Source organism: Pseudophryne corroboree, unplaced genomic scaffold, assembly GCF_028390025.1.
Source record: "Pseudophryne corroboree isolate aPseCor3 unplaced genomic scaffold, aPseCor3.hap2 scaffold_503, whole genome shotgun sequence".
NCBI lineage: Eukaryota > Metazoa > Chordata > Amphibia > Anura > Myobatrachidae > Pseudophryne > Pseudophryne corroboree.
This window is the reverse complement of record NW_026970108.1, coordinates 113121-250000: the sequence shown is the minus strand read 5'-3', so window position 1 is coordinate 250000 and position 136880 is coordinate 113121. Positions and strand designations below refer to the sequence as shown.

The 136880-nt window shown below is 42.8% G+C and overlaps 58 non-coding genes and 5 pseudogenes across 58 annotated transcripts; 42 read left to right on the top strand and 21 right to left on the bottom strand.

Moving 5' to 3' along the window:
• Positions 1-15218: 15218 nt before the first annotated feature.
• On the bottom strand, positions 15219-15292 carry TRNAN-AUU (transfer RNA asparagine (anticodon AUU)). The gene has a single exon. It is a non-coding gene; the product is annotated as a tRNA-Asn (tRNA).
• Positions 15293-16385: 1093 nt separating this feature from the next.
• Positions 16386-16459, bottom strand: TRNAN-AUU (transfer RNA asparagine (anticodon AUU)). The gene has a single exon. It is a non-coding gene; the product is annotated as a tRNA-Asn (tRNA).
• Positions 16460-18721: 2262 nt separating this feature from the next.
• On the bottom strand, positions 18722-18795 carry TRNAN-AUU (transfer RNA asparagine (anticodon AUU)). Its single transcript has one exon. It is a non-coding gene; the product is annotated as a tRNA-Asn (tRNA).
• A 1092-nt stretch (positions 18796-19887) lies between these two features.
• On the bottom strand, positions 19888-19961 carry TRNAN-AUU (transfer RNA asparagine (anticodon AUU)). The gene has a single exon. It is a non-coding gene; the product is annotated as a tRNA-Asn (tRNA).
• A 5765-nt stretch (positions 19962-25726) lies between these two features.
• TRNAN-AUU (transfer RNA asparagine (anticodon AUU)) lies at positions 25727-25800 on the bottom strand. The gene has a single exon. It is a non-coding gene; the product is annotated as a tRNA-Asn (tRNA).
• Positions 25801-31566: 5766 nt separating this feature from the next.
• Positions 31567-31640, bottom strand: TRNAN-AUU (transfer RNA asparagine (anticodon AUU)). The gene has a single exon. It is a non-coding gene; the product is annotated as a tRNA-Asn (tRNA).
• A 12415-nt stretch (positions 31641-44055) lies between these two features.
• TRNAN-AUU (transfer RNA asparagine (anticodon AUU)) lies at positions 44056-44129 on the bottom strand. Its single transcript has one exon. It is a non-coding gene; the product is annotated as a tRNA-Asn (tRNA).
• A 1557-nt stretch (positions 44130-45686) lies between these two features.
• LOC135030610 (U1 spliceosomal RNA) lies at positions 45687-45828 on the bottom strand (annotated as a pseudogene).
• Positions 45829-45980: 152 nt separating this feature from the next.
• Positions 45981-46144, bottom strand: LOC135030635 (U1 spliceosomal RNA). Its single transcript, XR_010226595.1, has one exon. It is a non-coding gene; the product is annotated as a U1 spliceosomal RNA (small nuclear RNA).
• Positions 46145-46815: 671 nt separating this feature from the next.
• LOC135030597 (U1 spliceosomal RNA) lies at positions 46816-46978 on the bottom strand. The gene has a single exon (XR_010226565.1). It is a non-coding gene; the product is annotated as a U1 spliceosomal RNA (small nuclear RNA).
• Positions 46979-47130: 152 nt separating this feature from the next.
• LOC135030578 (U1 spliceosomal RNA) lies at positions 47131-47294 on the bottom strand. Its single transcript, XR_010226547.1, has one exon. It is a non-coding gene; the product is annotated as a U1 spliceosomal RNA (small nuclear RNA).
• Positions 47295-47986: 692 nt separating this feature from the next.
• LOC135030622 (U1 spliceosomal RNA) lies at positions 47987-48128 on the bottom strand (annotated as a pseudogene).
• A 152-nt stretch (positions 48129-48280) lies between these two features.
• On the bottom strand, positions 48281-48444 carry LOC135030576 (U1 spliceosomal RNA). The gene has a single exon (XR_010226545.1). It is a non-coding gene; the product is annotated as a U1 spliceosomal RNA (small nuclear RNA).
• Positions 48445-51625: 3181 nt separating this feature from the next.
• TRNAN-AUU (transfer RNA asparagine (anticodon AUU)) lies at positions 51626-51699 on the bottom strand. The gene has a single exon. It is a non-coding gene; the product is annotated as a tRNA-Asn (tRNA).
• Positions 51700-53256: 1557 nt separating this feature from the next.
• Positions 53257-53398, bottom strand: LOC135030609 (U1 spliceosomal RNA; annotated as a pseudogene).
• A 152-nt stretch (positions 53399-53550) lies between these two features.
• LOC135030634 (U1 spliceosomal RNA) lies at positions 53551-53714 on the bottom strand. The gene has a single exon (XR_010226594.1). It is a non-coding gene; the product is annotated as a U1 spliceosomal RNA (small nuclear RNA).
• Positions 53715-54385: 671 nt separating this feature from the next.
• Positions 54386-54548, bottom strand: LOC135030596 (U1 spliceosomal RNA). The gene has a single exon (XR_010226564.1). It is a non-coding gene; the product is annotated as a U1 spliceosomal RNA (small nuclear RNA).
• Positions 54549-54700: 152 nt separating this feature from the next.
• Positions 54701-54864, bottom strand: LOC135030577 (U1 spliceosomal RNA). Its single transcript, XR_010226546.1, has one exon. It is a non-coding gene; the product is annotated as a U1 spliceosomal RNA (small nuclear RNA).
• Positions 54865-55556: 692 nt separating this feature from the next.
• On the bottom strand, positions 55557-55698 carry LOC135030621 (U1 spliceosomal RNA; annotated as a pseudogene).
• A 152-nt stretch (positions 55699-55850) lies between these two features.
• On the bottom strand, positions 55851-56014 carry LOC135030575 (U1 spliceosomal RNA). The gene has a single exon (XR_010226544.1). It is a non-coding gene; the product is annotated as a U1 spliceosomal RNA (small nuclear RNA).
• Positions 56015-60728: 4714 nt separating this feature from the next.
• On the bottom strand, positions 60729-60802 carry TRNAN-AUU (transfer RNA asparagine (anticodon AUU)). Its single transcript has one exon. It is a non-coding gene; the product is annotated as a tRNA-Asn (tRNA).
• Positions 60803-69465: 8663 nt separating this feature from the next.
• Positions 69466-69629, top strand: LOC135030645 (U1 spliceosomal RNA). Its single transcript, XR_010226604.1, has one exon. It is a non-coding gene; the product is annotated as a U1 spliceosomal RNA (small nuclear RNA).
• Positions 69630-69781: 152 nt separating this feature from the next.
• Positions 69782-69944, top strand: LOC135030594 (U1 spliceosomal RNA). The gene has a single exon (XR_010226562.1). It is a non-coding gene; the product is annotated as a U1 spliceosomal RNA (small nuclear RNA).
• A 672-nt stretch (positions 69945-70616) lies between these two features.
• LOC135030633 (U1 spliceosomal RNA) lies at positions 70617-70780 on the top strand. The gene has a single exon (XR_010226593.1). It is a non-coding gene; the product is annotated as a U1 spliceosomal RNA (small nuclear RNA).
• Positions 70781-70932: 152 nt separating this feature from the next.
• Positions 70933-71095, top strand: LOC135030598 (U1 spliceosomal RNA). The gene has a single exon (XR_010226566.1). It is a non-coding gene; the product is annotated as a U1 spliceosomal RNA (small nuclear RNA).
• A 646-nt stretch (positions 71096-71741) lies between these two features.
• On the top strand, positions 71742-71905 carry LOC135030652 (U1 spliceosomal RNA). The gene has a single exon (XR_010226611.1). It is a non-coding gene; the product is annotated as a U1 spliceosomal RNA (small nuclear RNA).
• A 152-nt stretch (positions 71906-72057) lies between these two features.
• On the top strand, positions 72058-72220 carry LOC135030615 (U1 spliceosomal RNA). The gene has a single exon (XR_010226580.1). It is a non-coding gene; the product is annotated as a U1 spliceosomal RNA (small nuclear RNA).
• A 671-nt stretch (positions 72221-72891) lies between these two features.
• On the top strand, positions 72892-73055 carry LOC135030642 (U1 spliceosomal RNA). Its single transcript, XR_010226601.1, has one exon. It is a non-coding gene; the product is annotated as a U1 spliceosomal RNA (small nuclear RNA).
• A 152-nt stretch (positions 73056-73207) lies between these two features.
• On the top strand, positions 73208-73370 carry LOC135030587 (U1 spliceosomal RNA). The gene has a single exon (XR_010226555.1). It is a non-coding gene; the product is annotated as a U1 spliceosomal RNA (small nuclear RNA).
• Positions 73371-74041: 671 nt separating this feature from the next.
• On the top strand, positions 74042-74205 carry LOC135030572 (U1 spliceosomal RNA). Its single transcript, XR_010226541.1, has one exon. It is a non-coding gene; the product is annotated as a U1 spliceosomal RNA (small nuclear RNA).
• Positions 74206-74357: 152 nt separating this feature from the next.
• LOC135030592 (U1 spliceosomal RNA) lies at positions 74358-74520 on the top strand. The gene has a single exon (XR_010226560.1). It is a non-coding gene; the product is annotated as a U1 spliceosomal RNA (small nuclear RNA).
• A 671-nt stretch (positions 74521-75191) lies between these two features.
• LOC135030632 (U1 spliceosomal RNA) lies at positions 75192-75355 on the top strand. Its single transcript, XR_010226592.1, has one exon. It is a non-coding gene; the product is annotated as a U1 spliceosomal RNA (small nuclear RNA).
• A 152-nt stretch (positions 75356-75507) lies between these two features.
• On the top strand, positions 75508-75670 carry LOC135030606 (U1 spliceosomal RNA). Its single transcript, XR_010226574.1, has one exon. It is a non-coding gene; the product is annotated as a U1 spliceosomal RNA (small nuclear RNA).
• A 646-nt stretch (positions 75671-76316) lies between these two features.
• Positions 76317-76480, top strand: LOC135030651 (U1 spliceosomal RNA). Its single transcript, XR_010226610.1, has one exon. It is a non-coding gene; the product is annotated as a U1 spliceosomal RNA (small nuclear RNA).
• Positions 76481-76632: 152 nt separating this feature from the next.
• Positions 76633-76795, top strand: LOC135030614 (U1 spliceosomal RNA). Its single transcript, XR_010226579.1, has one exon. It is a non-coding gene; the product is annotated as a U1 spliceosomal RNA (small nuclear RNA).
• A 671-nt stretch (positions 76796-77466) lies between these two features.
• LOC135030641 (U1 spliceosomal RNA) lies at positions 77467-77630 on the top strand. Its single transcript, XR_010226600.1, has one exon. It is a non-coding gene; the product is annotated as a U1 spliceosomal RNA (small nuclear RNA).
• Positions 77631-77782: 152 nt separating this feature from the next.
• On the top strand, positions 77783-77945 carry LOC135030586 (U1 spliceosomal RNA). The gene has a single exon (XR_010226554.1). It is a non-coding gene; the product is annotated as a U1 spliceosomal RNA (small nuclear RNA).
• A 671-nt stretch (positions 77946-78616) lies between these two features.
• LOC135030571 (U1 spliceosomal RNA) lies at positions 78617-78780 on the top strand. The gene has a single exon (XR_010226540.1). It is a non-coding gene; the product is annotated as a U1 spliceosomal RNA (small nuclear RNA).
• A 152-nt stretch (positions 78781-78932) lies between these two features.
• On the top strand, positions 78933-79095 carry LOC135030591 (U1 spliceosomal RNA). The gene has a single exon (XR_010226559.1). It is a non-coding gene; the product is annotated as a U1 spliceosomal RNA (small nuclear RNA).
• Positions 79096-79766: 671 nt separating this feature from the next.
• LOC135030631 (U1 spliceosomal RNA) lies at positions 79767-79930 on the top strand. Its single transcript, XR_010226591.1, has one exon. It is a non-coding gene; the product is annotated as a U1 spliceosomal RNA (small nuclear RNA).
• A 152-nt stretch (positions 79931-80082) lies between these two features.
• On the top strand, positions 80083-80245 carry LOC135030585 (U1 spliceosomal RNA). The gene has a single exon (XR_010226553.1). It is a non-coding gene; the product is annotated as a U1 spliceosomal RNA (small nuclear RNA).
• Positions 80246-80891: 646 nt separating this feature from the next.
• On the top strand, positions 80892-81055 carry LOC135030639 (U1 spliceosomal RNA). The gene has a single exon (XR_010226599.1). It is a non-coding gene; the product is annotated as a U1 spliceosomal RNA (small nuclear RNA).
• Positions 81056-81207: 152 nt separating this feature from the next.
• Positions 81208-81370, top strand: LOC135030584 (U1 spliceosomal RNA). Its single transcript, XR_010226552.1, has one exon. It is a non-coding gene; the product is annotated as a U1 spliceosomal RNA (small nuclear RNA).
• A 671-nt stretch (positions 81371-82041) lies between these two features.
• On the top strand, positions 82042-82205 carry LOC135030570 (U1 spliceosomal RNA). The gene has a single exon (XR_010226539.1). It is a non-coding gene; the product is annotated as a U1 spliceosomal RNA (small nuclear RNA).
• A 152-nt stretch (positions 82206-82357) lies between these two features.
• On the top strand, positions 82358-82520 carry LOC135030590 (U1 spliceosomal RNA). Its single transcript, XR_010226558.1, has one exon. It is a non-coding gene; the product is annotated as a U1 spliceosomal RNA (small nuclear RNA).
• A 671-nt stretch (positions 82521-83191) lies between these two features.
• Positions 83192-83355, top strand: LOC135030630 (U1 spliceosomal RNA). The gene has a single exon (XR_010226590.1). It is a non-coding gene; the product is annotated as a U1 spliceosomal RNA (small nuclear RNA).
• Positions 83356-83507: 152 nt separating this feature from the next.
• Positions 83508-83670, top strand: LOC135030583 (U1 spliceosomal RNA). Its single transcript, XR_010226551.1, has one exon. It is a non-coding gene; the product is annotated as a U1 spliceosomal RNA (small nuclear RNA).
• A 646-nt stretch (positions 83671-84316) lies between these two features.
• Positions 84317-84480, top strand: LOC135030650 (U1 spliceosomal RNA). The gene has a single exon (XR_010226609.1). It is a non-coding gene; the product is annotated as a U1 spliceosomal RNA (small nuclear RNA).
• A 152-nt stretch (positions 84481-84632) lies between these two features.
• Positions 84633-84795, top strand: LOC135030617 (U1 spliceosomal RNA). The gene has a single exon (XR_010226582.1). It is a non-coding gene; the product is annotated as a U1 spliceosomal RNA (small nuclear RNA).
• A 671-nt stretch (positions 84796-85466) lies between these two features.
• Positions 85467-85630, top strand: LOC135030567 (U1 spliceosomal RNA). Its single transcript, XR_010226536.1, has one exon. It is a non-coding gene; the product is annotated as a U1 spliceosomal RNA (small nuclear RNA).
• Positions 85631-85782: 152 nt separating this feature from the next.
• On the top strand, positions 85783-85945 carry LOC135030581 (U1 spliceosomal RNA). Its single transcript, XR_010226550.1, has one exon. It is a non-coding gene; the product is annotated as a U1 spliceosomal RNA (small nuclear RNA).
• Positions 85946-86591: 646 nt separating this feature from the next.
• On the top strand, positions 86592-86755 carry LOC135030649 (U1 spliceosomal RNA). The gene has a single exon (XR_010226608.1). It is a non-coding gene; the product is annotated as a U1 spliceosomal RNA (small nuclear RNA).
• A 152-nt stretch (positions 86756-86907) lies between these two features.
• On the top strand, positions 86908-87070 carry LOC135030613 (U1 spliceosomal RNA). Its single transcript, XR_010226578.1, has one exon. It is a non-coding gene; the product is annotated as a U1 spliceosomal RNA (small nuclear RNA).
• Positions 87071-87741: 671 nt separating this feature from the next.
• Positions 87742-87905, top strand: LOC135030661 (U1 spliceosomal RNA). Its single transcript, XR_010226619.1, has one exon. It is a non-coding gene; the product is annotated as a U1 spliceosomal RNA (small nuclear RNA).
• Positions 87906-88057: 152 nt separating this feature from the next.
• Positions 88058-88220, top strand: LOC135030580 (U1 spliceosomal RNA). The gene has a single exon (XR_010226549.1). It is a non-coding gene; the product is annotated as a U1 spliceosomal RNA (small nuclear RNA).
• A 646-nt stretch (positions 88221-88866) lies between these two features.
• LOC135030648 (U1 spliceosomal RNA) lies at positions 88867-89030 on the top strand. The gene has a single exon (XR_010226607.1). It is a non-coding gene; the product is annotated as a U1 spliceosomal RNA (small nuclear RNA).
• A 152-nt stretch (positions 89031-89182) lies between these two features.
• Positions 89183-89345, top strand: LOC135030612 (U1 spliceosomal RNA). The gene has a single exon (XR_010226577.1). It is a non-coding gene; the product is annotated as a U1 spliceosomal RNA (small nuclear RNA).
• A 671-nt stretch (positions 89346-90016) lies between these two features.
• LOC135030660 (U1 spliceosomal RNA) lies at positions 90017-90180 on the top strand. Its single transcript, XR_010226618.1, has one exon. It is a non-coding gene; the product is annotated as a U1 spliceosomal RNA (small nuclear RNA).
• A 152-nt stretch (positions 90181-90332) lies between these two features.
• LOC135030579 (U1 spliceosomal RNA) lies at positions 90333-90495 on the top strand. The gene has a single exon (XR_010226548.1). It is a non-coding gene; the product is annotated as a U1 spliceosomal RNA (small nuclear RNA).
• A 646-nt stretch (positions 90496-91141) lies between these two features.
• Positions 91142-91305, top strand: LOC135030647 (U1 spliceosomal RNA). Its single transcript, XR_010226606.1, has one exon. It is a non-coding gene; the product is annotated as a U1 spliceosomal RNA (small nuclear RNA).
• A 152-nt stretch (positions 91306-91457) lies between these two features.
• On the top strand, positions 91458-91620 carry LOC135030611 (U1 spliceosomal RNA). The gene has a single exon (XR_010226576.1). It is a non-coding gene; the product is annotated as a U1 spliceosomal RNA (small nuclear RNA).
• Positions 91621-92291: 671 nt separating this feature from the next.
• LOC135030659 (U1 spliceosomal RNA) lies at positions 92292-92455 on the top strand. The gene has a single exon (XR_010226617.1). It is a non-coding gene; the product is annotated as a U1 spliceosomal RNA (small nuclear RNA).
• A 152-nt stretch (positions 92456-92607) lies between these two features.
• Positions 92608-92749, top strand: LOC135030620 (U1 spliceosomal RNA; annotated as a pseudogene).
• Positions 92750-136880: the final 44131 nt, after the last annotated feature.

The window sequence follows — 136880 nt, the reverse complement described above, 5'->3', positions numbered from 1 at the left end:
CGGACACACAGCAGGTGAGGGGGGGGGGGGGCTGGACACACAGCAGGGAGGGGGGGTAGGCAGGACACACAGCAGGGGAGGGGAGGGTGGCCGGACAAACAGCAGGGAGGGGGGGGGTAGGCCGGACACACAGCAGGGGAGGGGGGTGGCTGGACACACAGCAGGTGAGGGGGGGGGGGCTGGACACACAGCAGGTGAGGGGGGGGGGGGCTGGACACAGCAGGTGAGGGGGGGGGGGGCTGGACACACAGCAGGAGAGGGGGGGGGGCTGGACACAGCAGGTGAGGGGGGGGGGGCTGGACACACAGCAGGTGAGGGGGGGCTGGACACACAGCAGGTGAGGGGGGCGGGGCTGGACACACAGCAGGTGAGGGGGAGGGGCTGGACACGCAGCAGGTGAGGGGGGGGCTGGACACACATCAGGTGAGGGGGGGGCTGGACACACAGCAGGTGAGGGGGGGGGCTGGACACAGCAGGTGAGGGGGGGGGCTGGACACAGCAGGTGAGGGGGGGCTGGACACACAGCAGGTGAGGGGGGCGGGGCTGGACACACAGCAGGTGAGGGGGGGCTGGACACGCAGCAGGTGAGGGGGGGGGCTGGACACGCAGCAGGTGAGGGGGGGGGCTGGACACGCAGCAGGTGAGGGGGGGGCTGGACACGCAGCAGGTGAGGGGGGGGCTGGACACGCAGCAGGTGAGGGGGGGGGGAAGCCGGACACACAGCAGGGTAGTGGAGGGTGGCCGGACACACAGCAGGGGAGGGGAGGGTGGCCGGACACACAGCAGGGGAGGGGAGGGTGGCCGGACACACAGCAGGGGAGGGGAGGGTGGCCGGACAAACAGCAGGGAGGGGGGGGTAGGCCGGACACACAGCAGGGGAGGAGGGGGGGGCTGGACACACAGCAGGTGAGGGGGGGGGCTGGACACACAGCAGGTGAGGGGGGGTAGGCCGGACACACAGCAGGGAGGGGGGGGGTAGGCCGCCGGACACACAGCAGGGGAGGGGAGGGTGGCCGGACAAACAGCAGGGAGGGGGGGGTGGGCCGGACACACAGCAGGTGAGGGGGGGGGGGTGGCTGGACACACAGCAGGTGAGGGGGGGGGGGGGTCTGGACACACAGCAGGGAGGGGGGGGGGTAGGCCGGACAAACAGCAGGGAGGGGGGGGGGTAGGCCGGACACACAGCAGGGAGGGGGGGGGGGCTGGACACACAGCAGGGGGGGGGGTAGGCCAGACGCACAGCAGGTGAGGGAAGGGGTGGCTGGACACACAGCAGGGAGGGGGGGGAGGTAGGCCAGACGCACAGCAGGTGAGGAAAGGGGGGTGGCTGGACACACAGCAGGGAGGGGGGGGGGGGTAGGCCGGACACACAGCAGGTGAGGGGGGGGGCTGGACACACAGCAGGTGAGGGGGGGGGCTGGACACACAGCAGGTGAGGGGGGGGTAGGCCGGACACACAGCAGGTGAGGGGGGGGTGGCTGGACACACAGCAGGGAGGGAAGGGGGTAGGGGGGTGGCCTTATTATAATAACCGTATGGGGGAGGAGTCTGCGGCGGTGGGTGAATGAGATGTGGGGGCAGGCTGCTAAGGGTGCAGGGGAGGAGGGGAAGGGAGCCGGATGGATCTGAATGTGAGCCGCACGTAAGGGACCATACTGATCCTCCCCACCTCAGCCCGCTGGTGCTGCTGCCTGACTTCTTCCGTGCAGCACAGCTGTCTTCTCCGGCTGCCGCTGCCGCTCCCGCACCCGCTTCAGGTGTGAGGGTACCACACCGCTCAGTAGGCAAGCGCTGTCAGTCAGGAGTCAGCGCTGCACCGGATGTCTCTTCTGGATGTCCTCTGACTTTCTCCTGCGGCGCAACTCCAGCTATTCCTCCCGCTGCGGCTCCCACTTCGGGTAAGGGGACCATATTGCTCAGTAGTGAGCACTTTCGGTAAGCCTGCGGCTGCTATGCCGCTACCGCTCTCCTCCACAGTCCTAATGGGTCGCTGCAGTCTGTAAGGGACCGCAGGTGCACACACCCAGGAACCGCTGGCTCTCCTCCTGCCGCCAGCAGCTACTTTTATAACCTCAGCCTGCACGAGACCCCTTCCCTCACTCACTCTCGCTCTCCTGGCGGCCACTGCGCAGCCGCAACAAATTGAAAAGCCCTATCTCTATAATGGGGCATATTTCTCTTAATTAAAAAAACCCTATAACTTTCTGAAAAACCACAACCCCAAAAGGCACTACACTGGGGCATACTCTATCTAGTAAAACAAACTCCAAGTCTTAATTCGTCCTCTATCCGGAGTTATGCCTTCCCAAAAAATATCTAATTCACTCTATAGGAAAACGGTGTCAAAAAGCCACAAAGGAAGTCACAGAAAAAAACTGACAGTTGGAACTTTAGGTTACTCCCAATTCCTCATTTTTTATTATTTTGCCCTGAAATTTGGCATGCAGCACCGGGTGACGATTCTACACGCCCAGGCCAAATTTCAGCTCAGTACGTCCAATCAGTTTTGAGGTGTAGCCCCTAAAACACCATGCCCCCATCTCAGAAGTTCCCTATGGGAGAATTCCGTTTGTTCGATTCAGCCTTAATATAAGGGCACGACCGTGCCCTTATAATATGTATCTATCTATCTATCTATCTATCTATCGTATGTGTGTGTATATATACATCTATACATACATGCGCTAACACCTGGACATACACTGATGTACCCACACCTAATATCCATACATACACGCCCTGACACCTGGACATACACCAACATTCCCACACCTGCATCTATACATACACATGCTGACACCTGGACATACACCAACATACAAGCACCTGCATCTATATATACACGCGCTGACAAATGGACATACACCGACGTACCCACACTTGCATCTATACATACATGCACTGACATCTGGACATACAAGCACCTGCATCTATACATACACGCGCTGACACCTGAACCTACACTGACCTTCCCACACCTGCATCTATACATACACATTCTGACACCTGGACATACACAGACGTACCCACACCTGCATCTATACATACACGCGTTGACACCTGGACGTACACTGACGTACACACACCTACATCTATATATGCATGGATGCAAATGTGGGTACGTCTGTATACGTCCAGGTGTTAGCATGTGTATGTATAGATGTTAGGTGTGGGTACATCAGTGTATGTCCAGGTGTCAGCACATGTATGTATAGATTCACATGTGGGTAAGCCGGTGTACGTCCACGTGTCAGCATGTGTAGGTATAGATGCAGGTGTGGGTACGTTGGTGTACGTTTAGGGGTCAGCGTGTTAATGTATAGATGTTGGTGTGTGTATGTCAGTGTACGTACAGATATAGGTGTGTGTGTGTGTGTGTGTGTGTGTGTGTGTGTGTGTGTGTGTATGTATGTATATGTATAGAGGAAGGTGTGATACATACATACATATATACATGATAGATAGATACATACATATATCACACACACGATAGATAGGATAGATAGATAGAACACATACATACAAGATAGATACATACATACATTATAGATACATATATATACACACACACACATACGATAGATAGATAGATAGATAGATAGATAGATAGATAGATAGATAGATAGATAGATAGATACATATATATATATATATCACAAACATATATGATTCATACATATATCACACACACATACATGATACATACATGAGAAAGACCTGGGATGGTGATGAGGCCAGGGCCCCCTGCTGATGTTGCGTTGAGGAAGGCAGTGTTCCAGGGCGGATGCCAGTCGGGGAGAGCGCCGCGCAGCCCTGGAAAAATACTGCTGAGGAGCTACATCTGGAAGAGCCCCTGGGAGGGAGAGTGCCACATGCCCCATCCTGCGCGGCAGACTCTGCAGGCCTGCACATGGGAAGGGAGGTCTCTGGCCACACGTACTCACCCTTCTGCTGAAGCCCCGCTGCTGTCCCCATCAGCGCTCTCCAGCGGGGAGTGGGGCCAGGATGAACCTCAACCTGTGAGAACTATCTTCATGATCAAGAGATCTCATATGCAAGATAAGTATGTGTTGGGATAGGGCTGGGGAGGGTGGCTGCTCGGGCACACCCCCGTCAAGTTAAGGAGATTAAACTGAGGAAGCACAAGGGAACTCTCGTCTGGGGACAACAACTGCAGGGAGACCACATCTTTTCAGATGAACATGGGAGGGCGGAAGGCTGCCTAATACTGAAGCACCCTCAGACATTAAACCATATGCAACAACTATTGCAAGCATTCCTGGGGGAAGGTCTGCAGCAGACGGATTTGCATACGGTGATGTCATCCAAGCAGTGGGCCAAAGTTGGCTGGAACCCTCATCTGTATATGAAAAGAGAAAAGGGGCATGCAGGGCATGGCGGCCTTTTGCGGCGCTTGGATAACCCCAAGTTTGCATTAAACACCCCCACCCTCCTTCGGTGTGGGGCTCATGTTGGCCATGCCCAAGCCCCTGAAGCATTCAAGCTGATTTCTTGCAGCAGCTGGGCACTGTAACAGCTTCAGAGCTGCTCTACAAGACAAGTAAAAGGGTGTGGGCCCTGCAGCACCACCTGTAGTTTGCATACACACATATATAGGACAGCATCTCTTATATGCCCCAGGGTCAATAAAATAGTATCCTTGTCTAGGCTATCCATCCCCTCAGATAAGGTATTTGTCCATGCCGCTACAGCACTACACACCCAGGCCGACGCAATTGCCGGTCTGAGTAAGGTACCTGAATGTGTATAAATGGACTTCAGGGTAATCTCCTGTTTGCGGTCAGCACACTCTTTGAGGGTAGCCGTATCCTGGGACGGGAGGGCTACCTTCTTGGATAAGCGTGTTAATGCTTTGTCCACCCTAGGGGAGGATTCCCATCGTAACCTATCCGTTGATGGGAAAGGATACGCCATAAGAATCCTTTTGGAAATCTGCAGTCTTTTATCTGGAGATTCCCAAGCTTTTTCACATAACTCGTTCAGCTCGTGTGAGGGGGGAAAGGTTACCTCAGGCTTCTTTCCCTTGTACATATGTACCCTCTTGTCAGCGTCAGGGGGTTCCTCTGTGATGTGCAAAACATCTTTTATTGCCATAATCATAAATCGAATGGATTTTGCCAATTTTGGCTGTAACTTTGCATCATCGTAATCGACACTGGAGTCAGAATCCGTGTCGGTATCTGTGTCAACAATCTGGGATAGTGGGCGCTTATGAGACCCTGACAGTCCCTACAACATAGGATCAGGCATGGGTTGAAACCCTGACTGTCCCAAAGCTTCTGCCTTGTCTAATCTTTTGTGCAATGAGTTTACACTAGCATTTAAAACATTCCACATATCCATCCAATCAGCTGTCGGCGGAGACACCACATTCATTTGCTCCCGCTCCTCTCTAATATAGCCTTCTTCCTCAGACATGTCGACACACGTGTACCGACACACTTCACACACAGGGAATGCTTTTTCTGAAGACAATTTCCCCACAAGGCCCTTTGGAGAGACAGAGAGTGAGTATGCCAGCACACCCCCCAGCGCTATATAACCCAGGAATAAAACAGTAACTTAATGTTTGCCCAGTAGTGCTGCTGTATGTAATTTGCGAATTATGTGCCCCCCCCCCTCTTTTCAACCCTCTTGTCTAACGTGGTATAAGCAGGGTAGAGTCCGGGGAGCTTCCTCTCAGCGGTGCTGTGGAGAAAAAATGGCTCTGGTGAGTGCTGAGGGAGAAGCCCCGCCCCCTCGGAGGTGGGCTTCTGTCCCGCTTAAACTGTAAAATTGGTGGAGGCTTATACATATATAAAGTGCCCAGCTGTATATATGTTATATTTTATAACAAGGTCAATTACGTCCCTGGGTGGGATTGAACCACCAACCTTTTGGTTAATAGCCGTACACATTAACTGATTGCGCCACAGAGACACTTTGCTAAAAGTACATACTGACAAATGCTAATAAGCATTCATCTAAAACGTTTCCTAGAAAAACTTAAAAAAGTCAATAATCTGGAGAGTTTTTGTAAGATGTTTCTTCTATCAACCAACGAAGAAACACATTGGTACTTTCCCATGATGAGTGAGTGCTTCAGGATCTCTTGCACTTACATGTGCAGCAGAGTACTGCAATGGAAGCATGCTGGGCCCATAACCCAGAGGTAGGCAGATTGAAACTATTCTCTGCTATATGCATTTTTTTGTTTGTTAATTAAAGTAATCCAAAACTGGGATTGATATTTTGTCTCTTTTATTTTTACTTAAAGTACAATAACTTTTACCATTTTAATTTGTTTTAATAGTATATTGACAGTATTGTTTTCTTTCAAAAATCCACTTAATTTTCTTTACCCTATTATTAAAATGGTAATTGACAAAAACAAACTACATTGTCACCAGAAGAGCAATACAAAATGTACAAGTGATATATTAAAATCATCTTTCCAGCTTGAATTTCAATGATGCATTGGGGCAACGATTTTGTGAGAAACATCTTCACCCTTAAATAAAGATTTTCTTAATTCCTTACCTGTGTGCTAATTAGATATCACCTTGTTTTCACATTAAACAGACTTCCACATGAGAAAGCAGCAAGGATGCAGTGGCGTTAATGTTTCCTGGTGTCAACCTGTATTATTTCAGTAGACATTGAAATGAGGATGCATCTTGCTGCCTTTCCAATTAAGCAAGTTTAATTTAGTAATAGGTGAAAAACCATCCTTACAAAGGTGTTAATCAGAGACTTGGCTTTGTGGACACTTTTCAGAGAACAAATTTGTTAGCATAAAAATAAAGCCAGAAAATAAAGAGCTGTTTAATCACTCAATTGGATTTTTCTGCCAGCATATTTTTTTTCTCTGCAACCCACTGCTAAATTGTGCTTCCTAGCTGTTTTTATAAAATCACTAAATCAAATCTAACTCTGATTACATCAGAGAAGGCCAGGTACCCTACACCATAACAGGGGGTTTGAAATTTTGACTTGTCTACTTAAAGATCACCAAAATCTGATAACAAGGTCAATTAGGTCCCTGGGTGGGATTGAACCACCAACCTTTTGGTTAATAGCCGTACATACTAACTGATTGCGCCACAGAGACACTTTGCAAAAGTTCATACTGACAAAGGCTAATAAGCATTCATCTAAAACGTTTCCTAGAAAAACTTTAAAAAGTCAATAATCTGGAGAGTTTTTGTAAGATGTTTCTTCCATCAACCAACGAAGAAACACATTGGTACTTTCCCATGATGAGTGAGTGCTTCAGGATCTCTTGCACTTACATGTGCAGCAGAGTACTGCAATGGAAGCATGCTGGGCCCATAACCCAGAGGTAGGCAGATTGAAACTATCCTCTGCTATATGCATTTTTTTTTGTTAATTAAAGTAATCCAAAACTGGGATTGATATTTTGGCTCTTTTATTTTTACTTAAAGTACCTTTTACCATTTTAATTTGTTTTAATAGTATATTGACAGTATTGTTTTCTTTCAAAAATCCACTTCATTTTCTTTACCCTATTATTAAAATGGTAATTGACAAAAACAAACTACATTGTCACCAGAAGAGCAATACAAAATGTACAAGTGATATATTAAAATCATCTTTCCAGCTTGAATTTCAATGATGCATTGGGGCAACGATTTTGTGAGAAACATCTTCACCCTTAAATAAAGATTTTCTTAATTCCTTACCTGTGTGCTAATTAGATATCACCTTGTTTTCACATTAAACAGACTTCCACATGAGAAAGCAGCAAGGATGCAGTGGCGTTAATGTTTCCTGGTGTCAACCTGTATTATTTCAGTAGACATTGAAATGAGGATGCATCTTGCTGCCTTTCCAATGAAGCAAGTTTAATTTAGTAATAGGTGAAAAACCATCCTTACAAAGGTGTTATTCAGAGACTTGGCTTTGTGGACACTTTTCAGAGAACAAATTTGTTAGCATAAAAATAAAGCCAGAAAATAAAGAGCTGTTTAATCACGCAATTTGATTTTTTTGCCAGCATATTTCTTTTTCTCTGCAACCCACTGCTAAATTGTGCTTCCTAGATGTTTTTATAAAATCACTGAATCAAATCTAACTCTGATTACATCAGAGAAGGCCAGGTACCCTACACCATAACAGGGGGTATGAAATTTGACTTGTCTACTTAAAGATCACCAAAATCTGATAACAAGGTCAATTACGTCCCTGGGTGGGATTGAACCACCAACCTTTTGGTTAATAGCCGTACACACTAACTGATTGCGCCACAGAGACACTTTGCTAAAAGTACATACTGACAAATGCTAATAAGCATTCATCTAAAACGTTTCCTAGAAAAACTTAAAAAAGTCAATAATCTGGAGAGTTTTTGTAAGATGTTTCTTCTATCAACCAACGAAGAAACACATTGGTACTTTCCCATGATGAGTGAGTGCTTCAGGATCTCTTGCACTTACATGTGCAGCAGAGTACTGCAATGGAAGCATGCTGGGCCCATAACCCAGAGGTAGGCAGATTGAAACTATTCTCTGCTATATGCATTTTTTTGTTTGTTAATTAAAGTAATCCAAAACTGGGATTGATATTTTGTCTCTTTTATTTTTACTTAAAGTACAATAACTTTTACCATTTTAATTTGTTTTAATAGTATATTGACAGTATTGTTTTCTTTCAAAAATCCACTTAATTTTCTTTACCCTATTATTAAAATGGTAATTGACAAAAACAAACTACATTGTCACCAGAAGAGCAATACAAAATGTACAAGTGATATATTAAAATCATCTTTCCAGCTTGAATTTCAATGATGCATTGGGGCAACGATTTTGTGAGAAACATCTTCACCCTTAAATAAAGATTTTCTTAATTCCTTACCTGTGTGCTAATTAGATATCACCTTGTTTTCACATTAAACAGACTTCCACATGAGAAAGCAGCAAGGATGCAGTGGCGTTAATGTTTCCTGGTGTCAACCTGTATTATTTCAGTAGACATTGAAATGAGGATGCATCTTGCTGCCTTTCCAATTAAGCAAGTTTAATTTAGTAATAGGTGAAAAACCATCCTTACAAAGGTGTTAATCAGAGACTTGGCTTTGTGGACACTTTTCAGAGAACAAATTTGTTAGCATAAAAATAAAGCCAGAAAATAAAGAGCTGTTTAATCACTCAATTGGATTTTTCTGCCAGCATATTTTTTTTCTCTGCAACCCACTGCTAAATTGTGCTTCCTAGCTGTTTTTATAAAATCACTAAATCAAATCTAACTCTGATTACATCAGAGAAGGCCAGGTACCCTACACCATAACAGGGGGTATGAAATTTTGACTTGTCTACTTAAAGATCACCAAAATCTGATAACAAGGTCAATTAGGTCCCTGGGTGGGATTGAACCACCAACCTTTTGGTCAATAGCCGTACATACTAACTGATTGCGCCACAGAGACACTTTGCAAAAGTTCATACTGACAAAGGCTAATAAGCATTCATCTAAAACGTTTCCTAGAAAAACTTTAAAAAGTCAATAATCTGGAGAGTTTTTGTAAGATGTTTCTTCCATCAACCAACGAAGAAACACATTGGTACTTTCCCATGATGAGTGAGTGCTTCAGGATCTCTTGCACTTACATGTGCAGCAGAGTACTGCAATGGAAGCATGCTGGGCCCATAACCCAGAGGTAGGCAGATTGAAACTATCCTCTGCTATATGCATTTTTTTTTGTTAATTAAAGTAATCCAAAACTGGGATTGATATTTTGGCTCTTTTATTTTTACTTAAAGTACAATAACTTTTACCATTTTAATTTGTTTTAATAGTATATTGACAGTATTGTTTTCTTTCAAAAATCCACTTCATTTTCTTTACCCTATTATTAAAATGGTAATTGACAAAAACAAACTACATTGTCACCAGAAGAGCAATACAAAATGTACAAGTGATATATTAAAATCATCTTTCCAGCTTGAATTTCAATGATGCATTGGGGCAACGATTTTGTGAGAAACATCTTCACCCTTAAATAAAGATTTTCTTAATTCCTTACCTGTGTGCTAATTAGATATCACCTTGTTTTCACATTAAACAGACTTCCACATGAGAAAGCAGCAAGGATGCAGTGGCGTTAATGTTTCCTGGTGTCAACCTGTATTATTTCAGTAGACATTGAAATGAGGATGCATCTTGCTGCCTTTCCAATGAAGCAAGTTTAATTTAGTAATAGGTGAAAAACCATCCTTACAAAGGTGTTATTCAGAGACTTGGCTTTGTGGACACTTTTCAGAGAACAAATTTGTTAGCATAAAAATAAAGCCAGAAAATAAAGAGCTGTTTAATCACGCAATTTGATTTTTTTGCCAGCATATTTCTTTTTCTCTGCAACCCACTGCTAAATTGTGCTTCCTAGATGTTTTTATAAAATCACTGAATCAAATCTAACTCTGATTACATCAGAGAAGGCCAGGTACCCTACACCATAACAGGGGGTTTGAAATTTTGACTTGTCTACTTAAAGATCACCAAAATCTGATCACAAGGTCAATTAGGTCCCTGGGTGGGATTGAACCACCAACCTTTTGGTTAATAGCCGTACATACTAACTGATTGCGCCACAGAGACACTTTGCAAAAGTCCATACTGACAAAGGCTAATAAGCATTCATCTAAAACGTTTCCTAGAAACACTTTAAAAAGTCAATAATCTGGAGAGTTTTTGTAAGATGTTTCTTCCATCAACCAACGAAGAAACACATTGGTACTTTCCCATGATGAGTGAGTGCTTCAGGATCTCTTGCACTTACATGTGCAGCAGAGTACTGCAATGGAAGCATGCTTGGCCCATAACCCAGAGGTAGGCAGATTGAAACTATCCTCTGCTATATGCATTTTTTTTGTTAATTAAAGTAATCCAAAACTGGGATTGATATTTTGTCTCTTTTATTTTTACTAAAAGTACAATAACTTTTACCATTTTAATTTGTTTTAATAGTATATTGACAGTATTGTTTTCTTTCAAAAATCCACTTCATTTTCTTTACCCTATTATTAAAATGGTAATTGACAAAAACAAACTACATTGTCACCAGAAGAGCAATACAAAATGTACAAGTGATATATTAAAATCATCTTTCCAGCTTGAATTTCAATGATGCATTGGGTCAATAATTTTGTGAGAAACATCTTCACCCTTAAATAAAGATTTTCTTAATTCCTTACCTGTGTGCTAATTAGATATCACCTTGTTTTCACATTAAACAGACTTCCACATGAGAAAGCAGCAAGGATGCAGTGGCGTTAATGTTTCCTGGTGTCAACCTGTATTATTTCAGTAGACATTGAAATGAGGATGCATCTTGCTGCCTTTCCAATGAAGCAAGTTTAATTTAGTAATAGGTGAAAAACCATCCTTACAAAGGTGTTATTCAGAGACTTGGCTTTGTGGACACTTTTCAGAGAACAAATTTGTTAGCATAAAAATAAAGCCAGAAAATGAAGAGCTGTTTAATCACGCAATTTGATTTTTTTGCCAGCATATTTCTTTTTCTCTGCAACCCACTGCTAAATTGTGCTTCCTAGATGTTTTTATAAAATCACTGAATCAAATCTAACTCTGATTACATCAGAGAAGGCCAGGTACCCTACACCATAACAGGGGGTATGAAATTTGACTTGTCTACTTAAAGATCACCAAAATCTGATAACAAGGTCAATTACGTCCCTGGGTGGGATTGAACCACCAACCTTTTGGTTAATAGCTGTACACACTAACTGATTGCGCCACAGAGACACTTTGCTAAAAGTACATACTGACAAATGCTAATAAGCATTCATCTAAAACGTTTCCTAGAAAAACTTAAAAAAGTCAATAATCTGGAGAGTTTTTGTAAGATGTTTCTTCTATCAACCAACGAAGAAACACATTGGTACTTTCCCATGATGAGTGAGTGCTTCAGGATCTCTTGCACTTACATGTGCAGCAGAGTACTGCAATGGAAGCATGCTGGGCCCATAACCCAGAGGTAGGCAGATTGAAACTATTCTCTGCTATATGCATTTTTTTGTTTGTTAATTAAAGTAATCCAAAACTGGGATTGATATTTTGTCTCTTTTATTTTTACTTAAAGTACAATAACTTTTACCATTTTAATTTGTTTTAATAGTATATTGACAGTATTGTTTTCTTTCAAAAATCCACTTAATTTTCTTTACCCTATTATTAAAATGGTAATTGACAAAAACAAACTACATTGTCACCAGAAGAGCAATACAAAATGTACAAGTGATATATTAAAATCATCTTTCCAGCTTGAATTTCAATGATGCATTGGGGCAACGATTTTGTGAGAAACATCTTCACCCTTAAATAAAGATTTTCTCAATTCCTTACCTGTGTGCTAATTAGATATCACCTTGTTTTCACATTAAACAGACTTCCACATGAGAAAGCAGCAAGGATGCAGTGGCGTTAATGTTTCCTGGTGTCAACCTGTATTATTTCAGTAGACATTGAAATGAGGATGCATCTTGCTGCCTTTCCAATTAAGCAAGTTTAATTTAGTAATAGGTGAAAAACCATCCTTACAAAGGTGTTAATCAGAGACTTGGCTTTGTGGACACTTTTCAGAGAACAAATTTGTTAGCATAAAAATAAAGCCAGAAAATGAAGAGCTGTTTAATCACGCAATTTGATTTTTTTGCCAGCATATTTCTTTTTCTCTGCAACCCACTGCTAAATTGTGCTTCCTAGATGTTTTTATAAAATCACTGAATCAAATCTAACTCTGATTACATCAGAGAAGGCCAGGTACCCTACACCATAACAGGGGGTTTGAAATTTTGACTTGTCTACTTAAAGATCACCAAAATCTGATAACAAGGTCTATTAGGTCCCTGGGTGGGATTGAACCACCAACCTTATGGTTAATAGCCGTACATACTAACTGATTGCGCCACAGAGACACTTTGCAAAAGTCCATACTGACAAAGGCTAATAAGCATTCATCTAAAACGTTTCCTAGAAAAACTTTAAAAAGTCAATAATCTGGAGAGTTTTTGTAAGATGTTTCTTCCATCAACCAACGAAGAAACACATTGGTACTTTCCCATGATGAGTGAGTGCTTCAGGATCTCTTGCACTTACATGTGCAGCAGAGTACTGCAATGGAAGCATGCTGGGCCCATAACCCAGAGGTAGGCAGATTGAAACTATCCTCTGCTATATGCATTTTTTTTTGTTAATTAAAGTAATCCAAAACTGGGATTGATATTTTGGCTCTTTTATTTTTACTTAAAGTACAATAACTTTTACCATTTTAATTTGTTTTAATAGTATATTGATAGTATTGTTTTCTTTCAAAAATCCACTTCATTTTCTTTACCCTATTATTAAAATGGTAATTGACAAAAACAAACTACATTGTCACCAGAAGAGCAATACAAAATGTACAAGTGATATATTAAAATCATCTTTCCAGCTTGAATTTCAATGATGCATTGGGGCAACGATTTTGTGAGAAACATCTTCACCCTTAAATAAAGATTTTCTTAATTCCTTACCTGTGTGCTAATAAGATATCACCTTGTTTTCACATTAAACAGACTTCCACATGAGAAAGCAGCAAGGATGCAGTGGCGTTAATGTTTCCTGGTGTCAACCTGTATTATTTCAGTAGAGATTGAAATGAGGATACATCTTGCTGCCTTTCCAATGAAGCAAGTTTAATTTAGTAATAGGTGAAAAACCATCCCTACAAAGGTGTTAATCAGAGACTTGGCTTTGTGGACACTTTTCAGAGAACAAATTTGTTAGCATAAAAATAAAGCCAGAAAATGAAGAGCTGTTTAATCACGCAATTTGGTTTTTTTGCCAGCATATTTCTTTTTCTCTGAAACCCACTGCTAAATTGTGCTTCCTAGATGTTTTTATAAAATCACTGAATCAAATCTAACTCTGATTACATCAGAGAAGGCCAGGTACCCTACACCATAACAGGGGGTATGAAATTTGACTTGTCTACTTAAAGATCACCAAAATCTGATAACAAGGTCAATTACGTCCCTGGTGGGATTGAACCACCAACCTTTTGGTTAATAGCCGTACACACTAACTGATTGCGCCACAGAGACACTTTGCTAAAAGTACATACTGACAAATGCTAATAAGCATTCATCTAAAACGTTTCCTAGAAAAACTTAAAAAAGTCAATAATCTGGAGAGTTTTTGTAAGATGTTTCTTCTATCAACCAACGAAGAAACACATTGGTACTTTCCCATGATGAGTGAGTGCTTCAGGATCTCTTGAACTTACATGTGCAGCAGAGTACTGCAATGGAAGCATGCTGGGCCCATAACCCAGAGGTAGGCAGATTGAAACTATCCTCTGCTATATGCATTTTTTTTTTTGTTAATTAAAGTAATCCAAAACTGGGATTGATATTTTGTCTCTTTTATTTTTACTTAAAGTACTATAACTTTTACCATTTTAATTTGTTTTAATAGTATATTGACAGTATTGTTTTCTTTCAAAAATCCACTTCATTTTCTTTACCCTATTATTAAAATGGTAATTGACAAAAACAAACTACATTGTCACCAGAAGAGCAATACAAAATGTACAAGTGATATATTAAAATCATCTTTCCAGCTTGAATTTCAATGATGCATTGGGGCAACGATTTTGTGAGAAACATCTTCACCCTTAAATAAAGATTTTCTTAATTCCTTACCTGTGTGCTAATTAGATATCACCTTGTTTTCACATTAAACAGACTTCCACATTAGAAAGCAGCAAAGATGCAGTGGCGTTAATGTTTCCTGGTGTCAACCTGTATTATTTCAGTAGACATTGAAATGAGGATACATCTTGCTGCCTTTCCAATGAAGCAAGTTTAATTTAGTAATAGGTGAAAAACCATCCCTACAAAGGTGTTAATCAGAGACTTGGCTTTGTGGACACTTTTCAGAGAACAAATTTGTTAGCATAAAAATAAAGCCAGAAAATGAAGAGCTGTTTAATCACTCGATTGGATTTTTCTGCCAGCATATTTTTTTTCTCTGCAACCCACTGCTAAATTGTGCTTCCTAGCTGTTTTTTATAAAATCACTGAATCAAATCTAACTCTGATTACATCAGAGAAGGCCATGTACCCTACACCATAAGAGGAGGTTTGAAATTTTGACTTGTCTACTTAAATATCACCAAAATCTGATCACAAGGTTAATTACGTCCCTGGGTGGGATTGAACCACCAACCTTTTGGTTAATAGCCAAACACACTAACCGATTGCGCCACAGAGACACTTTGCAAAAGTCCATACTGACAAAGGCTAATAAGCATTCATCTAAAACGTTTCCTAGAAAAACTTTAAAAAGTCAATAATCTGGAGAGTTTTTGTAAGATGTTTCTTCCATCAACCAACGAAGAAACACATTGGTACTTTCCCATGATGAGTGAGTGCTTCAGGATCTCTTGCACTTACATGTGCAGCAGAGTACTGCAATGGAAGCATGCTGGGCCCATAACCCAGAGGTAGGCAGATTGAAACTATCCTCTGCTATATGCATTTTTTTTGTTAATTAAAGTAATCCAAAACTGGGATTGATATTTTGTCTCTTTTATTTTTACTTAAAGTACAATAACTTTTACCATTTTAATTTGTTTTAATAGTATATTGACAGTATTGTTTTCTTTCAAAAATCCACTTCATTTTCTTTACCCTATTATTAATATGGTAATTGACAAAAACAAACTACATTGTCACCAGAAGAGCAATACAAAATGTACAAGTGATATATTAAAATCATCTTTCCAGCTTGAATTTCAATGATGCATTGGGGCAACGATTTTGTGAGAAACATCTTCACCCTTAAATAAAGATTTTCTTAATTCCTTACCTGTGTGCTAATTAGATATCACCTTGTTTTCATATTAAACAGACTTCCACATGAGAAAGCAGCAAGGATGCAGTGGCGTTAATGTTTCCTGGTGTCAACTTGTATTATTTCAGTAGACATTGAAATGAGGATGCATCTTGCTGCCTTTCCAATGAAGCAAGTTTAATTTAGTAATAGGTGAAAAACCATCCTTACAAAGGTGTTAATCAGAGACTTGGCTTTGTGGACACTTTTCAGAGAACAAATTTGTTAGCATAAAAATAAAGCCAGAAAATAAAGAGCTGTTTAATCACTCAATTGGATTTTTCTGCCAGCATATTTTTTTTCTCTGCAACCCACTGCTAAATTGTGCTTCCTAGCTGTTTTTATAAAATCACTGAATCAAATCTAACTCTGATTACATCAGAGAAGGCCAGGTACCCTACACCATAACAGGGGGTTTGAAATTTTGACTTGTCTACTTAAAGATCACCAAAATCTGATCACAAGGTTAATTACGTCCCTGGGTGGGATTGAACCACCAACCTTTTGGTTAATAGCCAAACACACTAACCGATTGCGCCACAGAGACACTTTGCAAAAGTCCATACTGACAAAGGCTAATAAGCATTCATCTAAAACGTTTCCTAGAAAAAGTTTAAAAAGTCAATAATCTGGAGAGTTTTTGTAAGATGTTTCTTCCATCAACCAACGAAGAAACACATTGGTACTTTCCCATGATGAGTGAGTGCTTCAGGATCTCTTGCACTTACATGTGCAGCAGAGTACTGCAATGGAAGCATGCTGGGCCCATAACCCAGAGGTAGGCAGATTGAAACTATCCTCTGCTATATGCATTTTTTTTGTTAATTAAAGTAATCCAAAACTGGGATTGATATTTTGTCTCTTTTATTTTTACTTAAAGTACAATAACTTTTACCATTTTAATTTGTTTTAATAGTATATTGACAGTATTGTTTTCTTTCAAAAATCCACTTCATTTTCTTTACCCTATTATTAAAATGGTAATTGACAAAAACAAACTACATTGTCACCAGAAGAGCAATACAAAATGTACAAGTGATATATTAAAATCATCTTTCCAGCTTGAATTTCAATGATGCATTGGGTCAACAATTTTGTGAGAAACATCTTCACCCTTAAATAAAGATTTTCTTAATTCCTTACCTGTGTGCTAATTAGATATCACCTTGTTTTAACATTAAACAGACTTCCACATGAGAAAGCAGCAAGGATGCAGTGGCGTTAATGTTTCCTGGTGTCAACCTGTATTATTTCAGTAGACATTGAAATGAGGATACATCTTGCTGCCTTTCCAATGAAGCAAGTTTAATTTAGTAATAGGTGAAAAACCATCCCTACAAAGGTGTTAATCAGAGACTTGGCTTTGTGGACACTTTTCAGAGAACAAATTTGTTAGCATAAAAATAAAGCCAGAAAATGAAGAGCTGTTTAATCACGCAATTTGATTTTTTTGCCAGCATATTTCTTTTTCTCTGCAACCCACTGCTAAATTGTGCTTCCTAGATGTTTTTATAAAATCACTGAATCAAATCTAACTCTGATTACATCAGAGAAGGCCAGGTACCCTACACCATAACAGGGGGTATGAAATTTGACTTGTCTACTTAAAGATCACCAAAATCTGATAACAAGGTCAATTACGTCCCTGGGTGGGATTGAACCACCAACCTTTTGGTTAATAGCCGTACACACTAACTGATTGCGCCACAGAGACACTTTGCAAAAGTACATACTGACAAAGGCTAATAAGCATTCATCTAAAACGTTTCCTAGAAAAACTTAAAAAAGTCAATAATCTGGAGAGTTTTTGTAAGATGTTTCTTCCATCAACCAACGAAGAAACACATTGGTACTTTCCCATGATGAGTGAGTGCTTCAGGATCTCTTGAACTTACATGTGCAGCAGAGTACTGCAATGGAAGCATGCTGGGCCCATAACCCAGAGGTAGGCAGATTGAAACTATCCTCTGCTATATGCATTTTTTTTTGTTAATTAAAGTAATCCAAAACTGGGATTGATATTTTGTCTCTTTTATTTTTACTTAAAGTACTATAACTTTTACCATTTTAATTTGTTTTAATAGTATATTGACAGTATTGTTTTCTTTCAAAAATCCACTTCATTTTCTTTACCCTATTATTAAAATGGTAATTGACAAAAACAAACTACATTGTCACCAGAAGAGCAATACAAAATGTACAAGTGATATATTAAAATCATCTTTCCAGCTTGAATTTCAATGTTGCATTGGGTCAACAATTTTGTGAGAAACATCTTCACCCTTAAATAAAGATTTTCTTAATTCCTTACCTGTGTGCTAATTAGATATCACCTTGTTTTCACATTAAACAGACTTCCACATGAGAAAGCAGCAAGGATGCAGTGGCGTTAATGTTTCCTGGTGTCAACTTGTATTATTTCAGTAGACATTGAAATGAGGATGCATCTTGCTGCCTTTCCAATGAAGCAAGTTTAATTTAGTAATAGGTGAAAAACCATCCTTACAAAGGTGTTAATCAGAGACTTGGCTTTGTGGACACTTTTCAGAGAACAAATTTGTTAGCATAAAAATAAAGCCAGAAAATGAAGAGCTGTTTAATCACTCGATTGGATTTTTCTGCCAGCATATTTTTTTTCTCTGCAACCCACTGCTAAATTGTGCTTCCTAGCTGTTTTTTATAAAATCACTGAATCAAATCTAACTCTGATTACATCAGAGAAGGCCATGTACCCTACACCATAAGAGGAGGTTTGAAATTTTGACTTCTCTACTTAAATATCACCAAAATCTGATCACAAGGTTAATTACGTCCCTGGGTGGGATTGAACCACCAACCTTTTGGTTAATAGCCAAACACACTAACCGATTGCGCCACAGAGACACTTTGCAAAAGTCCATACTGACAAAGGCTAATAAGCATTCATCTAAAACGTTTCCTAGAAAAACTTTAAAAAGTCAATAATCTGGAGAGTTTTTGTAAGATGTTTCTTCCATCAACCAACGAAGAAACACATTGGTACTTTCCCATGATGAGTGAGTGCTTCAGGATCTCTTGCACTTACATGTGCAGCAGAGTACTGCAATGGAAGCATGCTGGGCCCATAACCCAGAGGTAGGCAGATTGAAACTATCCTCTGCTATATGAATTTTTTTGTTAATTAAAGTAATCCAAAACTAGGATTGATATTTTGTCTCTTTTATTTTTACTTAAAGTACAATAACTTTTACCATTTTAATTTGTTTTAATAGTATATTGACAGTATTGTTTTCTTTCAAAAATCCACTTCATTTTCTTTACCCTATTATTAATATGGTAATTGACAAAAACAAACTACATTGTCACCAGAAGAGCAATACAAAATGTACAAGTGATATATTAAAATCATCTTTCCAGCTTGAATTTCAATGATGCATTGGGGCAACGATTTTGTGAGAAACATCTTCACCCTTAAATAAAGATTTTCTTAATTCCTTACCTGTGTGCTAATTAGATATCACCTTGTTTTCATATTAAACAGACTTCCACATGAGAAAGCAGCAAGGATGCAGTGGCGTTAATGTTTCCTGGTGTCAACTTGTATTATTTCAGTAGACATTGAAATGAGGATGCATCTTGCTGCCTTTCCAATGAAGCAAGTTTAATTTAGTAATAGGTGAAAAACCATCCTTACAAAGGTGTTAATCAGAGACTTGGCTTTGTGGACACTTTTCAGAGAACAAATTTGTTAGCATAAAAATAAAGCCAGAAAATAAAGAGCTGTTTAATCACTCAATTGGATTTTTCTGCCAGCATATTTTTTTTCTCTGCAACCCACTGCTAAATTGTGCTTCCTAACTGTTTTTATAAAATCACTGAATCAAATCTAACTCTGATTACATCAGAGAAGGCCAGGTACCCTACACCATAACAGGGGGTTTGAAATTTTGACTTGTCTACTTAAAGATCACCAAAATCTGATCACAAGGTTAATTACGTCCCTGGGTGGGATTGAACCACCAACCTTTTGGTTAATAGCCAAACACACTAACCGATTGCGCCACAGAGACACTTTGCAAAAGTCCATACTGACAAAGGCTAATAAGCATTCATCTAAAACGTTTCCTAGAAAAAGTTTAAAAAGTCAATAATCTGGAGAGTTTTTGTAAGATGTTTCTTCCATCAACCAACGAAGAAACACATTGGTACTTTCCCATGATGAGTGAGTGCTTCAGGATCTCTTGCACTTACATGTGCAGCAGAGTACTGCAATGGAAGCATGCTGGGCCCATAACCCAGAGGTAGGCAGATTGAAACTATCCTCTGCTATATGCATTTTTTTTGTTAATTAAAGTAATCCAAAACTGGGATTGATATTTTGTCTCTTTTATTTTTACTTAAAGTACAATAACTTTTACCATTTTAATTTGTTTTAATAGTATATTGACAGTATTGTTTTCTTTCAAAAATCCACTTCATTTTCTTTACCCTATTATTAAAATGGTAATTGACAAAAACAAACTACATTGTCACCAGAAGAGCAATACAAAATGTACAAGTGATATATTAAAATCATCTTTCCAGCTTGAATTTCAATGATGCATTGGGTCAACAATTTTGTGAGAAACATCTTCACCCTTAAATAAAGATTTTCTTAATTCCTTACCTGTGTGCTAATTAGATATCACCTTGTTTTAACATTAAACAGACTTCCACATGAGAAAGCAGCAAGGATGCAGTGGCGTTAATGTTTCCTGGTGTCAACCTGTATTATTTCAGTAGACATTGAAATGAGGATACATCTTGCTGCCTTTCCAATGAAGCAAGTTTAATTTAGTAATAGGTGAAAAACCATCCCTACAAAGGTGTTAATCAGAGACTTGGCTTTGTGGACACTTTTCAGAGAACAAATTTGTTAGCATAAAAATAAAGCCAGAAAATGAAGAGCTGTTTAATAACGCAATTTGATTTTTTTGCCAGCATATTTCTTTTTCTCTGCAACCCACTGCTAAATTGTGCTTCCTAGATGTTTTTATAAAATCACTGAATCAAATCTAACTCTGATTACATCAGAGAAGGCCAGGTACCCTACACCATAACAGGGGGTATGAAATTTGACTTGTCTACTTAAAGATCACCAAAATCTGATAACAAGGTCAATTACGTCCCTGGGTGGGATTGAACCACCAACCTTTTGGTTAATAGCCATACACACTAACTGATTGCGCCACAGAGACACTTTGCAAAAGTACATACTGACAAAGGCTAATAAGCATTCATCTAAAACGTTTCCTAGAAAAACTTAAAAAAGTCAATAATCTGGAGAGTTTTTGTAAGATGTTTCTTCTATCAACCAACGAAGAAACACATTGGTACTTTCCCATGATGAGTGAGTGCTTCAGGATCTCTTGCACTTACATGTGCAGCAGAGTACAGCAATGGAAGCATGCTGGGCCCATAACCCAGAGGTAGGCAGATTGAAACTATCCTCTCCTATATGCATTTTTTTGTTTGTTAATTAAAGTAATCCAAAACTGGGATTGATATTTTGGCTCTTTTATTTTTACTTAAAGTACAATAACTTTTACCATTTTAATTTGTTTTAATAGTATATTGACAGTATTGTTTTCTTTCAAAAATCCACTTAATTTTCTTTACCCTATTATTAAAATGGTAATTGACAAAAACAAACTACATTGTCACCAGAAGAGCAATACAAAATGTACAAGTGATATATTAAAATCATCTTTCCAGCTTGAATTTCAATGATGCATTGGGGCAACGATTTTGTGAGAAACATCTTCACCCTTAAATAAAGATTTTCTTAATTCCTTACCTGTGTGCTAATTAGATATCACCTTGTTTTCACATTAAACAGACTTCCACATGAGAAAGCAGCAAGGATGCAGTGGCGTTAATGTTTCCTGGTGTCAACCTGTATTATTTCAGTAGACATTGAAATGAGGATGCATCTTGCTGCCTTTCCAATGAAGCAAGTTTAATTTAGTAATAGGTGAAAAACCATCCTTACAAAGGTGTTAATCAGAGACTTGGCTTTGTGGACACTTTTCAGAGAACAAATTTGTTAGCATAAAAATAAAGCCAGAAAATAAAGAGCTGTTTAATCACTCAATTGGATTTTTCTGCCAGCATATTTTTTTTCTCTGCAACCCACTGCTAAATTGTGCTTCCTAGCTGTTTTTATAAAATCACTGAATCAAATCTAACTCTGATTACATCAGAGAAGGCCAGGTACCCTACACCATAACAGGGGGTTTGAAATTTTGACTTGTCTACTTAAAGATCACCAAAATCTGATAACAAGGTCAATTAGGTCCCTGGGTGGGATTGAACCACCAACCTTTTGGTTAAAAGCCGTACATACTAACTGATTGCGCCACAGAAACACCTTGCAAAAGTCCATACTGACAAAGGCTAATAAGCATTCATCTAAAACGTTTCCTAGAAAAACTTTAAAAAGTCAATAATCTGGAGAGTTTTTGTAAGATGTTTCTTCCATCAACCAACGAAGAAACACATTGGTACTTTCCCATGATGAGTGAGTGCTTCAGGATCTCTTGAACTTACATGTGCAGCAGAGTATTGCAATGGAAGCATGCTGGGCCCATAACCCAGAGGTAAGCAGATTGAAACTATCCTCTGCTATATGCATTTTTTTTTTGTTAATTAAAGTAATCCAAAACTGGGATTGATATTTTGTCTCTTTTATTTTTACTTAAAGTATAATAACTTTTACCATTTTAATTTGTTTTAATAGTATATTGACATTATTGTTTTCTTTCAAAAATCCACTTCATTTTCTTTACCCTATTATTAAAATGGTAATTGACAAAAACAAACTACATTGTCACCAGAAGAGCAATACAAAATGTACAAGTGATATATTAAAATCATCTTTCCTGCTTGAATTTCAATGATGCATTGGGTCAACAATTTTGTGAGAAACATCTTCACCCTTAAATAAAGATTTTCTTAATTCCTTACCTGTGTGCTAATTAGATATCACCTTGTTTTCATATTAAACAGACTTCCACATGAGAAAGCAGCAAGGATGCAGTGGCGTTAATGTTTCCTGGTGTCAACTTGTATTATTTCAGTAGACATTGAAATGAGGATGCATCTTGCTGCCTTTCCAATGAAGCAAGTTTAATTTAGTAATAGGTGAAAAACCATCCTTACAAAGGTGTTAATCAGAGACTTGGCTTTGTGGACACTTTTCAGAGAACAAATTTGTTAGCATAAAAATAAAGCCAGAAAATAAAGAGCTGTTTAATCACTCAATTGGATTTTTCTGCCAGCATATTTTTTTTCTCTGCAACCCACTGCTAAATTGTGCTTCCTAGCTGTTTTTATAAAATCACTGAATCAAATCTAACTCTGATTACATCAGAGAAGGCCAGGTACCCTACACCATAACAGGGGGTTTGAAATTTTGACTTGTCTACTTAAAGATCACCAAAATCTGATCACAAGGTTAATTACGTCCCTGGGTGGGATTGAACCACCAACCTTTTGGTTAATAGCCAAACACACTAACCGATTGCACCACAGAGACACTTTGCAAAAGTCCATACTGACAAAGGCTAATAAGCATTCATCTAAAACGTTTCCTAGAAAAAGTTTAAAAAGTCAATAATCTGGAGAGTTTTTGTAAGATGTTTCTTCCATCAACCAACGAAGAAACACATTGGTACTTTCCCATGATGAGTGAGTGCTTCAGGATCTCTTGCACTTACATGTGCAGCAGAGTACTGCAATGGAAGCATGCTGGGCCCATAACCCAGAGGTAGGCAGATTGAAACTATCCTCTGCTATATGCATTTTTTTTGTTAATTAAAGTAATCCAAAACTGGGATTGATATTTTGTCTCTTTTATTTTTACTTAAAGTACAATAACTTTTACCATTTTAATTTGTTTTAATAGTATATTGACAGTATTGTTTTCTTTCAAAAATCCACTTCATTTTCTTTACCCTATTATTAAAATGGTAATTGACAAAAACAAACTACATTGTCACCAGAAGAGCAATACAAAATGTACAAGTGATATATTAAAATCATCTTTCCAGCTTGAATTTCAATGATGCATTGGGTCAATAATTTTGTGAGAAACATCTTCACCCTTAAAGATTTTCTTAATTCCTTACCTGTGTGCTAATTAGATATCACCTTGTTTTCACATTAAACAGACTTCCACATGAGAAAGCAGCAAGGATGCAGTGGCGTTAATGTTTCCTGGTGTCAACCTGTATTATTTCAGTAGACATTGAAATGAGGATACATCTTGCTGCCTTTCCAATGAAGCAAGTTTAATTTAGTAATAGGTGAAAAACCATCCCTACAAAGGTGTTAATCAGAGACTTGGCTTTGTGGACACTTTTCAGAGAACAAATTTGTTAGCATAAAAATAAAGCCAGAAAATGAAGAGCTGTTTAATCACGCAATTTGATTTTTTTGCCAGCATATTTCTTTTTCTCTGCAACCCACTGCTAAATTGTGCTTCCTAGATGTTTTTATAAAATCACTGAATCAAATCTAACTCTGATTACATCAGAGAAGGCCAGGTACCCTACACCATAACAGGGGGTATGAAATTTGACTTGTCTACTTAAAGATCACCAAAATCTGATAACAAGGTCAATTACGTCCCTGGGTGGGATTGAACCACCAACCTTTTGGTTAATAGCCGTACACACTAACTGATTGCGCCACAGAGACACTTTGCAAAAGTACATACTGACAAAGGCTAATAAGCATTCATCTAAAACGTTTCCTAGAAAAACTTTAAAAAGTCAATAATCTGGAGAGTTTTTGTAAGATGTTTCTTCTATCAACCAACGAAGAAACACATTGGTACTTTCCCATGATGAGTGAGTGCTTCAGGATCTCTTGCACTTACATGTGCAGCAGAGTACAGCAATGGAAGCATGCTGGGCCCATAACCCAGAGGTAGGCAGATTGAAACTATCCTCTCCTATATGCATTTTTTTGTTTGTTAATTAAAGTAATCCAAAACTGGGATTGATATTTTGGCTCTTTTATTTTTACTTAAAGTACAATAACTTTTACCATTTTAATTTGTTTTAATAGTATATTGACAGTATTGTTTTCTTTCAAAAATCCACTTCATTTTCTTTACCCTATTATTAAAATGGTAATTGACAAAAACAAACTACATTGTCACCAGAAGAGCAATACAAAATGTACAAGTGATATATTAAAATCATCTTTCCAGCTTGAATTTCAATGATGCATTGGGGCAACGATTTTGTGAGAAACATCTTCACCCTTAAATAAAGATTTTCTTAATTCCTTACCTGTGTGCTAATTAGATATCACCTTGTTTTCACATTAAACAGACTTCCACATGAGAAAGCAGCAAGGATGCAGTGGCGTTAATGTTTCCTGGTGTCAACCTGTATTATTTCAGTAGACATTGAAATGAGGATGCATCTTGCTGCCTTTCCAATGAAGCAAGTTTAATTTAGTAATAGGTGAAAAACCATCCTTACAAAGGTGTTAATCAGAGACTTGGCTTTGTGGACACTTTTCAGAGAACAAATTTGTTAGCATAAAAATAAAGCCAGAAAATAAAGAGCTGTTTAATCACTCAATTGGATTTTTCTGCCAGCATATTTTTTTTCTCTGCAACCCACTGCTAAATTGTGCTTCCTAGCTGTTTTTATAAAATCACTGAATCAAATCTAACTCTGATTACATCAGAGAAGGCCAGGTACCCTACACCATAACAGGGGGTTTGAAATTTTGACTTGTCTACTTAAAGATCACCAAAATCTGATAACAAGGTCAATTAGGTCCCTGGGTGGGATTGAACCACCAACCTTTTGGTTAATAGCCAAACACACTAACCGATTGCGCCACAGAGACACTTTGCAAAAAGTACATACTGACAAAGGCTAATAAGCATACATCTAGAACGTTTCCTAGAAAACATTAAAAAATCAATAATCTGGAGAGTTTTTGTAAGATGTTTCTTCCATCAACCAACGAATAAACACATTGGTACTTTCCCATGATGAGTGAGTGCTTCAGGATCTCTTGCACTTACATGGGCAGCAGAGTACTGCAATGGAAGCATGCTGGACCCATAACCCAGAGGTAGGCAGATTGAAACTATCCTTTGCTATATGCATTTTTTTTGGTAATTTAAGTAATCAAAACTGGGATTGATATTTTTGCTCTTTTATTTTTACTTAAAGTACAATAACTTTTACCATTTTAATTTGTTTTAATAGTATATTGACAGTATAGTTTTCTTTCAAAAATCCACTTAATTTTCTTTACCCTGTTATTAAAATGGTAATTGACAAAAAAACTACATTGTCACCAGAAGAGCAATACAAAATGTACAAGTGATATATTTAAATCATCTTTCCAGCTTGAATTTCAATGATGCATTGGGGCAACAATTTTGTGAGAAACATCTTCACCCTTAAATAAAGATTTTCGTAATTCCTTACCTGTGTGCTAATTAGATATCACCTTGTTTTCACATTAAACAGACTTCCACATGAGAAAGCAGCAAGGATGCAGTGGCGTTAATGTTTCCTGGTGTCAACCTGTATTATTTCAGTAGACATTGAAATGAGGATGCATCTTGCTGCCTTTCCAATGAAGCAAGTTTAATTTAGTAATAGGTGAAAAACAATCCCTACAAAGGTGTTAATCAGAGACTTGGCTTTGTGGACACTTTTCAGAGAACAAATTTGTTAGCATAAAAATAAAGCCAGAAAATAAAGAGCTGTTTAATCACGCAATTTGATTTTTTTGCCAGCATATTTCTTTTTCTCTGCAACCCACTGCTAAATTGTGCTTCCTAGATGTTTTTATAAAATCACTGAATCAAATCTAACTCTGATTACATCAGAGAAGGCCAGGTACCCTACACCATAAGAGGGGGTATGAAATTTGACTTGTCTACTTAAAGATCACCAAAATCTGATAACAAGGTCAATTAGGTCCCTGGGTGGGATTGAACCACCAACCTTTTGGTTAATAGCCGTACACACTAACTGATTGCGCCACAGAGACACTTTGCAAAAGGTCATACTGACAAAGGCTAATAAGCATTCATCTATAACGTTTCCTAGAAAAACTTTAAAAAGTCAATAATCTGGAGAGTTTTTGTAAGATGTTTCTTCCATCAACCAACGAAGAAACACATTGGTACTTTCCCATGATGAGTGAGTGCTTCAGGATCTCTTGCACTTACATGTGCAGCAGAGTACTGCAATGGAAGCATGCTGGGCCCATAACCCAGAGGTAAGCAGATTGAAACTATCCTCTGCTATATGCATTTTTTTTTGTTAATTAAAGTAATCCAAAACTGGGATTGATATTTTGGCTCTTTTATTTTTACTTAAAGTACAATAACTTTTACCATTTTAATTTGTTTTAATAGTATATTGACATTATTGTTTTCTTTCAAAAATCCACTTCATTTTCTTTACCCTATTATTAAAATGGTAATTGACAAAAACAAACTACATTGTCACCAGAAGAGCAATACAAAATGTACAAGTGATATATTAAAATCATCTTTCCAGCTTGAATTTCAATGATGCATTGGGTCAATAATTTTGTGAGAAACATCTTCACCCTTAAATAAAGATTTTCTTAATTCCTTACCTGTGTGCTAATTAGATATCACCTTGTTTTCACATTAAACAGACTTCCACATGAGAAAGCAGCAAGGATGCAGTGGCGTTAATGTTTCCTGGTGTCAACCTGTATTATTTCAGTAGACATTGAAATGAGGATACATCTTGCTGCCTTTCCAATGAAGCAAGTTTAATTTAGTAATAGGTGAAAAACCATCCCTACAAAGGTGTTAATCAGAGACTTGGCTTTGTGGACACTTTTCAGAGAACAAATTTGTTAGCATAAAAATAAAGCCAGAAAATGAAGAGCTGTTTAATCACGCAATTTGATTTTTTTGCCAGCATATTTCTTTTTCTCTGCAACCCACTGCTAAATTGTGCTTCCTAGATGTTTTTATAAAATCACTGAATCAAATCTAACTCTGATTACATCAGAGAAGGCCAGGTACCCTACACCATAACAGGGGGTATGAAATTTGACTTGTCTACTTAAAGATCACCAAAATCTGATAACAAGGTCAATTACGTCCCTGGGTGGGATTGAACCACCAACCTTTTGGTTAACAGCCGTACACACTAACTGATTGCACCACAGAGACACTTTGCAAAAGTACATACTGACAAATGCTAATAAGCATTCATCTAAAACGTTTCCTAGAAAAACTTAAAAAAGTCAATAATCTGGAGAGTTTTTGTAAGATGTTTCTTCTATCAACCAACGAAGAAACACATTGGTACTTTCCCATGATGAGTGAGTGCTTCAGGATCTCTTGCACTTACATGTGCAGCAGAGTACAGCAATGGAAGAATGCTGGGCCCATAACCCAGAGGTAGGCAGATTGAAACTATCCTCTGCTATATGCATTTTTTTGTTTGTTAATTAAAGTAATCCAAAACTGGGATTGATATTTTGGCTCTTTTATTTTTACTTAAAGTACAATAACTTTTACCATTTTAATTTGTTTTAATAGTATATTGACAGTATTGTTTTCTTTCAAAAATCCACTTAATTTTCTTTACCCTATTATTAAAATGGTAATTGACAAAAACAAACTACATTGTCACCAGAAGAGCAATACAAAATGTACAAGTGATATATTAAAATCATCTTTCCAGCTTGAATTTCAATGATGCATTGGGGCAACGATTTTGTGAGAAACATCTTCACCCTTAAATAAAGATTTTCTTAATTCCTTACCTGTGTGCTAATTAGATATCACCTTGTTTTCACATTAAACAGACTTCCACATGAGAAAGCAGCAAGGATGCAGTGGCGTTAATGTTTCCTGGTGTCAACCTGTATTATTTCAGTAGACATTGAAATGAGGATGCATCTTGCTGCCTTTCCAATGAAGCAAGTTTAATTTAGTAATAGGTGAAAAACCATCCTTACAAAGGTGTTAATCAGAGACTTGGCTTTGTGGACACTTTTCAGAGAACAAATTTGTTAGCATAAAAATAAAGCCAGAAAATAAAGAGCTGTTTAATCACTCAATTGGATTTTTCTGCCAGCATATTTTTTTTCTCTGCAACCCACTGCTAAATTGTGCTTCCTAGCTGTTTTTATAAAATCACTGAATCAAATCTAACTCTGATTACATCAGAGAAGGCCAGGTACCCTACACCATAACAGGGGGTTTGAAATTTTGACTTGTCTACTTAAAGATCACCAAAATCTGATAACAAGGTCAATTAGGTCCCTGGGTGGGATTGAACCACCAACCTTTTGGTTAATAGCCGTACATACTAACTGATTGCGCCACAGAGACACTTTGCAAAAGTCCATACTGACAAAGGCTAATAAGCATTCATCTAAAACGTTTCCTAGAAAAACTTTAAAAAGTCAATAATCTGGAGAGTTTTTGTAAGATGTTTCTTCCATCAACCAACGAAGAAACACATTGGTACTTTCCCATGATGAGTGAGTGCTTCAGGATCTCTTGCACTTACATGTGCAGCAGAGTACTGCAATGGAAGCATGCTGGGCCCATAACCCAGAGGTAGGCAGATTGAAACTATCCTCTGCTATATGCATTTTTTTTGTTAATTAAAGTAATCCAAAACTGGGATTGATATTTTGTCTCTTTTATTTTTACTTAAAGTACAATAACTTTTACCATTTTAATTTGTTTTAATAGTATATTGACAGTATTGTTTTCTTTCAAAAATCCACTTCATTTTCTTTACCCTATTATTAAAATGGTAATTGACAAAAACAAACTACATTGTCACCAGAAGAGCAATACAAAATGTACAAGTGATATATTAAAATCATCTTTCCAGCTTGAATTTCAATGATGCATTGGGGCAACGATTTTGTGAGAAACATCTTCACCCTTAAATAAAGATTTTCTTAATTCCTTACCTGTGTGCTAATTAGATATCACCTTGTTTTCACATTAAACAGACTTCCACATGAGAAAGCAGCAAGGATGCAGTGGCGTTAATGTTTCCTGGTGTCAACCTGTATTATTTCAGTAGACATTGAAATGAGGATACATCTTGCTGCCTTTCCAATGAAGCAAGTTTAATTTAGTAATAGGTGAAAAACCATCCCTACAAAGGTGTTAATCAGAGACTTGGCTTTGTGGACACTTTTCAGAGAACAAATTTGTTAGCATAAAAATAAAGCCAGAAAATGAAGAGCTGTTTAATCACGCAATTTGATTTTTTTGCCAGCATATTTCTTTTTCTCTGCAACCCACTGCTAAATTGTGCTTCCTAGATGTTTTTATAAAATCACTGAATCAAATCTAACTCTGATTACATCAGAGAAGGCCAGGTACCCTACACCATAACAGGGGGTATGAAATTTGACTTGTTTACTTAAAGATCACCAAAATCTGAAAACAAGGTCAATTACGTCCCTGGGTCGGATTGAACCACCAACCTTTTGGTTAATAGCCGTACACACTAACTGATTGCACCACAGAGACACTTTGCAAAAGTACATACTGACAAATGCTAATAAGCATTCATCTAAAACGTTTCCTAGAAAAACTTAAAAAAGTCAATAATCTGGAGAGTTTTTGTAAGATGTTTCTTCTATCAACCAACGAAGAAACACATTGGTACTTTCCCATGATGAGTGAGTGCTTCAGGATCTCTTGCACTTACATGTGCAGCAGAGTACAGCAATGGAAGAATGCTGGGCCCATAACCCAGAGGTAGGCAGATTGAAACTATCCTCTGCTATATGCATTTTTTTGTTTGTTAATTAAAGTAATCCAAAACTGGGATTGATATTTTGGCTCTTTTATTTTTACTTAAAGTACAATAACTTTTACCATTTTAATTTGTTTTAATAGTATATTGACAGTATTGTTTTCTTTCAAAAATCCACGTAATTTTCTTTACCCTATTATTAAAATGGTAATTGACAAAAACAAACTACATTGTCACCAGAAGAGCAATACAAAATGTACAAGTGATATATTAAAATCATCTTTCCAGCTTGAATTTCAATGATGCATTGGGGCAACGATTTTGTGAGAAACATCTTCACCCTTAAATAAAGATTTTCTTAATTCCTTACCTGTGTGCTAATTAGATATCACCTTGTTTTCACATTAAACAGACTTCCACATGAGAAAGCAGCAAGGATGCAGTGGCGTTAATATTTCCTGGTGTCAACTTGTATTATTTCAGTAGACATTGAAATGAGGATGCATCTTGCTGCCTTTCCAATGAAGCAAGTTTAATTTAGTAATAGGTGAAAAACCATCCTTACAAAGGTGTTAATCAGAGACTTGGCTTTGTGGACACTTTTCAGAGAACAAATTTGTTAGCATAAAAATAAAGCCAGAAAATGAAGAGCTGTTTAATCACTCGATTGGATTTTTCTGCCAGCATATTTTTTTTCTCTGCAACCCACTGCTAAATTGTGCTTCCTAGCTGTTTTTTATAAAATCACTGAATCAAATCTAACTCTGATTACATCAGAGAAGGCCATGTACCCTACACCATAAGAGGAGGTTTGAAATTTTGACTTGTCTACTTAAATATCACCAAAATCTGATCACAAGGTTAATTACGTCCCTGGGTGGGATTGAACCACCAACCTTTTGGTTAATAGCCAAACACACTAACCGATTGCGCCACAGAGACACTTTGCAAAAAGTATATACTGACAAAGGCTAATAAGCATACATCTAGAACGTTTCCTAGAAAACATTAAAAAATCAATAATCTGGAGAGTTTTTGTAAGATGTTTCTTCCATCAACCAACGAATAAACACATTGGTACTTTCCCATGATGAGTGAGTGCTTCAGGATCTCTTGCACTTACATGGGCAGCAGAGTACTGCAATGGAAGCATGCTGGACCCATAACCCAGAGGTAGGCAGATTGAAACTATCCTTTGCTATATGCATTTTTTTTGTTAATTTAAGTAATCAAAACTGGGATTGATATTTTTGCTCTTTTATTTTTACTTAAAGTACAATAACTTTTACCATTTTAATTTGTTTTAATAGTATATTGACAGTATAGTTTTCTTTCAAAAATCCACTTAATTTTCTTTACCCTGTTATTAAAATGGTAATTGACAAAAAAACTACATTGTCACCAGAAGAGCAATACAAAATGTACAAGTGATATATTTAAATCATCTTTCCAGCTTGAATTTCAATGATGCATTGGGGCAACAATTTTGTGAGAAACATCTTCACCCTTAAATAAAGATTTTCGTAATTCCTTACCTGTGTGCTAATTAGATATCACCTTGTTTTCACATTAAACAGACTTCCACATGAGAAAGCAGCAAGGATGCAGTGGCGTTAATGTTTCCTGGTGTCAACCTGTATTATTTCAGTAGACATTGAAATGAGGATGCATCTTGCTGCCTTTCCAATGAAGCAAGTTTAATTTAGTAATAGGTGAAAAACAATCCCTACAAAGGTGTTAATCAGAGACTTGGCTTTGTGGACACTTTTCAGAGAACAAATTTGTTAGCATAAAAATAAAGCCAGAAAATAAAGAGCTGTTTAATCACGCAATTTGATTTTTTTGCCAGCATATTTCTTTTTCTCTGCAACCCACTGCTAAATTGTGCTTCCTAGATGTTTTTATAAAATCACTGAATCAAATCTAACTCTGATTACATCAGAGAAGGCCAGGTACCCTACACCATAAGAGGGGGTATGAAATTTGACTTGTCTACTTAAAGATCACCAAAATCTGATAACAAGGTCAATTAGGTCCCTATGTGGGATTGAACCACCAACCTTTTGGTTAATAGCCGTACCCACTAACTGATTGCGCCACAGAGACACTTTGCAAAAGGTCATACTGACAAAGGCTAATAAGCATTCATCTATAACGTTTCCTAGAAAAACTTTAAAAAGTCAATAATCTGGAGAGTTTTTGTAAGATGTTTCTTCCATCAACCAACGAAGAAACACATTGGTACTTTCCCATGATGAGTGAGTGCTTCAGGATCTCTTGCACTTACATGTGCAGCAGAGTACTGCAATGGAAGCATGCTGGGCCCATAACCCAGAGGTAAGCAGATTGAAACTATCCTCTGCTATATGCATTTTTTTTTGTTAATTAAAGTAATCCAAAACTGGGATTGATATTTTGGCTCTTTTATTTTTACTTAAAGTACAATAACTTTTACCATTTTAATTTGTTTTAATAGTATATTGACATTATTGTTTTCTTTCAAAAATCCACTTCATTTTCTTTACCCTATTATTAAAATGGTAATTGACAAAAACAAACTACATTGTCACCAGAAGAGCAATACAAAATGTACAAGTGATATATTAAAATCATCTTTCCAGCTTGAATTTCAATGATGCATTGGGTCAATAATTTTGTGAGAAACATCTTCACCCTTAAATAAAGATTTTCTTAATTCCTTACCTGTGTGCTAATTAGATATCACCTTGTTTTCACATTAAACAGACTTCCACATGAGAAAGCAGCAAGGATGCAGTGGCGTTAATGTTTCCTGGTGTCAACCTGTATTATTTCAGTAGACATTGAAATGAGGATACATCTTGCTGCCTTTCCAATGAAGCAAGTTTAATTTAGTAATAGGTGAAAAACCATCCCTACAAAGGTGTTAATCAGAGACTTGGCTTTGTGGACACTTTTCAGAGAACAAATTTGTTAGCATAAAAATAAAGCCAGAAAATGAAGAGCTGTTTAATCACGCAATTTGATTTTTTTGCCAGCATATTTCTTTTTCTCTGCAACCCACTGCTAAATTGTGCTTCCTAGATGTTTTTATAAAATCACTGAATCAAATCTAACTCTGATTACATCAGAGAAGGCCAGGTACCCTACACCATAACAGGGGGTATGAAATTTGACTTGTCTACTTAAAGATCACCAAAATCTGATAACAAGGTCAATTACGTCCCTGGGTGGGATTGAACCACCAACCTTTTGGTTAATAGCCGTACACACTAACTGATTGCACCACAGAGACACTTTGCAAAAGTACATACTGACAAATGCTAATAAGCATTCATCTAAAACGTTTCCTAGAAAAACTTAAAAAAGTCAATAATCTGGAGAGTTTTTGTAAGATGTTTCTTCTATCAACCAACGAAGAAACACATTGGTACTTTCCCATGATGAGTGAGTGCTTCAGGATCTCTTGCACTTACATGTGCAGCAGAGTACAGCAATGGAAGAATGCTGGGCCCATAACCCAGAGGTAGGCAGATTGAAACTATCCTCTGCTATATGCATTTTTTTGTTTGTTAATTAAAGTAATCCAAAACTGGGATTGATATTTTGGCTCTTTTATTTTTACTTAAAGTACAATAACTTTTACCATTTTAATTTGTTTTAATAGTATATTGACAGTATTGTTTTCTTTCAAAAATCCACTTAATTTTCTTTACCCTATTATTAAAATGGTAATTGACAAAAACAAACTACATTGTCACCAGAAGAGCAATACAAAATGTACAAGTGATATATTAAAATCATCTTTCCAGCTTGAATTTCAATGATGCATTGGGGCAACGATTTTGTGAGAAACATCTTCACCCTTAAATAAAGATTTTCTTAATTCCTTACCTGTGTGCTAATTAGATATCACCTTGTTTTCACATTAAACAGACTTCCACATGAGAAAGCAGCAAGGATGCAGTGGCGTTAATGTTTCCTGGTGTCAACCTGTATTATTTCAGTAGACATTGAAATGAGGATGCATCTTGCTGCCTTTCCAATGAAGCAAGTTTAATTTAGTAATAGGTGAAAAACCATCCTTACAAAGGTGTTAATCAGAGACTTGGCTTTGTGGACACTTTTCAGAGAACAAATTTGTTAGCATAAAAATAAAGCCAGAAAATAAAGAGCTGTTTAATCACTCAATTGGATTTTTCTGCCAGCATATTTTTTTTCTCTGCAACCCACTGCTAAATTGTGCTTCCTAGCTGTTTTTATAAAATCACTGAATCAAATCTAACTCTGATTACATCAGAGAAGGCCAGGTACCCTACACCATAACAGGGGGTTTGAAATTTTGACTTGTCTACTTAAAGATCACCAAAATCTGATAACAAGGTCAATTAGGTCCCTGGGTGGGATTGAACCACCAACCTTTTGGTTAATAGCCGTACATACTAACTGATTGCGCCACAGAGACACTTTGCAAAAGTCCATACTGACAAAGGCTAATAAGCATTCATCTAAAACGTTTCCTAGAAAAACTTTAAAAAGTCAATAATCTGGAGAGTTTTTGTAAGATGTTTCTTCCATCAACCAACGAAGAAACACATTGGTACTTTCCCATGATGAGTGAGTGCTTCAGGATCTCTTGCACTTACATGTGCAGCAGAGTACTGCAATGGAAGCATGCTGGGCCCATAACCCAGAGGTAGGCAGATTGAAACTATCCTCTGCTATATGCATTTTTTTTGTTAATTAAAGTAATCCAAAACTGGGATTGATATTTTGTCTCTTTTATTTTTACTTAAAGTACAATAACTTTTACCATTTTAATTTGTTTTAATAGTATATTGACAGTATTGTTTTCTTTCAAAAATCCACTTCATTTTCTTTACCCTATTATTAAAATGGTAATTGACAAAAACAAACTACATTGTCACCAGAAGAGCAATACAAAATGTACAAGTGATATATTAAAATCATCTTTCCAGCTTGAATTTCAATGATGCATTGGGGCAACGATTTTGTGAGAAACATCTTCACCCTTAAATAAAGATTTTCTTAATTCCTTACCTGTGTGCTAATTAGATATCACCTTGTTTTCACATTAAACAGACTTCCACATGAGAAAGCAGCAAGGATGCAGTGGCGTTAATGTTTCCTGGTGTCAACCTGTATTATTTCAGTAGACATTGAAATGAGGATACATCTTGCTGCCTTTCCAATGAAGCAAGTTTAATTTAGTAATAGGTGAAAAACCATCCCTACAAAGGTGTTAATCAGAGACTTGGCTTTGTGGACACTTTTCAGAGAACAAATTTGTTAGCATAAAAATAAAGCCAGAAAATGAAGAGCTGTTTAATCACGCAATTTGATTTTTTTGCCAGCATATTTCTTTTTCTCTGCAACCCACTGCTAAATTGTGCTTGCTAGATGTTTTTATAAAATCACTGAATCAAATCTAACTCTGATTACATCAGAGAAGGCCAGGTACCCTACACCATAACAGGGGGTATGAAATTTGACTTGTTTACTTAAAGATCACCAAAATCTGAAAACAAGGTCAATTACGTCCCTGGGTCGGATTGAACCACCAACCTTTTGGTTAATAGCCGTACACACTAACTGATTGCACCACAGAGACACTTTGCAAAAGTACATACTGACAAATGCTAATAAGCATTCATCTAAAACGTTTCCTAGAAAAACTTAAAAAAGTCAATAATCTGGAGAGTTTTTGTAAGATGTTTCTTCTATCAACCAACGAAGAAACACATTGGTACTTTCCCATGATGAGTGAGTGCTTCAGGATCTCTTGCACTTACATGTGCAGCAGAGTACAGCAATGGAAGAATGCTGGGCCCATAACCCAGAGGTAGGCAGATTGAAACTATCCTCTGCTATATGCATTTTTTTGTTTGTTAATTAAAGTAATCCAAAACTGGGATTGATATTTTGGCTCTTTTATTTTTACTTAAAGTACAATAACTTTTACCATTTTAATTTGTTTTAATAGTATATTGACAGTATTGTTTTCTTTCAAAAATCCACGTAATTTTCTTTACCCTATTATTAAAATGGTAATTGACAAAAACAAACTACATTGTCACCAGAAGAGCAATACAAAATGTACAAGTGATATATTAAAATCATCTTTCCAGCTTGAATTTCAATGATGCATTGGGGCAACGATTTTGTGAGAAACATCTTCACCCTTAAATAAAGATTTTCTTAATTCCTTACCTGTGTGCTAATTAGATATCACCTTGTTTTCACATTAAACATACTTCCACATGAGAAAGCAGCAAGGATGCAGTGGCGTTAATGTTTCCTGGTGTCAACCTGTATTATTTCAGTAGACATTGAAATGAGGATGCATCTTGCTGCCTTTCCAATGAAGCAAGTTTAATTTAGTAATAGGTGAAAAACCATCCTTACAAAGGTGTTAATCAGAGACTTGGCTTTGTGGACACTTTTCAGAGAACAAATTTGTTAGCATAAAAATAAAGCCAGAAAATAAAGAGCTGTTTAATCACTCAATTGGATTTTTCTGCCAGCATATTTTTTTTCTCTGCAACCCACTGCTAAATTGTGCTTCCTAGCTGTTTTTATAAAATCACTGAATCAAATCTAACTCTGATTACATCAGAGAAGGCCAGGTACCCTACACCATAACAGGGGGTTTGAAATTTTGACTTGTCTACTTAAAGATCACCAAAATCTGATAACAAGGTCAATTAGGTCCCTGGGTGGGATTGAACCACCAACCTTTTGGTTAATAGCCGTACATACTAACTGATTGCGCCACAGAGACACTTTGCAAAAGTTCATACTGACAAAGGCTAATAAGCATTCATCTAAAACGTTTCCTAGAAAAACTTTAAAAAGTCAATAATCTGGAGAGTTTTTGTAAGATGTTTCTTCCATCAACCAACGAAGAAACACATTGGTACTTTCCCATGATGAGTGAGTGCTTCAGGATCTCTTGCACTTACATGTGCAGCAGAGTACTGCAATGGAAGCATGCTGGGCCCATAACCCAGAGGTAGGCAGATTGAAACTATCCTCTGCTATATGCATTTTTTTTTTGTTAATTAAAGTAATCCAAAACTGGGATTGATATTTTGTCTCTTTTATTTTTACTTAAAGTACAATAACTTTTACCATTTTAATTTGTTTTAATAGTATATTGACAGTATTGTTTTCTTTCAAAAATCCACTTCATTTTCTTTACCCTATTATTAAAATGGTAATTGACAAAAACAAACTACATTGTCACCAGAAGAGCAATACAAAATGTACAAGTGATATATTAAAATCATCTTTCCAGCTTGAATTTCAATGATGCATTGGGGCAACGATTTTGTGAGAAACATCTTCACCCTTAAATAAAGATTTTCTTAATTCCTTACCTTCGTGCTAATTAGATATCACCTTGTTTTCACATTAAACAGACTTCCACATGAGAAAGCAGCAAGGATGCAGTGGCGTTAATGTTTCCTGGTGTCAACCTGTATTATTTCAGTAGACATTGAAATGAGGATGCATCTTGCTGCCTTTCCAATGAAGCAAGTTTAATTTAGTAATAGGTGAAAAACCATCCTTACAAAGGTGTTAATCAGAGACTTGGCTTTGTGGACACTTTTCAGAGAACAAATTTGTTAGCATAAAAATAAAGCCAGAAAATAAAGAGCTGTTTAATCACTCAATTGGATTTTTCTGCCAGCATATTTTTTTTCTCTGCAACCCACTGCTAAATTGTGCTTCCTAGCTGTTTTTATAAAATCACTGAATCAAATCTAACTCTGATTACATCAGAGAAGGCCAGGTACCCTACACCATAACAGGGGGTTTGAAATTTTGACTTGTCTACTTAAAGATCACCAAAATCTGATAACAAGGTCAATTAGGTCCCTGGGTGGGATTGAACCACCAACCTTTTGGTTAATAGCCGTACATACTAACTGATTGCGCCACAGAGACACTTTGCAAAAGTTCATACTGACAAAGGCTAATAAGCATTCATCTAAAACGTTTCCTAGAAAACTTTAAAAAGTCAATAATCTGGAGAGTTTTTGTAAGATGTTTCTTCCATCAACCAACGAAGAAACACATTGGTACTTTCCCATGATGAGTGAGTGCTTCAGGATCTCTTGCACTTACATGTGCAGCAGAGTACTGCAATGGAAGCATGCTGGGCCCATAACCCAGAGGTAGGCAGATTGAAACTATCCTCTGCTATATGCATTTTTTTGTTTGTTAATTAAAGTAATCCAAAACTGGGATTGATATTTTGGCTCTTTTATTTTTACTTAAAGTACAATAACTTTTACCATTTTAATTTGTTTTAATAGTATATTGACAGTATTGTTTTCTTTCAAAAATCCACTTCATTTTCTTTACCCTATTATTAAAATGGTAATTGACAAAAACAAACTACATTGTCACCAGAAGAGCAATACAAAATGTACAAGTGATATATTAAAATCATCTTTCCAGCTTGAATTTCAATGATGCATTGGGGCAACGATTTTGTGAGAAACATCTTCACCCTTAAATAAAGATTTTCTTAATTCCTTACCTGTGTGCTAATTAGATATCACCTTGTTTTCACATTAAACAGACTTCCACATGAGAAAGCAGCAAGGATGCAGTGGCGTTAATGTTTCCTGGTGTCAACCTGTATTATTTCAGTAGACATTGAAATGAGGATGCATCTTGCTGCCTTTCCAATGAAGCAAGTTTAATTTAGTAATAGGTGAAAAACCATCCTTACAAAGGTGTTAATCAGAGACTTGGCTTTGTGGACACTTTTCAGAGAACAAATTTGTTAGCATAAAAATAAAGCCAGAAAATAAAGAGCTGTTTAATCACTCAATTGGATTTTTCTGCCAGCATATTTTTTTTCTCTGCAACCCACTGCTAAATTGTGCTTCCTAGCTGTTTTTATAAAATCACTGAATCAAATCTAACTCTGATTACATCAGAGAAGGCCAGGTACCCTACACCATAACAGGGGGTTTGAAATTTTGACTTGTCTACTTAAAGATCACCAAAATCTGATAACAAGGTCAATTAGGTCCCTGGGTGGGATTGAACCACCAACCTTTTGGTTAATAGCCGTACATACTAACTGATTGCGCCACAGAGACACTTTGCAAAAGTTCATACTGACAAAGGCTAATAAGCATTCATCTAAAACGTTTCCTAGAAAAACTTTAAAAAGTCAATAATCTGGAGAGTTTTTGTAAGATGTTTCTTCCATCAACCAACGAAGAAACACATTGGTACTTTCCCATGATGAGTGAGTGCTTCAGGATCTCTTGCACTTACATGTGCAGCAGAGTACTGCAATGGAAGCATGCTGGGCCCATAACCCAGAGGTAGGCAGATTGAAACTATCCTCTGCTATATGCATTTTTTTTTGTTAATAAAAGTAATCCAAAACTGGGATTGACATTTTGGCTCTTTTATTTTTACTTAAAGTACAATAACTTTTACCATTTTAATTTGTTTTAATAGTATATTGACAGTATTGTTTTCTTTCAAAAATCCACTTCATTTTCTTTACCCTATTATTAAAATGGTAATTGACAAAAACAAACTACATTGTCACCAGAAGAGCAATACAAAATGTACAAGTGATATATTAAAATCATCTTTCCAGCTTGAATTTCAATGATGCATTGGGGCAACGATTTTGTGAGAAACATCTTCACCCTTAAATAAAGATTTTCGTAATTCCTTACCTGTGTGCTAATTAGATATCACCTTGTTTTCACATTAAACAGACTTCCACATGAGAAAGCAGCAAGGATGCAGTGGCGTTAATGTTTCCTGGTGTCAACCTGTATTATTTCAGTAGACATTGAAATGAGGATGCATCTTGCTGCCTTTCCAATGAAGCAAGTTTAATTTAGTAATAGGTGAAAAACCATCCTTACAAAGGTGTTAATCAGAGACTTGGCTTTGTGGACACTTTTCAGAGAACAAATTTGTTAGCATAAAAATAAAGCCAGAAAATAAAGAGCTGTTTAATCACTCAATTGGATTTTTCTGCCAGCATATTTTTTTTCCTCTGCAACCCACTGCTAAATTGTGCTTCCTAGCTGTTTTTATAAAATCACTGAATCAAATCTAACTCTGATTACATCAGAGAAGGCCAGGTACCCTACACCATAACAGGGGGTTTGAAATTTTGACTTGTCTACTTAAAGATCACCAAAATCTGATAACAAGGTCAATTAGGTCCCTGGGTGGGATTGAACCACCAACCTTTTGGTTAATAGCCGTACATACTAACTGATTGCGCCACAGAGACACTTTGCAAAAGTCTATACTGACAAAGGCTAATAAGCATTCATCTAAAACGTTTCCTAGAAAAACTTTAAAAAGTCAATAATCTGGAGAGTTTTTGTAAGATGTTTCTTCCATCAACCAACGAAGAAACACATTGGTACTTTCCCATGATGAGTGAGTGCTTCAGGATCTCTTGCACTTACATGTGCAGCAGAGTACTGCAATGGAAGCATGCTGGGCCCATAACCCAGAGGTAGGCAGATTGAAACTATCCTCTGCTATATGCATTTTTTTTGTTAATTAAAGTAATCCAAAACTGGGATTGATATTTTGTCTCTTTTATTTTTACTTAAAGTACAATAACTTTTACCATTTTAATTTGTTTTAATAGTATATTGACAGTATTGTTTTCTTTCAAAAATCCACTTCATTTTCTTTACCCTATTATTAAAATGGTAATTGACAAAAACAAACTACATTGTCACCAGAAGAGCAATACAAAATGTACAAGTGATATATTAAAATCATCTTTCCAGCTTGAATTTCAATGATGCATTGGGTCAATAATTTTGTGAGAAACATCTTCACCCTTAAATAAAGATTTTCTTAATTCCTTACCTGTGTGCTAATTAGATATCACCTTGTTTTCACATTAAACAGACTTCCACATGAGAAAGCAGCAAGGATGCAGTGGCGTTAATGTTTCCTGGTGTCAACCTGTATTATTTCAGTAGACATTGAAATGAGGATACATCTTGCTGCCTTTCCAATGAAGCAAGTTTAATTTAGTAATAGGTGAAAAACCATCCCTACAAAGGTGTTAATCAGAGACTTGGCTTTGTGGACACTTTTCAGAGAACAAATTTGTTAGCATAAAAATAAAGCCAGAAAATGAAGAGCTGTTTAATCACGCAATTTGATTTTTTTGCCAGCATATTTCTTTTTCTCTGCAACCCACTGCTAAATTGTGCTTCCTAGATGTTTTTATAAAATCACTGAATCAAATCTAACTCTGATTACATCAGAGAAGGCCAGGTACCCTACACCATAACAGGGGGTATGAAATTTGACTTGTCTACTTAAAGATCACCAAAATCTGATAACAAGGTCAATTACGTCCCTGGGTGGGATTGAACCACCAACCTTTTGGTTAATAGCCGTACACACTAACTGATTGCACCACAGAGACACTTTGCAAAAGTACATACTGACAAATGCTAATAAGCATTAATCTAAAACGTTTCCTAGAAAAACTTAAAAAAGTCAATAATCTGGTGAGTTTTTGTAAGATGTTTCTTCTATCAACCAACGAAGAAACACATTGGTACTTTCCCATGATGAGTGAGTGCTTCAGGATCTCTTGCACTTACATGTGCAGCAGAGTACAGCAATGGAAGAATGCTGGGCCCATAACCCAGAGGTAGGCAGATTGAAACTATCCTCTGCTATATGCATTTTTTTGTTTGTTAATTAAAGTAATCCAAAACTGGGATTGATATTTTGGCTCTTTTATTTTTACTTAAAGTACAATAACTTTTACCATTTTAATTTGTTTTAATAGTATATTGACAGTATTGTTTTCTTTCAAAAATCCACTTAATTTTCTTTACCCTATTATTAAAATGGTAATTGACAAAAACAAACTACATTGTCACCAGAAGAGCAATACAAAATGTACAAGTGATATATTAAAATCATCTTTCCAGCTTGAATTTCAATGATGCATTGGGGCAACGATTTTGTGAGAAACATCTTCACCCTTAAATAAAGATTTTCTTAATTCCTTACCTGTGTGCTAATTAGATATCACCTTGTTTTCACATTAAACAGACTTCCACATGAGAAAGCAGCAAGGATGCAGTGGCGTTAATGTTTCCTGGTGTCAACCTGTATTATTTCAGTAGACATTGAAATGAGGATGCATCTTGCTGCCTTTCCAATGAAGCAAGTTTAATTTAGTAATAGGTGAAAAACCATCCTTACAAAGGTGTTAATCAGAGACTTGGCTTTGTGGACACTTTTCAGAGAACAAATTTGTTAGCATAAAAATAAAGCCAGAAAATAAAGAGCTGTTTAATCACTCAATTGGATTTTTCTGCCAGCATATTTTTTTTCTCTGCAACCCACTGCTAAATTGTGCTTCCTAGCTGTTTTTATAAAATCACTGAATCAAATCTAACTCTGATTACATCAGAGAAGGCCAGGTACCCTACACCATAACAGGGGGTTTGAAATTTTGAAACTATCCTCTGCTATATGCATTTTTTTTTGTTAATTAAAGTAATCCAAAACTGGGATTGATATTTTGTCTCTTTTAAATTTACTTAAAGTACAATAACTTTTACCATTTTAATTTGTTTTAATAGTATATTGACAGTATTGTTTTCTTTCAAAAATCCACTTCATTTTCTTTACCCTATTATTAAAATGGTAATTGACAAAAACAAACTACATTGTCACCAGAAGAGCAATACAAAATGTACAAGTGATATATTAAAATCATCTTTCCAGCTTGAATTTCAATGATGCATTGGGTCAACAATTTTGTGAGAAACATCTTAACCCTTAAATAAAGATTTTCGTAATTCCTTACCTGTGTGCTAATTAGATATCACCTTGTTTTCACATTAAACAGACTTCCACATGAGAAAGCAGCAAGGATGCAGTGGCGTTAATGTTTCCTGGTGTCAACTTGTATTATTTCAGTAGACATTGAAATGAGGATGCATCTTGCTGCCTTTCCAATGAAGCAAGTTTAATTTAGTAATAGGTGAAAAACCATCCTTACAAAGGTGTTAATCAGAGACTTGGCTTTGTGGACACTTTTCAGAGAACAAATTTGTTAGCATAAAAATAAAGCCAGAAAATGAAGAGCTGTTTAATCACTCGATTGGATTTTTCTGCCAGCATATTTTTTTTCTCTGCAACCCACTGCTAGATTGTGCTTCCTAGCTGTTTTTTATAAAATCACTGAATCAAATCTAACTCTGATTACATCAGAGAAGGCCATGTACCCTACACCATAAGAGGAGGTTTGAAATTTTGATTTGTCTACTTAAATATCACCAAAATCTGATCACAAGGTTAATTACGTCCCTGGGTGGGATTGAACCACCAACCTTTTGGTTAATAGCCAAACACACTAACCGATTGCGCCACAGAGACACTTTGCAAAAAGTACATACTGACAAAGGCTAATAAGCATACATCTAGAACGTTTCCTAGAAAAACATTAAAAAATCAATAATCTGGAGAGTTTTTGTAAGATGTTTCTTCCATCAACCAACGAATAAACACATTGGTACTTTCCCATGATGAGTGAGTGCTTCAGGATCTCTTGCACTTACATGGGCAGCAGAGTACTGCAATGGAAGCATGCTGGACCCATAACCCAGAGGTAGGCAGATTGAAACTATCCTTTGCTATATGCATTTTTTTTTTAATTTAAGTAATCAAAACTGGGATTGATATTTTTGCTCTTTTATTTTTACTTAAAGTACAATAACTTTTACCATTTTAATTTGTTTTAATAGTATATTGACAGTATAGTTTTCTTTCAAAAATCCACTTAATTTTCTTTACCCTGTTATTAAAATGGTAATTGACAAAAAAAACTACATTGTCACCAGAAGAGCAATACAAAATGTACAAGTGATATATTAAAATCATCTTTCCAGCTTGAATTTCAATGATGCATTGGGGCAACAATTTTGTGAGAAACATCTTCACCCTTAAATAAAGATTTTCGTAATTCCTTACCTGTGTGCTAATTAGATATCACCTTGTTTTCACATTAAACAGACTTCCACATGAGAAAGCAGCAAGGATGCAGTGGCGTTAATGTTTCCTGGTGTCAACCTGTATTATTTCAGTAGACATTGAAATGAGGATGCATCTTGCTGCCTTTCCAATGAAGCAAGTTTAATTTAGTAATAGGTGAAAAACCATCCTTACAAAGGTGTTAATCAGAGACTTGGCTTTGTGGACACTTTTCAGAGAACAAATTTGTTAGCATAAAAATAAAGCCAGAAAATGAAGAGCTGTTTAATCACTCAATTGGATTTTTACTGCCAGCATATTTTTTTTCTCTGCAACCCACTGCTAAATTGTGCTTCCTAGCTGTTTTTTATAAAATCACTGAATCAAATCTAACTCTGATTACATCAGAGAAGGCCAGGTACCCTACACAATAAGAGGGGGTTTGAAATGTTGACTTGTCTACTTTAATATCACCAAAATCAGATAACAAGGTAAATTACGTCCCTGGGTGGGATTGAACCACCAACCTTTTGGATAATAACCGAACACGCTAACTGATTGCGCCACAGTGACACTTTGCAAACGTACATTCTGACAAACGCTAATAAGCATTCATCTAGAACGTTTCCTAGAAAAACTTTAAAAAGTCAATAATCTGGAGAGTTTTTGTAAGATGTTTCTTCCATCAATCAACGAAGAACATTCAAGCTGATTTCTTGCAGCAGCTGGGCACTGTAACAGCTCCAGAGCTGCTCTGTAAGGCAACTAAAAGGGTGTGGGCCCTGCAGCACTACCTGTAGTTCGCATTGTGCGTTGGAAGGCACAAAGTAAGCAGACGGGAGAAGTCAAGATAGTGCGCAAGGGCATAGAAGGGAGCGGCTCAAGAAAAGAGAAGTGGAAACAGACAGCAAACTAGGCTGGAGAGAGACCTGAGACAAAGAGATCTGAATTATATGAGAGCCGACCAGGGGAAACACAAATTATGCAGTCGAGTTTCCCACATTTGGGGAAATCGCTGGAGCAGCACACACAGAGTGCAATGGGTGAGCCTTGCCCTGGGAGAAGCACCTTCATGATCATAGTATCTCACCTGGCAGGTAAGTAGGAGTTGGGCAAGAGCTGAGGAGGGTCGCTGCTCGGGCACCCCCCTGTCAAGTGAAGGAGATCCAACTGAGGCAGCACAAGAGAACTCTCGAAAGAAGAACAAGGCTAGAGGAAGATCTGAGACACAGAAATCTGGCTTTTACCAGAGCTGACCAGAGGAAAGCACAAACACAGTCCCCCACTACCACAAATAATGCAGTCGAGTTTCCCACATTTGGGGAAATCACAGGGGTCAGCATACCCAGAATGCAATGAATGAACCTCACCCTGGGAGAACAATCTTCATGACCATGGTATCTCCTATGCAAAATAAGTATGATTTGGGATAGGGCTGGGGAGGGCCGCTGCTCAGGCACATCTCTGTCAAGTAAAGGAGATTCAACTGAGGCAGCACAAGGGAACTCTCATCTGGGGACAACAACTGCAGGGAGAACACATATTTTCAGATGAACATGGGAGGGCAGAAGGCTGCCTAATACTGAAGCACCCCCAAACAACAAACCAAATGCAATAACTAGTACAAGCATTCCTGGGGGAAGGCCTGCAGCAGATGGATTTGCATATGGTGATGTCATCCAAGCAGTGGGTCAAAGTTGGCTTCAACCCTCGTCTGCATATGAAAAGAGAAAAGGGGCGTGCAGGGCATGGCGGCCTTTTGCGGCGCTTGGATGACCCCTAGTTCGCATTAAACACCTCCACCCTACTTCGGTGTGGGGCTCTTGTTGGCTATGCCCCAGCCCCTGAAGCATTCAAGCTGATTACTTGCAGCAGCTGGGCACTGTAATAGCTCCAGAGCTGCTCTGTAAGGCAAGTAAAAAGGTGTGGGCCCTGCAGCACTACCTGTAGTTCGCATTGTGCGTTGGAAGGCACAAAGTAAGCAGATGGGAGAAGTCAAGATAGTGCGCAAGGGCATAGAAGGGAGCGGCTCAAGAAAAGAGAAGTTGAAACAGACAGCAAACTAGGCTGGAGAGAGACCTGAGACAAACAGATCTGAATTATACGAGAGCTGACCAGGGGAAACACAAATTATGCAGTCAAGTTTCCCACATTTGGGGAAATCACAGGAGCAGCACACCCAGAGTGCAATGGGTGAGCCTTGCCCTGGGAGAAGCACCTTCATGATCATAGTATCTCACCTGGCAGGTAAGTAGGAGTTGGGCTTGAGCTGGGGAGGGTCGATGCTCGGGCACCCCCCTGTCAAGTGAAGGAGATCCAACTGAGGCAGCACAAGGGAACTCTCGAAAGAAGAACAAGGCTAGAGGAAGATCTGAGACAAATAAATCTGACTTTTACCAGAGCTGACCAGAGGAAAGCACAAACATAGTCCCCCACTACCACAAATAATGCAGTTGAGTTTCCCACATTTGGGGAAATCATAGGAGTCAGCATACCCAGAATGCAATGAATGAACCTCACCCTGGGAGAACAATCTTCATGACCATGGTATCTCCTATGCAAAATAAGTATGATTTGGGATAGGGCTGGGGAGGGCCGCTGCTCAGGCACATCTCTGTCAAGTAAAGGAGATTCAACTGAGGCAGCACAAGGGAACTCTCATCTGGGGACAACAACTGCAGGGAGAACACATATTTTCAGATGAACATGGGAGGGCAGAAGGCTGCCTAATACTGAAGCACCCCCAAACAACAAACCAAATGCAACAACTAGTGCAAGCATTCCTGGGGGAAGGCCTGCAGCAGATTGATTTGCATATGGTAATGCCATCCAAGCAGTGGGTCAAAGTTGGCTTCAACCCTCGTCTGCATATGAAAAGAGAAAAGGGGCGTGCAGGGCATGGCGGCCTTTTGCGGCGCTTGGGTGACCCTTAGTTCGCATTAAACACCCCCACCCTCCTTCGGTGTGGGGCTCATGTTGGCAATGCCCCAGCCCCTGAAGCATTCAAGCTGATTTCTTGCAGCAGCTGGGCACTGTAACAGCTCCAGAGCTGCTCTGTGAGGCAAGTAAAAGGGTGTGGGCCCTGCAGCACTACCTGTAGTTTGCATTGTGTGTTGGAAGGCACAAAGTAAACAGACGGGAGAAGTCAGGATAGTGCGCAAGGGCATAGAAGGGAGCGGCTCAAGAAAAGAGAAGTGGAAACAGACAGCAAACTAGGCTGGAGAGAGACCTGAGACAAAGAGATCTGAATTATATGAGAGCCGACCAGGGGAAACACAAATTATGCAGTCAAGTTTCCCTCATTTGGGGAAATCACAGGGGCAGCACACCCAGAGTGCAATGGGTGAGCCTTGCCCTGGGAGAAGCACCTACATGATCATAGTATCTCACCTGGCAGGTAAGTAGGAGTTGGGCTAGAGCTGCGAAGGGTCGCTGCTCGGGTACCCCCCTGTCAAGTGAAGGAGATCCAACTGAGGCAGCACAAGGGAACTCTCGAAAGAGGAACAAGGCTAGAGAAAGATCTGAGACAAAGAAATCTGATTTTTACCAGAGTTGACCAGAAGAAAGCACAAACACAGTCCCCCACTACCACAAATAAAGCAGTTGAGTTTCCCACATTTGGGGAAATCACAGGGGTCAGCATACCCAGAATGCAATGAATGAATCTCACCCTGGGAGAACAATCTTCATGACCATGGTATCTCCTATGCAAAATAAGTATGATTTGGGATAGGGCTGGGGAGGGCCGCTGCTCAGGCACATCTCTGTCAAGTAAAGGAGATTCAACTGAGGCAGCACAAGGGAACTCTCATCTGGGGACAACAACTGCCAGAAGAGCAATACAAAATGTACAAGTGATATATTAAAATCATCTTTCCAGCTTGAATTTCAATGATGCATTGGGGCAACGATTTTATGAGAAACATCTTCACCCTTAAATAAAGATTTTCTTAATTCCTTACCTGTGTGCTAATTAGATATCACCTTGTTTTCACATTAAACAGACTTCCACATGAGAAAGCAGCAAGGATGCAGTGGCGTTAATGTTTCCTGGTGTCAACCTGTATTATTTCAGTAGACATTGAAATGAGGATGCATCTTGCTGCCTTTCCAATGAAGCAAGTTTAATTTAGTAATAGGTGAAAAACCATCCCTACAAAGGTGTTAATCAGAGACTTGGCTTTGTGGACACTTTTCAGAGAACAAATTTGTTAGCATAAAAATAAAGCCAGAAAATGAAGAGCTGTTTAATCACTCAATTGGATTTTTTTGCCAGCATATTTCTTTTTCTCTGCAACCCACTGCTAAATTGTGCTTCCTAGCTGTTTTTATAAAATCACTGAATCAAATCTAACTCTGATTACATCAGAGAAGGCCAGGTACCCTACACCATAACAGGGGGTTTGAAATTTTGACTTGTCTACTTAAAGATCACCAAAATCTGATCACAAGGTCAATTACGTCCCTGGGTGTGATTGAACCACTAACCTTTTGGTTAGTAGCCATACACACTAACTGATTGCGCCACAGAGACACTTTGCAGAAGTAAATACTGACAAAGGCTAATAAGCATTCATCTAAAACGTTTCCTAGAAAAACTTTAAAAAGTCAATAATCTGGAGAGTTTTTGTAAGATGTTTCTTCCATCAACCAACGAAGAAACACATTGGTACTTTCCCATGATGAGTGAGTGCTTCAGGATCTCTTGCACTTACATGTGCAACAGAGTACAGCAATGGAAGCATGCTGGGCCCATAACCCAGAGGTAGGCAGATTGAAACTATCCTCTACTATATGCATTTTTTTTTGTTAATTAAAGTAATCCAAAACTGGGATTGATATTTTGGCTCTTTTATTTTTACTTAAAGTACAATAACTTTTACCATTTTAATTTGTTTTAATAGTATATTGACAGTATTGTTTTCTTTCAAAAATCCACTTAATTTTCTTTACCCTATTATTAAAATGGTAATTGACAAAAACAAACTACATTGTCACCAGAAGAGCAATACAAAATGTACAAGTGACAAAGGCTAATAAGCATACATCTAGAACGTTTCCTAGAAAAACATTAAAAAATCAATAATCTGGAGAGTTTTTGTAAGATGTTTCTTCCATCAACCAATGAATAAACACATTGGTACTTTCCCATGATGAGTGAGTGCTTCAGGATCTCTTGCACTTACATGTGCAGCAGAGTACTGCACTGGAAGCATGCTGGACCCATAACCCAGAGGTAGGCAGATTGAAACTATCCTTTGCTATATGCATTTTTTTTGTTAATTTAAGTAATCAAAACTGGGATTGATATTTTTGCTCTTTTATTTTTACTTAAAGTACAATAACTTTTACCATTTTAATTTGTTTTAATAGTATATTGACAGTATAGTTTTCTTTCAAAAATCCACTTAATTTTCTTTACCCTATTATTAAAATGGTAATTGACAAAAAAAACTACATTGTCACCAGAAGAGCAATACAAAATGTACAAGTGATATATTAAAATCATCTTTCCAGCTTGAATTTCAATGATGCATTGGGGCAACAATTTTGTGAGAAACATCTTCACCCTTAAATAAAGATTTTCTTAATTCCTTACCTGTGTGCTAATTAGATATCACCTTGTTTTCACATTAAACAGACTTCCACATGAGAAAGCAGCAAGGATGCAGTGGCGTTAATGTTTCCTGGTGTCAACCTGTATTATTTCAGTAGACATTGAAATGAGGATGCATCTTGCTGCCTTTCCAATGAAGCAAGTTTAATTTAGTAATAGGTGAAAAACCATCCTTACAAAGGTGTTAATCAGAGACTTGGCTTTGTGGACACTTTTCAGAGAACAAATTTGTTAGCATAAAAATAAAGCCAGAAAATAAAGAGCTGTTTAATCACTCAATTGGATTTTTCTGCCAGCATATTTTTTTTCTCTGCAACCCACTGCTAAATTGTGCTTCCTAGCTGTTTTTATAAAATCACTGAATCAAATCTAACTCTGATTACATCAGAGAAGGCCAGGTACCCTACACCATAACAGGGGGTTTGAAATTTTGAAACTATCCTCTGCTATATGCATTTTTTTTTGTTAATTAAAGTAATCCAAAACTGGGATTGATATTTTGTCTCTTTTAAATTTACTTAAAGTACAATAACTTTTACCATTTTAATTTGTTTTAATAGTATATTGACAGTATTGTTTTCTTTCAAAAATCCACTTCATTTTCTTTACCCTATTATTAAAATGGTAATTGACAAAAACAAACTACATTGTCACCAGAAGAGCAATACAAAATGTACAAGTGATATATTAAAATCATCTTTCCAGCTTGAATTTCAATGATGCATTGGGTCAACAATTTTGTGAGAAACATCTTAACCCTTAAATAAAGATTTTCGTAATTCCTTACCTGTGTGCTAATTAGATATCACCTTGTTTTCACATTAAACAGACTTCCACATGAGAAAGCAGCAAGGATGCAGTGGCGTTAATGTTTCCTGGTGTCAACTTGTATTATTTCAGTAGACATTGAAATGAGGATGCATCTTGCTGCCTTTCCAATGAAGCAAGTTTAATTTAGTAATAGGTGAAAAACCATCCTTACAAAGGTGTTAATCAGAGACTTGGCTTTGTGGACACTTTTCAGAGAACAAATTTGTTAGCATAAAAATAAAGCCAGAAAATGAAGAGCTGTTTAATCACTCGATTGGATTTTTCTGCCAGCATATTTTTTTTCTCTGCAACCCACTGCTAGATTGTGCTTCCTAGCTGTTTTTTATAAAATCACTGAATCAAATCTAACTCTGATTACATCAGAGAAGGCCATGTACCCTACACCATAAGAGGAGGTTTGAAATTTTGATTTGTCTACTTAAATATCACCAAAATCTGATCACAAGGTTAATTACGTCCCTGGGTGGGATTGAACCACCAACCTTTTGGTTAATAGCCAAACACACTAACCGATTGCGCCACAGAGACACTTTGCAAAAAGTACATACTGACAAAGGCTAATAAGCATACATCTAGAACGTTTCCTAGAAAAACATTAAAAAATCAATAATCTGGAGAGTTTTTGTAAGATGTTTCTTCCATCAACCAACGAATAAACACATTGGTACTTTCCCATGATGAGTGAGTGCTTCAGGATCTCTTGCACTTACATGGGCAGCAGAGTACTGCAATGGAAGCATGCTGGACCCATAACCCAGAGGTAGGCAGATTGAAACTATCCTTTGCTATATGCATTTTTTTTTTAATTTAAGTAATCAAAACTGGGATTGATATTTTTGCTCTTTTATTTTTACTTAAAGTACAATAACTTTTACCATTTTAATTTGTTTTAATAGTATATTGACAGTATAGTTTTCTTTCAAAAATCCACTTAATTTTCTTTACCCTGTTATTAAAATGGTAATTGACAAAAAAAACTACATTGTCACCAGAAGAGCAATACAAAATGTACAAGTGATATATTAAAATCATCTTTCCAGCTTGAATTTCAATGATGCATTGGGGCAACAATTTTGTGAGAAACATCTTCACCCTTAAATAAAGATTTTCGTAATTCCTTACCTGTGTGCTAATTAGATATCACCTTGTTTTCACATTAAACAGACTTCCACATGAGAAAGCAGCAAGGATGCAGTGGCGTTAATGTTTCCTGGTGTCAACCTGTATTATTTCAGTAGACATTGAAATGAGGATGCATCTTGCTGCCTTTCCAATGAAGCAAGTTTAATTTAGTAATAGGTGAAAAACCATCCTTACAAAGGTGTTAATCAGAGACTTGGCTTTGTGGACACTTTTCAGAGAACAAATTTGTTAGCATAAAAATAAAGCCAGAAAATGAAGAGCTGTTTAATCACTCAATTGGATTTTTACTGCCAGCATATTTTTTTTCTCTGCAACCCACTGCTAAATTGTGCTTCCTAGCTGTTTTTTATAAAATCACTGAATCAAATCTAACTCTGATTACATCAGAGAAGGCCAGGTACCCTACACAATAAGAGGGGGTTTGAAATGTTGACTTGTCTACTTTAATATCACCAAAATCAGATAACAAGGTAAATTACGTCCCTGGGTGGGATTGAACCACCAACCTTTTGGATAATAACCGAACACGCTAACTGATTGCGCCACAGTGACACTTTGCAAACGTACATTCTGACAAACGCTAATAAGCATTCATCTAGAACGTTTCCTAGAAAAACTTTAAAAAGTCAATAATCTGGAGAGTTTTTGTAAGATGTTTCTTCCATCAATCAACGAAGAACATTCAAGCTGATTTCTTGCAGCAGCTGGGCACTGTAACAGCTCCAGAGCTGCTCTGTAAGGCAACTAAAAGGGTGTGGGCCCTGCAGCACTACCTGTAGTTCGCATTGTGCGTTGGAAGGCACAAAGTAAGCAGACGGGAGAAGTCAAGATAGTGCGCAAGGGCATAGAAGGGAGCGGCTCAAGAAAAGAGAAGTGGAAACAGACAGCAAACTAGGCTGGAGAGAGACCTGAGACAAAGAGATCTGAATTATATGAGAGCCGACCAGGGGAAACACAAATTATGCAGTCGAGTTTCCCACATTTGGGGAAATCGCTGGAGCAGCACACACAGAGTGCAATGGGTGAGCCTTGCCCTGGGAGAAGCACCTTCATGATCATAGTATCTCACCTGGCAGGTAAGTAGGAGTTGGGCAAGAGCTGAGGAGGGTCGCTGCTCGGGCACCCCCCTGTCAAGTGAAGGAGATCCAACTGAGGCAGCACAAGAGAACTCTCGAAAGAAGAACAAGGCTAGAGGAAGATCTGAGACACAGAAATCTGGCTTTTACCAGAGCTGACCAGAGGAAAGCACAAACACAGTCCCCCACTACCACAAATAATGCAGTCGAGTTTCCCACATTTGGGGAAATCACAGGGGTCAGCATACCCAGAATGCAATGAATGAACCTCACCCTGGGAGAACAATCTTCATGACCATGGTATCTCCTATGCAAAATAAGTATGATTTGGGATAGGGCTGGGGAGGGCCGCTGCTCAGGCACATCTCTGTCAAGTAAAGGAGATTCAACTGAGGCAGCACAAGGGAACTCTCATCTGGGGACAACAACTGCAGGGAGAACACATATTTTCAGATGAACATGGGAGGGCAGAAGGCTGCCTAATACTGAAGCACCCCCAAACAACAAACCAAATGCAATAACTAGTACAAGCATTCCTGGGGGAAGGCCTGCAGCAGATGGATTTGCATATGGTGATGTCATCCAAGCAGTGGGTCAAAGTTGGCTTCAACCCTCGTCTGCATATGAAAAGAGAAAAGGGGCGTGCAGGGCATGGCGGCCTTTTGCGGCGCTTGGATGACCCCTAGTTCGCATTAAACACCTCCACCCTACTTCGGTGTGGGGCTCTTGTTGGCTATGCCCCAGCCCCTGAAGCATTCAAGCTGATTACTTGCAGCAGCTGGGCACTGTAATAGCTCCAGAGCTGCTCTGTAAGGCAAGTAAAAAGGTGTGGGCCCTGCAGCACTACCTGTAGTTCGCATTGTGCGTTGGAAGGCACAAAGTAAGCAGATGGGAGAAGTCAAGATAGTGCGCAAGGGCATAGAAGGGAGCGGCTCAAGAAAAGAGAAGTTGAAACAGACAGCAAACTAGGCTGGAGAGAGACCTGAGACAAACAGATCTGAATTATACGAGAGCTGACCAGGGGAAACACAAATTATGCAGTCAAGTTTCCCACATTTGGGGAAATCACAGGAGCAGCACACCCAGAGTGCAATGGGTGAGCCTTGCCCTGGGAGAAGCACCTTCATGATCATAGTATCTCACCTGGCAGGTAAGTAGGAGTTGGGCTTGAGCTGGGGAGGGTCGATGCTCGGGCACCCCCCTGTCAAGTGAAGGAGATCCAACTGAGGCAGCACAAGGGAACTCTCGAAAGAAGAACAAGGCTAGAGGAAGATCTGAGACAAATAAATCTGACTTTTACCAGAGCTGACCAGAGGAAAGCACAAACATAGTCCCCCACTACCACAAATAATGCAGTTGAGTTTCCCACATTTGGGGAAATCATAGGAGTCAGCATACCCAGAATGCAATGAATGAACCTCACCCTGGGAGAACAATCTTCATGACCATGGTATCTCCTATGCAAAATAAGTATGATTTGGGATAGGGCTGGGGAGGGCCGCTGCTCAGGCACATCTCTGTCAAGTAAAGGAGATTCAACTGAGGCAGCACAAGGGAACTCTCATCTGGGGACAACAACTGCAGGGAGAACACATATTTTCAGATGAACATGGGAGGGCAGAAGGCTGCCTAATACTGAAGCACCCCCAAACAACAAACCAAATGCAACAACTAGTGCAAGCATTCCTGGGGGAAGGCCTGCAGCAGATTGATTTGCATATGGTAATGCCATCCAAGCAGTGGGTCAAAGTTGGCTTCAACCCTCGTCTGCATATGAAAAGAGAAAAGGGGCGTGCAGGGCATGGCGGCCTTTTGCGGCGCTTGGGTGACCCTTAGTTCGCATTAAACACCCCCACCCTCCTTCGGTGTGGGGCTCATGTTGGCAATGCCCCAGCCCCTGAAGCATTCAAGCTGATTTCTTGCAGCAGCTGGGCACTGTAACAGCTCCAGAGCTGCTCTGTGAGGCAAGTAAAAGGGTGTGGGCCCTGCAGCACTACCTGTAGTTTGCATTGTGTGTTGGAAGGCACAAAGTAAACAGACGGGAGAAGTCAGGATAGTGCGCAAGGGCATAGAAGGGAGCGGCTCAAGAAAAGAGAAGTGGAAACAGACAGCAAACTAGGCTGGAGAGAGACCTGAGACAAAGAGATCTGAATTATATGAGAGCCGACCAGGGGAAACACAAATTATGCAGTCAAGTTTCCCTCATTTGGGGAAATCACAGGGGCAGCACACCCAGAGTGCAATGGGTGAGCCTTGCCCTGGGAGAAGCACCTACATGATCATAGTATCTCACCTGGCAGGTAAGTAGGAGTTGGGCTAGAGCTGCGAAGGGTCGCTGCTCGGGTACCCCCCTGTCAAGTGAAGGAGATCCAACTGAGGCAGCACAAGGGAACTCTCGAAAGAGGAACAAGGCTAGAGAAAGATCTGAGACAAAGAAATCTGATTTTTACCAGAGTTGACCAGAAGAAAGCACAAACACAGTCCCCCACTACCACAAATAAAGCAGTTGAGTTTCCCACATTTGGGGAAATCACAGGGGTCAGCATACCCAGAATGCAATGAATGAATCTCACCCTGGGAGAACAATCTTCATGACCATGGTATCTCCTATGCAAAATAAGTATGATTTGGGATAGGGCTGGGGAGGGCCGCTGCTCAGGCACATCTCTGTCAAGTAAAGGAGATTCAACTGAGGCAGCACAAGGGAACTCTCATCTGGGGACAACAACTGCCAGAAGAGCAATACAAAATGTACAAGTGATATATTAAAATCATCTTTCCAGCTTGAATTTCAATGATGCATTGGGGCAACGATTTTATGAGAAACATCTTCACCCTTAAATAAAGATTTTCTTAATTCCTTACCTGTGTGCTAATTAGATATCACCTTGTTTTCACATTAAACAGACTTCCACATGAGAAAGCAGCAAGGATGCAGTGGCGTTAATGTTTCCTGGTGTCAACCTGTATTATTTCAGTAGACATTGAAATGAGGATGCATCTTGCTGCCTTTCCAATGAAGCAAGTTTAATTTAGTAATAGGTGAAAAACCATCCCTACAAAGGTGTTAATCAGAGACTTGGCTTTGTGGACACTTTTCAGAGAACAAATTTGTTAGCATAAAAATAAAGCCAGAAAATGAAGAGCTGTTTAATCACTCAATTGGATTTTTTTGCCAGCATATTTCTTTTTCTCTGCAACCCACTGCTAAATTGTGCTTCCTAGCTGTTTTTATAAAATCACTGAATCAAATCTAACTCTGATTACATCAGAGAAGGCCAGGTACCCTACACCATAACAGGGGGTTTGAAATTTTGACTTGTCTACTTAAAGATCACCAAAATCTGATCACAAGGTCAATTACGTCCCTGGGTGTGATTGAACCACTAACCTTTTGGTTAGTAGCCATACACACTAACTGATTGCGCCACAGAGACACTTTGCAGAAGTAAATACTGACAAAGGCTAATAAGCATTCATCTAAAACGTTTCCTAGAAAAACTTTAAAAAGTCAATAATCTGGAGAGTTTTTGTAAGATGTTTCTTCCATCAACCAACGAAGAAACACATTGGTATTTTCCCATGATGAGTGAGTGCTTCAGGATCTCTTGCACTTACATGTGCAGCAGAGTACAGCAATGGAAGCATGCTGGGCCCATAACCCAGAGGTAGGCAGATTGAAACTATCCTCTACTATATGCATTTTTTTTTGTTAATTAAAGTAATCCAAAACTGGGATTGATATTTTGGCTCTTTTATTTTTACTTAAAGTACAATAACTTTTACCATTTTAATTTGTTTTAATAGTATATTGACAGTATTGTTTTCTTTCAAAAATCCACTTAATTTTCTTTACCCTATTATTAAAATGGTAATTGACAAAAACAAACTACATTGTCACCAGAAGAGCAATACAAAATGTACAAGTGACAAAGGCTAATAAGCATACATCTAGAACGTTTCCTAGAAAAACATTAAAAAATCAATAATCTGGAGAGTTTTTGTAAGATGTTTCTTCCATCAACCAATGAATAAACACATTGGTACTTTCCCATGATGAGTGAGTGCTTCAGGATCTCTTGCACTTACATGTGCAGCAGAGTACTGCACTGGAAGCATGCTGGACCCATAACCCAGAGGTAGGCAGATTGAAACTATCCTTTGCTATATGCATTTTTTTTGTTAATTTAAGTAATCAAAACTGGGATTGATATTTTTGCTCTTTTATTTTTACTTAAAGTACAATAACTTTTACCATTTTAATTTGTTTTAATAGTATATTGACAGTATAGTTTTCTTTCAAAAATCCACTTAATTTTCTTTACCCTATTATTAAAATGGTAATTGACAAAAAAAACTACATTGTCACCAGAAGAGCAATACAAAATGTACAAGTGATATATTAAAATCATCTTTCCAGCTTGAATTTCAATGATGCATTGGGGCAACAATTTTGTGAGAAACATCTTCACCCTTAAATAAAGATTTTCTTAATTCCTTACCTGTGTGCTAATTAGATATCACCTTGTTTTCACATTAAACAGACTTCCACATGAGAAAGCAGCAAGAATGCAGTGGCGTTAATGTTTCCTGGTGTCAACCTGTATTATTTCAGTAGACATTGAAATGAGGATGCATCTCTCTGCCTTTCCAATGAAGCAAGTTTAATTTAGTAATAGGTGAAAAACCATCCCTACAAAGGTGTTAATCAGAGACTTGGCTTTGTGGACACTTTTCAGAGAACAAATTTGTTAGCATAAAAATAAAGCCAGAAAATGAAGAGCTGTTTAATCACGCAATTTGATTTTTTTGCCAGCATATTTCTTTTTCTCTGCAACCCACTGCTAAATTGTGCTTCCTAGATGTTTTTATAAAATCACTGAATCAAATCTAACTCTGATTACATCAGAGAAGGCCAGGTACCCTACACCATAACAGGGGGTATGAAATTTGACTTGTCTACTTAAAGATCACCAAAATCTGATAACAAGGTCAATTAGGTCCCTGGGTGGGATTGAACCACCAACCTTTTGGTTAATAGCCATACATACTAACTGATTGCGCCACAGAGACACTTTGCAAAAGTCCATACTGACAAAGGCTAATAAGCATTCATCTAAAACGTTTCCTAGCAAAACTTTAAAAAGTCAATAATCTGGAGAGTTTTTGTAAGATGTTTCTTCTATCAACCAACGAAGAAACACATTGGTACTTTCCCATGATGAGTGAGTGCTTCAGGATCTCTTGCACTTACATGTGCAGCAGAGTACAGCAATGGAAGAATGCTGGGCCCATAACCCAGAGGTAGGCAGATTGAAACTATCCTCTGCTATATGCATTTTTTTGTTTGTTAATTAAAGTAATCCAAAACTGGGATTGATATTTTGGCTCTTTTATTTTTACTTAAAGTACAATAACTTTTACCATTTTAATTTGTTTTAATAGTATATTGACAGTATTGTTTTCTTTCAAAAATCCACTTAATTTTCTTTACCCTATTATTAAAATGGTAATTGACAAAAACAAACTACATTGTCACCAGAAGAGCAATACAAAATGTACAAGTGATATATTAAAATCATCTTTCCAGCTTGAATTTCAATGATGCATTGGTGCAACGATTTTGTGAGAAACATCTTCACCCTTAAATAAAGATTTTCTTAATTCCTTACCTGTGTGCTAATTAGATATCACCTTGTTTTCACATTAAACAGACTTCCACATGAGAAAGCAGCAAGGATGCAGTGGCGTTAATGTTTCCTGGTGTCAACCTGTATTATTTCAGTAGACATTGAAATGAGGATGCATCTTGCTGCCTTTCCAATGAAGCAAGTTTAATTTAGTAATAGGTGAAAAACCATCCTTACAAAGGTGTTAATCAGAGACTTGGCTTTGTGGACACTTTTCAGAGAACAAATTTGTTAGCATAAAAATAAAGCCAGAAAATAAAGAGCTGTTTAATCACTCAATTGGATTTTTCTGCCAGCATATTTTTTTTCTCTGCAACCCACTGCTAAATTGTGCTTCCTAGCTGTTTTTATAAAATCACTGAATCAAATCTAACTCTGATTACATCAGAGAAGGCCAGGTACCCTACACCATAACAGGGGGTTTGAAATTTTGACTTGTCTACTTAAAGATCACCAAAATCTGATAACAAGGTCAATTAGGTCCCTGGGTGGGATTGAACCACCAACCTTTTGGTTAATAGCCGTACATACTAACTGATTGCGCCACAGAGACACTTTGCAAAAGTCTATACTGACAAAGGCTAATAAGCATTCATCTAAAACGTTTCCTAGAAAAACTTTAAAAAGTCGATAATCTGGAGAGTTTTTGTAAGATGTTTCTTCCATCAACCAACGAAGAAACACATTGGTACTTTCCCATGATGAGTGAGTGCTTCAGGATCTCTTGCACTTACATGTGCAGCAGAGTACTGCAATGGAAGCATGCTGGGCCCATAACCCAGAGGTAGGCAGATTGAAACTATCCTCTGCTATATGCATTTTTTTTTGTTAATTAAAGTAATCCAAAACTGGGATTGATATTTTGTCTCTTTTATTTTTACTTAAAGTACAATAACTTTTACCATTTTAATTTGTTTTAATAGTATATTGACAGTATTGTTTTCTTTCAAAAATCCACTTCATTTTCTTTACCCTATTATTAAAATGGTAATTGACAAAAACAAACTACATTGTCACCAGAAGAGCAATACAAAATGTACAAGTGATATATTAAAATCATCTTTCCAGCTTGAATTTCAATGATGCATTGGGTCAACAATTTTGTGAGAAACATCTTCACCCTTAAATAAAGATTTTCGTAATTCCTTACCTGTGTGCTAATTAGATATCACCTTGTTTTCACATTAAACAGACTTCCACATGAGAAAGCAGTAAGGATGCAGTGGCGTTAATGTTTCCTGGTGTCAACTTGTATTATTTCAGTAGACATTGAAATGAGGATGCATCTTGCTGCCTTTCCAATGAAGCAAGTTTAATTTAGTAATAGGTGAAAAACCATCCTTACAAAGGTGTTAATCAGAGACTTGGCTTTGTGGACACTTTTCAAAGAACAAATTTGTTAGCATAAAAATAAAGCCAGAAAATGAAGAGCTGTTTAATCACTCGATTGGATTTTTCTGCCAGCATATTTTTTTTCTCTGCAACCCACTGCTAAATTGTGCTTCCTAGCTGTTTTTTATAAAATCACTGAATCAAATCTAACTCTGATTACATCAGAGAAGGCCATGTACCCTACACCATAAGAGGAGGTTTGAAATTTTGACTTGTCTACTTAAATATCACCAAAATCTGATCACAAGGTTAATTACGTCCCTGGGTGGGATTGAACCACCAACCTTTTGGTTAATAGCCAAACACACTAACCGATTGCGCCACAGAGACACTTTGCAAAAAGTACATACTGACAAAGGCTAATAAGCATACATCTAGAACGTTTCCTAGAAAAACATTAAAAAATCAATAATCTGGAGAGTTTTTGTAAGATGTTTCTTCCATCAACCAACGAAGAAACACATTGGTACTTTCCCATGATGAGTGAGTGCTTCAGGATCTCTTGCACTTACATGGGCAGCAGAGTACTGCAATGGAAGCATGCTGGACCCATAACCCAGAGGTAGGCAGATTGAAACTATCCTTTGCTATATGCATTTTTTTTGTTAATTTAAGTAATCAAAACTGGGATTGATATTTTTGCTCTTTTATTTTTACTTAAAGTACAATAACTTTTACCATTTTAATTTGTTTTAATAGTATATTGACAGTATAGTTTTCTTTCAAAAATCCACTTAATTTTCTTTACCCTGTTATTAAAATGGTAATTGACAAAAAAAACTACATTGTCACCAGAAGAGCAATACAAAATGTACAAGTGATATATTAAAATCATCTTTCCAGCTTGAATTTCAATGATGCATTGGGGCAACAATTTTGTGAGAAACATCTTCACCCTTAAATAAAGATTTTCGTAATTCCTTACCTGTGTGCTAATTAGATATCACCTTGTTTTCACATTAAACAGACTTCCACATGAGAAAGCAGCAAGGATGCAGTGGCGTTAATGTTTCCTGGTGTCAACCTGTATTATTTCAGTAGACATTGAAATGAGGATGCATCTTGCTGCCTTTCCAATGAAGCAAGTTTAATTTAGTAATAGGTGAAAAACCATCCTTACAAAGGTGTTAATCAGAGACTTGGCTTTGTGGACACTTTTCAGAGAACAAATTTGTTAGCATAAAAATAAAGCCAGAAAATGAAGAGCTGTTTAATCACTCAATTGGATTTTTCTGCCAGCATATTTTTTTTCTCTGCAACCCACTGCTAAATTGTGCTTCCTAGCTGTTTTTTATAAAATCACTGAATCAAATCTAACTCTGATTACATCAGAGAAGGCCAGGTACCCTACACAATAAGAGGGGGTTTGAAATTTTGACTTGTCTACTTTAATATCACCAAAATCTGATCACAAGGTCAATTACGTCCCTGGGTGGGATTGAACCACCAACCTTTTGGTTAATAGCCGAACACACTAACCGATTGCGCCACCGAGACACTTTGCAAACAGTACTTACTGACAAAGGCTAATAAGCATACATCTAGAACGTTTCCTAGAAAAACATTAAAAAATCAATAATCTGGAGAGTTTTTGTAAGATGTTTCTTCCATCAACCAATGAATAAACACATTGGTACTTTCCCATGATGAGTGAGTGCTTCAGGATCTCTTGCACTTACATGTGCAGCAGAGTACTGCAATGGAAGCATGCTGGACCCATAACCCAGAGGTAGGCAGATTGAAACTATCCTTTGCTATATGCATTTTTTTTGTTAATTTAAGTAATCAAAACTGGGATTGATATTTTTGCTCTTTTATTTTTACTTAAAGTACAATAACTTTTACCATTTTAATTTGTTTTAATAGTATATTGACAGTATAGTTTTCTTTCAAAAATCCACTTAATTTTCTTTACCCTATTATTAAAATGGTAATTGACAAAAAAAACTACATTGTCACCAGAAGAGCAATACAAAATGTACAAGTGATATATTAAAATCATCTTTCCAGCTTGAATTTCAATGATGCATTGGGGCAACAATTTTGTGAGAAACATCTTCACCCTTAAATAAAGATTTTCTTAATTCCTTACCTGTGTGCTAATTAGATATCACCTTGTTTTCACATTAAACAGACTTCCACATGAGAAAGCAGCAAGGATGCAGTGGCGTTAATGTTTCCTGGTGTCAACCTGTATTATTTCAGTAGACATTGAAATGAGGATGCATCTCTCTGCCTTTCCAATGAAGCAAGTTTAATTTAGTAATAGGTGAAAAACCATCCCTACAAAGGTGTTAATCAGAGACTTGGCTTTGTGGACACTTTTCAGAGAACAAATTTGTTAGCATAAAAATAAAGCCAGAAAATGAAGAGCTGTTTAATCACGCAATTTGATTTTTTTGCCAGCATATTTCTTTTTCTCTGCAACCCACTGCTAAATTGTGCTTCCTAGATGTTTTTATAAAATCACTGAATCAAATCTAACTCTGATTACATCAGAGAAGGCCAGGTACCCTACACCATAACAGGGGGTATGAAATTTGACTTGTCTACTTAAAGATCACCAAAATCTGATAACAAGGTCAATTAGGTCCCTGGGTGGGATTGAACCACCAACCTTTTGGTTAATAGCCGTACATACTAACTGATTGCGCCACAGAGACACTTTGCAAAAGTTCATACTGACAAAGGCTAATAAGCATTCATCTAATACGTTTCCTAGAAAAACTTTAAAAAGTCAATAATCTGGAGAGTTTTTGTAAGATGTTTCTTCCATCAACCAACGAAGAAACACATTGGTACTTTCCCATGATGAGTGAGTGCTTCAGGATCTCTTGCACTTACATGTGCAGCAGAGTACTGCAATGGAAGCATGCTGGGCCCATAACCCAGAGGTAGGCAGATTGAAACTATCCTCTGCTATATGCATTTTTTTTGTTAATTAAAGTAATCCAAAACTGGGATTGATATTTTGGCTCTTTTATTTTTACTTAAAGTACAATAACTTTTACCATTTTAATTTGTTTTAATAGTATATTGACAGTATTGTTTTCTTTCAAAAATCCACTTCATTTTCTTTACCCTATTATTAAAATGGTAATTGACAAAAACAAACTACATTGTCACCAGAAGAGCAATACAAAATGTACAAGTGATATATTAAAATCATCTTTCCAGCTTGAATTTCAATGATGCATTGGGGCAACGATTTTGTGAGAAACATCTTCACCCTTAAATAAAGATTTTCTTAATTCCTTACCTGTGTGCTAATTAGATATCACCTTGTTTTCATATTAAACAGACTTCCACATGAGAAAGCAGCAAGGATGCAGTGGCGTTAATGTTTCCTGGTGTCAACCTGTATTATTTCAGTAGACATTGAAATGAGGATGCATCTTGCTGCCTTTCCAATGAAGCAAGTTTAATTTAGTAATAGGTGAAAAACCATCCCTACAAAGGTGTTAATCAGAGACTTGGCTTTGTGGACATTTTTCAGAGAACAAATTTGTTAGCATAAAAATAAAGCCAGAAAATGAAGAGCTGTTTAATCACGCAATTTGATTTTTTTGCCCAGCATATTTCTTTTTCTCTGCAACCCACTGCTAAATTGTGCTTCCTAGCTGTTTTTATAAAATCACTGAATCAAATCTAACTCTGATTACATCAGAGAAGGCCAAGTACCCTACACCATAACAGGGGGTTTGAAATTTTGACTTGTCTACTTAAAGATCACCAAAATCTGATAACAAGGTCAATTAGGTCCCTAGGTGGGATTGAACCACCAACCTTTTGGTTAATAGCCGTACATACTAACTGATTGCGCCACAGAGACACTTTGCAAAAGTCCATAATGACAAAGGCTAATAAGCATTCATCTAAAACGTTTCCTAGCAAAACTTTAAAAAGTCAATAATCTGGAGAGTTTTTGTAAGATGTTTCTTCCATCAACCAACGAAGAAACACATTGGTACTTTCCCATGATGAGTGAGTGCTTCAGGATCTCTTGCACTTACATGTGCAGCAGAGTACAGCAATGGAAGCATGCTGGACCCATAACCCAGAGGTAGGCAGATTGAAACTATCCTCTGCTGTATGCTTTTTTTTTTTGTTAATTAAAGTAATCCAAAACTGGGATTGATATTTTGGCTCTTTTATTTTTACTTAAAGTACAATAACTTTTACCATTTTAATTTGTTTTAATAGTATATTGACAGTATTGTTTTCTTTCAAAAATCCACTTAATTTTCTTTACCCTATTATTAAAATGGTAATTGACAAAAACAAACTACATTGTCACCAGAAGAGCAATACAAAATGTACAAGTGATATATTAAAATCATCTTTCCAGCTTGAATTTCAATGATGCATTGGGGCAACGATTTTGTGAGAAACATCTTCACCCTTAAATAAAGATTTTCTTAATTCCTTACCTGTGTGCTAATTAGATATCACCTTGTATTCACATTAAACAGACTTCCACATGAGAAAGCAGCAAGGATGCAGTGGCGTTAATGTTTCCTGGTGTCAACTTGTATTATTTCAGTAGACATTGAAATGAGGATGCATCTTGCTGCCTTTCCAATGAAGCAAGTTTAATTTAGTAATAGGTGAAAAACCATCCTTACAAAGGTGTTAATCAGAGACTTGGCTTTGTGGACACTTTTCAGAGAACAAATTTGTTAGCATAAAAATAAAGCCAGAAATTGAGCTGTTTAATCACGCAATTTGATTTTTTTGCCAGCATATTTCTTTTTCTCTGCAACCCACTGCTAAATTGTGCTTCCTAGATGTTTTTATAAAATCACTGAATCAAATCTAACTCTGATTACATCAGAGAAGGCCAGGTACCCTACACCATAACAGGGGGTATGAAATTTGACTTGTCTACTTAAAGATCACCAAAATCTGATAACAAGGTCAATTAGGTCCCTGGGTGGGATTGAACCACCAACCTTTTGGTTAATAGCCGTACATACTAACTGATTGCGCCACAGAGACACTTTGCAAAAGTTCATACTGACAAAGGCTAATAAGCATTCATCTAAAACGTTTCCTAGAAAAACTTAAAAAAGTCAATAATCTGGAGAGTTTTTGTAAGATGTTTCTTCTAATCAACCAACGAAGAAACACATTGGTACTTTCCCATGATGAGTGAGTGCTTCAGGATCTCTTGCACTTACATGTGCAGCAGAGTACAGCAATGGAAGCATGCTGGGCCCATAACCCAGAGGTAGGCAGATTGAAACTATCCTCTGCTATATGCATTTTTTTGTTTGTTAATTTAAGTAATCCAAAACAGGGATTGATATTTTGGCTCTTTTATTTTTACTTAAAGTACAATAACTTTTACCATTTTAATTTGTTTTAATAGTATATTGACAGTATTGTTTTCTTTCAAAAATCCACTTAATTTTCTTTACCCTATTATTAAAATGGTAATTGACAAAAACAAACTACATTGTCACCAGAAGAGCAATACAAAATGTACAAGTGATATATTAAAATCATCTTTCCAGCTTGAATTTCAATGATGCATTGGGTCAACAATTTTGTGAGAAACATCTTCACCCTTAAATAAAGATTTTCTTAATTCCTTACCTGTGTGCTAATTAGATATCACCTTGTTTTCACATTAAACAGACTTCCACATGAGAAAGCAGCAAGGATGCAGTGGCGTTAATGTTTCCTGGTGTCAACTTGTATTATTTCAGTAGACATTGAAATGAGGATGCATCTTGCTGCCTTTCCAATGAAGCAAGTTTAATTTAGTAATAGGTGAAAAACCATCCTTACAAAGGTGTTAATCAGAGACTTGGCTTTGTGGACACTTTTCAGAGAACAAATTTGTTAGCATAAAAATAAAGCCAGAAAATGAAGAGCTGTTTAATCACTCGATTGGATTTTTCTGCCAGCATATTTTTTTTCTCTGCAACCCACTGCTAAATTGTGCTTCCTAGCTGTTTTTTATAAAATCACTGAATCAAATCTAACTCTGATTACATCAGAGAAGGCCATGTACCCTACACCATAAGAGGATGTTTGAAATTTTGACTTGTCTACTTAAATATCACCAAAATCTGATCACAAGGTTAATTACATCCCTGGGTGGGATTGAACCACCAACCTTTTGGTTAATAGCCAAACACACTAACCGATTGCGCCACAGAGTCCATACTGACAAAGGCTAATAAGCATACATCTAGAACGTTTCCTAGAAAAACATAAAAAAATCAATAATCTGGAGAGTTTTTGTAAGATGTTTCTTCCATCAACCAACGAATAAACACATTGGTACTTTCCCATGATGAGTGAGTGCTTCAGGATCTCTTGCACTTACATGTGCAGCAGAGTACTGCAATGGAAGCATGCTGGACCCATAACCCAGAGGTAGGCAGATTGAAACTGTCCTTTGCTATATGCATTTTTTTTTGTTAATTTAAGTAATCAAAACTGGGATTGATATTTTTGCTCTTTTATTTTTACTTAAAGTACAATAACTTTTACCATTTTAATTTGTTTTAATAGTATATTGACAGTATAGTTTTCTTTCAAAAATCCACTTAATTTTCTTTACCCTATTATTAAAATGGTAATTGACAAAAAAAACTACATTGTCTCCAGAAGAGCAATACAAAATGTACAAGTGATATATTAAAATCATATTTCCAGCTTGAATTTCAATGATGCATTGGGGCAACAATTTTGTGAGAAACATCTTCACCCTTAAATAAAGATTTTCGTAATTTCTTACCTGTGTGCTAATTAGATATCACCTTGTTTTCACATTAAACAGACTTCCACATGAGAAAGCAGCAAGGATGCAGTGGCGTTAATGTTTCCTGGTGTCAACCTGTATTATTTCAGTAGACATTGAAATGAGGATGCATCTTGCTGCCTTTCCAATAAAGCAAGTTTAATTTAGTAATAGGTGAAAAACCATCCTTACAAAGGTGTTAATCAGAGACTTGGCTTTGTGGACACTTTTCAGAGAACAAATTTGTTAGCATAAAAATAAAGCCAGAAAATGAAGAGCTGTTTAATCACGCAATTTGATTTTTTTGCAAGCATATTTCTTTTTCTCTGCAACCCACTGCTAAATTGTGCTTCCTAGATGTTTTTATAAAATCACTGAATCAAATCTAACTCTGATTACATCAGAGAAGGCCAGGTACCCTACACCATAACAGGGGGTATGAAATTTGACTTGTCTACTTAAAGATCACCAAAATCTGATAACAAGGTCAATTAGGTCCCTGAGTAAGATTGAACCACCAACCTTTTGGTTAATACCCATACATACTAACTGATTGCGCCACAGAGACACTTTGCAAAAGTCCATACTGACAAAGGCTAATAAGCATTCATCTAAAACGTTTCCTAGCAAAACTTTAAAAAGTCAATAATCTGGAGAGTTTTTGTAAGATGTTTCTTCCATCAACCAACGAAGAAACACATTGGTACTTTCCCATGATGAGTGAGTGCTTCAGGATCTCTTGCACTTACATGTGCAGCAGAGTACTGCAATGGAAGCATGCTGGGCCCATAACCCAGAGGTAGGCAGATTGAAACTATCCTCTGCTATATGCATTTTTTTTTGTTAATTAAAGTAATCCAAAACTGGGATTGATATTTTGTCTCTTTTATTTTTACTTAAAGTACAATAACTTTTACCATTTTAATTTGTTTTAATAGTATATTGACAGTATTGTTTTCTTTCAAAAATCCACTTCATTTTCTTTACCCTATTATTAAAATGGTAATTGACAAAAACAAACTACATTGTCACCAGAAGAGCAATACAAAATGTACAAGTGATATATCAAATTCATCTTTCCAGCTTGAATTTCAATGATGCATTGGGTCAACAATTTTGTGAGAAACATCTTCACCCTTAAATAAAGATTTTCTTAATTCCTTACCTGTGTGCTAATTAGATATCACCTTGTTTTCACATTAAACAGACTTCCACATGAGAAAGCAGCAAGGATGCAGTGGCGTTAATGTTTCCTGGTGTCAACTTGTATTATTTCAGTAGACATTGAAATGAGGATGCATCTTGCTGCCTTTCCAATGAAGCAAGTTTAATTTAGTAATAGGTGAAAAACCATCCTTACAAAGGTGTTAATCAGAGACTTGGCTTTGTGGACACTTTTCAGAGAACAAATTTGTTAGCATAAAAATAAAGCCAGAAAATGAAGAGCTGTTTAATCACTCAATTGGATTTTTCTGCCAGCATATTTTTTTTCTCTGCAACCCACTGCTAAATTGTGCTTCCTAGCTGTTTTTTATAAAATCACTGAATCAAATCTAACTCTGATTACATCAGAGAAGGCCAGGTACCCTACACAATAAGAGGGGGTTTGAAATTTTGACTTGTCTACTTAAATATCACCAAAATCTGATCACAAGGTCAATCAGGTCCCTGGGTGGGATTGAACCACCAACCTTTTGGTTAATAGCCGTACATACTAACTGATTGCGCCACAGAGACCCTTTTACTTGCCTTACAGAGCAGCTCTGGAGCTGTTACAGTGCCCAGCTGCTGCAAGAAATCAGCTTGAATGCTTAAGGGGCTGGGGCATAGCCAACATGAGCCCCACACCGAAGGAGGGTGGAGGTGTTTAATGCGAACTAGGGGTCATCCAAGCGCCGCAAAAGGCCGCCATGCCCTGCACGCCCCTTTTCTCTTTTCATATGCAGACGAGGGTTGAAGCCAACTTTGACCCACTGCTTGGATGACATCACCATATGCAAATCCATCTGCTGCAGGCCTTCCCCCAGGAATGCTTGCACTAGTTGTTGCATTTGGTTTGTTGTTTGGGGGTGCTTCAGTATTAGGCAGCCTTCTGCCCTCCCATGTTCATCTGAAAATATGTGTTCTCCCTGCAGTTGTTGTCCCCAGATGAGAGTTCCCTTGTGCTGCCTCAGTTGAATCTCCTTTACTTGACAGAGATGTGCCTGAGCAGCGGCCCTCCCCAGCTCTATCCCAAATCATACTTATTTTGCATAGGAGATACCATGGTCATGAAGATTGTTCTCCCAGGGTGAGGTTCATTCATTGCATTCTGGGTATGCTGACCCCTATGATTTCCCCAAATGTGGGAAACTCGACTGCATTATTTGTGGTAGTGGGGGACTGTGTTTGTGCTTTCCTCTGGTCAGCTCTGGTAAAAGTCAGATTTCTTTGTCTCAGATCTTCCTCTAGCCTTGTTCTTTTTTTTAGAGTTCCCTTGCGCTGCCTCAGTTGGATCTCCTTCACTTGACAGGGGGGTACCCGAGCAGCAACCCTCCCCAGCTCTAGCCCAACTCCTACTTACCTGCCAGGTGAGATACTATGATCAGGAAGGTGCTTCTCCCAGGGCAAAGCTCACCCATTGCACTCTGGGTGTGCTGCTCCTGCGATTTCCCCAAATGTGGGAAACTTGACTGCATAATTTGTGTTTCCCCTGGTCGGCTCTCGTATAATTCAGATTTTTTTTGTCTCAGGTCTCTCTCCAGCCTAGTTTGCTGTCTGTTTCCACTTCTCTTTTCTTGAGCCGCTCCCTTCTATGCCCTTGCGCACTATCCTGACTTCTCCCGTCTGCTTACTTTGTGCTTTCCAATGCACAATGCAAACTACAGGTAGTACTTCTGGGCCCACACCCTTTTACTTGCCTTACAGAGCAGCTCTGAGGCTGTTACAGTGCCCAGCTGCTGCAAGAAATCAGCTTGAATGCTTCAGGGGCTGGGGCATAGCCAACATGAGCCCCACACCGAAGGAGGGTGGAGGTGTTTAATGCGAACTAGGGGTCATCCAAGCGCCGCAAAAGGCCGCCATGCCCTGCACGCCCCTTTTCTCTTTTCATATGCAGACGAGGGTTGAAGCCAACTTTGACCCACTGCTTGGATGGCATTACCATATGCAAATCAATCTGCTGCAGGCCTTCCCCCAGGAATGCTTGCACTAGTTGTTGCATTTGGTTTGTTGTTTGGGGGTGCTTCAGTATTAGGCAGCCTTCTGCCCTCCCATGTTCATCTGAAAATATGTGTTCTCCCTGCAGTTGTTGTCCCCAGATGAGAGTTCCCTTGTGCTGCCTCAGTTGAATCTCCTTTACTTGACAGAGATGTGCCTGAGCAGCGGCCCTCCCCAGCCCTATCTCAAATCATACTTATTTTGCATAGGAGATACCATGGTCATGAAGATTGTTCTCCCAGGGTGAGGTTCATTCATTGCATTCTGGGTATGCTGACCCCTGTGATTTCCCCAAATGTGGGAAACTCGACTGCATTATTTGTGGTAGTGGGGGACTGTGTTTGTGCTTTCCTCTGGTCAGCTCTGGTAAAAGTCAGATTTCTTTGTCTCAGATCTTCCTCTAGCCTTGTTCTTCTTTCGAGAGTTCCCTTGTGCTGCCTCAGTTGGATCTCCTTCACTTGACAGGGGGGTGCACGAGCAGCGACCCTCCCCAGCTCTAGCCCAACTCCTACTTACCTGCCAGGTGAGATACTATGATCAGGAAGGTGCTTCTCCCAGGGCAAGGCTCACCCATTGCACTCTGGGTGTGCTGCTCCTGCGATTTCCCCAAATGTGGGACACTTGACTGCATAATTTGTGTTTCCTCTGGTCGGCTCTCATATAATTCAGATCTCTTTGTCTCAGGTCTTTCTCCAGCCTAGTTTGCTGTCTGTTTCCACTTCTCTTTTCTTGAGCCGCTCCCTTCTATGCAGTTGCGCACTATCCTGACCTCTCCCGTCTGCTTACTTTGTGCCTTCCAACGCACAATGCATACTACAGGTAGTGCTGCAGGGCCCACACCCTTTTACATGCTTTACAGAGCAACTCTGGAGCTGTTACAGTGCCCAGCTGCTGCAAGAAATCATCTTGAATGCTTCAGGGGCTGGGGCATAGCCAACATGAGCCCCACACCGAAGGAGGGGTCATCCAAGCGCCACAAAAGGACACCATGCCCTGCACATCCCTTTTTTCTTTTCATATGCAGACGAGGGTTGAAGCCAACTTTGACCCACTGCTTGGATGACATCACCATATGCAAATCCATCTGCTGCAGGCCTTCCCCCAGGAATGCTTGCACTAGTTGTTGCATTTGGTTTGTTGTTTGGGGGTGCTTCAGTATTAGGCAGCCTTCTGCCCTCCCATGTTCATCTGAAAATATGTGTTCTCCCAGCAGTTGTTGTCCCCAGATGAGAGTTCCCTTGTGCTGCCTCAGTTGAATCTCCTTTACTTGACAGAGATGTGCCTGAGCAGCGGCCCTCCCCAGCCCTATCCCAAATCATACTTATTTTGCATAGGAGATACCATGGTCATGAAGATTGTTCTCCCAGGGTGAGGTTCATTCATTGCATTCTGGGTATGCTGACCCCTGTGATTTCCCCAAATGTGGGAAACTCGACTGCATTATTTGTGGTAGTGGGGGACTGTGTTTGTGCTTTCTTCTGGTCAACTCTGGTAAAAATCAGATTTCTTTGTCTCAGATCTTCCTCTAGCCTTGTTCCTCTTTCGAGAGTTCCCTTGTGCTGCCTCAGTTGGATCTCCTTCACTTGACAGGGGGGTACCCGAGCAGCGACCCTCCCCAGCTCTAGCCCAACTCCTACTTACCTGCCAGGTGAGATACTATGATCATGTAGGTGCTTCTCCCAGGGCAAGGCTCACCCATTGCACTCTGGGTGTGCTGCCCCTGTGATTTCCCCAAATGTGGGAAACTTGACTGCATAATTTGTGTTTCCCCTGGTCGTCTCTCGTATAATTCAGATCTCTTTGTCTCAGGTCTCTCTCCAGCCTAGTTTGCTGTCTGTTTCCACTTCTCTTTTCTTGAGCCGCTCCCTTCTATGCCCTTGCGCACTATCCTGACTTCTCCCGTCTGCTTACTTTGTGCCTTCCAACACACAATGCAAACTACAGGTAGTGCTGCAGGGCCCACACCCTTTTACTTGCCTCACAGAGCAGCTCTGGAGCTGTTACAGTACCCAGCTGCTGCAAGAAATCAGCTTGAATGCTTCAGGGGCTGGGGCATTGCCAACATGAGCCCCACACCGAAGGAGGGTGGGGGTGTTTAATGCGAACTAAGGATCACCCAAGCGCCGCAAAAGGCCGCCATGCCCTGCACGCCCCTTTTCTCTTTTCATATGCAGACGAGGGCTGAAGCCAACTTTGACCCACTGCTTGGATGGCATTACCATATGCAAATCAATCTGCTGCAGGCCTTCCCCCAGGAATGCTTGCACTAGTTGTTGCATTTGGTTTGTTGTTTGGGGGTGCTTCAGTATTAGGCAGCCTTCTGCCCTCCCATGTTCATCTGAAAATATGTGTTCTCCCTGCAGTTGTTGTCCCCAGATGAGAGTTCCCTTGTGCTGCCTCAGTTGAATCTCCTTTACTTGACAGAGATGTGCCTGAGCAGCGGCCCTCCCCAGCCCTATCCCAAATCATACTTATTTTGCATAGGAGATACCATGGTCATGAAGATTGTTCTCCCAGGGTGAGGTTCATTCATTGCATTCTGGGTATGCTGACCCCTGTGATTTCCCCAAATGTGGGAAACTCGACTGCATTATTTGTGGTAGAGGGGGACTGTGTTTGTGCTTTCCTCTGCTCAGCTCTGGTAAAAGTCAGATTTCTTTGTCTCAGATCTTCCTCTAGCCTTGTTCTTCTTTCGAGAGTTCCCTTGTGCTGCCTCAGTTGGATCTCCTTCACTTGACAAGGGGGTGCCCGAGCAGCGACCCTCCCCAGCTCTAGCCCAACTCCTACTTACCTGCCAGGTGAGATACTATGATCAGGAAGGTGCTTCTCCCAGGGCAAGGCTCACCCATTGCACTCTGGGTGTGCTGCTCCTGCGATTTCCCCAAATGTGGGAAACTTGACTGCATAATTTGTGTTTCCTCTGGTCGGCTCTCGTATAATTCAGATCTCTTTGTCTCAGGTCTTTCTCCAGCCTAGTTTGCTGTCTGTTTCCACTTCTCTTTTTTTGAGCCGCTCCCTTCTATGCCCTTGCGCACTATCCTGACCTCTCCCATCTGCTTACTTTGTGCCTTCCAACGCACAATGCATACTACAGGTAGTGCTGCAGGGCCCACACCCTTTTACATGCTTTACAGAACAGCTCTGGAGCTGTTACAGTGCCCAGCTGCTGCAAGAAATCATCTTGAATGCTTCAGGGGCTGGGGCATAGCCAACATGAGCCCCACACCGAAGGAGGGTGGAGATGTTTAATGCGAATTAAGGGTCATCCAAGCGCCACAAAAGGATGCCATGCCCTGCACATCCCTTTTTTCTTTTCATATGCAGACGAGGGTTGAAGCCAACTTTGACCCACTGCTTGGATGACATCACCATATGCAAATCCATCTGCTGCAGGCCTTCCCCCAGGAATGCTTGTACTAGTTGTTGCATTTGGTTTGTTGTTTGGGGGTGCTTCAGTATTAGGCAGCCTTCTGCCCTCCCATGTTCATCTGAAAATATGTGTTCTCCCTGCAGTTGTTGTCCCCAGATGAGAGTTCCCTTGTGCTGCCTCAGTTGAATCGCCTTTACTTGACAGAGATGTGCCTGAGCAGCGGCCCTCCCCAGCCCTATCCCAAATCATACTTATTTTGCATAGGAGATATCATGGTCATGAAGATTGTTCTCCCAGGGTGAGGTTCATTCATTGCATTCTGGGTATGATGACCCCTGTGATTTCCCCAAATGTGGAAAACTCGACTGCATTATTTGTGGTAGAGGGGGACTGTGTTTGTGCTTTCCTCTGGTCAGCTCTGGTAAAAGTCAGATTTCTTTGTCTCAGATCTTCCTCTAGCCTTGTTCTTCTTTCGAGAGTTCCCTTGTGCTGCCTCAGTTGGATCTCCTTCACTTGACAGGGGGGTGCCCGAGCAGCGACCCTCCCCAGCTCTAGCCCAACTCCTACTTACCTGCCAGGTGAGATACTATGATCAGGAAGGTGCTTCTCCCAGGGCAAGGCTCACCCATTGCACTCTGGGTGTGCTGCTCCTGCGATTTCCCCAAATGTGGGACACTTGACTGCATAATTTGTGTTTCCTCTGGTCGGCTCTCGTATAATTCAGATCTCTTTGTCTCAGGTCTCTCTCCAGCCTAGTTTGCTGTCTGTTTCCACTTCTCTTTTCTTGAACCGCTCCCTTCTATGCCCTTGCGCACTATCCTGACTTCTCCCGTCTGCTTACTTTGTGCCTTCCAACGCACAATGCGAACTACAGGTAGTGCTGCAGGGCCCACACCCTTTTAGTTGCCTTACAGAGCAGCTCTGGAGCTGTTACAGTGCCCAGCTGCTGCAAGAAATCAGCTTGAATGCTTCAGGTGCTGGGGCATAGCCAACATGAGCCCCACACCGAAGGAGGGTGGAGGTGTTTAATGCGAATTAGGGGTCATGCAAGCGCCGCAAAAGGCCGCCATGCCCTGCACATCCCTTTTTTCTTTTCATATGCAGACGAGGGTTGAAGCCAACTTTGACCCACTGCTTGGATGACATCACCATATGCAAATCCATCTGCTGCAGGCCTTCCCCCAGGAATGCTTGCACTAGTTGTTGCATTTGGTTTGTTGTTTGGGGGTGCTTCAGTATTAGGCAGCCTTCTGCCCTCCCATGTTCATCTGAAAATATGTGTTCTCCCTGCAGTTGTTGTCCCCAGATGAGAGTTCCCTTGTGCTGCCTCAGTTGAATCTCCTTTACTTGACAGAGATGTGCCTGAGCAGCGGCCCTCCCCAGCCCTATCTCAAATCATACTTATTTTGCATAGGAGATACCATGGTCATGAAGATTGTTCTCCCAGGGTGAGGTTCATTCATTGCATTCTGGGTATGCTGACCCCTGTGATTTCCCCAAATGTGGGAAACTCGACTGCATTATTTGTGGTAGTGGGGGACTGTGTTTGTGCTTTCCTCTGGTCAGCTCTGGTAAAAGTCAGATTTCTTTGTCTCAGATCTTCCTCTAGCCTTGTTCTTCTTTCGAGAGTTCCCTTGTGCTGCCTCAGTTGGATCTCCTTCACTTGACAGGGGGGTGCACGAGCAGCGACCCTCCCCAGCTCTAGCCCAACTCCTATTTACCTGCCAGGTGAGATACTATGATCAGGAAGGTGCTTCTCCCAGGGCAAGGCTCACCCATTGCACTCTGGGTGTGCTGCTCCTGCGATTTCCCCAAATGTGGGACACTTGACTGCATAATTTGTGTTTCCTCTGGTCGGCTCTCATATAATTCAGATCTCTTTGTCTCAGGTCTTTCTCCAGCCTAGTTTGCTGTCTGTTTCCACTTCTCTTTTCTTGAGCCGCTCCCTTCTATGCAGTTGCGCACTATCCTGACCTCTCCCGTCTGCTTACTTTGTGCCTTCCAACGCACAATGCATACTACAGGTAGTGCTGCAGGGCCCACACCCTTTTACATGCTTTACAGAGCAACTCTGGAGCTGTTACAGTGCCCAGCTGCTGCAAGAAATCATCTTGAATGCTTCAGGGGCTGGGGCATAGCCAACATGAGCCCCACACCGAAGGAGGGGTCATCCAAGCGCCACAAAAGGACACCATGCCCTGCACATCCCTTTTTTCTTTTCATATGCAGACGAGGGTTGAAGCCAACTTTGACCCACTGCTTGGATGACATCACCATATGCAAATCCATCTGCTGCAGGCCTTCCCCCAGGAATGCTTGCACTAGTTGTTGCATTTGGTTTGTTGTTTGGGGGTGCTTCAGTATTAGGCAGCCTTCTGCCCTCCCATGTTCATCTGAAAATATGTGTTCTCCCAGCAGTTGTTGTCCCCAGATGAGAGTTCCCTTGTGCTGCCTCAGTTGAATCTCCTTTACTTGACAGAGATGTGCCTGAGCAGCGGCCCTCCCCAGCCCTATCCCAAATCATACTTATTTTGCATAGGAGATACCATGGTCATGAAGATTGTTCTCCCAGGGTGAGGTTCATTCATTGCATTCTGGGTATGCTGACCCCTGTGATTTCCCCAAATGTGGGAAACTCGACTGCATTATTTGTGGTAGTGGGGGACTGTGTTTGTGCTTTCTTCTGGTCAACTCTGGTAAAAATCAGATTTCTTTGTCTCAGATCTTCCTCTAGCCTTGTTCCTCTTTCGAGAGTTCCCTTGTGCTGCCTCAGTTGGATCTCCTTCACTTGACAGGGGGGTACCCGAGCAGCGACCCTCCCCAGCTCTAGCCCAACTCCTACTTACCTGCCAGGTGAGATACTATGATCATGTAGGTGCTTCTCCCAGGGCAAGGCTCACCCATTGCACTCTGGGTGTGCTGCCCCTGTGATTTCCCCAAATGTGGGAAACTTGACTGCATAATTTGTGTTTCCCCTGGTCGTCTCTCGTATAATTCAGATCTCTTTGTCTCAGGTCTCTCTCCAGCCTAGTTTGCTGTCTGTTTCCACTTCTCTTTTCTTGAGCCGCTCCCTTCTATGCCCTTGCGCACTATCCTGACTTCTCCCGTCTGCTTACTTTGTGCCTTCCAACACACAATGCAAACTACAGGTAGTGCTGCAGGGCCCACACCCTTTTACTTGCCTCACAGAGCAGCTCTGGAGCTGTTACAGTACCCAGCTGCTGCAAGAAATCAGCTTGAATGCTTCAGGGGCTGGGGCATTGCCAACATGAGCCCCACACCGAAGGAGGGTGGGGGTGTTTAATGCGAACTAAGGGTCACCCAAGCGCCGCAAAAGGCCGCCATGCCCTGCACGCCCCTTTTCTCTTTTCATATGCAGACGAGGGCTGAAGCCAACTTTGACCCACTGCTTGGATGGCATTACCATATGCAAATCAATCTGCTGCAGGCCTTCCCCCAGGAATGCTTGCACTAGTTGTTGCATTTGGTTTGTTGTTTGGGGGTGCTTCAGTATTAGGCAGCCTTCTGCCCTCCCATGTTCATCTGAAAATATGTGTTCTCCCTGCAGTTGTTGTCCCCAGATGAGAGTTCCCTTGTGCTGCCTCAGTTGAATCTCCTTTACTTGACAGAGATGTGCCTGAGCAGCGGCCCTCCCCAGCCCTATCCCAAATCATACTTATTTTGCATAGGAGATACCATGGTCATGAAGATTGTTCTCCCAGGGTGAGGTTCATTCATTGCATTCTGGGTATGCTGACCCCTGTGATTTCCCCAAATGTGGGAAACTCGACTGCATTATTTGTGGTAGAGGGGGACTGTGTTTGTGCTTTCCTCTGCTCAGCTCTGGTAAAAGTCAGATTTCTTTGTCTCAGATCTTCCTCTAGCCTTGTTCTTCTTTCGAGAGTTCCCTTGTGCTGCCTCAGTTGGATCTCCTTCACTTGACAAGGGGGTGCCCGAGCAGCGACCCTCCCCAGCTCTAGCCCAACTCCTACTTACCTGCCAGGTGAGATACTATGATCAGGAAGGTGCTTCTCCCAGGGCAAGGCTCACCCATTGCACTCTGGGTGTGCTGCTCCTGCGATTTCCCCAAATGTGGGAAACTTGACTGCATAATTTGTGTTTCCTCTGGTCGGCTCTCGTATAATTCAGATCTCTTTGTCTCAGGTCTTTCTCCAGCCTAGTTTGCTGTCTGTTTCCACTTCTCTTTTTTTGAGCCGCTCCCTTCTATGCCCTTGCGCACTATCCTGACCTCTCCCATCTGCTTACTTTGTGCCTTCCAACGCACAATGCATACTACAGGTAGTGCTGCAGGGCCCACACCCTTTTACATGCTTTACAGAACAGCTCTGGAGCTGTTACAGTGCCCAGCTGCTGCAAGAAATCATCTTGAATGCTTCAGGGGCTGGGGCATAGCCAACATGAGCCCCACACCGAAGGAGGGTGGAGATGTTTAATGCGAATTAAGGGTCATCCAAGCGCCACAAAAGGACGCCATGCCCTGCACATCCCTTTTTTCTTTTCATATGCAGACGAGGGTTGAAGCCAACTTTGACCCACTGCTTGGATGACATCACCATATGCAAATCCATCTGCTGCAGGCCTTCCCCCAGGAATGCTTGTACTAGTTGTTGCATTTGGTTTGTTGTTTGGGGGTGCTTCAGTATTAGGCAGCCTTCTGCCCTCCCATGTTCATCTGAAAATATGTGTTCTCCCTGCAGTTGTTGTCCCCAGATGAGAGTTCCCTTGTGCTGCCTCAGTTGAATCGCCTTTACTTGACAGAGATGTGCCTGAGCAGCGGCCCTCCCCAGCCCTATCCCAAATCATACTTATTTTGCATAGGAGATATCATGGTCATGAAGATTGTTCTCCCAGGGTGAGGTTCATTCATTGCATTCTGGGTATGATGACCCCTGTGATTTCCCCAAATGTGGAAAACTCGACTGCATTATTTGTGGTAGAGGGGGACTGTGTTTGTGCTTTCCTCTGGTCAGCTCTGGTAAAAGTCAGATTTCTTTGTCTCAGATCTTCCTCTAGCCTTGTTCTTCTTTCGAGAGTTCCCTTGTGCTGCCTCAGTTGGATCTCCTTCACTTGACAGGGGGGTGCCCGAGCAGCGACCCTCCCCAGCTCTAGCCCAACTCCTACTTACCTGCCAGGTGAGATACTATGATCAGGAAGGTGCTTCTCCCAGGGCAAGGCTCACCCATTGCACTCTGGGTGTGCTGCTCCTGCGATTTCCCCAAATGTGGGACACTTGACTGCATAATTTGTGTTTCCTCTGGTCGGCTCTCGTATAATTCAGATCTCTTTGTCTCAGGTCTCTCTCCAGCCTAGTTTGCTGTCTGTTTCCACTTCTCTTTTCTTGAACCGCTCCCTTCTATGCCCTTGCGCACTATCCTGACTTCTCCCGTCTGCTTACTTTGTGCCTTCCAACGCACAATGCGAACTACAGGTAGTGCTGCAGGGCCCACACCCTTTTAGTTGCCTTACAGAGCAGCTCTGGAGCTGTTACAGTGCCCAGCTGCTGCAAGAAATCAGCTTGAATGCTTCAGGTGCTGGGGCATAGCCAACATGAGCCCCACACCGAAGGAGGGTGGAGGTGTTTAATGCGAATTAGGGGTCATGCAAGCGCCGCAAAAGGCCGCCATGCCCTGCACATCCCTTTTTTCTTTTCATATGCAGACGAGGGTTGAAGCCAACTTTGACCCACTGCTTGGATGACATCACCATATGCAAATCCATCTGCTGCAGGCCTTCCCCCAGGAATGCTTGCACTAGTTGTTGCATTTGGTTTGTTGTTTGGGGGTGCTTCAGTATTAGGCAGCCTTCTGCCCTCCCATGTTCATCTGAAAATATGTGTTCTCCCTGCAGTTGTTGTCCCCAGATGAGAGTTCCCTTGTGCTGCCTCAGTTGAATCGCCTTTACTTGACAGAGATGTGCCTGAGCAGCGGCCCTCCCCAGCCCTATCCCAAATCATACTTATTTTGCATAGGAGATACCATGGTCATGAAGATTGTTCTCCCAGGGTGAGGTTCATTCATTGCATTCTGGGTATGCTGACCCCTGTGATTTCCCCAAATGTGGGAAACTCGACTGCATTATTTGTGGTAGTGGGGGACTGTGTTTGTGCTTTCCTCTGGTCAGCTCTGGTAAAAGTCAGATTTCTTTGTCTCAGATCTTCCTCTAGCCTTGTTCTTCTTTCGAGAGTTCCCTTGTGCTGCCTCAGTTGGATCTCCTTCACTTGACAGGGGGGTGCCCGAGCAGCGACCCTCCCCAGCTCTAGCCCAACTCCTACTTACCTGCCAGGTGAGATACTATGATCAGGAAGGTGCTTCTCCCAGGGCAAGGCTCACCCATTGCACTCTGGGTGTGCTGCTCCTGCGATTTCCCCAAATGTGGGAAACTTGACTGCATAATTTGTGTTTCCTCTGGTCGGCTCTCGTATAATTCAGATCTCTTTGTCTCAGGTCTTTCTCCAGCCTAGTTTGCTGTCTGTTTCCACTTCTCTTTTCTTGAGCCGCTCCCTTCTATGCCCTTGCGCACTATCCTGACCTCTCCCGTCTGCTTACTTTGTGCCTTCCAAAGCACAATGCATACTACAGGTAGTGCTGCAGGGCCCACACCCTTTTACATGCTTTACAGAACAGCTCTGGAGCTGTTACAGTGCCCAGCTGCTGCAAGAAATCATCTTGAATGCTTCAGGGGCTGGGGCATAGCCAACATGAGCCCCACACCGAAGGAGGGGTCATCCAAGCGCCACAAAAGGACACCATGCCCTGCACATCCCTTTTTTCTTTTCATATGCAGACGAGGGTTGAAGCCAACTTTGACCCACTGCTTGGATGACATCACCATATGCAAATCCATCTGCTGCAGGCCTTCCCCCAGGAATGCTTGCACTAGTTGTTGCATTTGGTTTGTTGTTTGGGGGTGCTTCAGTATTAGGCAGCCTTCTGCCCTCCCATGTTCATCTGAAAATATGTGTTCTCCCTGCAGTTGTTGTCCCCAGATGAGAGTTCCCTTGTGCTGCCTCAGTTGAATCTCCTTTACTTGACAGAGATGTGCCTGAGCAGCGGCCCTCCCCAGCCCTATCCCAAATCATACTTATTTTGCATAGGAGATACCATGGTCATGAAGATTGTTCTCCCAGGGTGAGGTTCATTCATTGCATTCTGGGTATGCTGACCCCTGTGATTTCCCCAAATGTGGGAAACTCGACTGCATTATTTGTGGTAGAGGGGGACTGTGTTTGTGCTTTCCTCTGCTCAGCTCTGGTAAAAGTCAGATTTCTTTGTCTCAGATCTTCCTCTAGCCTTGTTCTTCTTTCGAGAGTTCCCTTGTGCTGCCTCAGTTGGATCTCCTTCACTTGACAAGGGGGTGCCCGAGCAGCGACCCTCCCCAGCTCTAGCCCAACTCCTACTTACCTGCCAGGTGAGATACTATGATCAGGAAGGTGCTTCTCCCAGGGCAAGGCTCACCCATTGCACTCTGGGTGTGCTGCTCCTGCGATTTCCCCAAATGTGGGAAACTTGACTGCATAATTTGTGTTTCCTCTGGTCGGCTCTCGTATAATTCAGATCTCTTTGTCTCAGGTCTTTCTCCAGCCTAGTTTGCTGTCTGTTTCCACTTCTCTTTTTTTGAGCCGCTCCCTTCTATGCCCTTGCGCACTATCCTGACCTCTCCCATCTGCTTACTTTGTGCCTTCCAACGCACAATGCATACTACAGGTAGTGCTGCAGGGCCCACACCCTTTTACATGCTTTACAGAACAGCTCTGGAGCTGTTACAGTGCCCAGCTGCTGCAAGAAATCATCTTGAATGCTTCAGGGGCTGGGGCATAGCCAACATGAGCCCCACACCGAAGGAGGGTGGAGATGTTTAATGCGAATTAAGGGTCATCCAAGCGCCACAAAAGGACGCCATGCCCTGCACATCCCTTTTTTCTTTTCATATGCAGACGAGGGTTGAAGCCAACTTTGACCCACTGCTTGGATGACATCACCATATGCAAATCCATCTGCTGCAGGCCTTCCCCCAGGAATGCTTGTACTAGTTGTTGCATTTGGTTTGTTGTTTGGGGGTGCTTCAGTATTAGGCAGCCTTCTGCCCTCCCATGTTCATCTGAAAATATGTGTTCTCCCTGCAGTTGTTGTCCCCAGATGAGAGTTCCCTTGTGCTGCCTCAGTTGAATCGCCTTTACTTGACAGAGATGTGCCTGAGCAGCGGCCCTCCCCAGCCCTATCCCAAATCATACTTATTTTGCATAGGAGATATCATGGTCATGAAGATTGTTCTCCCAGGGTGAGGTTCATTCATTGCATTCTGGGTATGATGACCCCTGTGATTTCCCCAAATGTGGAAAACTCGACTGCATTATTTGTGGTAGAGGGGGACTGTGTTTGTGCTTTCCTCTGGTCAGCTCTGGTAAAAGTCAGATTTCTTTGTCTCAGATCTTCCTCTAGCCTTGTTCTTCTTTCGAGAGTTCCCTTGTGCTGCCTCAGTTGGATCTCCTTCACTTGACAGGGGGGTGCCCGAGCAGCGACCCTCCCCAGCTCTAGCCCAACTCCTACTTACCTGCCAGGTGAGATACTATGATCAGGAAGGTGCTTCTCCCAGGGCAAGGCTCACCCATTGCACTCTGGGTGTGCTGCTCCTGCGATTTCCCCAAATGTGGGACACTTGACTGCATAATTTGTGTTTCCTCTGGTCGGCTCTCGTATAATTCAGATCTCTTTGTCTCAGGTCTCTCTCCAGCCTAGTTTGCTGTCTGTTTCCACTTCTCTTTTCTTGAACCGCTCCCTTCTATGCCCTTGCGCACTATCCTGACTTCTCCCGTCTGCTTACTTTGTGCCTTCCAACGCACAATGCGAACTACAGGTAGTGCTGCAGGGCCCACACCCTTTTAGTTGCCTTACAGAGCAGCTCTGGAGCTGTTACAGTGCCCAGCTGCTGCAAGAAATCAGCTTGAATGCTTCAGGTGCTGGGGCATAGCCAACATGAGCCCCACACCGAAGGAGGGTGGAGGTGTTTAATGCGAATTAGGGGTCATGCAAGCGCCGCAAAAGGCCACCATGCCCTGCACATCCCTTTTTTCTTTTCATATGCAGACGAGGGTTGAAGCCAACTTTGACCCACTGATTGGATGACATCACCATATGCAAATCCATCTGCTGCAGGCCTTCCCCCAGGAATGCTTGCACTAGTTGTTGCATTTGGTTTGTTGTTTGGGGGTGCTTCAGTATTAGGCAGCCTTCTGCCCTCCCATGTTCATCTGAAAATATGTGTTCTCCCTGCAGTTGTTGTCCCCAGATGAGAGTTCCCTTGTGCTGCCTCAGTTGAATCGCCTTTACTTGACAGAGATGTGCCTGAGCAGCGGCCCTCCCCAGCCCTATCCCAAATCATACTTATTTTGCATAGGAGATACCATGGTCATGAAGATTGTTCTCCCAGGGTGAGGTTCATTCATTGCATTCTGGGTATGCTGACCCCTGTGATTTCCCCAAATGTGGGAAACTCGACTGCATTATTTGTGGTAGTGGGGGACTGTGTTTGTGCTTTCCTCTGGTCAGCTCTGGTAAAAGTCAGATTTCTTTGTCTCAGATCTTCCTCTAGCCTTGTTCTTCTTTCGAGAGTTCCCTTGTGCTGCCTCAGTTGGATCTCCTTCACTTGACAGGGGGGTGCCCGAGCAGCGACCCTCCCCAGCTCTAGCCCAACTCCTACTTACCTGCCAGGTGAGATACTATGATCAGGAAGGTGCTTCTCCCAGGGCAAGGCTCACCCATTGCACTCTGGGTGTGCTGCTCCTGCGATTTCCCCAAATGTGGGAAACTTGACTGCATAATTTGTGTTTCCTCTGGTCGGCTCTCGTATAATTCAGATCTCTTTGTCTCAGGTCTTTCTCCAGCCTAGTTTGCTGTCTGTTTCCACTTCTCTTTTCTTGAGCCGCTCCCTTCTATGCCCTTGCGCACTATCCTGACCTCTCCCGTCTGCTTACTTTGTGCCTTCCAACGCACAATGCATACTACAGGTAGTGCTGCAGGGCCCACACCCTTTTACATGCTTTACAGAACAGCTCTGGAGCTGTTACAGTGCCCAGCTGCTGCAAGAAATCATCTTGAATGCTTCAGGGGCTGGGGCATAGCCAACATGAGCCCCACACCGAAGGAGGGGTCATCCAAGCGCCACAAAAGGACACCATGCCCTGCACATCCCTTTTTTCTTTTCATATGCAGACGAGGGTTGAAGCCAACTTTGACCCACTGCTTGGATGACATCACCATATGCAAATCCATCTGCTGCAGGCCTTCCCCCAGGAATGCTTGCACTAGTTGTTGCATTTGGTTTGTTGTTTGGGGGTGCTTCAGTATTAGGCAGCCTTCTGCCCTCCCATGTTCATCTGAAAATATGTGTTCTCCCTGCAGTTGTTGTCCCCAGATGAGAGTTCCCTTGTGCTGCCTCAGTTGAATCTCCTTTACTTGACAGAGATGTGCCTGAGCAGCGGCCCTCCCCAGCCCTATCCCAAATCATACTTATTTTGCATAGGAGATACCATGGTCATGAAGATTGTTCTCCCAGGGTGAGGTTCATTCATTGCATTCTGGGTATGCTGACCCCTGTGATTTCCCCAAATGTGGGAAACTCGACTGCATTATTTGTGGTAGTGGGGGACTGTGTTTGTGCTTTCTTCTGGTCAACTCTGGTAAAAATCAGATTTCTTTGTCTCAGATCTTCCTCTAGCCTTGTTCCTCTTTCGAGAGTTCCCTTGTGCTGCCTCAGTTGGATCTCCTTCACTTGACAGGGGGGTACCCGAGCAGCGACCCTCCCCAGCTCTAGCCCAACTCCTACTTACCTGCCAGGCGAGATACTATGATCATGTAGGTGCTTCTCCCAGGGCAAGGCTCACCCATTGCACTCTGGGTGTGCTGCCCCTGTGATTTCCCCAAATGTGGGAAACTTGACTGCATAATTTGTGTTTCCCCTGGTCGTCTCTCGTATAATTCAGATCTCTTTGTCTCAGGTCTCTCTCCAGCCTAGTTTGCTGTCTGTTTCCACTTCTCTTTTCTTGAGCCGCTCCCTTCTATGCCCTTGCGCACTATCCTGACTTCTCCCGTCTGCTTACTTTGTGCCTTCCAACACACAATGCAAACTACAGGTAGTGCTGCAGGGCCCACACCCTTTTACTTGCCTCACAGAGCAGCTCTGGAGCTGTTACAGTACCCAGCTGCTGCAAGAAATCAGCTTGAATGCTTCAGGGGCTGGGGCATTGCCAACATGAGCCCCACACCGAAGGAGGGTGGGGGTGTTTAATGCGAACTAAAGGTCACCCAAGCGCCGCAAAAGGCCGCCATGCCCTGCATGCCCCTTTTCTCTTTTCATATGCAGACGAGGGTTGAAGCCAACTTTGACCCACTGCTTGGATGACATCACCATATGCAAATCCATCTGCTGCAGGCCTTCCCCCAGGAATGCTTGCACTAGTTGTTGCATTTGGTTTGTTGTTTGGGGGTGCTTCAGTATTAGGCAGCCTTCTGCCCTCCCATGTTCATCTGAAAATATGTGTTCTCCCTGCAGTTGTTGTCCCCAGATGAGAGTTCCCTTGTGCTGCCTCAGTTGAATCGCCTTTACTTGACAGAGATGTGCCTGAGCAGCGGCACTCCCCAGCCCTATCCCAAATCATACTTATTTTGCATAGGAGATATCATGGTCATGAAGATTGTTCTCCCAGGGTGAGGTTCATTCATTGCATTCTGGGTATGATGACCCCTGTGATTTCCCCAAATGTGGGAAACTCGACTGCATTATTTGTGGTAGTGGGGGACTGTGTTTGTGCTTTCCTCTGGTCAGCTCTGGTAAAAGTCAGATTTCTTTGTCTCAGATCTTCCTCTAGCCTTGTTCTTCTTTCGAGAGTTCCCTTGTGCTGCCTCAGTTGGATCTCCTCCACTTGACAGGGGGGTGCCCGAGCAGCGAACCTCCCCAGCTCTAGCCCAACTCCTACTTACCTGCCAGGTGAGATACTATGATCAGGAAGGTGCTTCTCCCAGGGCAAGGCTCACCCATTGCACTCTGGGTGTGCTGCTCCTGCGATTTCCCCAAATGTGGGAAACTTGACTGCATAATTTGTGTTTCCTCTGGTCGGCTCTCGTATAATTCAGATCTCTTTGTCTCAGGTCTTTCTCCAGCCTAGTTTGCTGTCTGTTTCCACTTCTCTTTTCTTGAGCCGCTCCCTTCTATGCCCTTGCGCACTATCCTGACCTCTCCCGTCTGCTTACTTTGTGCCTTCCAACGCACAATGCATACTACAGGTAGTGCTGCAGGGCCCACACCCTTTTACATGCTTTACAGAACAGCTCTGGAGCTGTTACAGTGCCCAGCTGCTGCAAGAAATCATCTTGAATGCTTCAGGGGCTGGGGCATAGCCAACATGAGCCCCACACCGAAGGAGGGGTCATCCAAGCGCCACAAAAGGACACCATGCCCTGCACATCCCTTTTTTCTTTTCATATGCAGACGAGGGTTGAAGCCAACTTTGACCCACTGCTTGGATGACATCACCATATGCAAATCCATCTGCTGCAGGCCTTCCCCCAGGAATGCTTGCACTAGTTGTTGCATTTGGTTTGTTGTTTGGGGGTGCTTCAGTATTAGGCAGCCTTCTGCCCTCCCATGTTCATCTGAAAATATGTGTTCTCCCTGCAGTTGTTGTCCCCAGATGAGAGTTCCCTTGTGCTGCCTCAGTTGAATCTCCTTTACTTGACAGAGATGTGCCTGAGCAGCGGCCCTCCCCAGCCCTATCCCAAATCATACTTATTTTGCATAGGAGATACCATGGTCATGAAGATTGTTCTCCCAGGGTGAGGTTCATTCATTGCATTCTGGGTATGCTGACCCCTGTGATTTCCCCAAATGTGGGAAACTCGACTGCATTATTTGTGGTAGTGGGGGACTGTGTTTGTGCTTTCTTCTGGTCAACTCTGGTAAAAATCAGATTTCTTTGTCTCAGATCTTCCTCTAGCCTTGTTCCTCTTTCGAGAGTTCCCTTGTGCTGCCTCAGTTGGATCTCCTTCACTTGACAGGGGGGTACCCGAGCAGCGACCCTCCCCAGCTCTAGCCCAACTCCTACTTACCTGCCAGGTGAGATACTATGATCATGTAGGTGCTTCTCCCAGGGCAAGGCTCACCCATTGCACTCTGGGTGTGCTGCCCCTGTGATTTCCCCAAATGTGGGAAACTTGACTGCATAATTTGTGTTTCCCCTGGTCGTCTCTCGTATAATTCAGATCTCTTTGTCTCAGGTCTCTCTCCAGCCTAGTTTGCTGTCTGTTTCCACTTCTCTTTTCTTGAGCCGCTCCCTTCTATGCCCTTGCGCACTATCCTGACTTCTCCCGTCTGCTTACTTTGTGCCTTCCAACACACAATGCAAACTACAGGTAGTGCTGCAGGGCCCACACCCTTTTACTTGCCTCACAGAGCAGCTCTGGAGCTGTTACAGTACCCAGCTGCTGCAAGAAATCAGCTTGAATGCTTCAGGGGCTGGGGCATTGCCAACATGAGCCCCACACCGAAGGAGGGTGGGGGTGTTTAATGCGAACTAAAGGTCACCCAAGCGCCGCAAAAGGCCGCCATGCCCTGCATGCCCCTTTTCTCTTTTCATATGCAGACGAGGGTTGAAGCCAACTTTGACCCACTGCTTGGATGACATCACCATATGCAAATCCATCTGCTGCAGGCCTTCCCCCAGGAATGCTTGCACTAGTTGTTGCATTTGGTTTGTTGTTTGGGGGTGCTTCAGTATTAGGCAGCCTTCTGCCCTCCCATGTTCATCTGAAAATATGTGTTCTCCCTGCAGTTGTTGTCCCCAGATGAGAGTTCCCTTGTGCTGCCTCAGTTGAATCGCCTTTACTTGACAGAGATGTGCCTGAGCAGCGGCACTCCCCAGCCCTATCCCAAATCATACTTATTTTGCATAGGAGATATCATGGTCATGAAGATTGTTCTCCCAGGGTGAGGTTCATTCATTGCATTCTGGGTATGATGACCCCTGTGATTTCCCCAAATGTGGGAAACTCGACTGCATTATTTGTGGTAGTGGGGGACTGTGTTTGTGCTTTCCTCTGGTCAGCTCTGGTAAAAGTCAGATTTCTTTGTCTCAGATCTTCCTCTAGCCTTGTTCTTCTTTCGAGAGTTCCCTTGTGCTGCCTCAGTTGGATCTCCTCCACTTGACAGGGGGGTGCCCGAGCAGCGACCCTCCCCAGCTCTAGCCCAACTCCTACTTACCTGCCAGGTGAGATACTATGATCAGGAAGGTGCTTCTCCCAGGGCAAGGCTCACCCATTGCACTCTGGGTGTGCTGCTCCTGCGATTTCCCCAAATGTGGGAAACTTGACTGCATAATTTGTGTTTCCTCTGGTCGGCTCTCGTATAATTCAGATCTCTTTGTCTCAGGTCTTTCTCCAGCCTAGTTTGCTGTCTGTTTCCACTTCTCTTTTCTTGAGCCGCTCCCTTCTATGCCCTTGCGCACTATCCTGACCTCTCCCGTCTGCTTACTTTGTGCCTTCCAACGCACAATGCATACTACAGGTAGTGCTGCAGGGCCCACACCCTTTTACATGCTTTACAGAACAGCTCTGGAGCTGTTACAGTGCCCAGCTGCTGCAAGAAATCATCTTGAATGCTTCAGGGGCTGGGGCATAGCCAACATGAGCCCCACACCGAAGGAGGGGTCATCCAAGCGCCACAAAAGGACACCATGCCCTGCACATCCCTTTTTTCTTTTCATATGCAGACGAGGGTTGAAGCCAACTTTGACCCACTGCTTGGATGACATCACCATATGCAAATCCATCTGCTGCAGGCCTTCCCCCAGGAATGCTTGCACTAGTTGTTGCATTTGGTTTGTTGTTTGGGGGTGCTTCAGTATTAGGCAGCCTTCTGCCCTCCCATGTTCATCTGAAAATATGTGTTCTCCCTGCAGTTGTTGTCCCCAGATGAGAGTTCCCTTGTGCTGCCTCAGTTGAATCTCCTTTACTTGACAGAGATGTGCCTGAGCAGCGGCCCTCCCCAGCCCTATCCCAAATCATACTTATTTTGCATAGGAGATACCATGGTCATGAAGATTGTTCTCCCAGGGTGAGGTTCATTCATTGCATTCTGGGTATGCTGACCCCTGTGATTTCCCCAAATGTGGGAAACTCGACTGCATTATTTGTGGTAGTGGGGGACTGTGTTTGTGCTTTCTTCTGGTCAACTCTGGTAAAAATCAGATTTCTTTGTCTCAGATCTTCCTCTAGCCTTGTTCCTCTTTCGAGAGTTCCCTTGTGCTGCCTCAGTTGGATCTCCTTCACTTGACAGGGGGGTACCCGAGCAGCGACCCTCCCCAGCTCTAGCCCAACTCCTACTTACCTGCCAGGTGAGATACTATGATCATGTAGGTGCTTCTCCCAGGGCAAGGCTCACCCATTGCACTCTGGGTGTGCTGCCCCTGTGATTTCCCCAAATGTGGGAAACTTGACTGCATAATTTGTGTTTCCCCTGGTCGTCTCTCGTATAATTCAGATCTCTTTGTCTCAGGTCTCTCTCCAGCCTAGTTTGCTGTCTGTTTCCACTTCTCTTTTCTTGAGCCGCTCCCTTCTATGCCCTTGCGCACTATCCTGACTTCTCCCGTCTGCTTACTTTGTGCCTTCCAACACACAATGCAAACTACAGGTAGTGCTGCAGGGCCCACACCCTTTTACTTGCCTCACAGAGCAGCTCTGGAGCTGTTACAGTACCCAGCTGCTGCAAGAAATCAGCTTGAATGCTTCAGGGGCTGGGGCATTGCCAACATGAGCCCCACACCGAAGGAGGGTGGGGGTGTTTAATGCGAACTAAGGGTCACCCAAGCGCCGCAAAAGGCCGCCATGCCCTGCATGCCCCTTTTCTCTTTTCATATGCAGACGAGGGTTGAAGCCAACTTTGACCCACTGCTTGGATGACATCACCATATGCAAATCCATCTGCTGCAGGCCTTCCCCCAGGAATGCTTGCACTAGTTGTTGCATTTGGTTTGTTGTTTGGGGGTGCTTCAGTATTAGGCAGCCTTCTGCCCTCCCATGTTCATCTGAAAATATGTGTTCTCCCTGCAGTTGTTGTCCCCAGATGAGAGTTCCCTTGTGCTGCCTCAGTTGAATCGCCTTTACTTGACAGAGATGTGCCTGAGCAGCGGCACTCCCCAGCCCTATCCCAAATCATACTTATTTTGCATAGGAGATATCATGGTCATGAAGATTGTTCTCCCAGGGTGAGGTTCATTCATTGCATTCTGGGTATGATGACCCCTGTGATTTCCCCAAATGTGGGAAACTCGACTGCATTATTTGTGGTAGTGGGGGACTGTGTTTGTGCTTTCCTCTGGTCAGCTCTGGTAAAAGTCAGATTTCTTTGTCTCAGATCTTCCTCTAGCCTTGTTCTTCTTTCGAGAGTTCCCTTGTGCTGCCTCAGTTGGATCTCCTCCACTTGACAGGGGGGTGCCCGAGCAGCGACCCTCCCCAGCTCTAGCCCAACTCCTACTTACCTGCCAGGTGAGATACTATGATCAGGAAGGTGCTTCTCCCAGGGCAAGGCTCACCCATTGCACTCTGGGTGTGCTGCTCCTGCGATTTCCCCAAATGTGGGAAACTTGACTGCATAATTTGTGTTTCCTCTGGTCGGCTCTCGTATAATTCAGATCTCTTTGTCTCAGGTCTTTCTCCAGCCTAGTTTGCTGTCTGTTTCCACTTCTCTTTTCTTGAGCCGCTCCCTTCTATGCCCTTGCGCACTATCCTGACCTCTCCCGTCTGCTTACTTTGTGCCTTCCAACGCACAATGCATACTACAGGTAGTGCTGCAGGGCCCACACCCTTTTACATGCTTTACAGAACAGCTCTGGAGCTGTTACAGTGCCCAGCTGCTGCAAGAAGTCATCTTGAATGCTTCAGGGGCTGGGGCATAGCCAACATGAGCCCCACACCGAAGGAGGGGTCATCCAAGCGCCACAAAAGGACACCATGCCCTGCACATCCCTTTTTTCTTTTCATATGCAGACGAGGGTTGAAGCCAACTTTGACCCACTGCTTGGATGACATCACCATATGCAAATCCATCTGCTGCAGGCCTTCCCCCAGGAATGCTTGCACTAGTTGTTGCATTTGGTTTGTTGTTTGGGGGTGCTTCAGTATTAGGCAGCCTTCTGCCCTCCCATGTTCATCTGAAAATATGTGTTCTCCCTGCAGTTGGTGTCCCCAGATGAGAGTTCCCTTGTGCTGCCTCAGTTGAATCTCCTTTACTTGACAGAGATGTGCCTGAGCAGCGGCCCTCCCCAGCCCTATCCCAAATCATACTTATTTTGCATAGGAGATACCATGGTCATGAAGATTGTTCTCCCAGGGTGAGGTTCATTCATTGCATTCTGGGTATGCTGACCCCTGTGATTTCCCCAAATGTGGGAAACTCGACTGCATTATTTGTGGTAGTGGGGGACTGTGTTTGTGCTTTCTTCTGGTCAACTCTGGTAAAAATCAGATTTCTTTGTCTCAGATCTTCCTCTAGCCTTGTTCCTCTTTCGAGAGTTCCCTTGTGCTGCCTCAGTTGGATCTCCTTCACTTGACAGGGGGGTACCCGAGCAGCGACCCTCCCCAGCTCTAGCCCAACTCCTACTTACCTGCCAGGTGAGATACTATGATCATGTAGGTGCTTCTCCCAGGGCAAGGCTCACCCATTGCACTCTGGGTGTGCTGCCCCTGTGATTTCCCCAAATGTGGGAAACTTGACTGCATAATTTGTGTTTCCCCTGGTCGTCTCTCGTATAATTCAGATCTCTTTGTCTCAGGTCTCTCTCCAGCCTAGTTTGCTGTCTGTTTCCACTTCTCTTTTCTTGAGCCGCTCCCTTCTATGCCCTTGCGCACTATCCTGACTTCTCCCGTCTGCTTACTTTGTGCCTTCCAACACACAATGCAAACTACAGGTAGTGCTGCAGGGCCCACACCCTTTTACTTGCCTCACAGAGCAGCTCTGGAGCTGTTACAGTACCCAGCTGCTGCAAGAAATCAGCTTGAATGCTTCAGGGGCTGGGGCATTGCCAACATGAGCCCCACACCGAAGGAGGGTGGGGGTGTTTAATGCGAACTAAGGGTCACCCAAGCGCCGCAAAAGGCCGCCATGCCCTGCACGCCCCTTTTCTCTTTTCATATGCAGACGAGGGTTGAAGCCAACTTTGACCCACTGCTTGGATGACATCACCATATGCAAATCCATCTGCTGCAGGCCTTCCCCCAGGAATGCTTGCACTAGTTGTTGCATTTGGTTTGTTGTTTGGGGGTGCTTCAGTATTAGGCAGCCTTCTGCCCTCCCATGTTCATCTGAAAATATGTGTTCTCCCTGCAGTTGTTGTCCCCAGATGAGAGTTCCCTTGTGCTGCCTCAGTTGAATCGCCTTTACTTGACAGAGATGTGCCTGAGCAGCGGCACTCCCCAGCCCTATCCCAAATCATACTTATTTTGCATAGGAGATATCATGGTCATGAAGATTGTTCTCCCAGGGTGAGGTTCATTCATTGCATTCTGGGTATGATGACCCCTGTGATTTCCCCAAATGTGGGAAACTCGACTGCATTATTTGTGGTAGTGGGGGACTGTGTTTGTGCTTTCCTCTGGTCAGCTCTGGTAAAAGTCAGATTTCTTTGTCTCAGATCTTCCTCTAGCCTTGTTCTTCTTTCGAGAGTTCCCTTGTGCTGCCTCAGTTGGATCTCCTCCACTTGACAGGGGGGTGCCCGAGCAGCGACCCTCCCCAGCTCTAGCCCAACTCCTACTTACCTGCCAGGTGAGATACTATGATCATGTAGGTGCTTCTCCCAGGGCAAGGCTCACCCATTGCACTCTGGGTGTGCTGCCCCTTTGATTTCCCCAAATGTGGGAAACTTGACTGCATAATTTGTGTTTCCCCTGGTCGGCTCTCATATAATTCAGATCTCTTTGTCTCAGGTCTCTCTCCAGCCTAGTTTGCTGTCTGTTTCCACTTCTCTTTTCTTGAGCCGCTCCCTTCTATGCCCTTGCGCACTATCCTGACTTCTCCCGTCTGCTTACTTTGTGCCTTCCAACGCACAATGCGAACTACAGGTAGTGCTGCAGGGCCCACACCCTTTTAGTTGCCTTACAGAGCAGCTCTGGAGCTGTTACAGTGCCCAGCTGCTGCAAGAAATCAGCTTGAATGTTCTTCGTTGATTGATGGAAGAAACATCTTACAAAAACTCTCCAGATTATTGACTTTTTAAAGTTTTTCTAGGAAACGTTCTAGATGAATGCTTATTAGCGTTTGTCAGAATGTGCGTTTGCAAAGTGTCACTGTGGCGCAATCAGTTAGCGTGTTCGGTTATTATCCAAAAGGTTGGTGGTTCAATCCCACCCAGGGACGTAATTTACCTTGTTATCAGATTTTGGTGATCTTTAAGTAGACAAGTCAAAATTTCAAACCCCCTCTTGTGGTGTAGGGTACCTGGCCTTCTCTGATGTAATCAGAGTTAGATTTGATTAAGTGATTTTATAAAAAAAATAGCTAGGAAGCACAATTTAGCAGTGGGTTGCAGAGAAAAAGAAAAATGCTGGCAAAAAAATCCAATTGAGTGATTAAACAGCTCTTCATTTTCTGGCTTTATTTTTATGCTAACAAATTTGTTCTCTGAAAAGTGTCCACAAAGCCAAGTATCTGATTAACACCTTTGTAGGGATGGTTTTTCACCTATTACTAAATTAAACTTGCTTTATTGGAAAGGCAGCAAGATGCATCGTCATTTCAATATCTACTGAAATAATACAGGTTGACACCAGGAAACATTAACGCCACTGCATCCTTGCTGCTTTCTCATGTGGAAGTCTGTTTAATGTGAAAACAAGGTGATATGTAATTAGCACACAGGTAAGGAATTAAGAAAATCTTTATTTAAGGGTGAAGATGTTTCTCACAAAATCGTTGCCCCAATGCATCATTGAAATTCAAGCTGGAAAGATGATTTTAATATATCACTTGTACATTTTGTATTGCTCTTCTGGTGACAATGTAGTTTGTTTTTGTCAATTACCATTTTAATAATAGGGTAAAGAAAATTAAGTGGATTTTTGAAAGAAAACAATACTGTCAATATACTATTAAACAAATTAAAATGGTAAAAGTTATTGTACTTTAAGTAAAAATAAAAGAGCTAAAATATCAATCCCAATTTTGGATTACTTTAATTAAAAAAAAATGCATATAGCAGAGGATAGTTTCAATCTGCCTACCTCTGGGTTATCGGCCCAGCATGCTTCCATTGCAGTACTCTGCTGCACATGTAAGTGCAAGAGATCCTGAAGCACTCACTCATCATGGGAAAGTACCAATGTGTTTCTTCGTTGGTTGATGGAAGAAACATCTTACAAAAACTCTCCAGATTATTGACTTTTTAAAGTTTTTCTAGGAAACGTTCTAGATGAATGCTTATTAGCCTTTGTCAGTATGAACTTTTTGCAAAGTGTCTCTGTGGCGCAATCAGTTAGTGTGTTCGGCTATTAACCAAAAGGTTGGTGGTTCAATCCCACCCAGGGATGTAATTTACCTTGTGATCAGATTTTGGTGATATTTAAGTAGACAAGTCAAAATTTCAAACCCCTTGTTATGGTGTGGGTACCTGGCCTTCCCTGATGTAATCAGAGTTAGATTTGATTCAGTGATTTTATAAAAACAGCTAGGAAGCACAATTTAGCAGTAGGTTGCAGAGAAAAAAAATATGCTGGCAGAAAAATCCAATTGAGTGATTAAACAGCTCTTCATTTTCTGGCTTTATTTTTATGCTAACAAATTTGTTCTCTGAAAAGTGTCCACAAAGCCAAGTCTCTGATTAACACCTTTGTAAGGATGGTTTTTCACCTATTACTAAATTAAACTTGCTTCATTGGAAAGGCAGCAAGATGCATCCTCATTTCAATGTCTACTGAAATAATACAGGTTGACACCAGGAAACATTAACGCCACTGCATCCTTGCTGCTTTCTCATGTGGAAGTCTGTTTAATGTGAAAACAAGGTGATATGTAATTAGCACACAGGTAAGGAATTAAGAAAATCTTTATTTAAGGGTGAAGATGTTTCTCACAAAATCGTTGCCCCAATGCATCATTGAAATTCAAGCTGGAAAGATGATTTTAATATATCACTTGTACATTTTGTATTGCTCTTCTGGTGACAATGTAGTTTGTTTTTGTCAATTACCATTTTAATAATAGGGTAAAGAAAATTAAGTGGATTTTTGAAAGAAAACAATACTGTCAATATACTATTAAAACAAATTAATTGGTAAAAGTTATTGTACTTTAAGTAAAAATAAAAGAGGCAAAATATCAATCCCAGTTTTGGATTACTTTAATTAACAAAAAAAAATGCATATAGCAGAGGATAGTTTCAATCTGCCTACCTCTGGGTTATGGGCTCAGCATGCTTCCATTGCTGTACTCTGCTGCACATGTAAGTGCATGAGATCCTGAAGCACTCACTCATCATGGGAAAGTACCAATGTGTTTCTTCGTTGGTTGATGGAAGAAACATCTTACAAAAACTCTCCAGATTATTACCTTTTTAAAGTTTTTCTAGGAAACGTTCTAGATGAATGCTTATTAGCCTTTGTCAGTATGTACTTGTGCAAAGTGTCTCTGTGGTGCAATTGGTTAGTGTGTAAGGCTATTAACCAAAAGGTTGGTGGTTCAATCCCACCCAGGAATGTAATTGACCTTGTGATAAGATTTTGGTGATATTTAAGTAGACAAGTCAAAATTTCAAACCCCCTCTTATTGTGTAGGGTACCTGGCCTTCTCTGATGTAATCAGAGTTAGATTTGATTCAGTGATTTTATAAAAAACAGCTAGGAAGCACAATTTAGCAGTGGGTTGCAGATAAAAAAAATATGCTGGCAAAAAAATACAATTGAGTGATTAAACAGCTCTTCATTTTCTGGCTTTATTTTTATGCTAACAAATTTGTTCTCTGAAATGTGTCCACAAAGCCAAGTCTCTGATTAACACCTTTGTAGGGATGGTTTTTCACCTATTACTAAATTAAACTTGCTTCATTGGAAAGGCAACAAGATGCATCCTCATTTCAATGTCTACTGAAATAATACAGGTTGACACCAGGAAACATTAACGCCACTGCATCCTTGCTGCTTTCTCATGTGGAAGTCTGTTTAATGTGAAAACAAGGTGATATCTAATTAGCACACAGGTAAGGAATTAAGAAAATCTTTATTTAAGGGTGAAGATGTTTCTCACAAAATCGTTGCCCCAATGCATCATTGAAATTCAAGCTGGAAAGATGATTTTAATATATCACTTGTACATTTTGTATTGCTCTTCTGGTGACAATGTAGTTTGTTTTTGTCAATTACCATTTTAATAATAGGGTAAAGAAAATTAAGTGGATTTTTGAAAGAAAACAATACTGTCAATATACTATCAAAACAAATTAAAATGGTAAAAGTTATTGTACTTTAAGTAAAAATAAAAGAGCAAAAATATCAATTCCAGTTTTGGATTACTTTAATTAACAAAAAAAAATGCATATAGCAAAGGATAGTTTCAATCTGCCTACCTCTGGGTTATGGGCCCAGCATGCTTCCATTGCAGTACTCTGCTGCACATGTAAGTGCAAGAGATCCTGAAGCACTCACTCATCATGGGAAAGTACCAATGTGTTTCTTCATTGGTTGATGGAAGAAACATCTTACAAAAACTCTCCAGATTATTGACTTTTTAAAGTTTTTCTAGGAAACGTTCTAGATGAATGCTTATTAGCCTTTGTCAGTATGTACTTTTGCAAAGTGTCTCTGTGGCGCAATTGGTTAGTGTGTAAAGCTATTAACCAAAAGGTTGGTGGTTCAATCCCACCCAGGGACGTAATTGACCTTGTGATCAGATTTTGGTGATATTTAAGTAGACAAGTCAAAATTTCAAACCCCCTTTTATTGTGTAGGGTACCTGGCCTTCTCTGATGTTATCAGAGTTAGATTTGATTCAGTGATTTTATAAAAAACAGCTAGGAAGCACAATTTAGCAGTGGGTTACAGAGAAAAAAAATATGCTGGCAAAAAAATCCAATTGAGTGATTAAACAGCTCTTCATTTTCCGGTTTATTTTTATGCTAACAAATTTGTTCTCTGAAAAGTGTCCACAAAGCCAAGTCTCTGATTAACACCTTTGTAGGGATGGTTTTTCACCTATTACTAAATTAAACTTGCTTCATTGGAAAGGCAGCAAGATGCATCCTCATTTCAATGTCTACTGAAATAATACAAGTTGACACCTGGAAACATTAACGCCACTGCATCCTTGCTGCTTTCTCATGTGGAAGTCTGTTTAATGCGAAAACAAGGTGATATCTAATTAGCACACAGGTAAGGAATTAAGAAAATCTTTATTTAAGGGTGAAGATGTTTCTCACAAAATCGTTGCCCCAATGCATCATTGAAATTCAAGCTGGAAAGATGATTTTAATATATCACTTGTACATTTTGTATTGCTCTTCTGGTGACAATGTAGTTTGTTTTTGTCAATTACCATTTTAATAATAGGGTAAAGAAAATTAAGTGGATTTTTGAAAGAAAACAATACAGTCAATATACTATTAAAACAAATTAAAATGGTAAAAGTTATTGTACTTTAAGTAAAAATAAAAGAGCCAAAATATCAATCTCAGTTTTGGATTACTTTAATTAAAAAAAAAAAGCAGTCAGCAGAGGATAGTTTCAATCTGCCTACCTCTGGGTTATGAGCCCAGCATGCTTCCATTGCTGTACTCTGCTGCACATGTAAGTGCAAGAGATCCTGTAGCACTCACTCATCATGGGAAAGTACCAATGTGTTTCTTCGTTGGTTGATGGAAGAAACATCTTACAAAAACTCTCCAGATTATTGACTTTTTAAAGTTTTTCTAGGAAACGTTTTAGATGAATGCTTATTAGCCTTTGTCAGTATGCCCTTTCGCAAAGTGTCTCTGTGGCGCAATCAGTTAGTGTGCACGGCTATTAATTAAAAGGTTGGTGGTTCAATCCCACCCAGGGATGTAATTGATCTTGTTATCAGATTTTGGTGATCTTTAAGTAGACAAGTTAAAATTTCAAACCCCCTGTTATGGTGTAGGGTACCTGGCCTTCTCTGATGTAATCAGAGTTAGATTTGATTCAGTGATTTTATAAAAACAGCTAGGAAGCACAATTTAGCAGTGGGTTGCAGAGAAAAAGAAATATGCTGGCAGAAAAATCCAATTGAGTGATTAAACAGCTCTTCATTTTCTGGCTTTATTTTTATGCTAACAAATTTGTTCTCTGAAAAGTGTCCACAAAGCAAAGTCTCTGATTAACACCTTTGTAAGGATGGTTTTTCACCTATTACTAAATTAAACTTGCTTCATTGGAAAGGCAGCAAGATGCATCCTCATTTCAATGTCTACTGAAATAATACAAGTTGACACCAGGAAACATTAACGCCACTGCATCCTTGCTGCTTTCTCATGTGGAAGTCTGTTTAATGTGAAAACAAGGTGATATCTAATTAGCACACAGGTAAGGAATTAAGAAAATCTTTATTTAAGGGTGAAGATGTTTCTCACAAAATCGTTGCCCCAATGCATCATTGAAATTCAAGCTGGAAAGATGATTTTAATATATCACTTGTACATTTTGTATTGCTCTTCTGGTGACAATGTAGTTTGTTTTTGTCAATTACCATTTTAATAATAGGGTAAAGAAAATGAAGTGGATTTTTGAAAGAAAACAATACTGTCAATATACTATTAAAACAAATTAAAATGGTAAAAGTTATTGTACTTTAAGTAAAAATAAAAGAGCCAAAATATCAATCCCAGTTTTGGATTACTTTAATTAACAAAAAAAAATATGCATATAGCAGAGGATAGTTTCAATCTGCCTACCTCTGGGTTATGGGCCCAGCATGCTTCCATTGCTGTACTCTGCTGCACATGTAAGTGCAAGAGATCCTGAAGCACTCACTCATCATGAAAAAGTACCAATGTGTTTCTTCGTTGGTTGATAGAAGAAACATCTTACAAAAACTCTCCAGATTATTGATTTTTTTAATGTTTTTCTAGGAAACGTTCTAGATGTATGCTTATTAGCCTTTGTCAGTATGTACTTTTTGCAAAGTGTCTCTGTGGCGCAATCGGTTAGTGTGTACGACTATTAACCAAAAGGTTGGTGGTTCAATCCCACCCAGGGACGTAATTGACCTTGTGATCAGATTTTGGTGATATTTAAGTAGACAAGTCAAAATTTCAAACCCCCTCTTATTGTGTAGGGTACCTGGCCTTCTCTGATGTAATCAGAGTTAGATTTGATTCAGTGATTTTATAAAAAACAGCTAGGAAGCACAATTTAGCAGTGGGTTGCAGAGAAAAAAAATATGCTGGCAGAAAAATCCAATTGAGTGATTAAACAGCTCTTCATTTTCTGGCTTTATTTTTATGCTAACAAATTTGTTCTCTGAAAAGTGTCCACAAAGCCAAGTCTCTGATTAACACCTTTGTAAGGATGGTTTTTCACCTATTACTAAATTAAACTTGCTTCATTGGAAAGGCAGCAAGATGCATCCTCATTTCAATGTCTACTGAAATAATACAAGTTGACACCAGGAAACATTAACGCCACTGCATCCTTGCTGCTTTCTCATGTGGAAGTCTGTTTAATGTGAAAACAAGGTGATATCTAATTAGCACACAGGTAAGGAATTAAGAAAATCTTTATTTAAGGGTGAAGATGTTTCTCACAAAATTGTTGACCCAATGCATCATTGAAATTCAAGCTGGAAAGATGAATTTAATATATCACTTGTACATTTTGTATTGCTCTTCTGGTGACAATGTAGTTTGTTTTTGTCAATTACCATTTTAATAATAGGGTAAAGAAAATGAAGTGGATTTTTGAAAGAAAACAATACTGTCAATATACTATTAAAACAAATTAAAATGGTAAAAGTTATTGTACTTTAAGTAAAAATAAAAGAGACAAAATATCAATCCCAGTTTTGGATTACTTTAATTAACAAAAAAAAAATGCATATAGCAGAGGATAGTTTCAATCTGCCTACCTCTGGGTTATGGGCCCAGCATGCTTCCATTGCAGTACTCTGCTGCACATGTAAGTGCAAGAGATCCTGAAGCACTCACTCATCATGGGAAAGTACCAATGTGTTTCTTCGTTGGTTGATGGAAGAAACATCTTACAAAAACTCTCCAGATTATTGACTTTATTAAGTTTTTCTAGGAAACGTTTTAGATGAATGCTTATTAGCCTTTGTCAGTATGTACGTTTGCAAAGTGTCTCTGTGGCGCAATCAGTTAGTGTGTACGGCTATTAACCAAAAGGTTGTTGGTTCAATCCCACCCAGGGACGTAATTGACCTTGTTATCAGATTTTGGTGATCTTTAAGTAGACAAGTCAAATTTCATACCCCCTGTTATGGTGTAGGGTACCTGGCCTTCTCTGATGTACAGATGTGTCCACTATTACCTTTCTGAAAAGAGTGCCATGGCAGTAAATTTGGCATGACATGAATTCCTTTTGTTGTTGGGCCATCATGTTGTGCTGTGACAATTCATGACAATTCATAGTTTCACCACTGGGTGTCCAGTGCATCACGTAACGTAGCTTTCCACCAACATTGCTGTTAAATAGACACTGTAATCAGGTCGTTGTGATGTATGGCCAACTTTAGAGTGTAATTGCTAATTGTGTAGGTGTGAAAATCACAGTGTGAGAGGCCTTTGAAGTAGACTCCTTGGGGGGTACAGATTTTATCCTGGCTGGGGGATGTTACTATATGTTGCTCATAGCACAGAGGTGAATGAAGTCTAAAGTGAAATTAAATAATAAGTTAAGAAAAACCTTAGTGCTAGAGAGTAAAAGAACATATAAGATTTTGCAATGATAAAATATTTCCAAATAAAGGGCCTCATTACGAGTTGATCGCACGAAGCTGCTTTTTGCAGCCCGTGCAATCATCTAATCTCCACCTATGAGGGTTGGTTTTTTCCCATAGCAAAGCTGCAATCGCTTGTGCAGGCCTGCTATGGTAAAAAATGTTGTGCATTTTCTAAGTAGGTCTGGACTTAGGGGGTCATTACGACTCGATCGCAGCATGTCGTCGTTCGCACAGCTGCAATCGGGTCCGTGCTGCGCATGTGCGGCGGCTGCTATGTGCACGCATGGCCATCGCAGGGCAACGACGCTGGGACCGAAAAAAGCGATCGCAGCACCAATCGCACGAAGATTGACAGGCGGAGGGCGTTCCTGGGCAACTCACCGTTTGCAGCCGTTTTCGGGGAGTGGTAAGAAAAACGCAGGCATGGTGAGAGAAACGCAAGTGTGTCCAGGGCGAGTGTTTGACGTCAGAGCTAGGACCGAACAGGTTGAAAACATTGCAGCAGGTAAGTAAGTCACCGGCACCCCTGCACTGAGCATACTGCCGGCACTGCCGACACCCCTGCACCGAGGACACTTCTGGCACTCCCACACTGTCGACACTCCTGCACTGAGGACACTGCCGGCACAACTGCACTGGGGATACTGCCAGCACTCCTGCACTGAGGACACCTCCTACACTGCCGACACTGCCAGCACTTCTGCACCGAGGACACTTCCGGCACTCCCACACTGCCGGCACCCCTGACTGCTGACACTGCTGGCACCCCTGCGCTGGGGATACTGCCAGCACTCCTGCACTGATTACACCACCTGCACCTCTGCACCGAAGACACTACTGGCACTCCCACATGTATTGGAGATATATTAATACTTCACAATTAGCTGCCGCTGCTGATACTCCCGTGTGCCTGATGGATAAATTGCCCTGCACATATGGATGTCCATGTTGCTGCCCACGGTGCTGTTGGTGGCTAGAGGTGGGAGGAGAAGCCACCGGCATCTGTGATTCTGATGACCGGAAGTCGGACCCGGTCACTTGCTCGTTGCCAGGGGTTACATGCTCGTTGCCAGGGGTTACATATGCTTGTTGCCATAGGGGTTACATGCTTAGTACCAGGAGGTTACATGCTCATTCTGGGTAGCGCTGGGTAATGGTCTAGTACACAGGTTCTCAAACTCGGTCCTCAGTACCCCACACGGTGCATGTTTTGCAGGTCTCCTCACAGAATCCCAAGTGAAATAATTAGCTCCACCTGTGGACTTTGTAAAATGTGTCGGTGAGTAATTAATACACCTGTGCACCTGCTGGGTTACCTGCAAAACATGCACCGTGTGGGGTCCTGAGGACCGAGTTTGAGAACCTCTGGTCTAGTAATACCCCTGGCATCTGTCTCCTAGAAGGGCCGTCTTCCATGCTGTCTGCATGGAATCTGCAGCTTCCAGTAGTAGGTAGATCCTAAGCATCTATTGTGCCGCTGCTGCGCCCCCCCCCAGCCCCAGGACTCAGCCATCCAGGCTGCAGCCTTATGGCTGATGAGGCCCTGGGTCTCATGTTTCTTCACCTACTTGTATGGCAGGCAGAGCACCCAGTGACTTATTATGGAGCACAGCCCAAGCACTGGACTGATTTGTGGCAGACAGGCACAGCACCCACTTGTATGGCAGACAGAGCACCCGGTTACTTATTATGGCAGCACAGCCCAAGCACTGGACTGATTTGTGGCAGACAGGCACAGCACCCACTTGTATGGCAGACAGAGCACCCGGTTACTTATTATGGCAACACAGCCTCAGCACTGGACCGATTTGTGGCAGACAGATGCAGCACCCACTTGTATGGCAGACACTGCCGATCTTCAGACCGGATCCCAGTGAAATATATGCGGTATTGAAATACCAAAAATTCTCTCTACTCACACCTTAACCACCAAACAATTGCAAAAAATGACAAGTATCAATAGTGCCTTTTAGTTAGTATCATAATTTCCATATCGAATCTCTGTGTGGAGTTTGTATGAACTCTTCATCAGCACATTATCAATCATAAGGGAAAAGATTTTTTCAAACATATAGGCAACATTGAGCCAGGTACATGTTGGAAGTTAGTATGAGAGATGTATTGGAAAAATATTAATACTTCACAATTAGCTGCTACAGCTGATATTCCCGTGTGCATGATGGATAAATTGGCCTGCACATATGGTTCATGGGGGTCATTCTGACCCGAACGCTGCTGCTGACCAGCCGCTGCGGGGCGTGTAGCGATGATTAGCTCCCGGCCAGCACGCTAAAGCTGCGCTGGCCGGGAGCTACTCCTGAAGTACAAAAGCATTGCCGCTGTGCAATGCTTTTGTACTTCTGCGGGGGAAAGGGGGACGGAATTGACCTGCGGGGCGGACTAGCCCTGTGCTGGGCATCCCCATGCATGTCTCAGTTCCTGATCGTAGCCTTGCAAAATTTTGCAGGGCTACGATCAACTTAGAATGACCCCCCCCATAGCCGCAATTTTGTTAGCAGATGGGCAAAACCATGGGGGTCATGCAGACCTGATCGCACGCTAGGTTTTTTCGCTGCGCTGCGATCAGGTCATAACTGCGCGTGCACCGCAATACGCAGGCGCGTTGCACGGGTACAAAGTGGATCGTTGCTGAGCAATGGATTTAATGAAGAATCCATTCGCACAGACAATTGCAAGGAGATTGACTGGAAGAAAACATTTGTGGATGTCAACGGAACGTTTTCTGGGAGTGTTTGGTAAAACGCAGGTGTGTCCATGCATTTGCAGGGTGGGTGTCTGACGTAAATTCGGGGCAATCACTTTAGGCTGTTCGTGTCCGGAATTGACGTCAGACACCTGCCCTGCAAAAGCTTGGACATGCCTGCGTTTTTCCAAACACTCCCAGAAAATGTTCAGTTGCCACCCACAAATGCCCTCTTCCTGTCAATCTCCTTGCGATCTGCTGTCTCTGTGTCTCCCACCCTCTGATTTTCTTTCTCCTAGACTTTATCTCCTTCCCCATGACTCTCTCTTACATGACTGTCTCAGTGTCTCTCGCCATCTGACTGTCTCTCTCCCTCTAACTCTATCGCTCTCTCTCCTTTAATCTATCTCTCCCCTTCACTATCTCTGTGTCTCTGTCCCCTGAATTTGTTGCTATCTCCTCCTGACTCTATCGCTCTCCCCCTGACTCTGTCTCTCAGTGTCTCCCACCCTCTCATTTTCTTTCTCCTAGACTTTATCTCTCTCCCCCCGACTATCTCCATCAAAGTTTGTCTCTCTCCCTATAACTCTATCACTATCTCTCCTTGACTCTCTCTCTCTCCCCTTAACTTTCTCTCTATGTCTCTGTCCCCTGAATTTGTCACTCTCTTCTCCTAACTTTATCGCTCTCCGCCTGACTCTGTCTCTCACCCTTTGATTTTCTTTCTCCTAGACTTTATCTCTCTCCCTCTGACTATCTCTCTCACATGACTATCTCACTTTGTCTCTCCATCAAACTTTGTCTCTCTCCCTCTAACTCTGTCGCTCTCTCTCTTTGACTCTATCTCTCTCCCTTTAACTATCTCTGTCCCCTGAATTTTTTTGATCTCTCCTCCTGACTCTATCGCTCTGCCCCTGACTCTGTCTCTCAGTGTCTACCACCTTCTAATTTTCTTTTTCCTAGACTTTATCTCTCTCCCTCTGACTTTATCTCTCTCACATGACTCTGTCTCACTTTGTCTCTCTCCATCTAACTCTCTCTCTCTCCTTGACTCTATCTCTCTCCTCTTTACTGTCTCTCTGTCCCATTACTTTGTCGCTCTCTCCTCCTGACTCTATCGCTCTCCCCCTGACTCTGTCTCTGTACCTCCCAACCTCTGATTTTGTCTTTCAAGTAGACTTTATCTCTCTCCCCTGACTTTATCTCTCTCACATGACTCTGTTTCACTTTCTCTCTCCATCTGACTTTCTCTCTCCCTCTAACTCTATCTCTCTCCCCTTAATTTTCTCTCTGTGTCTGTCCCCTGACTTTGTCACTCTCTACTCCTGACTCTATCGCTCTCCCCCTAACTCTGTCTCTGTGTCTCCCACCCTCTGATTTTCTTTCTCCTAGACTTTATCGCCTTCCCTCTGACTCTGTCTCTCTCACATGACTGTCTCAGTGTCTCTCTCCATCTGACTATATCTCTCCCTCTAACTCTATCACTCTCTCTCCTTTACTCTATCTCTCTCCCTCCTTTACTCTATCTCTCTCCCCTTAACTATCTGTGTCTCTGTCCCCTGAATTTGTCGCTATCTCCTCCTGACTCTATCGCTCTCCCCCAGACTCTGTCTCTCAGTGTCTCCCACCCTCTGATTTACTTTCTTCTAGACTTTATCTCTCTCTCCCTGACTATTTCTCATATGACTCTTTATCTCCATCAAACTTTGTCTCTCTCCCTATTACTCTATCACTCTCTCTCCTTGACTCTATCTCTCTCCCCTTAACTATCTCTCTATGTCTCTGTCCCCTGAATTTGTCACTCCCTCCTCCTAACTCTTTCGCTCTTCCCCTAACTCTGTCTCTCAGTGTCTCCCACCCTTTGATTTTCTTTCTCCTAGACTTTATCTCTCTCCCTCTGACAATCTCTCTCACATGACTCTGTCTCACTTTGTCTCTCCGTCAAACTTTGTCTCTCTCCCTCTAACTCCATCACTCTCTCTCTCCTTGACTCTATCTCTCTCCCTTTAACTATCTCTCTGTGTCTCTGACCCCTGAATTTGTCGCTCACTCCTCCCGACTCTATCGCTCACCCCCTGACTGTCTCTCAGTGTCTACCACCCTCTAATTTTCTTTATCCTAGACTTTATCTCTCTCCCTCTGACTATCTATCTCACATGACTCTCTCACTTTGTCTCTCTATCAAACTTTGTCTTTCTCCCTCTAACTCTATTGCTCTCTTCTTGACTCTATCTCTTTCCCCTAAACTATCTCTCTGTGTCTCTGTCCCATGACTTTGTCGCTCTCTCCTCCTGACTCTATTGCACTCCCCTAACTCTGTCTCTCATTGTCTACCACCCTCTAATTTTCTTTCTCCTAGACTTTATCTCTCTCACATGACTGTCTCACTTTCTCTCTCCATCTGACTATAGTTTATTGTAATGTTAGCAGCCACACAGCAAAACACAAGCTAAAAATCATTCTCCATAAAGGAGCTGTACAATAAAGAGCATATTACCCCATATTAATAAAGATCTGTTTACAGACTACAGTGAGTGGCCAATTGAACACAGGAAAGTAGCAATCATGCCATAGCATTAGAGTCCAATTCCTAATTGTTTACAGTAGGTGTGAAAATCTCAGTGTGTGAGGCCTTTGTAGTAGATTCCTTGGAGAGTATAGATAGCATATATCCTGTCTGGGGGATGGCCTGGGATTTGAAATGAATAATTCAATTCCAATTTAAGTGTTTTCAGCTTCTAACTTTAGTCTATGCAGCTACAATATCAAAAGATTTTTTATACATTTCTTGTTCCTTGCAATAAACAAATATGGTATTAAAAAATATAATTGATTCAACTTCCTTCATAACTGGTCAAATAATGTAAAATGCTCAGGAAATGCACTCTTGTCTGTGAGGGGAGCCTGTGCCATTCCTTAGAGGAGAGTAGGGAGTGGGCATCACAGCATCTACTGTATAAAAGGGCCTACACAGTACACATGGGGTGACTGTGCTGAGCGATCTGAGCGATGCTAGATCACTCAGCAAGATTGCTCAGCACACAGCGCTGCACAACAATGTGTCAACGATGTGTGCTGAGCGATCTGTCAGGGCCAGTGAACACTGGCCCTGAGAGGCGATCTGACTAGATTTATCCTGCATGCAGGATCTTAATCGCTGCACCATTGCGACAACTGAACATCTATGTACTTGGGATATACAGTACCTATCAGCCACATAATCACTGTTGAAGTCTGGTTCCAGTTTAAGAAATATAGCATCATAACTATTTATTTACAGTTTCTTACATAGCGCAGCATAATTCTTTCCCATTCGTCCATTTAAAAAATATTAGTTATTTTGTGTGCACTGTGACTGTGTAAAGTAATTGCTATCACACAGAGCTGCCACTGCTGTGATCGGGCAGCGTGGGGGATGGGACTTGCTTGAGCTGTGTGCACTGTGCCTGATTGTTGTCATTCTGTTGGGGGAGGGGAGAACACACAGAGCTGCATAAAGGGGGTCATTCCAAGTTGATCGCTAGCTGCCGTTGTTCGCAGCACAGCGATCAGGCTTAAAATCTGCATTTCTGTGCATGCATATGTCCCGCAATGCGCATGCGCGACGTACGGGTACATAGCCCTTTGTGGTTTTGCACAGATTCTAGCAAAGTTTTCCTTCACACTGGCGCCCGCTAGAAGATTGACAGGAAGGGGGCGTTTCTGAGTGTCAACTGACCGTTTTCAGGGAATGTTTGGAAAAACGCAGGCGTGTCTGAAAAAATGCAGGCGTGGCCGGGCATTCGCTGGGTGGATGTGTGATGTCAAATCTGGACACGAATAGGCTGAAGTGATCGCAAGCACTGAGTAGGTTTAGAGCTACTCAGAAACTGCACAAACTGTTTTTGCAGAGCTCGGCTGCACATGCGTTCGCACTTCTGCTAAGCTAACATACACTCCCCAGTGGGCGGCGGCATAGCATTTGCACGGCTGCTACAATTGGCCAGCGAGTGATCAACTTAGAATGACCCCCAATGCTTGGTGCTCAGACCTGCATTAAATGCTTTGCTCACTACAAGGATACTAAAGGTTATGATTTGTGACATGGATAGACAAGGATGGAAAAAGTAAAAAAAATATGAAAACATTCCCAAAACCTTGTGTTGACCATATGTGTGTTTTAACCATTTCCATGTCGACCATTTGCTGCTGTGAGTAGTTGTTTCCTAATTTGGGAGCAGTCGGTATATAATGAGCTGTCCAGGCTCATGGTAGTATTATGTAGTTTCAGGGGTGGTGATATCTGCGCTCACCTGATGTCTAGGTGTATGTGTCTTACATTATTACCAGTAATTTATATAGCGCACACATATTCCGCAGCGCTTTACAGAGAATATTCAGCCATTCACATCAGTCCCTACCCCAGTGGAGCTTACAATCTATATTCCCTACCACATGTACACACACACATTTGCACAAGGGTTAATTTTGTTAGGAACCAATTAACCTATCACTATATTTTGGGATTGTGGGAGGAAACTGGAGTACCCGGAGGAAGCCCACTCAAGTACGGGGAGAATATACAAACTCCACACATTATAATGAGTGTACAATGGTGTGTTTGTAGTGTTCTTTATTGCGACACAATGCTCAGGTCACATGCATATTAATTAGACAGGTAAAAAGAGAGGTTTTTAAAACTGCACAGGACCTGTGTTTGGTTCACACTATGATTAGTTAGAAATTCAAAAAACCAACATAAAGGCAATAAAGGGTCAATTACTCCTGGCACTTGGTTGGTGGTGCTCCCAGAAAAAATAGTTCAATAAACTTTAAGCTTAGTACATCAGGCCCAGTGCACTGTCCCAAGACAGACAACTAATTAGATTTCCATTTGCCCTCCCCCCTGCCTTATGTTAATGCTAATTGATGTTGTATTGAGACTTTTGTTCAGTCTCTTACTCACAAAGTAGCACATGCACTGTAAAGGGTCAAATACTCCTGGCACCTGGTTGGTGGTGCTCCCAGAAAAAATAGTACAATAAACTGTATAAATGGAAAATCTTTACATAGGAGGTAAAGACAAAAGGAGACTTTAAGTCTGTCCTGGGGCACACTTGTCAAAAATGATTAATAAAATATAACTTTTAATATTCACAATTAAAAAAGATCATCTCACAAAGCGACATGGCGACATGTAAAAATTGTAATCATAAACTTTTTGATACAGTAATCCAATGTATTATTATAGTGAAATATGCAGTATGCGGTATTGAAATACCCAAAAATCTCTCAGAGGTGTATTACCTCGTTACAATACTTTGAGAGAATTGGCTTCTCTATACTCACACCTTAACCACCAAACAATTGCAAAAAATGACAAGTATCAATAGTGCCTTTTAATTAGTATCATAATTTCCATATCAAATATCTGTGTGAAGTCTGCCCGGCTGCTGGGATGAGAGAGCCAGGTACCTATATGGAAGTTACTGTAATATGAGAGATGTATTGGAGATATATTAATACTACACAATTAGCTGCCGCTGCTAATATTCCTGTGTGCCTGATGGATAAATTGCCCTGCACATACAGATGTCCATGTTGCTGCCCACGGTGCTGTTGGTGGCTAGAGGTGGGAGGAGAAGCCACCAGCATCCATGATTCTGCTGACCGGAAGTTGGACCCGGTCACATGCTCGTTGCCAGGGGTTATATGCTCGCTGCCAGGGGTTACATATGCTTGTTGCCATAGGGGTTACATGTTTAGTGCCAGGGGGTTACATGCTCAGTGCCAGGGGGTTACATGCTCATTCTGGGTAGCGCTGGGTAATGGTCTAGTAATACCTCTAGCATCTGTCTCCTAGAAGGCAGCTGCCATTTTAAAGGGCCGTCTTCCATGCTGTCTGCATTGAATCTGCAGCTTCCAGTAGTAGGTAGAGCCTAAGCGTCTATTGGACCGGTGCTGCCCCCCCCCCCCAGGACTCAGCCATCCAGGCTGCAGCCTTATGGCTGCTCAGGCCCCGGGTCTCATGTTTCTTCACCCGCTTGTATGGCAGACAGAGCACTGAATGACTTATTATGGAGCACAGCCAGCCCCAGCACTGGACTGATTTGTGGCAGACAGGCGCAGCACCCACTTGTATGGCAGACAGAGCACCCAGTGACTTATTAAGGCAGCACAGCCCCAGCACTGGACTGATTTGTGGCAGACAGGTGCAGCACCCACGTGTATGGCACACAGAGCACCCAGTGACTTATTATGGCAACACAGCCTCAGCGCTGGACCGATTTGTGGCAGACAGACGCAGCACCCACTTGTATGGCAGACACTGTCGATCTTCAGACCGGATCCCAGTGAAATATATGTGGTATTGAAATACCAAAAATTCTCTCTACTCACACCTTAACCACCAAACAATTGCAAAAAATGACAAGTATCAATAGTGCCTTTTAGTTAGTATCATAATTTCTATATCGAATCTCTGTGTGGAGTTTGTATGAACTCTTCATCAGCACATTATCAATCACAAGGAAAAAGATTTTTTTAAACATATAGGCAACATTGAGCCAGGTACATGTTGGAAGTTAGTATGAGAGATGTATTGGAAAAATATTAATACTTCACAATTAGCTGCTGCAGCTGATATTCCCATGTGCATGATCGATAAATTGCCCTGCACACACGGCTCATGGGGGTCATTCTGACCCGATCGCTGCTGCTGACCAGCCGCTGCGGGTCGTGTAGTAATGAGAAGCTCCCGGCCAGCACGCTAAAGCTGCGCTGGCCGGGAGCTACTCCTGAAGTACAAAAGCATCGCCGCTGTGCAATACTTTTGCACTTCTGCAGGGGGGGGCCGTAACTGACCTGCGGGGTGGACTAGCCCTGTGCTGGGCATCCCCCGCATGTCTCTGTTCCTGATCGTAGCCCTGCAAAATTTTGCAGGGTTACGATCAACTCGGAATGACACCCCATAGCTGCAATTTTGTTAGCAGATGGGCAAAACCATGGGGGTCATGCAGGCCTGATTGCACGCTAGGTTGTTTTGCTGAGCTGCGATCAGGACATAACTGCGCATGTGTGTGCCCCGCAATACGCAGGCGCGTCGCACAGGTACAAAGTGGATCGTTGCTGAGCAATGGATTTAATGAAGAATCCATTCACACAGACAATCGCAAGGAGATTGACTGGAAGAAAACATTTGTGGATGTCAACTGACCATTTTCTGGGAGTGTTTGGAAAAACGCAGGTGTGTCAATGCGTTTGCAGGGTGGGTGTCTGATGTAAATTCGGGGCAAACACTTTAGCCTGTTCGTGTCCGGAATTGATGTCAGACACCTGCCCAGCAAACGCTTGGACACGCCTGCGTTTTTCCAAACACTCCCAGAAAGCGTTCAGTTGCCACCCACAAATGCCCTCTTCCTGTCAATCTCCTTGCGATCTGCTGTGCGAATCGATTCTTCGTTAAATCCATTGCTCAGCAATGATCCGCTTTGTACCCGTACGACGCACATGCGCATTGAGGTGCATACGCATGTGCAGTTTCGACCTGATCGCACCGCTGCAAAACAACCTAGCGTGCGATCATTTCGGAATGACCCCCATGGTTTTGCCCATTTGCAAATAAAATGCTGCTAGAATCAGGTCTGAACTACTCCCTCTAGAATCTCTTTATCAGACTTTCTGCTTGCTCAGTTTCTGAAAATGCCACCTGCTGTCTGAAAAGTGGTACTGCACTATATTTCAGAGGAGATACACATGGCTTGCCGTGTATATCTTAAGAGGAAAGCTTATCTCGGGCCATGAACGGCAGGCCATGATACTTTTTTCAGAAAGGTAATAGTGGACACATCTGTAATCAGAGTTAGATTTGATTCAGTGATTTTATAAAAACATCTAGGAAGCACAATTTAGCAGTGGGTTGCAGAGAAAAAGAAATATGCTGGCAAAATAATCGAATTGTGTGATTTAACAGCTCTTAATTTTCTTGCTTTATTTTTATGCTAACAAATTTGTTCTCTGAAAAGTGTCCACAAAGCCAAGTCTCTGATTAACACCTTTGTAGGGATGGTTTTTCACCTATTACTAAATTAAACTTGCTTCATTGGAAAGGCAGCAAGATGCATCCTCATTTCAATGTCTACTGAAATAATACAGGTTGACACCAGGAAACATTAACGCCACTGCATCCTTGCTGCTTTCTCATGTGGAAGTCTGTTTAATGTGAAAACAAGGTGATATCTAATTAGCACACAGGTAAGGAATTACGAAAATCTTTATTTAAGGGTGAAGATGTTTCTCACAAAATTGTTGCCCCAATGCATCATTGAAATTCAAGCTGGAAAGATGATTTTAATATATCACTTGTACATTTTGTATTGCTCTTCTGGTGACAATGTAGTTTTTTTTGTCAATTACCATTTTAATAACAGGGTAAAGAAAATTAAGTGGATTTTTGAAAGAAAACTATACTGTCAATATACTATTAAAACAAATTAAAATGGTAAAAGTTATTGTACTTTAAGTAAAAATAAAAGAGCAAAAATATCAATCCCAGTTTTGATTACTTAAATTAACAAAAAAAATGCATATAGCAAAGGATAGTTTCAATCTGCCTACCTCTGGGTTATGGGTCCAGCATGCTTCCATTGCAGTACTCTGCTGCACATGTAAGTGCAAGAGATCCTGAAGCACTCACTCATCATGGGAAAGTACCAATGTGTTTATTCGTTGGTTGATGGAAGAAACATCTTACAAAAACTCTCCAGATTATTGATTTTTTAATGTTTTTCTAGGAAACGTTCTAGATGTATGCTTATTAGCCTTTGTCAGTATGCACTTTTTGCAAAGTGTCTCTGTGGCGCAATCGGTTAGTGTGTTCGGCTATTAACCAAAAGGTTGGTGGTTCAATCCCACCCAGGGACGTAATTAAACTTGTGATCAGATTTTGGTGATATTTAAGTAGACAAGTCAAAATTTCAAACCCCCTCTTATGGTGTAGGGTACATGGCCTTCTCTGATGTAATCAGAGTTAGATTTGATTCAGTGATTTTATAAAAAACAGCTAGGAAGCACAATTTAGCAGTGGGTTGCAGAGAAAAAAAATATGCTGGCAGAAAAATCCAATCGAGTGATTAAACAGGTCTTCATTTTCTGGCTTTATTTTTATGCTAACAAATTTGTTCTCTGAAAAGTGTCCACAAAGCCTAGTCTCTGATTAACACCTTTGTAAGGATGGTTTTTCACCTATTACTAAATTAAACTTGCTTCATTGGAAAGGCAGCAAGATGCATCCTCATTTCAATGTCTACTGAAATAATACAAGTTGACACCAGGAAACATTAACGCCACTGCTTCCTTGCTGCTTTCTCATGTGGAAGTCTGTTTAATGTGAAAACAAGGTGATATCTAATTAGCACACAGGTAAGGAATTAAGAAAATCTTTATTTAAGGGTGAAGATGTTTCTCACAAATTTGTTGACCCAATGCATCATTGAAATTCAAGCTGGAAAGATGATTTTAATATATCACTTGTACATTTTGTATTGCTCTTCTGGTGACAATGTAGTTTGTTTTTGTCAATTACCATTTTAATAATAGGGTAAAGAAAATGAAGTGGATTTTTGAAAGAAAACAATACTGTCAATATACTATTAAAACAAATTAAAATGGTAAAAGTTATTGTACTTTAAGTAAAAATAAAGAGACAAAATATCAATCCCAGTTTTGGATTACTTTAATTAACAAAAAAAAATGCATATAGCAGAGGATAGTTTCAATCTGCCTACCTCTGGGTTATGGGCCCAGCATGCTTCCATTGCAGTACTCTGCTGCACATGTAAGTGCAAGAGATCCTGAAGCACTCACTCATCATGGGAAAGTACCAATGTGTTTCTTCGTTGGTTGATGGAAGAAACATCTTACAAAAACTCTCCAGATTATTGACTTTTTAAAGTTTTTCTAGGAAACGTTTTAGATGAATGCTTATTAGCCTTTGTCAGTATGGACTTTTGCAAAGTGTCTCTGTGGCGCAATCAGTTAGTATGTACGGCTATTAACCAAAAGGTTGGTGGTTCAATCCCACCCAGGGACCTAATTGACCTTGTTATCAGATTTTGGTGATCTTTAAGTAGACAAGTCAAAATTTCAAACCCCCTGTTATGGTGTAGGGTACCTGGCCTTCTCTGATGTAATCAGAGTTAGATTTGATTCAGTGATTTTATAAAAACAGCTAGGAAGCACAATTTATTTTGTATTCTGTGTTGGTGCATTTGCGGAGGTTTAGGCTCCCACACTCCTCTCCGGAACTCGCCGGTGCCGGGTAGAAGAGTGGACAAGTGGGTATTTTGGTTGTCCTTTTCCCTGGCGGTTTTCCGCACATACTCTAGTTTAAAGTTATTTTGAGCCCCTGGCTTTGTTGTTTAGTAGAGGGCCCCTTGTTATCACCCTGTCTCGGATTTCTCTTTGTCTCCCATTAAGACCTGAGGGGGCATCAGAGTTGGGCAGACCTAATCCGCCCTTCAAACGCGGCTGCCATGGGCCCAAGCAACCATAGTCTCGCAAGAGATTTCTGACAGCACGGGCGAGACAACGGAGATAGGGCGCCAGGGGCTATTCCCGTTCCCACTCCCTTTCCAAGCATTACGTTCCAGTACTCAGGTCCTTGCTATAAGATATCCCCAGACCAGAGTATTGGAATCATAACAGGAGAGCAGCCCTGATATATAACAGAGGTGGAAGTTCTATAGGCAGCAGAGACGGAGACCAGCCAGCCAGTCTCCCAGTGCCCTGATCACTACACGCCGCCAGCACAGCATTACAGGAGGGTCCTATAGTGCTGCCCTGAGCTAACAGGTGTGTGTACCAATGTGCTGCGCCCTGGTGTCTCTGAGAGGGGTGAGGTCACCGTGCCGCTTTAGTATATGGCTTTTCCTTAGTACTGTAAGTTACAGCCCTGCACTAGTAGTGGCAACTCTGCCCTATGTGAACCTGTGAGGTTATTTTCCTATTTACAGAATAACCGGGGAGAAGGCGGCCATATTGCGGCTCTCAAGAGAAGGCACTCTAGTACACCCCCTGCTGGCGGCCACTGCGCAGGCGCAACAAATTGAAATGCCCGATCTCTATAATGGGGCATATTTCTCTTAATTAAAAAAAACCTGTAACTTTCTGAAAAACCACAACCCCAAAAGGCACTTCACAGGGACATGCTCTATCTAATAAAACAAACCCCAAGTCATATATATATATATATATAATAAGATTTTACTCACCGGTAAATCTATTTCTCGTAGTCCGTAGTGGATGCTGGGACTCCGTAAGGACCATGGGGAATAGCGGCTCCGCAGGAGACTTGGCACAACTAAAGAGAGCTTTAGGACTACCTGGTGTGCACTGGCTCCTCCCCCTATGACCCTCCTCCAGACCTCAGTTAGGATACTGTGCCCGGAAGAGCTGACACTAAGGAAGGATTTTGAATCCCGGGTAAGACTCATACCAGCCACACCAATCACACCGTACAACTCGTGATATTATACCCAGTTAACAGTATGACAACAACGGAGCCTCTGCACAGATGGCTCTCAACAATAACCCTTTTGTTAACAATAACTATGTACAAGTACTTGGGATGGGCGCCCAGCATCCACTACGGACTACGAGAAATAGATTTACCGGTGAGTAAAATCTTATTTTCTCGGACGTCCTAAGTGGATGCTGGGACTCCGTAAGGACCATGGGGATTATATCAAAGCTCCCAAACGGGAGGGAGAGTGCGGATGACTCTGCAGCACCGAATGAGCGAACTCCAGGTCCTCCTCAGCCAGGGTGTCAAACTTGTAAAATCTTGCAAATGTGTTTGACCCCGACCAAGTAGCAGCTCGGCAAAGTTGTAAAGCAGAGACCCCTCGGGCAGCCGCCCAAGAAGAGCCCACCTTCCTCGTGGAATGGGCTTTTACTGATCTAGAATGCGGCAGTCCCGCCGCAGAATGACAGTCCTTTACCACAAATCTGAGGTACTCCTGGTGAGGAGAGTAAATGGGGACATGCAGGTAAGCATCCTTGATGTCCAGTGATACCATGTAATCCCCTTCCTCCAGGCTTGAGATAACCGCCCTGAGCGATTCCATCTTGAACTTGAACCGTTTTATATACGTGTTCAAAGATTTAAAATTTAAAATGGGTCTCACCGAACCGTCCGGTTTCGGTACCACAAACATTGTGGAATAGTAACCCCTTCCTTGTTGAAGGAGGGGTACCTTGACTATCACCTGCTGCAAATACAGCTTGTGAATTTGCCTCTATCACAGCCTCCCTGTCCAAGGGAGATGTTGGCAAGGCAGATTTTAGGAAACGGCGAGGGGGAGACGTCTCGAATTCCAGCTTGAATCCCTGAGACACTACTTGTAGAATCCAGGGATCCACCTGTGAGCAAGCCCACTGATTGCTGAAGCACTTGAGACGGGCCCCCACCGCACCTGGCTCCACCAGTGGAGCCCCAGCGTCATGCTGTGGACTTAGCGGAAGCGGGGGAGGACTTTTGTTCCTGGGAACTGGCTGTATATATATATATATATATATATATATGCATGCACACACACTCATGTATATACATGTATACACAAATACACGTATGTACATGTTTATGTATGTATAATACACTGATAGAGTACATTATATTTATGAATTAATTGCTTCCCGATTCTGCAGCAGCATCATCAGCACCATCAGTGTTACTCACAGTCACTTCACACGGACTGCTGCACAACACATCACTTAATTTCCGGGCCGCCCGCCACCTGGTGAAGAGACATGGGAGATGAAGGACCAGCAGTGCCACGTTGAGCGGAAGTATTGTGAATTAGTTACCCACACACTCCTTGTGACACCTGCTCCCCGTCTGCCCTCCCACCCGCCGCCTGCCATCCGGAACCCGCACTGACAAGTAAGTCTCAGCAGAATGTGTCTGCCGGTGGCTCCCAGTCCCCCCTAGAGGAACACTGCTAGTGGTGTGGCAGCCGCGGCACACTAGGACTGAGAGACCGCAGCGGGAGGAAAGCACGGGTGGGCGGGAGGAGAGCATAGGCGGACATCACCACGTCACATTGCAAGGTGACACCAGTCCCCCCAGTGAGGCCGCCGACGAATGCACTCAGCATAGTATTAGCAGCAGGCAGAGGGGGGGCGGGCGCAGCGGTGGTGGGAGGTACGGAAATGAGCTACAGGCTAGGCTCCACCGATCACACACTCAGCGATCACTGTGCCACAGCAAGCGTGGCGTGCAGCGGTGATGGACATTAGGGAGTGCCTGTGCGCACCAGGCACCCCCTGTACGCACGCCTATGCGCTACCACCCCCCATATGCCACACTACATCACTATGCTATAGCCCTCCCATATGCTGCACTTCATAGTTACACTATACCCCCCATACAACATACTACATCACCACACTACACTACTCACAATAAAATTAAAACATCCCAGTTCCTCATTCTTAATGAGCTCACGTGAGTTCTCTCCCCAACGGAGCTCCAGACCAAGTAACAATGAAGACACCAGCAGCGTGTAGGGGGCAGGCCTGGTCCACTTGTCAGGAGAGAGCAGTCACTGGAGGGTAAGAAGGGGGTGGGGCCTAGTCCTACAGACGGGAGAGAGCACAGACAGGAGAGAGCAAGGTACAGGGGTAGAAGGGGACGGCTGATGTGAAGAAGGGGGCGGGGCCTATTCTTGCATCCTTTCAAAATTCGACTTTTTAAAATTCGACATTTGACAAATTCGACTTTTCTGCAATGGTACAAATGCGGCAATTCAACAAAAGTATATTCAATTGAAGTTTGTAAATTCGACAACAGTGCTTTTAAACAGTAAATTCGTCATTTTCAATCCGCCACACTTTGCAGGCGGAATCTAATAAAAAATAATATTTTTTTGGGGTAATAGCATATCTATTTATATTAGAAGGGATTAGATACTTGGTTTGTCTTTTTTGGAGGCACAAGTATTATTTATATATTTTTTAAAAGATTATTATTATTATTATTATTTTTTTTTAAATGGAATGTGAAAAACCCGGAAAAGAAAAATTGCGTGGGGTCCCCCCTCCAAAGCATAACCAGCCTCGGGCTCTTCGAGCCGGTCCTGGTTCTAAAAATCCGGGGGAAAAACGGACAGGGGATCCCCCGTATTTTTAAAACCAGCTCCGGGCTCTGCGCCTGGTGCTGGTGCAAAAAATACGGGGGACAAAAAGAGTAGGGTCCCCCATTATTTTTACACCAGCATCGGGCTCCACTAGCTGGACAGATAATGCCACAGCCGGGGGTCACTTTTATACAGTGCCCTGCGGCCGTGGCATTAAATATCCAACTAGTCACCCCTGGCCGGGGTACCCTGGGGGAGTGGGGACCCCTTCAATCAAGGGGTCCCCCCCCCCAGCCACCCAAGGGCCAGGGGTGAAGCCCGAGGCTGTCCCCCCCATCCAAGGGCTGCGGATGGGAGGCTGATAGCCTTGAGAAAATTGAAAGAATATTGTTTTTTCCAGTAGTACTACAAGTCCCAGCAAGCCTCCCCCGCAATCTGGTACTTTGAGAACCACAAGTACCAGCATGCGGGAGAAAAACGGGCCCGCTGGTACCTGTAGTTCTACTGGGAAAAAAATACCCAAATAAAAACAGGACACAGACACCGTGAAAGTATAACTTTATTTCACACCTGCCGACACACACATACTTACCTATGTTGACACGAAGCAGTCGGTCCTCTTCTCCAAGTAGAATCCACGGGTACCTGAAAATAAAAGATAATTATACTCACCTGATCCAGGTTCCAGATTAAATCCACGTACTTGGCAAAACAACAAACCGAACACCCGGACCAGACGGACTGAAAGGGGTCCCATGTTTACACATGGGACCCCTTTCCACGAATGCAGACATCCGAATCTCGCGGGAATCCGACAGCGGGATGATGACGTTCGGGCGCGCTCGGGTTAGCCGAGCAAGGCGGGAAGGTTCGAACCTGCCTCGGACCCATGTAAAATGGGTGAAGTTCGGGGGGTCCGGATTCCGACGAACCGAACCCACTCATCACTAGTATGTACGTGTGTGTCAGGTGCCGTGCGCGTACGTACGTGTGTGTCAGGTGTCGTGCGTGTACGTGTGTGTGTGTGTCAGGTGGCGCGTACCTACATGTGTGTATGTCAGGTGCTGTGCATGTGTGTACGTACACGCGTGTATGTGTCAGGTGCCGCGCGTGTACGTGTGTGTGTGTGTGTGTGTGTGTGCCAGGAGCCACGCGTGTACATGCGTGAGGGTGTCAGGAGCCGAGCGTGTACGTACATGTGTGTGTGTCAGGAGCAACGCGCGTGTGTGTCAGGAGCCACACGTGTGCATAAGTGTGTGTGTCAGGTGCCACACATGTACGTACGTACGTACGTACGTACGTGTGTGTGTGTGTGTGTCAGGTGCCGCGCGTGTACGTGTGTGTGTCAAGTGCCGTGTGTGTATGTACGTATGTGTGTGCCTGGAGCCGCGCGTGTACATACATGTGTGTGTGTGTGTCTCAGGTGCTGTACGTGTATGTGTGTGTCTCAGGTGCTGCACGTGTATATGTGTGTATTTCAGGTGCTGCATTTGTATGCGTCAGCTGCCACGTGGGTGTCAGGTGTTGAGCGTGTATGTGTTTGTGTCAGCTGTCGCATCTGTATGTGTGTGACTGTCAGGTGCTGCGCGTGTATGTGTGTGTCAGGTGCTGTTCATGTATGTGGGAGTGGCAGGTGCTGCATGTGTATATATGTGTGAGTGGCAGGTGCTGCGTGTGTATACGAGTGTGTGTGAGGTGCTGCGAGTGTATGTGTGTGTTAGGTGCTCTGAGTGTATATGATTGTGTGTCAGGTGCTGTGCGTGTGTGCGTTAAATGCCACATGTATATATGTGTGTCAGGTGCTGCGTGTGTGTGTGTGTGTGTCAGGTGCTGCATGTCTGTATGTGTGTGTGTGTCAGGCGCTGCATGTCTGTGTGTGTGTGTGTGTCAGGTGCTGCATGTCTGTATATGTGTGTGGGTGTGTCAGGTGATGCATGTCTGTGTGTGTGGGTGTGTCAGGTGATGCATGTGTGTGTGTGTGGGTGTGTCAGGTGCTGCATGTCTGTGTGTGTGTGTGTGTCTGTCAGGTGCTGCATGTGTGTGTCAGGTGCTGCATGTCTGCGTGTGTGTGTGTCAGGCGCTGTATGTCTGCGTGTGTGTGTCAGGCGCTGCATATCTGTGTCAGGTGCTGTGTGTGTGTGTGTGTGTGTGTGTGTGTGTGCGTGTCTGTCAGGTGCTGCGTGTCTGCGTGTGTGTCAGGTGCTGCGTGTCTGCGTGTGTGTCAGGCGCTGCGTGTCTGCGTGTGTGTCAGGCGCTGCGTGTGTGTCAGGCGCTGCGTGTGTGTCAGGCGCTGCGTGTGTGTCAGGCGCTGCGTGTCTGCGTGTGTGTCAGGCGCTGCGTGTCTGCGTGTGTGTCAGGCGCTGCGTGTGTGTCAGGCGCTGCGTGTGTGTCAGGCGCTGCACGTCTGCGTGTGTGTCAGGCGCTGCGTGTCTGCGTGTGTGTCAGGCGCTGCGTGTGTGTCAGGCTCTGCGTGTGTGTCAGGCGCTGCGTGTGTGTCAGGCGCTGCGTGTGTGTCAGGCGCTGCGTGTCTGCGTGTGTGTCAGGCGCTGCGTGTCTGTGTGTCAGGTGCTGCGTGTGTGTGTCAGGTGCTGCGTGTGTGTGTGTGTGTGTCAGATGCTGCGTGTCTGCGTGTGTGTCAGGTGCTGCGTGTGAGCATGTCAGGTGCTGCGTGTGTCAGGAGCATGTGAGTGTCAGGTGCGTGTGTGTGTCAGGCGCTGCGTGTGTCAGGCGCTGCGTGTGTCAGGCGCTGCCTGTGCGTGTGTGTCAGGCGCTGCCTGTGCGTCAGGCGCTGCGTGTCTGTGTGTGTCAGGCGCTGCGTGTCTGTGTGTGTCAGGCACTGCGTGTCTGTGTGTCAGGCGCTGCGTGTGTGTCAGGCGCTGCCTGTGCGTGTGTGCCAGGCGCTGCCTGTGCGTGTGTGCCAGGCGCTGCCTGTGCGTGTGTGCCAGGCGCCGCGTGTGCGTCAGGCGCCGCGTGTGCGTCAGGCGCCGCGTGTGCGTCAGGCGCCGCGTGTCTATGTGCGTCAGGCGCCGCGTGTGAGTGTGTGCGTGTGTGTCAGGTCCGTGTGAGTGTCAGGTGCTGCGTCTGTGTGTGCGTGTGTCAGGTGCTGCGTGTGTGTCAGGTGCTGCGTGTGAGTGTGTGCGCGTGTGTCAGGTCCGTGTGAGTGTCAGGTGCTGTGTGTGTGTGTGTGTGTGTGTCAGGCGCTGTGTGTGTGCGTGTGTGTGTGTGTGTGTCAGGTGCTGTGTGTGTGCGTGTGTGTCAGGCGCTGCATATGCGTATGCGTGTCAGGCGTTGCATGTCTGTGTGTGTCAGGCGCTGCGTGTCTGGGGGGGGTGGCCGGACACACAGCAGAGAGGGGGGGGGGTGGCTGGACACACAGCAGAGAGGGGAGGGTGACCGGACACACGGCAGGGAGGGGAGGGGGTAGGGGGTGGCCGAACACAGCGGGAAGAGGGGGGAGTTGCCGAACACACAGCAGGGGAGGGGAGGGGATGGTGGCCAGACAAACAGCAGGGGAGGGGAGGGGGGGGGAGGGTAGGCCGGACACACAGCAGGTGAGGGGGGGGGGTGGCTGGACACACAGCAGGGAGGGGGGGTAGGCAGGACACACAGCAGGGGAGGGGAGGGTGGACGGACACACAGCAGGGAGGGGGGGGTTGGCCGGACACACAGCAGGGGAGGGGGGGTGGCTGGACACACAGCAGGTGAGGGGGGGGGGCTGGACACACAGCAGGGGAGGGGAGGGTGGCCGGACACACAGCAGGGGAGGGGAGGGTGGCCGGACACACAGCAGGGGAGGGGAGGGTGGCCGGACACACAGCAGGTGAGGGGGGGGCTGGACACGCAGCAGGTGAGGGGGGGGGCTGGACACGCAGCAGGGGAGGGGGGGGTAGGCCGGACACACAGCAGGGGAGGGGAGGGTGGCCGGACACACAGCAGGGGAGGGGAGGGTGGCCGGACACACAGCAGGGGAGGGGAGGGTGGCCGGACAAACAGCAGGGAGGGGGGGGGGTAGGCCGGACACACAGCAGGGGAGGGGGGGGGCTGGACACACAGCAGGTGAGGGGGGGGCTGGACACACAGCAGGGGAGGGGGGGGTAGGCCGGACACACAGCAGGGAGGGGGGGGGGGTAGGCCGCCGGACACACAGCAGGGGAGGGGAGGGTGGCCGGACAAACAGCAGGGGAGGGGGGGTAGGCCGGACACACAGCAGGTGAGGGGGGGGGTGGCTGGACACACAGCAGGTGAGGGGGGGGCTGGACACGCAGCAGGTGAGGGGGGGGGCTGGACACGCAGCAGGGGAGGGGGGGGTAGGCCGGACACACAGCAGGGGAGGGGAGGGTGGCCGGACACACAGCAGGGGAGGGGAGGGTGGCCGGACACACAGCAGGGGAGGGGAGGGTGGCCGGACAAACAGCAGGGAGGGGGGGGGGTAGGCCGGACACACAGCAGGGGAGGGGGGGGGCTGGACACACAGCAGGTGAGGGGGGGGCTGGACACACAGCAGGGGAGGGGGGGGTAGGCCGGACACACAGCAGGGAGGGGGGGGGGTAGGCCGCCGGACACACAGCAGGGGAGGGGAGGGTGGCCGGACAAACAGCAGGGGAGGGGGGGTAGGCCGGACACACAGCAGGTGAGGGGGGGGGTGGCTGGACACACAGCAGGTGAGGGGGGGGTCTGGACACACAGCAGGGAGGGGGGGGGTAGGCCGGACAAACAGCAGGGAGGGGGGGGTAGGCCGGACACACAGCAGGGAGGGGGGGGGCTGGACACACAGCAGGGGGGGGGGGGTAGGCCGGACACACAGCAGGTGAGGGGGGGGGTGGCTGGACACACAGCAGGGAGGGGGGGGTAGGCCGGACACACAGCAGGTGAGGGGGGGGGCTGGACACACAGCAGGTGAGGGGGGGGGCTGGACACACAGCAGGTGAGGGGGGGGGGGTAGGCCGGACACACAGCAGGTGAGGGGGGGGGTGGCTGGACACACAGCAGGGAGGGAAGGGGGTAGGGGGGTGGCCTTATTATAATAACCGTGTGGGGGAGGAGTCTGCGGCGGTGGGTGAATGAGATGTGGGGGCAGGCTGCTAAGGGTGCAGGGGAGGAGGGGAAGGGAGCCGGATGGATCTGAATGTGAGCCGCACGTAAGGGACCATACTGATCCTCCCCACCTCAGCCCGCTGGTGCTGCTGCTGCTGCCTGACTTCTTCCGTGCAGCACAGCTGTCTTCTCCGGCTGCCGCTCCCGCACCCGCTTCAGGTGTGGGGGTACCACACCGCTCAGTAGGCAAGCGCTGTCAGTCAGGAGTCAGCGCTGCACCGGATGTCTCTTCTGGATGTCCTCTGACTTTCTCCTGCGGCGCAACTCCAGCTATTCCTCCCGCTGCGGCTCCCACTTCGGGTAAGGGGACCATATTGCTCAGTAGTGAGCACTTTCGGTAAGCCTGCGGCTGCTATGCCGCTACCCCTCTCCTCCACAGTCCTAATGGGTCGCTGCAGTCTGTAAGGGACCGCAGGTGCACACACCCAGGAACCGCTGGCTCTCCTCCCGCCGCCAGCAGCTACTTTTATAACCTCAGCCTGCACGAGACCCCTTCCCTCACTCACTCTCGCTCTCCTGGCGGCCACTGCGCAGCCGCAACAAATTGAAAAGCCCTATCTCTATAATGGGGCATATTTCTCTTAATTAAAAAAACCCTATAACTTTCTGAAAAACCACAACCCCAAAAGGCACTACACTGGGGCATACTCTATCTAGTAAAACAAACCCCAAGTCTTAATTCGTCCTCTATCCGGAGTTATGCCTTCCCAAAAAATATCTAATTCACTCTATAGGAAAACGGTGTCAAAAAGCCACAAAGGAAGTCACAGAAAAAAACTGACAGTTGGAACTTTAGGTTACTCCCAATTCCTCATTTTTTATTATTTTGCCCTGAAATTTGGCATGCAGCACCGGGTGACGATTCTACACGCCCATGCCAAATTTCAGCTCAGTACGTCCAATCAGTTTTGAGGTGTAGCCCCTCAAACACCATGCCCCCATCTCAGAAGTTCCCTATGGGAGAATTCCGTTTGTTCGATTCAGCCTTAATATAAGGGCACGGCCGTGCCCTTATAATATTTATCTATCTATCTATCTATCTATCTATCTATCTATCTATCTATCGTATGTGTGTGTATATATACATCTATACATACATGCGCTAACACCTGGACATACACTGATGTACCCACACCTAATATCCATACATACACGCCCTGACACCTGGACATACACCAACATTCCCACACCTGCATCTATACATACACATGCTGACACCTGGACATACACCAACATACAAGCACCTGCATCTATATATACACGCGCTGACAAATGGACATACACCGACGTACCCACACTTGCATCTATACATACATGCACTGACATCTGGACATACAAGCACCTGCATCTATACATACACGCGCTGACACCTGAACCTACACTGACCTTCCCACACCTGCATCTATACATACACATTCTGACACCTGGACATACACAGACGTACCCACACCTGCATCTATACATACACGCGTTGACACCTGGACGTACACTGACGTACACACACCTACATCTATATATGCATGGATGCAAATGTGGGTACGTCTGTATACGTCCAGGTGTTAGCATGTGTATGTATAGATGTTAGGTGTGGGTACATCAGTGTATGTCCAGGTGTCAGCACATGTATGTATAGATTCACATGTGGGTAAGCCGGTGTACGTCCACGTGTCAGCATGTGTAGGTATAGATGCAGGTGTGGGTACGTTGGTGTACGTTTAGGGGTCAGCGTGTTAATGTATAGATGTTGGTGTGTGTATGTCAGTGTACGTACAGATATAGGTGTGTGTATGTATGTATGTATGTATATGTATAGAGGAAGGTGTGATACATACATATAACACATACATGATAGATACATACATATATCACACACACGATAGATAGATAGATAGATAAAACACATACATACAAGATAGATACATACATACATACATACATGATAGATACATATATATATACACACACATACGATAGATAGATAGATATATATATATATATATGTATGTATCTGTCTATCACAAACACATATGATTCATACATATATCACACACACATACATGATACATACATGAGAAAGACCTGGGATGGTGATGAGGCCAGGGCCCCCTGCTGATGTTGCGTTGAGGAAGGCAGTGTTCCAGGGCGGATGCCAGTCGGGGAGAGCGCCGCGAAGCCCTGGAAAAATACTGCTGAGGAGCTACATCTGGAAGAGCCCCTGGGAAGGAGAGTGCCACATGCCCCATCCTGCGCGGCAGACTCTGCAGGCCTGCACATGGGAAGGGAGGTCTCTGGCCACACGTACTCACCCTTCTGCTGAAGCCCCGCTGCTGTCCCCATCAGCGCTCTCCAGCGGGGAGCGGGGCCAGGATGAACCTCAACCTGTGAGAACTATCTTCATGATCAAGAGATCTCATATGCAAGATAAGTATGTGTTGGGATAGGGCTGGGGAGGGTGGCTGCTCGGGCACACCCCCGTCAAGTTAAGGAGATTAAACTGAGGAAGCACAAGGGAACTCTCGTCTGGGGACAACAACTGCAGGGAGACCACATCTTTTCAGATGAACATGGGAGGGCGGAAGGCTGCCTAATACTGAAGCACCCTCAGACATTAAACCATATGCAACAACTATTGCAAGCATTCCTGGGGGAAGGTCTGCAGCAGACGGATTTGCATACGGTGATGTCATCCAAGCAGTGGGCCAAAGTTGGCTGGAACCCTCATCTGTATATGAAAAGAGAAAAGGGGCATGCAGGGCATGGCGGCCTTTTGCGGCGCTTGGATAACCCCAAGTTTGCATTAAACACCCCCACCCTCCTTCGGTGTGGGGCTCATGTTGGCCATGCCCAAGCCCCTGAAGCATTCAAGCTGATTTCTTGCAGCAGCTGGGCACTGTAACAGCTTCAGAGCTGCTCTACAAGACAAGTAAAAGGGTGTGGGCCCTGCAGCACCACCTGTAGTTTGCATACACACATATATAGGACAGCATCTCTTATATGCCCCAGGGTCAATAAAATAGTATCCTTGTCTAGGCTATCCATCCCCTCAGATAAGGTATTTGTCCATGCCGCTACAGCACTACACACCCAGGCCGACGCAATTGCCGGTCTGAGTAAGGTACCTGAATGTGTATAAATGGACTTCAGGGTAATCTCCTGTTTGCGGTCAGCACACTCTTTGAGGGTAGCCGTATCCTGGGACGGGAGGGCTACCTTCTTGGATAAGCGTGTTAATGCTTTGTCCACCCTAGGGGAGGATTCCCATCGTAACCTATCCGTTGATGGGAAAGGATACGCCATAAGAATCCTTTTGGAAATCTGCAGTCTTTTATCTGGAGATTCCCAAGCTTTTTCACATAACTCGTTCAGCTCGTGTGAGGGGGGAAAGGTTACCTCAGGCTTCTTTCCCTTGTACATATGTACCCTCTTGTCAGCGTCAGGGGGTTCCTCTGTGATGTGCAAAACATCTTTTATTGCCATAATCATAAATCGAATGGATTTTGCCAATTTTGGCTGTAACTTTGCATCATCGTAATCGACACTGGAGTCAGAATCCGTGTCGGTATCTGTGTCAACAATCTGGGATAGTGGGCGCTTATGAGACCCTGACAGTCCCTGCAACATAGGATCAGGCATGGGTTGAAACCCTGACTGTCCCAAAGCTTCTGCCTTGTCTAATCTTTTGTGCAATGAGTTTACACTAGCATTTAAAACATTCCACATATCCATCCAATCAGCTGTCGGCGGAGACACCACATTCATTTGCTCCCGCTCCTCTCTAATATAGCCTTCTTCCTCAGACATGTCGACACACGTGTACCGACACACTTCACACACAGGGAATGCTTTTTCTGAAGACAATTTCCCCACAAGGCCCTTTGGAGAGACAGAGAGTGAGTATGCCAGCACACCCCCCAGCGCTATATAACCCAGGAATAAAACAGTAACTTAATGTTTGCCCAGTAGTGCTGCTGTATGTAATTTGCGAATTATGTGCCCCCCCCCCTCTTTTCAACCCTCTTGTCTAACGTGGTATAAGCAGGGTAGAGTCCGGGGAGCTTCCTCTCAGCGGTGCTGTGGAGAAAAAATGGCGCTGGTGAGTGCTGAGGGAGAAGCCCCGCCCCCTCGGAGGCGGGCTTCTGTCCCGCTTAAACTGTAAAATTGGTGGAGGCTTATACATATATAAAGTGCCCAGCTGTATATATGTTATATTTTTGCGAAAGAGGTTTATATTGCTGCCCAGGGCGCCCCCCCTGCGCCCTGCACCCTTACAGTGACCGGAGTATGTGAGGTGTATGGGAGCAAAGGCGCACAGCTGCAGTGCTGTGCGTTACCTCAGTGAAGATCATGAAGTCTTCTGCCGCCTCTGAAGTCTTCTTTTCTTCTCATACTCACCCGGCTTCTATCTTCCGGCTCTGCGAGGGGGACGGCGGCGCGGCTCTGGGACGGACGGCGAGGGTGAGATCCTGCGTACCAATCCCACTGGAGCTAATGGTGTCCAGTAGCCTAAGAAGCAGGACCTTGCAACTCAGAGAGTAGGGCTGCTTCTCTCCCCTCAGTCCCTCGATGAGGGAGTCTGTTGCCAGCAGTGCTCCCTGAAAATTAAAAACCTAACAAAATACTTTCTGTCAGAAAGCTCAGGAGAGCTCCTGAAAAGCACCCAGTCTCCACTGGGTACAGTATCAAACTGAGGTCTGGAGGAGGGGCATAGAGGGAGGAGCCAGTGCACACCCAGAACTAAAGTCTTTCTTAAAGTGCCCATGTCTCCTGCGGAGCCCGTCTATGCCCATGGTCCTTACGGAGTCCCCAGCATCCTCTAGGACGTTAGAGAAAATAGGATTTTAATACCTACCGGTAAATCCTTTTCTCTTAGTCCGTAGAGGATGCTGGGCACCCGTTCCAGTGCGTACTGTGTCTGCAGTTATTAAATGGCCCTTAACTCCAGAACATTTATGTGGAGATGAAAACATCCAAGGAAGACTTGACCATCTTCCTTGGATGTTTTCCCCCTGTGTGACTGCTCTCCAGCCTCAGAGGGTTGCATCCGTGGTCCCTAGGATCCCGTCCTGGATCCCGAACCATCGCCCCTCTAGGTGGTGAGAACTGTGCAGCCACCAATGGAGTGAGATTCTGGTCTTGGAAGACAGGATTATCCTCCGGTGCATGTGTAGGTGGGATCCGGACCACTTGTCCAACAGGTCCCACTGGAACACTCTGGCATGGAACCTGCCAAACTGAATGGCCTCGTAGGCCGCAACCATCTTCCCCAGCAACTGAATGCATTGATGGATTAACACTCTTGCTGGTTTCAATTTGTTTGACCAGACTCTGGATCTCCAGAGCCTTTCAACTAGAAGAAAACCTCTTCTGTGTCCAGTATCACTCCCAAAAACAACATCCGCGTCATTGGGACCAACTGCGATTTTGGCAAGTTTAGGAGCCAACCATGTTGTTGAAGAACTGTCAGGGAGAGTAGATGTTTTGCACCAACTGGTCCCTGGATCTCGCCTTTATCAGGAGATCATCCAAGTACGGGATAATTGTGACTCCTTGCTTGCGAAGGAGAACCATCATTTCCGCCATCACCCTGGTGAAAATCCTCGGAGCCGTGGACAGACCAAACGGCAACGTCTGAAATTGGTAATGACAATCCTGAATTGCAAACCTCAGGTAGCTTGATGCAGTGGCTAAATGGGAACATATAAGTAGGCATCCTTTATGTCTACCAAAACCATGAAATCTCCTTTATCCCCCGGACTGGAGATCACTACCCTGAGAGATTCCATCTTGAAATTGAATTTCTTTAGGTAGAAATTAAGGGATTTCAGATTTAAGATTGGTCTGACTGAGCCGTCCGGCTTCGGGACCACGAAGAGGCTTGAATAAAAACCTTCTCCCTGCTGACTAAGGCTGATTTGAACAATCGGTGAGGGGGAACGTCTTGAAACCGCAGTTTGTACCCTTGGGACACTATTTGTAAAGCCCACGAGTCCAGGTCCGAATGAATCCAGAACTGACTGAAGAGTTTTAGACGTGCCCCCCACTGGTGCGGGCTCCTGCAAGAGAGCCCCAGCGTCATGCAGTGGATTTGGCAAAAGCAGAGGACGATCTCTGCTCCTGCGATCTTGAAGAGGCTACAGACCTCTTCCCTCTTTTCCTTCCTCTACCTGCAAAGAAAGGGGAATCTTAACTTCTTGCATATCTATTGGGCCGAAATGACTGCGTCAGATAATGATGCGTCTTCATCCGTTGAGAGGGAACATAGGGCAAGAAGGATGACTTACCTGCGGGAGCTGCCGAGATCAAATTAACTAGGCCGTCGCCAAACAAAGCTTCACCTTCATAGGGAAGAGACTCCCTTTCTTCTTGGAGTCAGCATCAGCATTCCCTTGGTGAATCCACAATGCCCTCCTATCCGAGACTGCCATGAAATTGGCCCGTGAGCACTTGTGCCCGGTGTAGGATTTTTAAATATGTGTAGTTTACTGTATGCAAAGGTTTAAAACCTTTTAGGAACTGAGATCTAAGGTGTATTACATGTAGTTTAAAAAAAACAAAAAAGGTTTATTTTATGGCAGTAGTTTCCAAACTGGGGTTCTTGCACTGGTAGCATAGTTTGGTGGTCCAGGACCAATTAAAATTATTTATACTTTATTAAATTGGCAAAACCATTCCCTCACAACATAACTGAACCTGAGGATGACATGCTATAAACACAATTTACTTAATTTTATATTTTTTTCTGAATTTCTCAATAAAAAAAACTTTGGCCTAGGGGTGCCGTGAAACAAATTGTGATACTCTAGGGCAGGGGTGTCAAACCCATGGGCCGCATGCCGCCCCCAATGCATCCTTTTGTGGCCCACAGGCCGGGGTCCGACAGGGGTCCTTTTGTGGCCCGATCACCTTGCTTAGAGCGAGGGCAGGAGAGTGCAGCCAGAGTCTTTGCTTTCTATGTGCGGCACCATCTTCCCGAAGAGATCACCGGGAAGATAGTGCCCCTTCCACTGGCTACAGCACAGGTATACTGGGGTGGGGTAGCAAACTGGGGGCCCCAATGGGCCCCTCCAGCAGTCCCTCTACCAAAACACGTCTTTTGGTGGTTTTGCGGTGTTATAACTACATGGTGACGATACTGTAGCATAGAGATTTTCAACCATTTACAACTCACGTCACACAGAACAAGATTTAAATATTGACAAGGCACACTGAAATATAATGGTGATGCATGGTGCAGTATCGTGTCCTAGGATGTCATGTCGCAGCTTCTCCATAGGTAACGCCTGAACAGGCCCGGTGACAGGGGGGACAAAGGGGACACTTGTTCAGGGCTCCAAGTATTAAGAACAGAAATAATGGGGCCATAGTGCCAATATTGCTTTTTAAAGTGTATCCACCAACTGCTCAATTTAAGCAGGAAAACAATTAACAGGCCAACTAAACCCTCCCCCCTCCTTTTACCCCATCACTTTGTCTAGTCCCTGTGGTCCATACTGTATTGCCATTATTATGCATGTTGCTGTGCTGGCCCTTTTCTGAATGTCCCTGCCACCGCCACCGAAGAGCTGGATAGCCCAGTATGAAAACCACCTGCCGGCCTCACTGACGGTCCGAGTCAAAGGCTCCATTTTTTTTTAAAGATCCCTCTGCCAAGTTAAGGGGGGGTTGAGGGGGCCCCAGAGATATCAGTGTACTGGGCCCCGAGATTTCTGTTGCTGGCCCTGACCCTCAGGGGCGTATCTACCCCTTGGCCAGGATGGCACTTGCCAGGGGCACCATCCAGCTGTGCCAACCGTGGCTAAGGGATAGAGTTCTGCAGTCTCGAAAGGGCGCTATGGCAATCAGCGTGGGACTGACCAATTAGACGGTGAGGGAAGGATACTGAAATTGTCCCAACCCTGTTACAGTTTGAAACGCCCCTCAACTGCTGTCCACTGCTTCACTCCTAGCTCTGCCCCTTTGAAATTATTAACCCCTACCCCCCGGTAGGCGGAGTTCTCCAGGCCCATACTCAGGAGTCACCACTGCTGTACATTATGTGCCGGTTGTAGAGGCAGAGCGGGGAACATCAGAGAACGCCACAAATTACACAGTGGGCAAGGAGATGGCTGGAGACAGCTGCACAGCCATGCCTTGCAAGTTCGAGAGAGCTGTTGAATTTCAGCACTTCAAGTCAGAGCCTGCCCCCTGCTGCCCAAGCAGTCCGTGACAGTTAGTGTCGAGGAGGGGGGGATTTGTGCATGTGTGCTATCAGTGTGTGTGTGGGGGGGTGGAGGATGTGTGTGACTGTGAGGGAGCTGTCAGTGTCAAAGGGGAGAGGAGCAGGAGGGATTTGTCAGTGTGTGGAAGTGATGAGAGTTGTCAGTACTGGGGAAATGTGTGTGTGTGTGTGTGTGTGTGTGTGTGTGTGTGTGTGTGTGTGTACTAGATTTAGGAGTGTGTGTTTGTGAGAGGTTTCAGTTGGGGAATTAGAGTTCATACAGTAATTAAATGTTTTCATATTGAGAACTACATATCCCAGCATATACAGTGTGCTGGGGATGCTAACAATCTTTATTTAAAAGTTTAAAAAACATTGCTTTTATGACTGCAATGGTTAAAAAGGGAGAGCTATAAATCAATTTATCAGTGAATGATCGCAGTTTGAGCTGTGACATTTTACTGAACCACCTATCCCTCCACACTCACTACCTGTCCTCAGGATGCATTTACCATCCCGGCAGACGGTATACCGGCGGTCATTTGACCGATGTTGGAATCCTGACACCACTTGGGAGACTGGTGCCGGCACACAGACAGCCAACATCCCGAAGGCGAGTATTGGAGGGAGGGTTAGGACTGGGGGAGGGGGTGTTAGGGAAGGCACTAGGAGGGGGGGGGGGGTTAGTCCTAGCTGCCACCCCCTGAGGGTTAGCCCTATCCGCCACCCCCCCCAGAGGGTTAGGATTAGGATTAGGTATCATGTGACTGCTGGAATCCCGAGCGCCGGATGCCATACCCAACCCCCTTTACTTTTTCAGGCATTTCTATCTCTCCTCTCTCTATGGTGTTCCGATTGCCCACTTTCCCTTGTGCTTTTCTCTCTCTCTCTCTCTCCTTTGTTTAGAGCATCAGTTTCTGTAGTCCACTTTATCCTTATTTTTTCCAGTGTTTCACTATCTCTCTGATGTAATGAGGATGTATGGTCTAGAGGGATCAGTAATGCATTGTACTGTATAGAGGCGTCAGGGATGTAGCGTAGGGTATAGAGGCGTCAGGGATGTAGCGTAGGTTATAGAGGCATCAGGAATGTAGCGTAGGGAATAGAGGCATCAGGGATGTAGCGTAGGGTATAGAGGCGTCAGGGATGTAGCATAGGGAATAGAGGCGTCAGGGATGTAGCGTAGGGAATAGAGGCGTCAGGGAATTAGCTTAGGGAATATAGGCATCAGGGATGTACTAGCAGGTATATAGAGGTCAGTGTACTGTATAGAGGGTAGAGATGAGCGGGTTCGGTTCCTCGGAATCCGAACCCGCCCGAACTTCAGGTTTTTTTTCACGGGGCCGAGCGACTCGGATCTTCCCGCCTTGCTCGGTTAACCCGAGCGCGCCCGAACGTCATCATCCCGCTGTCGGATTCTCGCGAGGCTCGTATTCTATCGCGAGACTCGGATTCTATATAAGGAGCCGCGCGTCGCCGCCATTTTCACACGTGCATTGAGATTGATAGGGAGAGGACGTGGCTGGCGTCCTCTCCGTTTAGACTAGAGTACTAGAGAGAGACACAAATTTTGGGGAGCATATTATTAGGAGGAGTACTACTTGCTGCTGATAGTGTGACCTGTGACCACCAGTTTAATTAATCCGTTCTCTGCCTGAAAAAAAACGATACACAGTGTGACACAGTCACATACCATATCTGTGCTCAGCCCAGTGTGCTGCATTATATGTAATACTGTATATCATTATCTGACTGTGCTGAGTGCTCACTGCTCACACAGCTTAATTGTGGGGGAGACTGGGGAGCAGTTATAGCAGGAGTACATATTTTAAGTACAGTGCACACTTTTGCTGCCAGAGTGCCACTGCCAGTGTGACTGACCAGTGACCACTGACCACCAGTATTGTGATTGTCTGCTGACCACCAGTATATTGTGATTGTCTGCCTGAAAAAGTTAAACACTCGTCGTGTGGTGTTTTTATAAACGCATTCTGCAGACAGTGTCCAGCAGGTCCGTCATTACATAATATATACCTGTCCGGCTGGAGTAATAGTGTGATATATATATATATTTTAATTTTATCTCATTATCATCCAGTCTATATTAGCAGCAGACACAGTACGTTAGTCCACGGCTGTAGTTACCTCTGTGACGGCAGTCGCTCGTCCATCCATAATTGTATACCACCTACCCGTGGTTTTTTTTTTTCTATCTTCTTGATACTAGTAGCTTACTTTAGGAGTCTGCAGTGCTGACAGACAGTGTCCAGCAGGTCCGTCATTACATAATATATACCTGTCCGGCTGCAGTACTAGTGTGATATATATATATATATTTTAATTTTATCTCATTATCATCCAGTCTATATTAGCAGCAGACACAGTACGGTAGTCCACAGCTGTAGCTACCTCTGTGTCGGCAGTCGCTCGTCATCCATAAGTATACTAGTATCCATCCATCTCCATTGTTTACCTGAGGTGCCTTTTAGTTGTGCCTATTAAAATATGGAGAACAAAAATGTTGAGGTTCCAAAAATAGGGAAATATCAAGATCGACTTCCACCTCGTGCTGAAGCTGCTGCCACTAGTCATGGCCGAGACGATGAAATGCCAGCAACGTTGTCTGCCAAGGCCGATGCCCAATGTCATAGTACAGAGCATGTAAAATCCAAAACACCAAATATCAGTAAAAAAAGGACTCAAAAATCTAAAATAAAATTGTCGGAGGAGAAGCGTAAACTTGCCAATATGCCATTTACCACACGGAGTGGCAAGGAACGGCTGAGGCCCTGGCCTATGTTCATGGCTAGTGGTTCAGCTTCACATGAGGATGGAAGCACTCAGCCTCTCGCTAGAAAAATGAAAAGACTCAAGCTGGCAAAAGCACAGCAAAGAACTGTGCGTTCTTCGAAATCCCAAATCCACAAGGAGAGTCCAATTGTGTCGGTTGCGATGCCTGACCTTCCCAACACTGGACGTGAAGAGCATGCGCCTTCCACCATTTGCACGCCCCCTGCAAGTGCTGGAAGGAGCACCCGCAGTCCAGTTCCTGATAGTCAGATTGAAGATGTCAGTGTTGAAGTACACCAGGATGAGGAGGATATGGGTGTTGCTGGCGCTGGGGAGGAAATTGACCAGGAGGATTCTGATGGTGAGGTGGTTTGTTTAAGTCAGGCACCCGGGGAGACACCTGTTGTCCGTGGGAGGAATATGGCCATTGACATGCCTGGTGAAAATACCAAAAAAATCAGCTCTTCGGTGTGGAAGTATTTCAACAGAAATGCGGACAACAGGTGTCAAGCCGTGTGTTGCCTTTGTCAAGCTGTAATAAGTAGGGGTAAGGACGTTAACCACCTCGGAACATCCTCCCTTATACGTCACCTGCAGCGCATTCATAATAAGTCAGTGACAAGTTCAAAAACTTTGGGCGACAGCGGAAGCAGTCCACTGACCAGTAAATCCCTTCCTCTTGTAACCAAGCTCACGCAAACCACCCCACCAACTCCCTCAGTGTCAATTTCCTCCTTCCCCAGGAATGCCAATAGTCCTGCAGGCCATGTCACTGGCAATTCTGACGAGTCCTCTCCTGCCTGGGATTCCTCCGATGCATCCTTGCGTGTAACGCCTACTGCTGCTGGCGCTGCTGTTGTTGCTGCTGGGAGTCGATGGTCATCCCAGAGGGGAAGTCGTAAGCCCACTTTTACTACTTCCACCAAGCAATTGACTGTCCAACAGTCCTTTGCGAGGAAGATGAAATATCACAGCAGTCATCCTGTTGCAAAGCGGATAACTGAGGCCTTGACAACTATGTTGGTGTTAGACGTGCGTCCGGTATCCGCCGTTAGTTCACAGGGAACTAGACAATTTCTTGAGGTAGTGTGCCCCCGTTACCAAATACCATCTAGGTTCCACTTCTCTAGGCAGGCGATACCGAGAATGTACACGGACATCAGAAAAAGACTCACCAGTGTCCTAAAAAATGCAGTTGTACCCAATGTCCACTTAACCACGGACATGTGGACAAGTGGAGCAGGGCAGGGTCAGGACTATATGACTGTGACAGCCCACTGGGTAGATGTATGGACTCCCGCCGCAAGAACAGCAGCGGCGGCACCAGTAGCAGCATCTCGCAAACGCCAACTCTTTCCTAGGCAGGCTACGCTTTGTATCACCGGTTTCCAGAATACGCACACAGCTGAAAACCTCTTACGGCAATTGAGGAAGATTATCGCGGAAGGGCTTACCCCAATTGGACTCTCCTGTGGATTTGTGGCATCGGACAACGCCAGCAATATTGTGTGTGCATTAAATATGGGCAAATTCCAGCACGTCCCATGTTTTGCACATACCTTGAATTTGGTGGTGCAGAATTATTTAAAAAACGAGAGGGGCGTGCAAGAGATGCTGTCGGTGGCCAGAAGAATTGCGGGACACTTTCGGCGTACAGGCACCACGTACAGAAGGCTGGAGCAACACCAAAAACGCCTGAACCTGCCCTGCCATCATCTGAAGCTTCAGAGGTTGGAGGAGCAGCAAAAGGCCATTCAAGCCTATACAATTGAGCACGATATAGGAGGTGGAATGCACCTGTCTCAAGCGCAGTGGAGAATGATTTCAACGTTGTGCAAGGTTCTGCTGCCCTTTGAACTTGCCACACGTGAAGTCAGTTCAGACACTGCCAGCCTGAGTCAGGTCATTCCCCTCATCAGGCTTTTGCAGAAGAAGCTGGAGACATTGAAGGAGGAGCTAACACAGAGCGATTCCGCTAGGCATGTGGGACGTGTGGATGGAGCCCTTAATTCGCTTAACAAGGATTCACGGGTGGTCAATCCGTTGAAATCAGAGCACTACATTTTGGCCACCGTGCTCGATCCTAGATTTAAAACCTACCTTGGATCTCTCTTTCCGGCACACACAAGTCTGCTGGGGTTCAAAAACCTGCTGGTGAGAAAATTGTCAAGTCAAGCGGAACGCGACCTGTCAACATCTCCTCCTTCACATTCTCCCGCAACTGGGGGTGCGAGGAAAAGGCTCAGAATTCCGAGCCCACCCGCTGGCGGTGATGCAGGGCAGTCTGGAGCGACTGCTGATGCTGACATCTGGTCCGGACTGAAGGACCTGACAACGATTACGGAGTCGGACATGTCGTCTACTGGCACTGCATATGATTCTCTCCCCATTGAAAGAATGGTGGAGGATTATATGAGTGACCGCATCCAAGTAGGCACGTCACACAGTCCGTACTTATACTGGCAGGAAAAAGAGGCTATTTGGAGGCCCTTGCACAAACTGGCTTTATTCTACCTAAGTTGCCCTCCCACAAGTGTGTACTCCGAAAGAGTGTTTAGTGCCGCCGCTCACCTTGTCAGCAATCGGCGTACGAGGTTACTTCCAGAAAATGTGGAGAAGATGATGTTCATTAAAATGAATTATAATCAATTCCTCCGTGGAGACATTGACCAGCAGCAATTGCCTCCACAAAGTACACAGGGAGCTGAGATGGTGGATTCCAGTGGGGATGAATTGATAATCTGTGAGGAGGGGGATGTACACGGTGATATATCGGAGGATGATGATGAGGTGGACATCTTGCCTCTGTAGAGCCAGTTTGTGCAAGGAGAGATTAATTGCTTCTTTTTTGGTGGGGGTCCAAACCAACCCGTCATTTCAGTCACAGTCGTGTGGCAGACCCTGTCACTGAAATGATGGGTTGGTTAAAGTGTGCATGTCCTGTTTATACAACATAAGGGTGGGTGGGAGGGCCCAAGGACAATTCCATCTTCCACCTCTTTTTTTCTTTCATTTTTCTTTGCGTCATGTGCTGTTTGGGGAGTATTTTTTTGAAGGGCCATCCTGCGTGACACTGCAGTGCCACTCCTAGATGGGCCAGGTGTTTGTGTCGGCCACTAGGGTCGCTTATCTTACTCACACAGCTACCTCATTGCGCCTCTTTTTTTCTTTGTGTCATGTGCTGTTTGGGGAGTGTTTTTTGGAAGGGCCATCCTGCGTGACACTG